Genomic DNA, 144,179 nt, shown 5'->3' on the forward strand with positions numbered 1-144,179 from the left:
TGTGGGTTGTAGACTCTGTCTCATGCTACCACTAGAGTGAAAGCACCGCCAGCATTAAAAATTGACCAAAACATCACCTAGGAAGCATAAGAACTGAGAAGTGGTCTGTGGTTACCACCTGCAGAACCACTCCTTTATTGGGGGTGTCTTGCTAATTGCCTATAATTTCCACCTGTTGTCTATCCCATTTGCACAACAGCATGTGAAATTGATTGTCACTCAGTGTTGCTTCCTAAGTGGACAGTTTGATTTCACAGAAGTGTGATTGACTCGGAGTTACATTGTGTTGTTTAAGTGTTCCCTTTATTTTTTTGAGCAGTGTATATATAAAAGACCGGGCACACCTAAGAGTATTGGGCCACTAGATTTTAATCGGATATAAAACAATCGGATAGAATACAATAATGGGACAACGTATAAGATCACATACGGCTAAAAGATGGTCACTCTTATATTACAATCAATAATGGATATAATCAATAATGAATAAAATCAAAAAGTCGCCTATAAAAGAAACAAGAAATCAGCTCAATGGTAAACTCGGATATATAAAACATGCACTATAAAAATTAAATCCATGAAAGTTGGGACAGAATAAATAGATAGAATAAATAGAATGAGTTAATTATTCGTAGCAGCGTGATTCTCTAAAAACAAAGTTAATCAGGTATAGCAGCAATATAAAGCAGCAAAGAATAAAAAAATGTGGTTGGGCGAGCACTCTACCATAAAGCACACATTTAATTCAGGATAAAATATGCAACAAATTAAAATACATGAATAAAATACATCGATATATAACACAATGAGGCAGATGAATATTAATATTTGAATGACATAATGAATGACCATGAAGGGCTATTCAACCCTCTAGCGTTGGTGGCACCTAGAGTTCTTTGTAAGGCCTTCTAATATGTCCTTGGTTGTTTGTTTTTTAGGTATTATAAGTGCCTATAAGGCGCTGGAGAGGGTTCTTTCAATCGACTGATAATTTTGTTATTTCAAAGTTCAATCCCGAAGTTTTTTAGTCAGAAATAAAAAGAAGAAGATTAGCGGTATTCTCGTTCAGCCGCTTACCTCCTCTTTGCAGGAATAGTCCACGTGTGTCTGCGGTGTTTGTAAAGAAGCGGGTGGTGTGGGAGACTCTGGCGTCTCACGTTGTTCTCCTCGATAGCCGCCTTCAGTAGTTCTCGCGGGATTACACCTATGTGGCTTCCTGTTTAGTCCGGTAATGACGTCTCTCCTATATTCGATTCGAAGGTTTAGAATTCGATCTTCCGAATATTATAATACTGTCTGCATGGCCAGGGGGGTGTCCCCGACTCGCTGGAGGGTCACAAGTCTGGCCGTGTATCGACACTGTGACCCTCCCTCTATCTGGGGCCTCCGCCATTGCTGCCATTATTATCACCATTGCTATTATCATTACCATTGTTGTCATGATCATTGTCATCCTCTGAAAATCTAATATATGTGTAATTATGAATTATTACTACACTACGCTGTTACTGTAAGAAACAATGCACATTTTTAATTGTAATTAAAATATATTTTTAATATTTTAATATTTCAATATTCGAATATATTTTTAATTTTAAACCAATAAATTTTTACTTAGTGTAAATTATACTGAATATGCTGAAAAATTATGTGTCTATAAATTAAGTATTTAATGAAGTATTTGATGAATATACTCGCAATATTTTATTATTTGTATAAGAATTTGTGGGAAAAGTATCATAAAGAAAATATACCTAGAAAGAATCGAAAGTCTCTTTCAAAAAATCGGAAGTTTAAATAATCAGAAGTCTTTGATAAATATGAATTAAAAAAATCGGGAGTCCGAAAAATTGGAGGTATCGAATTTTTCAAAATCGGAAGTACCGAATCCCAAAGTTTGGTCCAGGTTTTGACGATAGCTTTGTGGAATATATAAGGTGGACACAGACAGGTGTGGTGTAACCACTGAGGAAGGGATAGTTACATTTCCCGAAACGCGTCTGGTAAACGCCATACACCTGTCGAAATTTCTCTAGTTGCATGGCCATGCAGACAGTATTATAATATTCGGAAGATCGAATTCTAAACCTTCGAATCGAATATAGGAGAGACGTCATTACCGGACTAAACAGGAAGCCACATAGGTGTAATCCCGCGAGAACTACTGAAGGCGGCTATCGAGGAGAACAACGTGAGATGCCAGAGTCTCCCACACCACCCACTTCTTTACAAACACCGCGGACACACGTGGACTATTCCTGCAAAGAGGAGGTAAGCCGAGAATACCGCCAATCTTCTTCCTTTTATTTCTGACTAAAAAACTTCGGGATTGAACTTTTACATAACAAAATTATCAGTCGATTGAAAGAACCTTCTCCAGCGCCTTATAGGCACTTATAATACCTAAAAAACAAACAACCAAGGACATATTAGAAGGCCTTACAAAGAACTCTAGGTGCCACCAACGCTAGAGGGTTGAATAGCCCTTCATGGTCATTCATTATGTCATTCCAATATTAATATTCATCTGCCTCATTGTGTTATATATCGATGTATTTTATTCATGTATTTTAATTTGTTGCATATTTTATCCTGAATTAAATGTGTGCTTTATGGTAGAGTGCTCGCCCAACCACATTTTTTTATTTCCTACTCATCCCTGAGAGGTAGGGTGTCCTCTCCTTTGGGTTTGCAGCGCCATACCATTGGTTATATAGGAGAATAGCCACCACCACTACTATCTATTTTGTATAAAGCAGCAATGTTTGCGATAAGAAGCAGTAAAAGAGTTCAGATTTATATAACGATTCTGATTAGCAGCAGCAGACGGGTAACCGAATCTATCACCCCTGTGAATCACAAAATGTCTTTGGAGCAGAAACACTTAGTCAAATAACAGTGTAGACCAAACTGATGTACAGCGGCGTCCCGCTAAAGGTCAGTATTCTGATTTGTAATGGTTGCGCCGGCTTCAGTGTCGGAATAAGCTGCAGCCATCGCCGTCCTGCGGATCTCGGTAGAGTTTTCTCCTTGTCTCCAGCATGCTGTTTGTATGCCGCGTCGGTGGATCTATGCGCATGAGCCCGCCGGTTTGGCTTCGGACTCGGTGTAGTACCACCTTTCATTCAGGGCTTCAAACGAATATTCGGCGCCGGTCTTTCTTTGTTCTTGTAGTGCACTACCTTTCAAGAAGGGGGGGGTCTGACCAGACGCGTTTCGAGGTTAAAATATCCCCTTCCTCAGTGGTAATCGGACACCCCCCCCCCCCAAACGGCTTCTTTTATATGATCATGTTGTAGATGACAAAACCCGGCATGGATGTCCATACCGGAAATGATCTCAGTGTTTCTGTTTTTTGTATATGTTACACTTTTTATGTCTCAAGTGTCGGACACAATGTTTCATTATTCGAAATCTTTCCTCTGTGTGACCGTCCTTACAATCTTGGTCTCCTGCATGGCCTTTCCCTTAATATATGAAAAACGCACCTTAGGTCCCAGCGGTATCTGTGCGTTTTGGCTGCATTAACGCTGCTAGTGCCTGAAATATTATCCTGAATATTCAAAACGCCAGTCTATTCAGAGTCCAAATATTCTAAATAAACATAATAAAGGTAGACATGAAGAATATTCGAAATAAAAATGTTCGAAAAAATATATATATATAAAATATTCAAAATAAAAATATTCCAAATAGAAATGTTCAAGATAAAAAATGCATTCAAGAGTAAAACTATCCGAAATAAAGATATGTTAGGTATTTCCTTCAATAGTGGAAAACCACTTCATGTTATTACACACAATTACACTTAGAATACACATATCTATGAAATATAAAATATAATTATTTTTTTTTAAATACCCAATTTATTCAAAAAGCAATAGCCTCTACTGGACCTGAAGATTGGGGAATAATCATGGAAAAGCTGGTTTAATATTCTATACTATGCTCATGTGGAATTCATGTACAGCACCCAAGATTCCATGCGGAATTATCGTGGGCCTCTTATCACCAAGGCACCCGATTATTCCGCATGGAATCTTGGGTGCTGTACATGAATTCCACATGAGCAGCTTTTCCATGATTATTCCCCAATCTGCAGGTCTAGTAGAGGCTTTTTGAATAAATTGGGTATTTAAAAAAAAATTTTAAGGTACATTGGCATTTTATAGATTTATATTTTATATTTCATAGATATGTGTATTCTAAGTGTAATTGTGTGTAATAACATGAAGTGGTTTACCACTATTGAAGGAAATACCTAACATATCTTTATTTCGGATAGTTACTCTTGAATGTATTTTTTATCTTGAACATTTCAATTTGGAATATTTTTATTTCGAATATTTTATATATATTTTTTTTCGAACATTTTTATTTCGAATATTCTTCAAGTCTACCTCTATTATGTTTATTTCGAATATTTGGACTCTGAATAGACTGGCGTTTTGAATATTCAGGATAATATTTCAGGCACTAGCAGCGTTAATGCAGCCAAAACGCACAGATACCGCTGGGACCTAAGGTGCGTTTTTCATATATTAAGGGAAAGACCATGCAGGAGACCAAGATTGTAAGGACGGTCACACAGAGGAAAGATTTTGAATAATGAAACATTGTGTCCGACACTTGAGACATAAAAAGTGTAACATATACAAAAAACAGAAACACTGAGATCATTTCCGGTATGGACATGTTTATTTCTAATATTTGGACTCTGAATAGACTGGCGTTTTGAATATTCAGGATAATACACTGCTCAAAAAAATAAAGGGAACACTTAAACAACACAATGTAACTCCAAGTCAATCACACTTCTGTGAAATCAAACTGTCCACTTAGGAAGCAACACTGAGTGACAATCAATTTCACATGCTGTTGTGCAAATGGGATAGACAACAGGTGGAAATTATAGGCAATTAGCAAGACACCCCCAATAAAGGAGTGGTTTTGCAGGTGGTAACCACAGACCACTTCTCAGTTCCTATGCTTCCTGGCTGATGTTTTGGTCACTTTTGAATGCTGGCGGTGCTTTCACTCTAGTGGTAGCATGAGATGGAGTCTACAACCCACACAAGTGGCTCAGGTAGTGCAGCTTATCCAGGATGGCACATCAATGCGAGCTGTGGCAGGAAGGTTTGCTGTGTCTGTCAGCGTAGTGTCCAGAGCATGGAGGCACTACCAGGAGACAGGCCAGTACATCAGGAGATGTGGAGGAGGCCGTAGGAGGGCAACAACCCAGCAGTAGGACCGCTACCTCCGCCTTTGTGCAAGGAGGAACAGGAGGAGCACTGCCAGAGCCCTGCAAAATGACCTCCAGCAGGCCACAAATGTGCATGTGTCTGCTCAAACGGTCAGAAACAGACTCCATGAGGGTGATATGAGGGCCCGACGTCCACAGGTGGGGGTTGTGCTTACAGCCCAACACCGTGCAGGACGTTTGGCAGTTGCCAGAGAACACCAAGATTGGCAAATTCGCCACTGGCGCCCTGTGCTCTTCACAGATGAAAGCAGGTTCACACTGAGCACATGTGACAGACGTGACAGAGTCTGGAGACGCCGTGGAGAATGTTCTGCTGCCTGTAACATCCTCCAGCATGACTGGTTTGGCATTGGGCCAGTAATGGTGTGGGGTGGCATTTCTTTGGAGGGCCGCACAGCCCTCCATGTGCTCGCCAGAGGTAGCCTGACTGCCATTAGGTACCGAGATGAGATCCTCAGACCCCTTGTGAGACCATATGCTGGTGCGGTTGGCCCTGGGTTCCTCCTAATGCAAGACAATGCTAGACCTCATGTGGCTGGAGTGTGTCAGCAGTTCCTGCAAGACGAAGGCATTGATGCTATGGACTGGCCCGCCCGTTCCCCAGACCTGAATCCAATTGAGCACATCTGGGACATCATGTCTCGCTCTATCCACCAATGTCACGTTGCACCACAGACTGTACAGGAGTTGGCAGATGCTTTAGTCCAGGTCTGGGAGGAGATCCCTCAGGAGACCGTCCGCCACCTCATCAGGACCATGCACAGGCGTTGTAGGGAGGTCATACAGGCACGTGGAGGCCACACACACTACTGAGACTCATTTTGACTTGTTTTAAGGACATTACATCAAAGTTGGATCAGCCTGTAGTGTGTTTTTCCACTTTAATTTTGAGTGTGACTCCAAATCCAGACCTCCATGGGTTGAAAAATTTGATTTCCATTTTTTTATTTTTGTGTGATTTTGTTGTCAGCACATTCAACTATGTAAAGAACAAAGTATTTCAGAAGAATATTTAATTAACTCAGATCTTAATTAACTCTTTGTTGTCAGCACATTCAACTATGTAAAGAACAAAGTATTTCAGAAGAATATTTAATTAACTCAGATATTAATTAACTCAGATAAATAAATCGTTTGATGCATGTATCTTTACAGAGGAAGATGTTCTAAGTTTGCTGTCTAAGGTGAAGACAAATAAGTCACAGGGGCCTGATGAGATACACCCAAAATTATTAAAAGAGCTTAGTGGTGAGCTGGCAAAACCGTTAACAGATTTATTTAACCAATCATTAGTAACAGGAGTCGTCCCGGAAGATTGGAAATTGGCAAATGTCGTGCCCATTCACAAGAAAGGTAGTAGGGAGGAATCGAGCAACTATAGACCAGTGAGTCTGACATCAATAGTAGGCAAATTAATGGAAACCCTATTAAAGGATAGGATTGTGGAACATCTAAAATCCCATGGATTGCAAGATGAAAAACAACATGGGTTTACTTCAGGGAGATCATGTCAAACAAATCTTATAGATTTTTTTGACTGGGTGAATAAAATAATAGACGGTGGAGGTGCAGTAGACATCGCATATCTAGATTTTAGTAAGGCTTTTGACACTGTCCCACATAGAAGACTTATCAATAAACTGCAGTCATTGAGCATGGACTCCCATATTGTTGAGTGGATTAGGCAGTGGCTGAGTGACAGACAACAGAGGGTTGTAGTCAATGGAGAACATTCAAAACAAGGTCATGTTACCAGTGGGGTTCCACAGGGATCTGTACTGGGACCGATTTTGTTTAATATCTTCATAAGTGATATTGCAAAAGGCCTCGCTGGTAAGGTTTGTCTTTTTGCTGATGACACAAAGATATGTAACAGGGTTGATGTTCCTGGAGGGAAACGCCAAATGGAAAAGGATTTAGGAAAACTAGAAGAATGGTCAGAACTCTGGAAACTGAAATTTAATGTGGATAAGTGCAAGATAATGCACCTGGGGCGTAAAAACCCAAGGGCAGAATATAGAATATTTGACACAGTCCTGACCTCAGTATCTGAGGAAAGGGATTTAGGAGTAATTATTTCAGAAGACTTAAAGGTGGGAAGACAATGTAATAGAGCAGCACGAAATGCCAGCAGAATGCTTGGATGTATAGGGAGAGGTATAAGCAGTAGAAAGAGTGAAGTGCTTATGCCGCTGTACAGAACACTGGTGAGACCTCACTTGGAGTATTGTGCGCAGTACTGGAGGCCATATCTCCAGAAGGATATAGATACTCTAGAGAGAGTTCAGAGAAGAGCTACTAAACTAGTACATGGATTGCAGGATAAAACTTACCAGGAAAGGTTAAAGGACCTTAATATGTATAGCTTGGAAGAAAGAAGAGACAGAGGGGATATGATAGAAACTTTTAAATACATAAAGGGAATCAACTCGGTAAAGGAAGAGAGCATATTTAAAAGAAGAAAAACTACCACAAGAGGACACAGTTTTAAATTAGAGGGGCAAAGGTTTAAAAGTAATATAAGGAAGTATTACTTTACTGAGAGAGTAGTGGATGCATGGAATAGCCTTCCTGCAGAAGTGGTAGCTGCAAATACAGTGAAGGGGTTTAAGCATGCATGGGATAGGCATAAGGCCATCCTTCATATAAGATAGGGCCGGGGGCTATCCATAGTATTCAGTATATTGGGCAGACTAGATGGGCCAAATGGTTCTTATCTGCCGACACATTCTATGTTTCTATGTTTCTATCTAGGATGTGTTATTTTTGTGTTCCCTTTATTTTTTTGAGTAGTGTATTTCAGGCACTAGCAGCGTTAATGCAGCCAAAACGCACAGATACCGCTGGGACCTAAGGTGCGTTTTTTATATATTAAGGGAAAGACCATGCAGGAGACCAAGATTGTAAGGACAGTCACACAGAGGAAAGATTTCGAATAATGAAACATTGTGTCTGACACTTGAGACATAAAAAGGTGAAAAGTGTAACATATACAAAAAACAGAAACACTGAGATCATTTCCGGTATGGACATCCATGCCGGGTTTTGTCATCTACAACATGACCATATAAAAGAAGCCGTTTGGGGGGGGGGGGGGGTCCGATTACCACTGAGGAAGGGGATATTTTAACCCCGAAACGCGTCTGGTCAGACCCCCCACTTCTTGAAAGGTAGTGCACTACAAGAACAAAGAAAGACCGGTGCCGAATATTCGTTTGAAGCCCCGCGTGAAAGGTGGTACTACACTGAGTCTGAAGCCAAACCGGCGGGCTCATGCGCATAGATCCACCGACGCGGCATACAAACAGCCTGCTGTGGAAGTGGAAATGAAACATTACACAGTGCCCATTGAAATAAATGAGCACAGGACAGAACAGGTCCTCCAGTTAGAGAGGCTCTTTGTGCCCCATTCACCACTTAGGCCAGAGACCTATGAACAGAGCATCCCCCTCTATTATGCCATTATAGGATATATGAATATATGAATCATTTTTCTGTACTAGACAACTCTTTTAACCCCTTCCTGCTATGCCCCATTCTTTTACAGGGCAACAGGAAGGTACTTAAAGGGGTATTCCTGTAAAGTAACTTAATTTTTGAAAAACTGCATCAAGGCTGTAAGCTGTGACCCACCCAGAACCCATAAGTATACATATAACCAGAGCTTCATTTTACCTTGCAATCCATTTGTTTAGTTCCTGTGTGAGTCTGCAACCCACTGAGAGTATCATGGTGCCTGATCTTCCCTTACAAAACTTCAAAGACTACAATCTCCACCAGGAGCGTAGCTAGAAGTGACTGGGCCCCACAGCAAATTTTTGGATCCCCCCTTCCCGCGCGCTTCGCAAACTCCCTCCTCCTGTGTAAACCCCACTCCTTTGGCTAGTCATAATCTAGACCAGACCAGGCTGCCATGCCATCCTTTTCCTATATAATATATATAATATATACAGTGGATATAAAAAGTCTACACACCCCTGTTAAAATGTCAGGTTTCTGTGCTGTAAAAAAATTAGACAAAGATAAATCATTTCAGAACTTTCTCCACCTTTAATGTGATCTATAAACTGTACAACTCAATTGAAAAACAAACTGAAATCTTTTAGGTAGAGGGAAGAAAAAAATATAAAAATAAAATAATATGGTTGCATAAGTGTGCACACCCTTAAACTAATACTTTGCTGAAGCACTTTTTGATTTTATTACAGCACTCTTTTTGGGTATGAGGCTATCAGCATGGCACATTTTGACTTGGCAAGACTTGCCCACTCTTGTTTGCAAAAACACTCCATATATACACACACACACACTGTCTGTCATGTAGTATCATTGTATAATACTGTTGTGGGGGGCCCTGTCAAAGTCTTAACCCTGCCTTTGCCGAACTTTACATTTCCCTCCCTTCTTTCCTGTAACCCTTTGTGAAATAGGACCTGTCACCACACCTGACATGCCTGTTTTATTAATTAGACTGCATTCCACAACAAACAATTCTGGATCATCTTTTCCCACAACTTTCCCACTCTGTGTAGCTTGGCGGCCAGTGCCAGATGCCACGGAAGTCCATCCTTCTCCTCCTCTAATTTTACTAAGATGTAGAGGCTGAGAAGGAGACACGGGTCCACAGCACTGAAGCCAGCCGTACTCACCCTTGTTGGGATCTTTCTCACTGGACTGCAGTCTTCACTGATGTGCTCTTCTCCTCTTCAAGTTCTGCCGATACACTGCTCCAAGCAATGAAATCTAGAAGGTAGAAAAAAATCTTTTGTAATATACTATTAGCCCAAGAGGTAGAAAGTGTAAGATGAGGGTAAGAAAGTCATCGAATAATAGACATGACCTGAGCAGCGCGCTTGGCTATTTTCAGTTTTGGCGTTTCATTATAGAGATGGGACCCGCACATAACTGACATTGGTGGCATTTTGTAACAATATGCCACCAATGTCTAAGATTACACAACCCTTTTAATACTTAATTTTTATTTTTTATTTCCTCCTTTGCCTCCAAGATCAGGAACTTTTTAATTTACATAGTCCTTTTTTTTCAATATGCGCTTCTGGTAATCTTCCGGATTCCCCGTGTGGCGATCAGAGGAGCCGGAGCTTGTATACGGCACCCCTGTCAAAGTAAACAACAGGAGTCTGTAGCCGGGCTCGATAGGAAACTAGTAAAATCATTATAGACTCCAATGCTAGTTAACTACAAAAAGCTTATAGGGGTCCGAAAATGGCAAAAAAAAAAAAAAAAAGTTTCAAATTCAAGATCACAAGTGAAAAAAAAAAAACGTAAAACTGTGGTAAAGTAGTTTTTTCCAATTCCACCGCCTTTGGAATTTTTTCCCACTTCCCACTACATTTTATGCAATATTAAATGGTTGCGTTGGAAACAACTTGTCCTGCTAAAAACAAGCCCTCATATAGCTATGTGAACGGAAAAATAAAATAAAGTTAAGGCTCTGGGAAGGCTGAGAGCACAAAATGAAAATGCAAAAAGAAAAAAAGCCTCTGGGGTAGAAGGAGTTAAAATAAAACCTTTGAGAAAAAAGTTTATTCTTTGCATCACCATTTTCTGACAGCAATAACTTTTTCATATCTACAGAGCTTTATGAGGGCTTTTTTGTGGGTGAACTGTATTTTTTATTGGTACCATTTTTGGGGTGCGTGCAATTTTTTGCTCATTGTTACGGCCCATGCACACAACCGTTTGCCCTCCGAGACATACAGTCCATGAGCGAGCCATATGTTCCGGAGCGGCATTGATCATGTGCACAGGAGCGTAGAGCTTCATAGTTCCATAATCATACGTTTTAGTAATCTATGAAGCTGTGCGCTCCCGTGCACACGATCAATGCCGCTCCAGGACATATGGCCCGCTCAAGGACCGAATGTCTCAGAGGGCATATGGTCATGTGCAAGGGCCCTAAGGCTACTTTCACACTAGCGTTGTTTGAATCCGGCGTTCAATTCCGACACCGGAACTGCCCACCGGATCCAGAAAAATGTGTGAAAACTGATTACATTTGAATCCTGATCAGGATTTTGATCACAATGAAAAAATGCATTGGAAAAAACGGATCCGCCATTTATGGACTATAACTTTTTTTTCACATTTTTCGGGTTTAACATGCAAATGCCAGATCCGGTTTGACGGAACACACGGCGCCGGATCCAGCGTTAATGCAAGTCAATGGGAAAAAGGCCGGATCCGGCGTTCAGTCAAAATGTTCAGGATTTTTGGCCGGAGGTAAAAATACAACATGCTACGGTTTTCTGAAAAGCCTGATCAGTCAAAAAGACTGAACTGAAGACATCCTGATGCATCCTGAACGGATTACTCTCAATTCAGAATGCATTAGGATAAAACTGATCAGTTCTTTTCCGGATTTGAGCCCCTAGGACGGAACTCAGCCCCGGAAAAGAAAAACGCTAGTGTGAAAGTACCCTTAGTCAAATTTTTTTTTGTTTGGTGCATGTGTGTTTTTAGTATTTTTATAATTTAATAATGAAGACTTTTTTGTCTTGTTTATTTATCTTTATATAAAACATTGGGAAGGGGGGTGATACTGTCTATAGCTTGCAGTACATGGCGGCCTCCCCTTTCTGCTTGCTGTTTCGCCATGTCCTAGTGCTTATTACGGCACATATAAGTGCACACCCTCTGCATATATAAGAGTAACAAAATAAGCAGTAGTAGATGGCAGAAAAGCAAGCAGAGGGGCGCAGATAGGGGCTAGGGGGTCTCAGACAAGGGCCGGGGGTCTCAGACAAGGGCCGGGGAGGTGCGGCTTAGACAAGGGCCAGGGGCACTGGCCAGAGCGGCGCAGATAAGGGCCAGGGGCTGCACTGAAAGGGCCACGGTGGTGCACACAAGGGCCAATGGGGCACAGACAAGGGCCAGGGGCTCAGACAAAGGCCAGGGGGGGACAGATAAGAGCCATGGGTGCAGACAAAGGCCAGGAAGGCACAGACAGAGGCCAGGGGGGGCACAGGCCAGGGCCAGGGGGCGCAGATAAGAGCCAGGGGCACAGACAGGGACCAGGGGGCACAGAAAGGGTCAGGTTGAGGCACACATGGGCCAAGGGGGCAGAGACAAGGGCCAGGGAGGTGCAGACAGGGGCCAGGGGTATTTATCAGACTGGTGTGAGGCATTTATTAGACTGGTGTGAGGCATTTATCAGACTGTGTGGGGCATTTATCAGACTGGTGTGAGACATTTATCAGACTGGTGTGAGGCGTTTATCAGACTGGTGTGGGGCATTTATCAGACTGGTGTGGGGCATTTAACAGACTGGTGTGGGGCATTTATCAGACTGGTGTGAGGCATTTATCAGACTGGTGTGAGATATTTATCAGACTGGTGTTGGGCATTTATCAGACTGGTGTGAGGCGTTTATCAGACTGGTATCGGGCATTTATCAGACTGGTGTGGGGCATTTCTCAGACTGGTGTGGGGCATTTATCAGACTGGTGTGGGGCATTTACCAGACTGGTGTGAGTCTGTTACACTATATGAGGGAGAGGACAAGGAGAAAGGGAACTGCAGTTGTGGAGAATCATGGAGCCCAGCACAGAAGGGTCACACAGGAGTCAGGGAGGACACCACTAGGACATAGTAATGGGACAAATAAGGACAAGCAGTGAGGAGCAGGAAGGGTTAACTTCAGAGGCTGACTTCAGAGGCTGCCATGCCTGTGTTATCAGTACAAGGTCAGTGTATGCAGCAGCTCTGTATAGATAAGCATCTGTACTGAACACTATGGAACCTAAGGTTTTACCGGGACACTTCTTTACATGGATATTTATTGATTTTTCTGACCCTAACTGCAACTGGCAAGCAGCCAACTGTGCAAACATTGGGCCAGATTTATCATTCCTCTGACAGCTCACTCCACTTTAACATATGGCTAAAGTCAGTTTTAGCCAAGTCAGATTTATGATCGGCCCTTTAAGACTGTAATAAATGTGGTTTGATGGTAGCAGTTTATCCTTCAGTAAGCAGCTTTACAAAAAGTCGCACATCTTTACGAAAAAGTCGCACGTTTTTATGAAAAAGTCGCATGTTCTATTAAAAAGTCTCATAAGATAAGCATGGTCCTCACTGGAGTGAAATTGGGACTTTTTTGCGACTTTTTTGCGACTTTTTTAAATAGTCCCAATAGTAAATCTGTCTAGAGATTCATTTACATAAGAAAACACACCCACTTTCAGAAAACTGGCGAGCATAGTGCAGAGCAGAAAAAAGTCGCAAATTTGTGCGCAGTTTTAGCGTTTGGGACTTTTTTGGGACTTTTTCACTCCATTATTCTGACCTGAGCTAATGATAAATCTGGCCCATTGTCTTCTCTAGCCAGGAGGCTTTGATCACAGTGTGAGTCTGTCTATGCCTACTGCCTAGATATGAGGCACAGACAGGGGCCAGGGGCTGCGTTGACAAGGGCAAGGGGGGCACACAGGCAGCGGGCACAGACATACCTGAAAAGCCCAGTCAGTGACTGATGTGCGCTGCTGACTGTGCTGCTCCTCTTGCCTGCCGCGCTGTTTCTCCCGCCTGCTGCTCCCTCCTGGAACTTGGTGGGCAGGCCTAATTAGAACAGGAACACACCTGCACTGTGTCTGGCTGGGAGTAAGATGAACGGGGAGGGAGCGGGAGGGAAGGGGGAAGAGACAGGCCGGGGCCCCAATGTCACCAGCGTCACACTGTATGTGAAGGGGCCTGGCCTGAAAAACTTATTAAATAATGATAAAACTTGACACACTGCCGGGCCCCTTGTCAGCCCGGGCCCCGAAGAAGCCACCTCCCCGGTAGTTACGCCACTGATCCCCACAATCCCTGGCTTTTCTGCTGAGTTGATGTTTATAGATTGGCTGCCTGATATACAGTCCAGTCACGCCCTCTCTACTCAGCAATAATCAGCACACTAACACTCCCTTTGTATCACAAGTAGAGTTGAGCGAACCCGAACTGTAAAGTTCGGGTTCGTACCGAACTTTAGGGTTTTCGGCACCCGGACCGAACCCGAACATTTACGTAAAAGTTCGGGTTCGGTGTTCGGCGATTTTTATGGTGTTTTTTTAAAGGCTGCAAAGCAGCCAATCAACTAGCGTCATACTACTTGCCCCAAAAGGCCATCACAGCCATGCCTACTATTGGCATGGCTGTGATTGGCCAACTGCAGCATGTGACCCAGCCTCTATTTAAGCTAGAGTCACGTAGCGCCGCCTGCCACTCTGCTCGGATTAGTGTAGGGAGAGGCTGCAGCTGCTGTGAGGGAGAGATCAGGGAGAAATCTTATCAAGAACTGTTTTTTGTTCTCAGCGGTCTACAGCAAATGTGTTTTGTGGGTGCAGTGCACAATTTTTTGAAGCCTGCCCTGAGCCAACTACTACTGAAAACGAACTTTATTTTCTTCAGATAGTCAATATCAATAAGTAATCGGCAGCCATTTCATGCAACGATAGTGCACCAGCACAGGCTATCTGCATGTCTGCAAGTCCAGAAATACAGCTTTTTGCTTACTGGGGTTAAAAAAATACATCTGTTAAATATAGTGCACATCTGGGATTACACGTGCATAAGTGATTGTCACATTTAGGCCAGAAATACGGCTTTGGCATACTGGGGTGAAAAAAGCCTCTGATATACTGCTCATCTGGGATTACACGTGCATAAGTGATTGTCACATTTAGGCCAGAATTACGGCTTTGGCATACTGGGGTGAAAAAAGCCTCTTATATACTGCACATCTGGGATTACACGTGCATAAGTGATTGTCACATTTAGGCCAGAAATACAGCTTTGGCATACTGTGATTAAAAAAGCCTCTGATATACTGCACATCTGGGATTACACGTGCATAAGTGATTGTCACATTTAGGCCAGAAATACGGCTTTGGCATACTGTGGTGAAAAAAGCCTCAAATATATTGCACATCTGGGATTACACGTGCATAAGTGACTGTCACATTTAGGCCAGAAATATGGCTTTTTGGTTAAAGGGGTTAAAAAACCCTCTAATATACTGCACATCTGGGATAAGACGTGCATAAGTGATTGTCACATTTAGGCCAGAAATACGGCTTTTTGGTAACTGGGGTGAAAAAACCCTCTAATATACTGAACATTTAGGATTAGACAAGCATAAGTGACTGTCACATTTAGGCCAGAAATACGACTTTGGCATACTGTGGTGAAAAAACCCTCTAATATATTGCACATCTCGGATTACACGTGCATAAGTGACTGTCACATTTAGGCCATAAATACGGCTTTGGCATACTGTGGTGAAAAAACCCTCTAATATATTGCACATCTGGGATTACACATGCATAAGTGACTGTCACATTTAGGCCAGAAATACGGCTTTTTGGTTACTGGGGTGAAAAAACCCTATAATATACTGCACATCTAGGATTAGACAAGCATAAGTGACTGTCACATTTAGGCCAGAAATACGGCTTTGGCATACTGTGGTGAAAAAAACCCTCTAATAAATTGCACATCTGGGATTACACGTGCATAAATGACTGTCACATTTAGGCCAGAAATATGGCTTTTTGGTTACTGGGGTGAAAAAACCCTCTAATATACTGCACATCTGGGATTACACGTGCATAAGTCACTGTCACATTTAGGCCAGAAATACGGCTTTTTGATTACTGGGGTAAAAAAAAACTCTAATATACTGAACATCTAGGATTAGACAAGCATAAGTGACTGTCACATTTAGGCCAGAAATACGGCATTTTGGTTACTGGGGTGAAAAAACCCTCTAATATACTGCACATCTGGGATAAGACATGCATAAGTGACTGTCACATTTAGGCCAGAAATACAGCTTTTTGGTTACTGGGGTGAAAAAAGCCTCTGATATACTGCACATCTGGGATTACACGTGCATAAGTGACTGTCACATTTAGGCCAGAAATACGGCTTTGGGATACTGTGGTGAAAAAACCCTCTAATATATTGCACATATGGGATTACACATGCATAAGTGACTGTCACATTTAGGCCAGAAATGCGGCTTTTTGGTTACTGGGGTGAAAAAAACCTCTAATATACTGCACATCTAGGATTAGACAAGCATAAGTGACTTGAAAAGACGAAAACATGCAATGCGACAATTCACTGCAATATAGAGTACAAAATTGCATAAAAATTATAAGTGCTACACTTTAGGTGAGAGATACTTGGCAAATCGTTTTGTACAAAATAATCTGAGCCCGTCTGCCGAACGTCAAGGCAATCTTTATTAGACGGGTTCCTACACTAAATTCTAACTGTTAGGCGCCATGACGGCTACCATACACTTCAGGGAGTGTAGGTTACACAGCAGGCCCACTCCACAGCATCGCCGCCGCCAATGGATACCAAGGGATGCAGTGAGAGTCCACAAACTATGTCACTCCTGGTGCAATGGCTTCAGTGAGTGAAGTGGAGCAGGCCTGACTATGTACTGATACTAATTAAAATCAGCCTATGAGGCAGACAGGGTGGTCAGGAGTGCATGACTGGGGAGGCAGCCACACCTCCAGTGCAGACTGCAAAGAAAAACCAAAAAAGGGGGTCAGTCAGCACACCAAACCGCAGGAGCGCATTGCTAAGGCAAGGAAAGACATGAAAAGACGAAAACATGCAATGCGACAATTCACTGCAATATAGAGTACAAAATTGCATAAAAATTACAAGTGCTACACTTTAAGTGAGAGATACTTGGCAAATCGTTTTGTACAAAATAATCTGAGCCCGTCTGCCGAACATCAAGGCAATCTCTATTAGACGGGTTCCTACGCTAAATTCTACCTGTTAGGCGCCATGACGGCTATCATACACTTCAGGGAGTGTAGGTTACACAGCAGGCCCACTCCACAGCATCACCGCCGCCAATGGATACCAAGGGATGTAGTGAGAGTCCACAAACTATCTCACTCCTGGTGCAATGGCTTTAGTGAGTGAAGTGGAGCAGGCCTGACTATGTACTGACACTAATTAAAATCAGCCTATGAGGCAGACAGGGTGGTCAGGAGTGCATGACTGGGGCATAAGTGACTGTCACATTTAGGCCAGAAATACGGCTTTAGCATACTGTGGTGAAAAAACCCTCTAATATACTGCACATCTGGAATTACACGTGCATAAGTGACTGTCACATTTAGGCTAGAAATACGGCTTTTTGGTTACTGGGGTGAAAAAACCCTCTAATATACTGCACATCTGGGATAAGACGTGCATAAGTGACTGTCACATTTAGGCCAGAAATACGGCTTTTGGTTAATGGGGTGAAAAAACCCTCTGATCTACTACACATCTGGGATAAGACGTGCATAAGTGAGTGTCACATTTAGGCCACAAATACCGCTGTCATATAGAGTTAAAAAAAGAATAATTTGTGCAATACCCTACATCAGGGTTTTTATTGGCGTTAATTATTTTTAACAGACTTAACCACTTTTTACTTTGCTTTGTAAATGCTAACTATAAGGCAAACATCTAATAAGGGACGCGGTCATGGTCGTGGTGGTGGTGTTGGTGGAGCCTCTGGTGCAGGGAGAGGATGTGGCCGTTCTACCATAGCTACACGTCCTACTGAACCTACTACCTCAGGTCCCAGTAGCCGCCAGAATCTACAGCGATATTTGGTCGGGCCTAATGCCGTTCTAAGGATGGTAAGGCCTGAGCAAGTACAGGCGCTAGTCAATTGGGTGGCCGACAGTGGATCCAGCACGTTCACATTATCTCCCACCCAGTCTTCTGCAGAAAGCACACAGGTGGCACCTGAAACCCATGCCCATCAGTCTGTCACATCACCCCCGTGCATATCGGGGAACTTGTCTGAGTACAAGTCATGCAGCAGTCTCTTATGCTGTTTGAAGACTCTGCTGGCAGGGTTTCCCAAGGGCATCCACCTAGCCCTTCCCCAGGAGTGGAAGACATAGAATGCACTGACGCACAACCACTTATGTTTCCTGATGAGGACATGGGAATACCACCTCAGCACGTCTATGATGATGACGAAACACAGGTGCCAACTGCTGCGTCTTTCTGCAGTGTGCAGACCAAAAAGGAGGTCAGGGAGGAAGACTGGGTGGAAGACGATGCAGTGGACGATGATGTCCTCGACCCCACATGGAATGAAGGTCGTGCCACTGACTTTCAGAGTTCAGAGGAAGAGGCAGTGGTGAGACCGAGCCAACAGCGTAGCAAAAGCGGAAGCAGGGTGCAAAAGCAGAGCAGCCGTCGCCAAAACAGTTCGCCTGCTGCTGGCCACCATCACCAGGGACCGAGCACACCAAAGGCAGCTTCAAGGAGTTCCCTGGCATGGCACTTCTTCACACAATGTGCTGACGACAAGACCCGAGTGGTTTGCACACTGTGCCATCAGAGCCTGAAGCGAGGCATTAACATTCTGTACCTTAGCACAACCTGCATGACCAGGCATCTACATGTGAGACACGGGCTGCAGTGGAGTAAGCACCTTCAAAACCAAGAAAGGGCTCAGCCCCTCCTGCTCCCTCTTCTGCTGCTGCCTCGGCCTCCTCCTCCGCCTCTGGAGGAACGTTGGCACCTGCCGCCCAGCAAACAGAGGATGTGCCACGAACAACATCACCTCTGTCACCAAGCATCTCCACCATGTCACACGGCAGCGTTCAGCTCTCCATCTCACAAACCTTTGAGAGAAAGCGTAAATTCCCACCTAGACACCCTCAATCCCTGGCCCTGAATGCCAGCATTTCTAAACTGCTGGCCTTTGAAATGCTGTCATTCAGGCTGGTGGAGACGGACAGCTTCAAACAGCTCATGTTGCTTGCTGTCCCACAGTACGTCGTTCCCAGCCGTCACTACTTCTCCAGGAGAGCCGTGCCCTCCCTGCACAACCAAGTATCGGATAAAATCAAGTGTGCACTGCGCAACGCCATCTGTGGCAAGGTCCACCTAACCACAGATACGTGGACCAGTAAGCACGGCCAGGGACGCTATATCTCCCTAACTGCACACTGGGTATTTGTAGTGGCGGCTGGGCCCCAAGCGGAGAGCTGTTTGACGCACGTCCTTTTGCCGCCAAGGATGGCAGGGCATCATTCTTTGCCTCCTGTTGCCTCCTCTTCCTACTCGGCTTCCTCCTCCTCTTCTACCACCTCTTCATCCGATCAGCGACAGACCTTTACCACCAACTTCAGCACAGCCAGGGGTAAACGTCAGCAGGCCGTTCTGAAACTAATGTGTTTGGGGGACAGGCCCCACACCGCGCAGGAGTTGTGGTGGGGTATAGAACAACAGACCGACGAGTGGTTGCTGCCAGTAAGCCTCAAGCCCGGCCTGGTGGTGTGCGATAATGGGCAAAATCTCGTTGCAGCTCTGGGACTAGCCGGTTTGACGCACATCCCTTGCCTGGCACATGTGCTGAATTTGGTGGTGCAGAAATTCATTAACAACTACCCCGACATGTCTGAGCTGCTGCATAAAGTGCGGGCCGTCTGTTCGCGCTTCCGGCGTTCTCATCCTGCCGCCGCCCGGCTGTCTGCTCTACAGCGTAACTTCGGCCTTCCCGCTCACCGCCTCATATGTGACGTGCCCACCAGGTGGAACTCCACCTTGCACATGCTGGAGAGACTGTGCGAGCAGCAGCAGGCCATAGTGGAGTTTCAGCTGCAGCACGCACGGGTGAGTCACACTGCGGAACAGCACCACTTCACCACCAATGACTGGGCCTCCATGCGAGACCTGTGTGCCCTGTTGCACTGTTTCGAGTACTCCACCAACATGGCCAGTGGCGATGACGCCGTTATCAGCGTTACAATACCACTTCTATGTCTCCTTGAGAAAACACTTAGGGCGATGATGGAAGATGATGTGGCCCAGGACGAGGAGGAGACAGAGGGGTCATCTCTAACACTTTCAGGCCAGTCTTTCAGAAGTGGCTCAGAAAGAGGATTTTTGCAAAAGCAGAGGCCAGGTACAAATTTGGCCAGCCAGGGCCCACTACTGGAGGATGAGGAGGAGGAGGATGGGGATGAAGCATGTTCACAGCGGGGTGGCATCCAACGCAGCTCGGGCCCATCACTGGTGCGTGGCTGGGGGAATACGGAGGACGCAGACGATATGCCTCCCACAGAGGACAGCTTGTCCTTACCTCTGGGCAGCCTGGCACACATGAGCGACTACATGCTGCAGTGCCTGCACAACGAGTTGCCCACATTTTAACGTGTGTTGACAACTGGGTGGCCACCCTGCTGGATCCCCGTTACAAAGACAATGTGCCGTCTTTAATTCCCTCACTGGAGCGTGATCGGAAGATGCGCGACTACAGGCGCACGCTGGTAGACGCGCTCCTGAGAGCATTCCCGTCTGATGCCTGGGGACAAGTGAAAGCACAAGGCGAAGGCAGGGGAGGAGGAAGAGGTTGCCAATGCGGCTGTGTCAGCGCCAGCACCTCAGAAGGCAGGGATAGTATGGCCGACATGTGGAAAAGCTTCGTCACCTCGCCGCAACAACCGGCCCCAACTGCTGATATGGAGCGTGTTAGCAGGAGGCAGCATTTGAACAACATGGTGGAACAGTACCTGTGCACACGCCTACACGTACTGACTGAATGGTTCTGCCCCATTCAACTGTATGCCCTGTATGCCTTGGAGGTGCTGGCCTGCCCTGCAGCCAGTGTACTCTCTGAACGTGTATTCAGCACGGCAGAAGGCGTCATTACAGACAGACGCAGCCGTCTGTCCACAGCCAACGTGGACAAGCTCACGTTCATTAAAATGAAACAGGCTTTGATCCCACAAGACTTGTCTGTACCTTGTGCAGAATAGACATTTATACCACCATCAAACATACATTCTTGTACTCAAGTCAAGTGCAATGATTCATTGTTTTCTTTTTTTTTATTTGTCCCAATATTTTGGGGGCTACCTACCTCAATAAAAATAAAAAATAAAAAACATTGTTGGCTACCTACTCCTCCTCCATTGCTGCCTCCACCTACATCACCACATTCACCGCCTCCTCAACCTCCGACTCCATATCCACCTCCTTCTCTGAGTTGCAGGTTAATAATTTGTAATTTTTAGTTATTTTATTTCATTTTAAGTTATTTCCCTATCCACATTTGTTTGCAGAGCAGTTGCCATGCACATTTTACTGCCTTTTACATCCCTCTAGCCTTTTCAATGACTCTTTTAGAGCCATTTTAATGCAAGAAAGTGACAATTGTAGTGCCCTAAATTGAAAATAATTCATATTTTCAATTGTCGGGTGACATTTTACCATTTTTGGCGTATACAAACCCCTGCTGTGTCTGGGTGACAGGGGCCTAAATCTCTCAAAATCCTCTGTTCTATTGCTGGGTGACATGAACCCCATTTTGCCGTGAATGAACCCCTGCTGTGCCTGGGTGACAGGGGCCAAAATCTCTTAAAATCCTCTGTTCTATTGCTGGGGGACATGAAGCCCCTTTTGCCGTGAATAAACCCCTGCTGTGCCTGGGTGACAGGGGCCTAAATCTCTCAAAATCCACTGTTCTATTGCTGGGTGACATGAACCCCTTTAGCATTGAATGAACCCCTATTGTGCCTGGGTGACTGGGGCCTAAATCTCTCAAAATCCTCTGTTCTATTGCTGGGTGACATGAACCCCCTTTTGCCGTGAATGAACCCCTGCTGTGCCTGGGTGACAGGGGCCTAAATCTCTCAAAATCCTCTGTTGTATTGCTGGGTGACATGAACCCCCTTTTGCCGTGAATGAACCCCTGCTGTGCCTCGGTGACAGGGGCCTAAATCTCTTAAAATCCTCTGTTCTATTGCTGGGTGACAAGAACCCACTTTTGCCGTGAATGAACCCCTGCTGTGCCTGGGTGACAGGGGCCGAAATCTCTCAAAATCCTCTGTTATATTGCTGGGTGACATGAACCTTTTTTTGCCGTGAATGAACCCCTGCTGTGCCTGGGTGACATGGGCCTCGTTCTCTCAAAATCCTCTGTTCTATTGCTGTGTGACATGAACCCCCTTTTGCCCTGAATGAACCCCTGCTGTGCCTGGGTGACAGGGGCCTAAATCTCTCAAAATCCTCTGTTCTATTGCTGGGTGACAAGAACCCCCTTTTGCCGTGAATGAACCCCTGCTGTGCCTGGGTGACAGGGGCCTAAATCTCTCAAAATCCTCTGTTCTATTGCTGGTTGACATGAACCCCCTTTTGCCGTGAATGAACCCCTATTGTGCCTGGGTGACAGGGGCCTAAATCTCTCAAAATCGTCTGTTCTATTGCTGGGTGACATGAACCCCCTTTTGCCATGAATGAACCACTGCTGTGCCTGGGTGACATGGGCCTAAATCTCTCAAAATCCTCTGTTCTATTGCTGGGTGACATGAACCCCCTTTTGCCGTGAATGAACCCCTGCAGCGCCTGGGTGACAGGGTCCTAAATCTCTCAAAATCCTCTGTTCTATTGCTGGGTGACAAGAACCCCCTTTTGCCATGAATGAACCCCTGCTGTGCCTGGGTGACAGGGGCCTAAAACTCTCAAAATCCTCTGTTCTATTGCTGGGTGACATGAACCCCCTTTTGCCGTGAATAAACCCCTGCTGTGCCTGGGTGACAGGGGCCTAAATCTCTCAAAATCCACTGTTCTATTGCTGGGTGACATGAACCCCCTTTTGCCGTGAATGAACCCCTGTTGTGCCTGGGTGACAGGGGCCTAAAACTCTCCAAATCCTCTGTTCTATTGCTGGGTGACATGAACCCCCTTTTGCCGTGAATAAACCCCTGCTGTGCCTGGGTGACAGGGGCCTAAATCTCTCAAAATCCACTGTTCTATTGCTGGGTGACATGAACCCCCTTTTGCCGTGAATAAACCCCTGTTGTGCCTGGGTGACAGGGGCCTAAAACTCTCCAAATCCTCTGTTCTATTGCTGGGTGACATGAACCCCCTTTTGCCGTGAATGAATCCCTGCTGTGCCTGGGTGACAGGGGGCTAAATCTCTCAAAATCCTCTACTCTATTTCTGGGTGACAAGAACCCCCTTTTGCAGTGAATGAACCCCTGCTGTGCCTGGGTGACATGGGCCTAAATCTCTCAAAATCCTCTGTTCTATTGCTGGGTGACATAAACCCCCTTTTGCCATGAATGAACCCCTGCTGTGCCTGGGTGACAGGGGCCTAAATCTCTCAAAATCCTCTGTTATATTGCTGGTTGACAAGAACCCCCTTTTGCCGTGAATGAACCCCTGCTGTGCCTGGGTGACATGGGCCTAAATCTCTCAAAATCCTCTGTTCTATTGCTGGGTGACATAAACCCCCTTTTGCCATGAATGAACCCCTGCTGTGCCTGGGTGACAGGGGCCTAAATCTCTCAAAATCCTCTGTTATATTGCTGGTTGACAAGAACCCCCTTTTGCCGTGAATGAACCCCTGCTGTGCCTCGGTGACATGGGCCTAAATCTCTCAAAATCCTCTGTTCTATTGCTGGGTGACATGAACCCCCTTTAGCATTGAATGAACCCCTATTGTGCCTGGGTGACTGGGGCCTAAATCTCTCAAAATCCACTGTTCTATTGCTGGGTGACATGAACCCCCTTTTGTCGTGAATGAACCCCTGCTGTGCCTGGGTGACAGGGGCCTAAATCTCTCAAAATCCTCTGTTCTATTGCTGGGTGACATGAATCCCCTTTTGCCGTGAATGAACCACTGCTGTGCTTGGGTGACAGGGGCCTAAATCTCTCAAAATCCTCTGTTCTATTGCTGGGTGACATGAACCCCCTTTTGCCGTGAATGAACCCCTGCAGCGCCTGGGTGACAGGGTCCTAAATCTCTCAAAATCCTCTGTTCTATTGCTGGACTTTTTTATTAAAATATAAATAAATAACTTACATAATGGAAAACTTATCCAAACATAGCAATAAACCAAACAAGTGACATAACACAGAGTCTAGCAAAAATACTATTCCCTTACCCGACCAGTCTCCTACCCCAAAACCCCCTATTTTACATATTTACATATTAAAATGCTTTCATGCTCATCTAAAATCCATTTATACAAAACATATATACAGACATATATACAAAATGTAATAATTATATGCCAGCCGTATATAAAAAACAAATATACAAAACACAAGCAGAAACCTTAACTTAAATACTAACTATTAAACCCTTCACCAACCCCCACTGCAAACGGACAAACTGACCACCCTCAAAGTTCAAAGGGAAAAGAAAACCCTGAGCTCTGTCAGTCCGTAAGTTCATCCCCAGTTGGACTAGGGTCGACCAGTTTGTATCACACACAATTATTATTATTATTATTTTTTTTTTATATATATATATATATATACATACACATACATATATATATATACACATACACACACACACATACACATTTTTTTTTTATATATATATTTTCCTTTTATACATTTATTTTTTTTTGTATATATATATCCCCCCCTTATATACACATATATACATATACCCCACCTCCTCCCCCCACACCCCCCTCCCAACCTAACTAAGCCCCACTACACCTCTACTAATATAATACAACATATTATTACAACATAACTTAATATAATATAATACAGTACAAATTAACTACTTTCCAAAATCTACAACACTGAACACTTCCCACAACTTGTCGGCTATGGTTCAGTAGCCTGTAAGCCTTTTCATCCTATTCTTAAAACAAAACAAAACTCTAACTGTGTCTTCTAGATCAGCCCACCACCAGGACAAGGAGTATTACTCAGTCAGGGAACCCCAAAACAAAAGCCCCTCCACAGGCGAGAGGCCTTGGGGTCCCCCCACTTTTCATACTCTAGAGAGCGCACCTTCACCAGGTCACCCCTAATGTTCCTATGTACCGTTTCCACTGGGAGGATTTTGCGACTCGTCGACACTAGACACCGTGCACACCAGATGTGATGCCTAACCACTGCACTGACTAAAAATAAAGTGCGACGGTCCCTCCCACCAAGGTCTTTGAATGCGCCATAGGCCCATTCCGCATAAGACAAGGCGGCCAGCCTGGGCCAACCGATGGAAGCCCCTACCCTTTTGTACACCTCTATATTAAAGGGACAGTGAAGCAGGAAGTGGTCCATGCTTTCCAGCACCCCCCCCCACACCCCTCCCGGGGACAACCCCTTTCCTCTGGGTTCCTGCACTTCATATTATCCCTTACATATAGCTTTCCATGAAAGCAGCGCCAAGTCACATCCCAAACCTTCTTAGGGATCCTTTCTGAATTAAGCAAAAGTAGCCCACCCTCCAGATCCTGACTTGGGCAATCCTTCAAGGCCAGCGGCGCCTGGAAGAAAGAAGACAGGACCCCCCTGTCAAGGGAACCCCTCGACATGGTCTCTATCTCAGTCCTTCTCAGGCCCCACCGCCATATGATCTTCAGAACCGGGGCAACGTAAGCCGGGAGATGTCCATGTGACGCACGCAGGTCTTTCACACGCCCTCCTGTCTCCCATTCCTGGAAGAAGGGCCGGAACCATTCCCTACAGGAAATTACCCACAAAGGAGCCCTCTCTTTCCAGAGGTTTGCAATGTTTATTTTCAAGAAGGTATTTGTTAAAAATACCACTGGGTTGACCATATCCAACCCGCCTAGTCTCCTTGTGCGGTAAGTCACCTCTCTCCTGATTAGGTTCAGCCTATTTCCCCATAACATCTGGAAAAAGAGGCTGTAGACCGTTGCCCAGAGAGAGCCTGGCAAGACACAGACACTGCTCAGATATAAAAGCACAGGAATCAGGTAAGCTTTGCACAAGTGAACCCTTTCCCTGAGGGATAAAGACCACCCCTTCCAGCGGTCCACCTTTTGGGCGACATCTTTCAGTCTACCCTCCCAATTTTGTTGATGATAATCCTCATCTTGGCCAAAGTTGATGCCTAAGATCTTTACTGATTTCTGGGGTTCTGGAAGAGTGCCCTGGAGATCGAAGACAGGATCCCCTTCCCCCAGCCAGAGAGTCTCACATTTGTCCCGGTTAATCTGGGACCCGGAAACTTCCGAATAGCGATTCACCTCCGACATCACCCATCCCACCTCCTCTTCCGAAGAGGTAAAAATAGAGACATCATCGGCGTACGCTACCACCTTCAGAGATGGCCCCCCCACTGCCAGTTCCATCCTCACCCCCGCCAACGGTCCACGATCTACCCTTCTGATGAAAGGATCGATTGCAAACACGTACAGCAGAGGGCTTAAAGGACATCCCTGGCGGACACCGGAAGCCACCTCAAAAGGACGACCCAGCCAACCATTAACCAACGGGAAACTCTCGGCCCCTTTGTACAAGGTTTTTAGCCAATCTACAAACCTCCCGGGTAGACCATACCACAAGAGGACAGACCACAGGTATTCGTGATTCACTCGGTCAAAAGCCTTAGCCTGATCCAGGGATAACAAAAGCCCCTTCCAAAGACCCGCCCTGCCCCGTTCCACGGCCTCTCGGACACTGAGAACGGCGCTAAAAGCGCTCCGCCCGGGAACTGAACAATGCTGGGACCCCGAAAGAAGCTTCGGCGCAAATTTCGCCAATCTGCAGAAGAGTATCTTTGCCAAAATCTTTCTGTCCACATTGAGAAGCGATATGGGTCTCCAATTCTCAATGCGGGACGGATCCTTACCCTTTGACAGAAGAATCAGGGCGGACTTACCCATTGACCTTGGCAGAGTGCCCGAGGAAAGACATTCATTATACACCTCGGTCAAGAGAGGAACTAATTGTTCCCTAAAAGTCTTATACCACTCGGATGTTAAGCCATCCGGACCTGGCGATTTTTTGGGCCTAAGCCCATCAATGGCCAGTCTCACTTCCTCTTCCCTGATAGGTTCTGTCAAAATATCAAGAGAGGGGTCCATTCCCACCCCGGGAATCGCCCCAGCCAAGAAAGCTGAAAGACTGTCCCGATTTAGTTCTTTCCTACCCAAGAGGTGAGAGTAGAAGGACCTGACGACCTCCAGGATCCCTGATTTGGACCTATTCAGGGAGCCCGTACTGTCAACCAGGCCCAACACTAGTTTACTTCTTACTGCCATCTTACAGTTCCCGTAAGGGTCGGGCGAGCGGTATTTCCCGAAATCCCTCTCGGTAACCAAAGAGGCGTACCTATCATACTGACACCTCTTGAGCAAGGATTTCACACGAGAGATATCCTCGCGGCTATCTCCCGTCGACACAAGTCTTTCAAGTTTCTTCCTCAGTTCCTGGTACAGACGGTATCTGTCCCAGCTCCTGAGGTTAGAGAGCTTTCGGAAAAACCTTGCCGTCCTTTTTTTAAACATCTCCCACCACTCCGACTTACTGTTGCACATGTCCACCAAAGGTACCTGGCTCTGAAGGAAATCCTCAAAGGATTGTCTTACCATCGCTTCTTCCAGGAGAGACGAATTCAACTTCCATATTCCTTTTCCCATGCGGGGAGTCTCTGTAACATTCAGAGTGAAACTAATTAAACAGTGATCGGAGAATTCCACTTCCTCAGCTTGTAAAGCCGAAAAAACAGCCTCCTCCTTCAAATAAAACCTATCTATTCTAGACCTACGATTTCCCTGATTAAAGGTGAAATCCACGTGATCCGGTTTGTGCCGTAAATGAGCATCCACCAGACGAGCTTCCTCAACTATTCTACTCAAGACGATGCCATCAGCATCCAGCCCACCTCTGGGGACCCCCCTATCACAGACTCTAGTCACATTGTTAAAGTCTCCTCCAAAGATCACTTGTCGGCTGGTAAAAAGAAAAGGCTTAATCCTCATAAGAAGACATTTACGGTCCCACCTACTTTGTGGTCCATAGATGTTGATTAATCTTAATTCTTGTCTTCCCATGAGGACATCTAGAATCAGGCACCTTCCCATTTCCAACTCGATAATCCTCCTGCATTCTACTCTTTCGGCGGTTTTAAAAAGGACCGCCACCCCGCTACGTGGCTCGGCCGCAAGAGACCAGAATGACGGACCGAGCCGCCATTCCTGCTTGGCTTTCGCCAGCAACTCAACACTTGTTAACCAGGTCTCTTGCAAAAATAAAATATCAGCATCAATACGGCTGAAAAAATCAAAGGCCATAAAACGGGCCACGTCTGACTTAATGCTAGCAACATTAATACTTGCTAGCGTCAACAGGGTGAGTTCCGCCATCATACATGATCGAGTTGGATAGCTTTCTTTTTCCCCCCTCCACCACCACTCTCCTCATCATTATCTCCTGATCCTTCATTTTCCTTTTGCCTTTTCAGACACACTGATACATCCATACCGTTCTGTTTGCCCACGGAATCAGGCTTAGCCCCCCCCTCCAGAAGAAGGAGGGCAGGGCCCGGCAACCTGCGAGGAGGCCTTTGCGCCCTCCGGTACCACATCCTCCTCCTCCCCAACTGGAGTTGGGGGATCCTCGTCAAGGACCTGATACCGGTTGGAGAGATCCACAGGAGGGGCCCCGACTAATTCTTCCTCTGGCATCTGGTCAAGGGTGAGTGGGACAGATGAATCCCACTCCAGAGAGGGCTTGCGACCCTCTCCTTTCTTTTTCCTCTTGCTCCGTTTGTTCCTCCTATCCCTCAACCACATCCTGTAATCCTCATCCATGCTTTCGCCGTACGAGGATGCGGATGTAGTAGAGGGGTTGGCTTCCTCAGGCTGAACCCCAGGTCCTCCCTCCTCATCGCTGTACCCTGGGTCGCTACAACCTGGATCCCCAGCTAAAAGGCCTGCCAGAGGATCAACCAAGGGACCAGCTGCCGCCTGCTCCCTATCTCTACGTCGTTTTTCTTGCCGTTTAATCTTGGAAGGCCTTAAGTTCTTAACTGTACCCTGTCTGCTTCTTCCAGTGCTGGTATCACCGGCACTCGTCCCTTCACCAACCGGCCCAGTCCCGGCAGCAGGCCCTTCTTCAACAACAGACCCAGCTTCATGGCTAGCATCCGCTTGAGTCCGGGCCCGGCCCTGAGCCTTGTTGGAAAAGGCAAGCGGACAACGACTGAAGGGATGACCCAGGTCCCCGCACAGGTTACACCAAATCCGTCTACAGGATGCGGCAAGATGGCCAATGTCCCCACACTTTGCACACTTGCGAACGTCGCATTGTGCGCTAAAGTGGGTGGGACTACCACACCTATAGCAGACCTTCGGCTGTCCCTGATAGAAAACCATAATTCTATCTCTACCCAAGAAAGCAGAGGAGGGGATATGAGCAACTGAGTTGCCCTGTGCCCTCAGCTTTACGCTGAAGGTCCAGGCACCTGACCAGATGCCGTGATCATCCAAAACTTTGGCAGGGAATTGTCCAACCTCGCCATAACGACTGAGCCATGTCATAATGTCCACGCTAGAAAGTGATTCGTTACAGGTTAATACCGTCACTTTCTTGACCATCGTCTGGCGGGTTATAGCCTGGACAGAAAATCTCCGCCAGGCCGGGGTGTTCTTTGCCAGTTCATATTTAGACCAGAAGAGCTCAAGCCCCTCTGGTCTAACAAAACTAACATCAAAACTCTTGGTGCCGTAGGGATGGATTAGGGCAAAGATGTCATTTGCCACAAAGCCCATCCCCAGGAGAAGCTCTACAACGTCTTTCCTAGAAGGCGTTGCTTCTTCACTCCTCCAAGAGAGACGGGCCACATTCCTACGGCTCCCCCCGGATGTAGGGAGAGACCAAACGGTCTCTCCCGCTCTTTCCTCTCGGAAGGTTCTCAGACCATGTCTCTCTGTCCAAAAAGACAGGTTAACCGGTTCACCCTCCACCTGCATGGAAATCTCTTTCCCCTTCCTCAAAGCCTCCAAGAGGCGCCGTTGCAAGTTACCATTACCTGATTCCCTGGGCAAAGAGTCACCTGCAGCCACACTAGCATATGATCTCCTATTTGGACTTACACAATCCCCTGCTTCCCTTGCAACCTGCCTCCTCCCGTCAGCCTCTTCCTCAGCCTCTTCCTCCTCGACTTCCGTATCTGCTGCATAAGCAGCTACCAATTCCTCGTTCATACTCTCACCAGTTATATCTTCATTTGCCTCGCGTTCATTTCACTATTTCCATCCTTATTTGTAACAATGTCCTCATTCATACTCCTTCCTAAGTTACCACTCGCAACATCTTTTACCTTGCTTACAATCCCATCGCTCTTCACTCCCCTCAGACTGGTCGGGTTCCCTAGAGAAGTACTGGCGTCATTGGGGGCAGGGTTTGAAGGGCCCCCCATTTCAGGAACTGCAGAGAACCTCTTATCCTCCACACCCCTCACCCTCTCTGCAGCCCGCACAGTCCCTGAAGATTCTGCAACCTCCACAGACTGTAATGGTTTCTATACTGGTTTCTTTACTGGTGTCTTTATAAACCTTCCAGATTTTGCCCTGGCCCTTTCTAATGCCTTTTTCTGAGCCTTGTCCGCAGCCATTCCATCCTTCACCTTGTCAGCAACACTGTCAGGGGTTTTAACCCTGTCTGCTCCTGTGTTCTCCTTTCCACTGCAGGAAAGGGGGACACCTTCTGCCACCATCTCAGATTCATTCTCCCGTGCTGTTTGGCCTGATTCCACTACAGGAACCGGGCTGGGCTCAGCAATGGGTTCAGAAGGCACAAAACATAATACTTCTTCTTTTATGATCTTCTTTTTCTTTTCTTTTACCACCTCGTCCTCCGGGACCTCCTCGTCACCGAAATACAATTTGCCCACTGGGGATTCCAGCTGCCTGATCTCCACCATTAGTCTCCCCCCAGACCTGCCTTCATCCCCAGAGGATGACATAACTGGTTCAGAGGGGTCCCCTTGGCCACCCGGTAATGAGTCCACCTCTGATTCCACCGCCAACTCCTTCACCTTCCTCTGGCTTCCAGACCGCAGCCCTAACGGACTGGAACCAGACATGCTTTCAAACCGACAGTCATTTTTAAATTTTTCCATAAACGGCCCTCCATTTTTCACTATAGAGGCCCTCTTTTCCTCCAAAGTCGCAATCTCCTCCTCCAGCTTCTCCAGCCTGGAGGAGAGGACCGCTTTTTTACTTCTTGGTAACATGTTGTCCTGAACTTTCACATTCTTATACTGCAATTTAAGTTGTTTTATTGCTTCTTTACCTCCTCATACTGGTTTAAAAAATACGCCACCCTTGATGAGTATAATGAGGGGGTTTCAGTGGGGCTCAGGACACCCCAATTAAACAGTCTCCTGGCCTCTCCAGCTTGTACACCAGAGGAGATACCAGGAGAAGAGCTAGAAACACCAGCAACCACACCAGGAGCTAAGTCACTGCTAGTTACACCTGAAGCACCCCTTCTGGGCTGAGGCACAGAAACACTACTCCCAGCTTCACATACCTCACCCTTTTCCTGGTCCAGAGACTTCACAGGCTGCTTGTTCAGCAACCTGACCCGCCGGCTCTGCTCTCTGCTCACCCGCTGCCTGCTCAGCAGCGGGCCTTTCTTTTCCATCCAGCTTTCCTGGGTGCAGAGTTATCTGCTCTGAAGAGGAGCTCAGAGAGGATCCTAGGCTTGTTTTCCTCCCAGGACCTCTCCTGACCCCACCCGATGCATTGCTGGAGTCACACAGGGATTCCTGCAGTGGATCTCTGCTGCTCCTGGTTGCTGCTCCTCTCCTGCCCGCAGTCTGAGCGGGGCTGTCACCTGTTCCCTGCGGCTTTGCAGCCGCACGCTGCAGGGTTCTCTGAGGCTTTCCACTGGCCGCCGATGTCACATTGCCGCTGTTTCTTGATGCTGGAGAATCAGGAGGTAAGTCTCCAGTTTCAGGGGGTCTTCCTGCCGCACGCGGGGTTCCACTATGGCTGCCGGCACATGTAGATAAACGGCGGCAGTCAGGGGCTCGAGGATCCATACCTGGAGAATACGCCACCCCCTGGGGAAAGGGCAGCATATCCCCCAGCACACAATGTCAGGCTCTGGATCCTCTCACAGAGTGCAGCACAGAGGCAGAAACACAGCTCCTCCTCCTCCTTTTGCCGTGAATGAACCCCTGCTGTGCCTGGGTGACAGGGGCCTAAATCTCTCAAAATCCTCTGTTATATTGCTGGGTGACATAACCCTTTTTTTGCCGTGAATGAACCCCTGCTGTGCCTGGGTGACATGGGCCTCGTTCTCTCAAAATCCTCTGTTCTATTGCTGTGTGACATGAACCCCCTTTTGCCCTGAATGAACCCCTGCTGTGCCTGGGTGAAAGGGGCCTAAATCTCTCAAAATCCTCTGTTCTATTGCTGGGTGACATGAACCCCCTTTTGCCGTGAATGAACCCCTGCTGTGCCTGGGTGACAGGGGCAAAAATCTCTCAAAATCCTCTGTTCTATTGCTGGCTGACAAGAACCCCCTTTTGCCGTGAATAAACCCCTGCTGTGCCTGGGTGACAGGGGCCTAAATCTCTCAAAATCCTCTGTTCTATTGCTGGGTGACAAGAACCCCCTTTTGCTGTGAATGAACCCCTGCTCTGCATTGCTGACAGGGGCCTAAATCTCTCAAAATCCTCTGTTGTATTGCTGGGTGACATGAACCCCCTTTTGCCGTGAATGAACCCCTGCTGTGCCTGGGTGACAGGGGCCTAAATCTCTCAAAATCCTCTGTTCTATTGCTGGGTGACAAGAACCCCCTTTTGCCGTGAATAAACCCCTGCTGTGCCTGGGTGACAGGGGCCTAAATCTCTCAAAATCCTCTGTTCTATTGCTGGGTGACAAGAACCCCCTTTTGCCGTGAATGAACCCCTGCTGTGCCTGGGTGACATGGGCCTAAATCTCTCAAAATCCTCTGTTCTATTGCTGGGTGACATGAACCCCCTTTTGCCGTGAATGAACCCCTGCTGTGCCTGGGTGACAGGGGCCTAAATCTCTCAAAATCCATTGTTCTATTGCTGGGTGACATGAACCCCCTTTTTCCGTGAATGAACCCCTGCCCTGCATTGCTGACAGGGAACTAAATTTAGTGAAAACATCTGTTACTGATTGGAAGATGCGCTACTACAAGCGCACGCTGATGATAGCATTCCCACCTGACAGCGGGGGCACAGTGGAAGCATAAGGCGAAGGCAGAGGAGGAGGAAGAGGTCGCTAACGCAGCTGGGGCACCGCCAGCACCTGAGAAGGCAGGGTTAGCATGGCCCAAATGTGGAAAAGCTTTGTCAGCCTTGGAGGTGCTGACCTGCCCTGCAGCCAGTGTATAGTGTGAACGTGTGTTTAGCACGGCAGAGAGGATTATCACAGGCCGCAGCCAATGTGAACAAGCTGACATGTAGGTAAGTATAAGTGTTTTTTTTTAAATACCCGACTGTTACTGGCACATGGGGGGAGCGGGAGGCACTTGATACTGGCACATGGGGGGAGGGGGGGTTGGCACCTGATACTGGCACATGGGGGGTTTGGTACTATGATACTGGCACATGGGGGGAAGGAGAGAGGCACTTGATACTGGCACATAGGGGGGGTTGGCACTATGATACTAGCACATGGGGGGAAGGAGAGAGGCACTTAATACTGGCACATTGGGGGGGAGATGGCACTATGATACTGGCACATGGGGGGGTGGGTGGGAAGGAGAGATGCACTTGATACTGGCACATTGGGGGGGCTACTGGCACATGATAGGAGGCTACTGGCACATAAGGGGGACTACTGGCACATAAGGGGGGCTACTGGCACATAAGGCGAGGTACTGGCAAATAAGGGGGCTACTGGCACATAAGGGGGGCTATTGGCACATGATAGGAGGCTACTGGCACATAAGGGGACTACTGGCACATAAGGGGGCTACTGGCACATAAGGGGGGTTACTGGCACATGATAGGAGGCTATTGGCACATAAGGGGGCTACTGGCACATAAGGGGGGCTACTGGCACTTGATAGGGGGCTACTGGCAAATGATAGGGGGGTGACTGGCACATAAGGGGGCTACTGGCACGTGATAAGGGGGGCACTCTTGCTACTGGCACATGATGGTGGGGGGGCTCTTATTAGAATAAACAGGCGGCACTCACCACTGAAATCATCAATCTTCTTTATTCATCAATATGGGTATAGATAAAAACAGGGCTGGGGCAGACTCGCTTCTCCCAGAGCGCTAAGTAGCGATGCCCGTTTCGCGCAATTGCGCTTCTTACGGCTACTGGCATCATGGTGCTGAATCTGCGCTCTTTTTGAGCGTCATCACGTACAATTAACATAACAACATATGACGCTACAATTCAAATTGAAACCAAAACACAATAAGTATTTAATCCAACACACAGCAATACTGAGCTATTAAATAAATGCACTGAGATCGTTCCTCTCGTTAAGTCTTGGTGCACCCCTATAGCATCTGAGCGAATTATCCAACTTGCTTCCTTTTGGAGCAAAAGGCGGTGTCTATCGCCTCCGTGCATCATTGGAGGAACGACCTCAATGCCCGCAAAACTCAAATATCAAATATTTCCCCCATGTACCTTACATATATGATAAATGAGGCGGGGGCATCCTTTTCCAGTCCTCACTGAGTTCAAATGTTCCCTAAACCTCTCAAACATGCAGTAGGTCTTATAGTTTTGCCTAAGTAAAAAGCTCCACATTGGCACATGACAACATACACAACATAGCTGGTCTTGCAGGTAATGAACTGAGTTACCCTGTGATTAACCCCTCCAAACATGAGAAACTTTTTCTGTTGATTATGACTACAGAATGAGCAGTCACCACACCTGTAGTTTCCTATCGGTTTTCTACTGATTAACCAATTAGTTGCCTTGTTCTTAACCAAACGACTACTAACTAGTGTATCTTTCAGTGTATGACATCTCTTAAAGGGTATCAACGGTCTTTTTGCTGCAAAGTCTTTCAAACTAGGTTTATTTCTGAGTATGTCCCAATTATTGCAAATGACCGGACTAATCAGGTCAGATATCGGACTAAACTTAAATGTGAACGTAAACCTACCTTCACTGCTAGTACTAGGTCCTTTCCTTCTGCCTCTCTGAAGAAGTTCCTTCTGCATGTATGACTGCGCTCTATGCATGGCTTTATCCAAGTCCCTTCTGATCAATCTCGCTTTTAGCTCCCCTGCTTGCTTCACAAATCCCTCGCCAGTATTATTGATTCTTCTGAGCCTAATGAACTGCCCATAAGGCACTGACTCCTTAACGCTCCGTAGGTTAAAACTGTCGTGGTGTAGAATAGAATTGGTCGCAGTAGGCTTGCGAAAACCTTTAGTAATTAAGTCACCATTGCTAATACTGACAAGAACATCAAGAAACTCCAGGGACTCACCCCCAAAATTTACGGTGAATCTCATGTTCATGTCATTAGTGCAATTGAGAAAGGAGACGAACTCCTCACACTGCGCCTGAGTTCCAGACCACACCACGAAAAATGTCATCCATGAAGCGTATAAATAACTGTATGCACTTGAGGTAAGGATTGGTGACTAATAAAACAAACATCCTCAAACCTGTTGAGGTAAATATTTCAAAGGTCCACGATACAGGTGTCCCCATTGCCGTTCCGTGCAACAGCTTATACCACTGCTGGCCAAATTTAAATGTGTTATTAGTGAGTACAAAACATAGGGCCTCCTTCACAAATTGACAATAAATGTCACTCTTATCAGTATTACCCATGATGTCCAAAACCGCTTTAATGCCCATCTTATGGGGTATACGAGTGTATAAACTCTCTACGTCGAGTGAGACCAGACGCCAACCCTCCTGCCACTGAAAATCCTTCAGTGCCAGGAGGAAGTCGTTGGTGTCGCCGAGATAAGTAGGCGATTTTTTCACTAAGGGTCTCAACAACCAATTGAGGTACTTGGACAAGTACGGATCCGTCACAGATCCGATCCCCGCCACAATGGGCCGTCCAGGGGATTAGGTCAGTGACTTATGGATCTTTGGCACAAAGTACCACGTGGGCTTACTCGGACATGTGGGAGCAAATTTGTCAATCATATTCTGAGCCAGAAAATAGGCCTCAATGTACTTCTGTAATAAATCACAAAGTTGAAGTGGAGGAAGGGGAAAGGAGATCTCCGAAGGGGAAAGGAGATCCCCGAAACGCGTTTGGTTCTTTTCAAAGACATCCCCAACAAGAGACCCCCACTGGAAGTTCGTTTATTAATATCCGGATACAGATAAAAAAAAATCGGAGCGCTCCAAAGACAAAGATTTGAAATTTCAGCCATTCAAACAGGTCAGTACAAGTATAAGTTTACCTCTCGCGATATCACACCCTGATCGTATGACCAGATCCGAGATTTGTGGATAACGATTGAGAGAGACCAGTGACGAACGAACCTGGTGGGACGCTAAACATTGAGAACCACGGGAATATGAACAAATACCGTGAGTAAAAATTAAAAGGATCGAATATTGGGACTGCAGGATAATCTACATTCACCTGTGGGTAAAAACTTTGTGTCCGATTGGATACTTTATCGATTATTTATATCGGACAATTCCGAATATTTGAAAAAGTGCCTTGCATGGATTTTCATGTTATATTGCATATAAGAAAGAAATGCCAATACTATTATAAGGAATAGACTGACACTTTTGGCTTGCGATATTTTTGCACATCCAGGATGTATGGTCCCCTTCTTTTTGGACTTTTTTTGAGTTTTTATTGAAGTTTTAGATTTTAGGCATTTTTAGGGATTGATATTGTCATTGTGTGTCTGCTGCAGCGACTGTTAAGTATTTTAACATTGTATTGTAACGTTGTATTTTAACATATTGTGCCAAATTAAATATTAATCACCAAAAAATTGTAATTAAACTGACTTTCGTGTGTATGAAAATCCAAAAATCTTTATTGTAAATATATATAAACAGTGCATACATGTATTATAAAACAGGCAGCACAAGGCGGAACACACAAATGAGGAGCAGGACCCAAGGAGAGGCCGGGAGATCAGTGCACAAAAATACAAGGAAAAAGAATACTAGCTGAAAGAGCATACCTCAGAGTCTCATAGCAGCAACGCCCCAAACACAATGCAACAGAGGCGATTGTGGAGACTGAGGTTAATATGGAAGGAACACAAAGGAACACAATTAAACATACCCTGAATGGTGCAAAGGTCTCTCGGCAAACTCCTGACCCAACGCCGTTTCGCCAGTAGATCTGGCTTCTAACCTCAGTCTCCACAATCGCCTCTGTTGCATTGTGTTTGGGGCGTTGCTGCTATGAGACTCTGAGGTATGCTCTTTCAGCTAGTATTCTTTTTCCCTGTATTTTTGTGCACTGATCTCCCGGCCTCTCCTTGGGTCCTGCTCCTCATCTGTGTGTCCCGCCTTGTTCTGCCTGTTTTATAATACATGTATGTACTGTTTATAAATATTTACAATAAAGGTTTTTTGATTTTCAAACACACGAAAGTCAGTTTAATAAATTTTTTGGGGTGATTATTATGACTCCTTGGGGGTCCGATGTTTTGATATCATTCTGTCCGGTTAATATTGGTTGACCAAATTAAATATTGTGTAGTAACACTGCTATCATTGCTCTATTTCCATGCGAGGGAGTGCCAGTCTCATAATATATATTTTCTATTACGCCTTTGTTGATTTGAGTGAATCAATTTGAGACTAGAGCACCCAATCCAGAATTGTAAGGGGAGTGAGCGGTTTGTCTATACTACTTTTTGCAAGAAATAGATTCAGTGCCATGATGCCAGTAGCCGGAAGAAGCGCAGTTGCGCGAAACGGCCGTAGCTACTTAGCGCTCTGGGAGAAGCGAGTCCGCCCCAGCCCTGTTTTTATCTCTACCCATATTAATGAATAAAGAAGATTGATGATTTCAGTGGTGAGTGCTGCCTGTCTATTCTATGTCTACAACTAAAAATATCTGTGACATCCAGTGTACTTTTTCCGTAGACGGTGTCCGCTGCGGACAGTTATATTACCTGTGCTACATCTCCTGTAAGACGTTTGCATATCCGAAATATCAGTGACATTCAGTCAAATTTTTTTGCTGCTGTTGGCAGCGACATTATCTGCTCTACATCTCCTGTGTAACGTGTGCGCAGCCTAAAAATATCTGTGACATCCAGTGTACTTTTTCTATAGATGGTGTCAGCTGCCGACAGTTACATTACCTGCGCTACATCTCCTGTATAACGTTTGCATATCCAAAATATCAGTGTATGCTGCTAGTGGCAGCGACATTACCTGCGCTACACTTCCTGTATAACATCTGCCCATCCCTAATATCCGTGACATTAATTCAGTGTAATTTTTTTTATTAGCTGCTGGTGACAGCAACATTACTTGCGCTATACCTCCTGTATAACCTTTGTGCATCCTAAATATCAGTGACATTCATTCAGTGTAATTTTTTATTAGGCGGTGGTGATATTGTAACACCCCAGATTTGTGTTACTACACGCCTCTACCCCGCTACTATCTCCTAAGAGCCTTTATACTGTCAACTGATGTAATTTATATTATGTCCTCCACAAATGTGCATTTAAACCTATGCTAAATGTAATTGTTCCTTTAATTTGCCAGTAGGTGGCAGCAACTCATTGGCAAGTACAGTTTAGTGAATCTAGGCTGGAAAGGATTATTCCAGCTTAGCTCCCCCTCTGTGAGAGAAGTGGGCAGTTCCCACATCCTGCAGCATAGGTGGATAAGGAAGTTAGGGTCAGTGTAGTCCACCCCCTGTTAGTGTGTGTGTGTGTGTGTGTGTGTGAGAAGTTCCCCTGCATAGGGAAGAAAGCAAGGACCTAGTCTCGGCTGAGACTTGGCCATATACCCTGTCTGTGCACCTTCAGCTCTGCTGGATGAGAAAAGCAGAAACTACCGACAACCTCCAAAGTTCCAGGAAGAAAGCATCCCCTGAGAATCCATCTGTGAGATAAGTCCAGAGACCTAGGAGAAGCTATTTCCTCCTCAGCTAGTCTGTCCCCACAAAGCAGAAGCTACCAGATAAGTGCAGAAGCTAACCCTGCCATAGTTACAGAGCTACCAAGCAGATGTTTTATCCTGCTAGCTCCACATTTAAAGCAGAAGTACTCATTCCTGCCAATGATTGCCAAAGCCTGCAGGGACCAAGAGACCAATGCTGTATACTTCTTGGATGAAAGTTATGTCAAGTAAAGCAACGTTTGAACTTCAACTAAAGGACTGGACATAATTTCTTCTGCAAAATTCCTCTATTACTCCTACTATCACTACACTCAAATTTATTTCAAGTGATCCAGGAGCCAGGAGTCCGGCCATACCCAGGTAGGAGACACCATGACGCAACTACCACAACCCTACAGAGACATTATAGGCCATTACACCACTCTGGCATTCCTAACCTGGGATGTGATTTATAACACCTTGGAAGGGCCCTGGAATAGTACCCTGTGCACGCTGCAATTGGTGTCACGACAAATACAGAACATTAACAACCCGTATTCTGGCTATTGCAACAGTGACATCACTTGCGCTATACCTCCTGTATAACGTTTGTGCAACCTAAATATCAGTGACATTAATTCAGTGTAATTTTTTATTAGGCAGTGGTGACAGCGACATTACTTGAGTTATACCTCCTGTATAACGTTTCTGCATCCAAAATATCAGTGACATTCATACAGGTTGCCTGAATGGCTAGTTACTGGATGTTACGGCATACAAGGGAATACTCCAAACTCCCGAACGGAACCTCACGAATAGCTTCTAGAAGACGAATTTGGAAACGCACCAAAGCGGCTTACACTCCTAGCAATCAGTCTCTAACAGCATACAGTGAATCCCCCCAAGAACGAAACGAGGCTCCGTGTTGAGGGTCAAGCAGTGGACAGCCAGAGCTGTGTGTTTATTGTTCTTATATAACATTGTTACACACTAGTACCACCCACAGGGTTTTGTAAAAACAACCAATAAACACTTACAATACAGTAAAACACTCCCACACAAAATCCTCCCCTCTGCCTGTGGTACAATTACCTTACACAATGGGTTGATGTAATTATCACAGGCAGGAGAATACACAATGTCTTCTGTCCTGGAGACAACCGAGGAGTAATTCAATTATCTCTCAGGACAAAGGGAAATCGCCAATACACACGTGGAGACAATAGGACAGACATCACTACTCAAATATACAATGTCCCAACCATTACAGTAAACATAAACATTTAACATATCCCCAGATGGCTTGGATCTGAGCGCTCAATATATCCAAACAGCGCTCAGATGCCACAAACAAAAAAGTCAAATCGCCATGGGGTTTAAGTTTAGCATGTGCTGATGAGAGGGCAAGTCCTGGGGCAAGAGGCTGGCAACCAGGCTTCTCCACCACCGAGTGGCGAGGTTGGTTTCGCCACACTGTACTTTGTATTTACTTGCTCCTTTCGTACTTTTGTATCTCCTGGCATTTGACTCCTGCTTGATTTTGACCTTGACTTCCCTCAATTGCTCCCTTTGTCCTGTTTTAGCTTCTCCTGGTATTGACTTTCGGTTTGTTGTTTGACGCTGCTTTTGCTGGTTCCCTGTTATATCCTGGTTTTGACCTTGCTTGTTTCACCTCCCTGTATTTGTCTGTTTGTCCTTCCCTCCGCACTTACGCAGGGGTGCTCTACTCCCTAACCCATTTTCGTGACAATGGGGCTGAGCTACAATAATAAGCACAGCTATTATCCAATAGATAGAGCTGTACTTGGTAAGCTAAGAGGAAGCCGCGGCACTCACAAGAGTTCTGCAGTCTCTTTAAACAGATAATTGGTAGAGGTGCCAGGAGTCAGACCCCTGATGGTCTGATATCGATGACCTATCCTGAGGATAGGTTACCAATATCCAATTCCAGGAAAACCCCTTTAAAGTTAAAGCAGAGAAGCTAGTCTTCCATAAGGGATTGTTTATTTAATTCAATTAATATGGATTCCACTATGGATTCAAACCACTGAACCAATTTCTCAGACCCCCATACAGTTATGTTATATCCTTCTAGAACTCAGAAATATTCTCCAGGGTATTTGCATTTGTGTCTTATTTAGTACTTGAATTAAGTTAAGACCATCACATTACATTTTGTTATTAGAATTATATTTTTATCAAAATTGATTGTCATTAAAATCAGTGGAATCCAGTTGGTGTCGGCTTCTAAACATCTGTTGTTTAAAAAGAAGAAGAAAGTGCTCCCTACTCATGCTCCCTACTCCCTTACAGCTACGCTAGCTTTGTGCTGCCTCTCATCTCACTCTTAATGGCTGACCTAAGAGTAGCATCTTACAACGTTCATGGCCTCAATTCGCCATCTAAGAGACGCAAAATATTTGGGGTGTTGAGGAGAGACAGGGCAAATGTCCTATTCTTACAAGAGACACACTTGAAGATCTATCACTTCCCAAACCTCTCTTACTCCTATTACTCTCATTGCTATCATTGCGGGTCCCCCTTCTTCTAACTCAAAAGGAGTGAGTATTGGATTTAAGAGAAATGTCCCCTTCCTTTTAAAAGATCAAATGAAGATACCTAATGATCAAAGGCATAATAGGCTCCCATACCTACACATTCATTAATGTGTATGCCCCTAACGTCAAGCATATCCTCTGGCTCAAAAAAGCTTTGGTTATTGCCGATTCTTTCCAGGAAGGCATAACCTTATTTGGAGGCAATCTTAATGTGGCGATAAATCCTCTACTCGACTCCTCCTCACATAAATCAGCCCATTCTCAAATAGCTCTTAGCTCCCTTATCTCTAGACTCTGGAACTCCCATCTGACAGATACTTGGCAAACCCTTCATCCTGATGTTGTTGAATACACCTTTTATTCCTCAGCCCACAATTCATACCAATGTCTGGACTATTTGTTTATTTCAAAAAACCATATCCAGTTATGTGCGGAGGCAGAAGTGGATTCTACCTATCATTAACAGCATCTAAAGCTAGGACCTACAATAAACCTTGGCGCTTGAACAAATCATTTTTGGGAGTCCCCGAGACTAAAGAGCGTCTTCAGCTACTTCTTGACGAGTACTACGCCCTTAATAACACACCAGACGTTTCTCCTCAGACCCTCTGGGATGCCCACAAGGCCTTCATTAGGGGCCAATGCATAAGTTTAAGCTCCCATATTAAAAGGGAAAGAGAGAAACAACTAGATCTCCTTCACAGTAAGATCAAGAAATTAGAGGGCTTACATAAACGCTCATTACAACAGACACACTTATCAGAACTTAGTGACCTTAGAACTACCCTTACAAACATATTAAATACAGCTTCGGCAAAGTTCTATCTTCACTCTCAACAAAAGTTATTTGCACATGGCAACAAAGCAATGAAATTCATGTCCCAGAGGTTAAAGAAAAGGAAACTAGACAACTATGTACATAAAATCAGAACCCCCTTAGGCTCCCTGACTTATGACCCCACCCAAATCGCGAAGCAATTTAGGAACTTCTACGAAGCTCTTTATAATATTGACTCTCCCCGACAAGCTCCCAACGACAATCAACTCAGTTCATCAATTAGCTCCTTTCTAGAGGGCTTAGCTCTCCCAAACCTATCAGATGCTATTAGATTATTACTTCAATCCCCCTTTACAAAAGAGGAACTCTCGGAGGTTATTGGTCATTCCCCCTAAGGGAAAAGTCCAGGTCCTGATGGCCTCCCAACCACCTACCATTCAGCATTCCATAATACCCTGATCCCACACCTACTACCTGTCTATAATGCATCTCTAACTAACAAATCACTTTCAGCAGATATGACCAAAGCACACATTATCCTCATCCCCAAAGAGGGTAAAGACCACACTCAATGCCCTAACTACAGACCTATTTCCCTCCTCAACCTTGATTTAAAATTCTTAGCTAGAATTTTAGCAAACAGATTGGCAAAAATACTCCCCTCCCTTATTCATAGAGACCAGGTGGGCTTTATCAAAGGCAGGGAGGGGATAGACAATACCGCCAGAGTCCTGAATATTTTACACTACGTTAAAAAAAGATCCCTCCCCTAGTCCTTCTTAGTACTGATGCAGAGAAGGCATTTGATAGAGTCAACTGGTCTTTCATAAAACAGGTCCTCTCATCCCAAAATTTCCCGAGCTCCTTTCTTTATGTTATTGATGCCATGTACTTCAACGCCTCCGCCTCTATCTCAGTTAATAGCACACTATCGTCCCCATTTAATATTAGGAACGGCACTAGGCAGGGGTGCCCCTTGTCCCCCCTCCTATTTGTTCTAACCCTGGAACCCCTACTACAGGCTATAAGACAAGATATAGATATCAAAGGAATTAAATTGGGCAATCAGGAGCACAAAACAGCGGCCTTTGCGGATGATTTACTAGTCATGATTAGCAACCCAGAAAAAGCTCTTCCCTGGATTTATCAACTACGAGAAAAATATGGCCTCTATTCTAATTTCAAGGTCAATCACAATAAATCTCTAGTTATTAGCTCCGGTCTTTCAGCCACTACCAAAAAACATTTAGCTCAATCATCCCCCTTCAACTGGTCGGCTCCACACCTGACGTATTTAGGAGTCAAGATTAGCGCAGATCCCTCCCATTTGTTTTCTATGTACTACACTCCCCTTTTGACGGAAATCACAAAGACACTCAACAATTTGGATGTGCCCATACTCTCATGGTTTGGTAGGAAAAACATTTTAGCTTCATTAATCCTTCCCAAATGAACTTACTTACAACAGGTTCTCCCCATCCCGGTTCCGCGGCCTTTTTACAACAAGGTGAGATCCCTCTTCAGTTCCTATATATGGAATAACAAGAAACCCTGCATATCATACAAAACACTGAATAGAGCAAAGAAATGGGGTGGTATTGCTCTACCTGATTCCGAAATATATGGGAAGGCAATTCTCCTCTCAAGAGTGATTGATTGGGTGAGGGCCCCGCCACACAAATCGTGGGTCTCTATAGAGCAAGCACTTTTGGGTTCCTCCATTAGGGCTTACCTGCTTGGCCATAAGATAGCTCAACCGCTACTTCCAGTCACCTCCCCCTTAATGAAAGCAACTTTTTCTGCCTGGACTTGGCTTCGAGACACTCAACACTCAATTCCCTTTCCCTCTCAAATACTACAAGTTAGAGATATAATAAATGTTGCTCCTAGCGCTATGTTAGATAGTGTACAGAGTTGCCTTAAAAACTCCACAATCCCACTGAGAAACCTCATTGATGTCCCCCATCCGATTTCTATAGCATATTTCTTTTTACGCACATATTTTCAACAGAATGTCAAACCACAAGACCTTTTTCGGCCACAAGTCTGGCTGGAAAGTCTTTTTGAAATGTTCAGTCCCCACCTAAATCAATTTCTCAACTATATAACAGATTGCGGTTCCCAAACACTTTCTTTACCCCAGCGGCTGTTAGACTTTGGGAGAAAGACTTGAATCATTCATTCTCCACACAGGTACTAGACATAATCTTGATTTCACCTCACAAGGCATTTAGATGCGTTAAAATACAAGAGAACAGTTACAAAGTGTTAGTCAGATGGTACAAGACCCCTGATAAAACTTGCTTGTACTCCAGGTCTGCCTCTGACACATGCTGGAGGTGCTCAAAAGCGAAAGGCTCCTTCCTACATATATGGTGGGATTGCCCTCCCTTACTGGATTGGTGGAAGCAGATTTTCGGCATATGTAACCAAATTTGTGGGGCCTCGTTGCAACCTCATCCTGAGATTGCTCTCTTGAACCTCTATCCTACATCCTGTAGGATCCCTAATCTTGGCCTATATAGGTAATTGGTTAATGCGGCCAGATTTCTAATTCCTCACCATTGGCTCTCTTCTGACCTTTCCTCCATAGAGCAATGGTTCGCCAAGGTAGATCAGATCTAAAACTTGCCTGTACTCCAGGTCTGCCTCTGACACATGCTGGAGGTGCTCAAAAGCGAAAGGCTCCTTCCTACATATATGGTGGGATTGCCCTCCCTTACTGGATTGGTGGAAGCAGATTTTCGGCATATGTAACCAAATTTGTGGGGCCTCGTTGCAACCTCATCCTGAGATTGCTCTCTTGAACCTCTATCCTACATCCTGTAGGATCCCTAATCTTGGCCTATATAGGTAATTGGTTAATGCGGCCAGATTTCTAATTCCTCACCATTGGCTCTCTTCTGACCTTCCCTCCATAGAGCAATGGTTCGCCAAGGTAGATCAGATCTAAATTTTCTTCTGGGAAATGAGACTAATCCACAAATTCAATACCATCTGGCGAGCTTTGAAGACCCACAGGGGTTTTGGGAGGTGATGCAATGCTTGTAGATTTCACCTTCTACTTTAAACATATTATGCATATTTTAATTCAAACAAACATCCTTGTCATATCTTAGCACCCTTCACATGGACAGATAGCTGACTCTCTCCGGTAACATTCCAGAACTCTCTTCAATAAGAACGTAATATCTTTCATGTATCTTGTGACCTAACTTGACTCATACTCTTGGTTAACTTGATTGTTCATTTATTATTTTATTGGAGGTTTGTTTGTACCTCCACTATGCTCTTTTCATTCTGTACAAGTGCTTTTACACAATGAAGCTTTTGAAACTAAAAAATAAAAATAAAAAAAGAAGAAGAAGAAAGAAAAAGAAGAGAAAAAGTGTGAACATTGCCAATGATACTTGCATGAACCCATAGTGAACATGCTTCCTCTGGTTGTGACTAAAAAATTTGAAATGTATTACAAACTGTGCTTACCTGGGAGAGCAGGGATTCAAAGCTCGAGGTGAGGGAAACAATATTTTATATGTGTTAAGAAATCAATCAGTGTTAAGTTTTGTAATGATTACTATAATAACATTAAAATGATAGATACTCCTAATTATGTGTATTCTGCATAGAATAATCCCATATTACAGTCACTCACAGACACACTCAAGAGTTAAGTTTAGTTGGTAGAATAAGAAGAATGAGAATAAAAACTGAATGGAATGGGTTGGACTTTGCTGTGTTGCCACATCTTGGCAGGGATCCTGGTAATCTTCTGTTAGTAATGAAAGCAATAGCATTCATCCAGCTCAGTCTACGAGTGCAGAGCAGGAAGAGCATACATAAGTAAGTTACCTCATGAATTAAAGCTAAAAGGGTGGAACTGTGTTCAGTTATGTTTTAGTTGTTTTTTAATCATGTTATACAGTTATGTTATATCCTTCTAGAACTCAGAAATATTCTGCAGGGTATTTGCATTTATGTCTTATTTAGTACTTGAATTAAGTTAAGACCATCACATTACATTTTATTATTAGAATTGTATTTTTATCAAAATTGATTGTCATTCAAATCAGTGGAATCCAGTTGGTGTCGGCTTCTAAACATCTGTTGGTCAAAAAGAAGAAGAAAGAAAAAGAGAAAAAGTGTGAACACGGCCAATGATACCTGTATGAACTCATAGTGAACATGCTTCCTCTGGTTGTGACCAAAATTTTTGAAAAGTGTTACAAACTGTGCTTACCTGGGAGAGCAGGGATTCAAAGCTTGATGTGAGGGAAACAATATTTTACTTTTTTTAACTCCTTAAAGAGGACCTTTCACCAGAAGAAAGTATCTAAACTGACTATACAGACGTGTAGAGCGGCGCCCAGGGATCACCCTGCACTTACTGATATCCCCGGGCGCCGCTCCGTTCTCCGGTTATAGCCTCTGGTATGTTCATAGTTAGGCTCCACCCAGGGGAACCTGCCGGCGTCTCTTTCTCCTATGCTGTAGCGCTGGCCAATCGCAGCGCTCAGCTCTTAGCCAGGCAGGTTCCCCTGGGTGGAGCCTAACTATGAACATACCGGAGGCTATAACCGGAGAACGGAGCGGCGCCCGGGGATAACAGTAAGTGCAGGGGGATCCCTGGGCGCCGCTCTACACGTCTGTATAGTCAGTTTAGATACTTTCTTCTGGTGAAAGGTCCTCTTTAAGGACCGGCCTCATTTTCACCTTAAGGACCAGGTCATTTTTTTGCAAATCTGACCAGTGTCACTTTATGTGGAGATAATTTTAAAACGCTTTGACTTATCCAGGCCATTCTGAGATTGGTTTTTCGTGACATATTGTACTTCATGACACTGGTAAAATGGAGTCAAAAAAATTTGAAAAATTTGCAAATTTCCAAGTTTTAATTTCTCTACTTCTATAATACATAGTAATACCTACAAAAATAGTTATTACTTTACATTCCCCATATGTCTACTTCATGTTTGGATCATTTTGGGAATGACATTTTATTTTTTGGGGATGTTAAAATGCTTAGAAGTTTAGAAGCAAATCTTGAAATTTTTCTGAAATTTTCAAAAACCCACTTTTTAAGGACCAGTTCAGGTCTGAAGTCACTTTGTGAGGCTTACATAATAGAAACCACCCAAAAATTACCCCATTCTAGAAACTACACCCCTCAAGGTATTCAAAACTGATTTTACAAACTTTGTTAATCCTTTAGGTATTCCACAAGAATTAATGGAAAATAGAGATACAATTTCAAAATTTAACTTTTTTGGCAGATTTTCCATTTTAATAATTTTTTCCAAAACAGCCAGCAAGGGTTAACAGCCAAACAAAACTCAATATTTATGGTTCTGATTCTGTAGTTTACAGAAACACCCCATATGTGGTCATAAACTGCTGTACGGGCACACGGCAGGGCGTAGAAGGAATGGAATGCCATACGGTTTTTGGAAGACAGATTTTGCTGGACTGGTTTTTTGACATTATGTCCCATTCGAAGCCCCCCTGATGCACCCCTAGAGTATAAACTCCAAAAAAGTGACCCCATTTTATAAAATACACCCCTCAAGGTATTCAAAAGTGATTTTACAAACTTTGTTAACCCTTTAGGTGTTCCACAAGAATTAATGGAAAATAGAGATACAATTTCAAAATTTCACTTTTTTGGCAGATTTTCCATTTTAATAATTTTTTTCCAGTTACAAAGCAAGGGTTAACAGCCAATAAAAACTCAATATGTACGGGCACACGGCAGGGCGCAGAAGGAAAGGAGCGCCATACGGTTTTTGCAAGGCAGATTTTGCTGGACTGTTTTTTTGACACCATGTCCCATTTGGAGCCCCCCTGATGCACCCCTAGAGTAGAAATTCCAAAAAAGTGACCCCATTTTAGAAACTACGAGATAGGGTGGCAGTTTTGTTGGTACTTGTTTAGGGTAAATAGGATTTTTGGTTGCTCTATTTTACACTTTTTGTGAGGCAAGATAACAAGAAATAGCTGTTTTAGCACCGTTTTTATTTTTTGTTATTTACAACATTCATCTGACAGGTAAGATCATGTGGTATTTTTATAGACCAGGTTGTCATTGACGCTGCGATACCTAATATGTATACTTTTAATTTATTTATGTAAGTTTTACACAATGATTTCATTTTTGAAACAAAAAAATCATGTTTAGTGTTTTTGATTGGCACTATTTTGGTGTGCGTATGACGTTTTGATCGCTCGCTATTACACTTTTTGTGATGTAAGGTGACAAAAAATGGCTTTTTTTTACACCGTTTTAATTTTTTTACGGTATTCACCTGAGGGGTTAGTTCATGTGATATTTTTATAGAGCAAGTTATTACGGACGCGGCAATACCTAATATGTATACTTTTTTTTTATTTATGTAAGTTTTACACAATGATTTCATTTTTGAAATGTCTTTTTTTACACCGTTTTTTTTTTACGGTATTCACCTGAGGGGTTAGGTCATGTGTTTTTTTTTTTTATAGAGCAAGTTATTGCAGACACGGTGATACCTAATATGTATACTTTTTTTTATTTATGTAAGTTTTACACAATAATATCATTTTTGAAACAAAAAAAATAATGTTTTAGTGTCTCCATATTCTGAGAGTCATAGTTTTTTCAGTTTTTGGGCGATTATCTTAGGTAGGGTCTCATTTTTTGCGGGATGAGATGATGGTTTAATTGGCACTATTTTGGGGTGCATATGACTTTTTGATTGATTTCTATTTTACTTTTTGTGATGTAAGGTGACAAAAAATGGTTTATTTAGCACAGTTTATTGTACATCTGAGGGGTTAGATCATGAGATATTTTTATAGAGCCGGTCGATACGGACGTGGCGATACCTAATATGTATACTTTTTTTTTATTTATGCAAGTTTTACACAATAACAGCTTTTTTTAAGCAAAAAAAAGATGTTTTAGTGTCTATATATTTTGAGCCATATTTTATTTTTTATTTTTGGGGAGATTGTCTCAGGTAGGGTCTCATTTTTCGCAGGATGAGGTGATGGTTAGATTGGTATTATTTTGGTGGGCATAAGCCTTTTTGATCGCTTGCTGTTGTAATTTTTGTGATGTAAGGTTTATTTAGCACAGTTTTTATTTTTTATTTTTTACGGTGTTCATCTGAGGGGTTAGGTCATGTGATATGTTTATAGAGACAGTCTATACGGACGCGGCGATACCTAATATGTAAACTCCCCCCCCCCCTATTTTTCCCTAATTTTGTTTAACTTTATTTGGGGAAAATTAAGTTTTTGTTTATTTTTACTTGAAACTTTACATTTTGGGGGGGGGACGACTTTATTTTTTCAACTTTTTTTAACTTTATTTTTTGTCTCACTTTGGGACTTCAACTTTTGGGGGTCTAATCCCTTTTACAATGCATTCCAATACTTCTGTATTGGAATGCATTGGCTGTATGAGTAATACAGTGTGTATTACTTATACAGCTTCCGGCCTGTGAGATCCAGGGGGCTGGATCTCACAGGCTCATCACCGGAAGGCAGCGCCTATGCCTAAGGAAGGCATTGTGCTGCCTTCCATGCCATTGGGTGCCCCTACAGCCACATAGGGATCCGATGGCACCGCCGCCCGCCGCCGCAACCTACAGTAAAAGCCTTAAACCGCAGGTCTGAATTGACCTGCAGTTTGCGGCGATCGCCGACACCGGGGGGTCACGGGACCCCCCCGCGCATTGACCCAAGGTGCCTGCTCAATGATTTGAGCAGGCACCTTGTTCCGATCACCGCCGCCCGTCATGTGTCTGGAAGAGGTTAAGAAATCAATCAGTGTTCAGTTTTGTAATGATTACTGTAATAACATTAAAATGATAGATAATCCTAATTATGTGTATTCTGCATAGAATAATCCCATATTACAGTCACTCACAGAGGCACTCAAGAGTTCATTTTAGTTGGTAGAATAAGAAGAATGAGAATGAAAGCTGAATGGAATGGGTTGGACTTTGCTGTGTTGCCACATCTTGTCAGGGATCCTGGTAATCTTCTGTTAGGAAAGTAATAGCATTCATCCAGTTCAGTCTACAAATCTGGAGTAGGAAGGGCATACATAAGTAATTTACATCATGAATTAAGGCTAAAAGGGTGGAACTGTGTTCAGTTATGTTTTAGTTGTTTTTTAATCATGTTATTGAGTTTCTCAAAAGTACAGTCTTTGGGAACATGTGGAACAGCCACAAGTGATACTTCACAGTACTGTAGGATTCGTCATTTCAGGTGACACATACTCAATATGGCTCACCTGAATATGGCTCACTGACTGTGAAATTAAGAAAAACAAAAAAACACAATTCTGCTACTGTTACTTTTTGTCTGGGTTTCATTGCTATGGAGTTCACAGTTCACTAAAACTTGCATGTTACCAATATCAAATTTATATTGGTTTTCTTATAAGCTTGTTTCACATTTGCGTTTTTCTGATCCAGCAGGCATTGCCGGACACTACTAAAATGGCATCCAGCCCCATTAACTATAATAGAGTCTGGCAGTGATACAGAAGCGATCCGGCAAATATGGTGAAAATTGGCTGGACAAATATTGCTGCAGGCAGCGTGTTTTTCTCCATGTATAAAAAGACCTGGTGGCACAGCTGCAACTCAATAAATCCGGAACATTTACACAAAGGTCCACTTGTACCTCCTTTCTTTTCTACAGTATCGGTGGTGCACAATCCTCACAAGCAGTCGATATAATTCACATAGAAGAGGAAGAAGAATAGGTAGCACTCACCACTGAAGAATTTTATTGCTTCAATCTTTATTTCCAAAGCTCAATACATAGATTACACGCGGCTAAGTGCAGTATGCCTATTTTCACATGCAGCAGCTGCAACGGTCGTTTCGCGCACAATTGCGCTTCGTCAGGCCCCTGCGTCAGCACGTAATCCCGTGCTGCCTTCTTATCTCATAGGTGTCATGTTACCATGGATACAATAGCAACCCGGCGCATGACAAGAAGGTAAGTAAAAAAAAAACTTGTGTAAACTACAAAAACATAAAAACATGAAATACAAAACAATACCTCAAAACACGCTCAAATCATCCCGGTCATTAAGAACCAGAGGACCCAGGGCCCCAGTGCGTATTATCCACATGGCTTCCTTTTGCAACAACTGGCGATGCCGATCGCCGCCCTGAGATGGAAAAGGTACTATTTCAAGTCCTGCAAATCTGAGTGTTTCTACATTCCATCCATGCACTACTTTTATATGTTCAATCACCCTCGGGCAACCTTTTCCAGTTTTTATAGAATTAAAGTGCTCTCTAATTCTCTCAAATAAGCACCTTGTGATCTTGCCTATGTAAAAACAACCTCAGGCACAAATCAACACATAGACCACATAGGTGCTTCTACAGGTAATGAAACTGTCCACCTATATCTAGGAATCTTTTTTGGTAGTTATAGCTGCAAAATGAGCAGCTACCACACTTAAAATTACCTTTTGGCAGTCTCTCCTGCAACCAATTTCTCTTTTTCTCTTCTGAAAACCTGCTCCTGACTATTCTGTCTCGAATTGTGTGACTCCTTCTAAAGGTTATTAAAGGTTTTTCATTCACCTGATCCATAAGACTAGCATCTTTTTTTTAGAATATCCCAATTCTTAAATATGGCTGCTCGTATAGAGTCAGCCATTGGACTATATTGAAATTAAAACGTACATCTCTTTTTCTCATCATGGCCCTTCACATTAACTCTCTGTTTTCCTTTTACATTTTTGTGTTTATTTCCAACCAGCAACTCACTCTGATAAAAATTCCCAGCTCTATCCATAGTTTCTTCTAACAATTTCTCGGGATAACCCCTATCCAATAGGCAACACTTTAATTCTAGGGCTTGTTTGCCATATCCCTCTTTTTCACGATTGATACATCTGAGTCTCACAAACTGTCCATATGGGACAGATTTTTTTTACATTATAGGAATGAAAACTGTTGTAGCGGAGTAGGGAGTTGGTTGCCGTGGGTTTGCGAAATCCCTCCGTAACCAACTTCCCAGCCGCACCCCAACAGACACATCCAAAAACTCTAAGTGCAAACCCCCAAAAATCATGATAAACTTCATGTCCATGCCATTACTTTCATTTAAATAATGCACAAAATTTTCACACTGGGAGTTCCCGACCACATTAGGAAAACATTGTCAACAAACCGTGAAAACAGTTTTATGTTGCTCACATATGGGTTGCTTGTTGAAAAAACACACTTATCCTCTAATCTAGGTAAATAAATATTAGCAAATGTGCAAGAGACCGGAGTTCCCATCGCAGTACCTACTTTTTCCCTATACCAGACATTACCAAATTTAAACACATTATTGGCAAGAATAAACATCAAGGACAAAAAGTGCCACTTCTGCCAACATGCTTCACGACGTCCAGAAGCGCCTCCACTCCCGCAAGATGTGGAATGCACGTACAAAGGCTCTCGACATCTGGGAACACCAATTGATATCCCTAATGCCAATAAAAATCTCTCTGACTCAGGAGGAAATCATTGGTGTCCCTTAAAAAAGCAGGGACACTGTCTAAAATTGGTTTCAGAAGCAAATCAATGTACTTAGACAACGGCTCTGTTACTGAGCCAATACCACAAGGGTTTCAATGGAAATGCTGGTATCAATTTTTCTAACATGCGATTTGGGAGAAAACCATCAGTGACATATTTAAGAAGGAGATTTTTCAGTTGTTGCTGAACATTACTTATGGGATCTCTTTTAAGCAACTTATAAGTTATTTAATTGTTCTGTCCCCACATGAAGGCGAATGAAGGTGTAAATGATAATGACTTTGTGACTGGCCTACCTTCGTATCCAAGCAGTGGAGCAGACCGGACCGGCAGATGCTCAGGTTAGATGGACCCAGACGTAGACATGAGGATGCAATCAAACGTGGGTTTATTTGATCCAGAGCAGTGACATACAGTGATGCAATACAGGAATGCAGTAGATGCTGTCATGTGGATGTCTTTCCTGAGGCTAACTACTGAGGCAACTGCTGAGGCAACTGCTGGTCAAAAACTGATGCCTTCACAAGCCGAGGTGTGTGTCTCCAGTCACAAAGGATGCAGCACTGAAAAAAAGGCTACAGGAAGTGACCAGGCCCAAGGCTGCTAAAACCACGCCCAGAGAAAAAACTTTATTAACAAGAACGAAGGCGTGCAGCATATGAATTCCGGCCAGCAGATGGCAGCAGAGAACAATAGACTTAAACAACATAGGTAAAACAAGAAATAATACAGTGCAGAAATTCAATATGAAAGGAACAGCACACTCCCCGTCTGAAATTCACTTTGGGGATTTCACTATGACGAATGTCCATAAAATATAAACAACCTGTAAAAGAAAACATGTTAGAATGCAAACATAGATAGTCCTGTTTTCCAACTTGGAATGGAGAAGATCTGCGAAGCTTGATACAGTCCTGTTCACCCATCAGGGACGTTCTCGATGGGCAATATTAAAATGAGTTCGTTGATTGGTCTTGAGAACGTTTTAAGCTCGCCTTTCCTGAAGATCTTCAACTCCACCTTTCTGACCTTGCCATCCTTGCTAGGGAAAACCTTTGAAATTAGTCCGATAGGCCAGTCAATCCTTTCGGTTTGTTGCTCTTTCATCAATACAAGGTCTCCTTCCTTCAAGTTTGGTTTGTTGTGTTGCCATTTTCTTCTTCCTTGAAGAATACTGAGGTACTCCTTTCGCCACCTGTTCCAGAAGTAATCTGCTAGATATTGTACACGCTTCCAGTGTTTTTGGTAGATGTTAGCATGAGTAAATTCTCCACTAGGTATTAGCGTATTCTCAGTTTTTTGGGTAAGCAGAATAGCCGGAGTCAGTATGGCTGGTGTTTCAGGATCCATAGACACTGGCACAAGGGGTCTTGAGTTGATAATGGCTGAAACTTCAGCGAGAAGGGTGACTAGAGTCTCATGTGTGAGTCTTGACGAATTTACATCCATCAGCATAGAATTTAAGATGCTGCGTGAGATGCCGATCATTCTCTCCCAGGAGCCTCCCATGTGGGAACTATGAGGAGGATTGAAAATCCAGGTGCAACCTTTTTCCGCCAACTGATCTTGAATGGACTTGGTGTCGATGTTAAGTTCTCTACAAGCTCCGATGAAGTTGCTTCCCTGGTCAGACCTCAATTGTTTAACTGGTCCTCTGATTGCGAAGAACCGTCTTAAGGCATTGATAAGGCTGGATGTGTCCATAGATTCTATCACCTCTATGTGAACTGCTCGCACACTCATGCAAGTAAATAGTACAGCCCAACGCTTACTGTTTGCGTGACCGCCGCGGGTCCTGCGTGCGGATACCATCCATGGCCCAAAGACATCTAGGCCAACATAGGTGAAAGGCGGCTCTGTGCATAGTCTATCCGCAGGCAAGTCGGCCATTTGTTGGTGTAGTTGTTTTCCTCTTGCTTTACGACAGTGCACACATTCATGCAGTACTTGGGCCACACGTTTTTTCATACCTATAATCCAAAGGCCAGCAGACCGTATTTTGCCCTCAGTAATTTGCCTGCCTTGGTGTTCGGCCCTTTCGTGGTAGTGTCGGATTAGCAAGACGGTGATATGATGTTTGCTGGGAATGATGAGAGGATTTTGTTCTGCAATTCCCAGGTGGGCTTGATTCAAACGACCACCAACTCTTAGCAAGCCAAAACTGTCGATAACTGGATTTAAGTTGGCAAGAGGGCTTTTTAAAGGAATCTGCTGTTTGTTGTGCAAGCACTTCCATTCTATGTTGAAATTTTCTTGCTGGACGTGACGTATTATGAGGTACTCACTATGAGAGATGTTCTCAGCAGAGAAGGGTTTATGACAGGCATGCCAACCATGACAATCTTTATCTTGGTGAGTATTATAACATCTTGCAATGTGCACTAACCTTGCAATAGTTCTGACGAGTCTCATCCAGCTGGAGAAACGCTCAAAGCGCTGACAACCGAAGCTGGCGGTCTGCTTTGTTCCAGTGACTAGTACACTAACTTCAGCGCGGATTTCTGGATCATTATCCGGATCCTGGATGCTGAAAACTTCCTGTACACATTCGTCCGCCTCTTCAAGCAGAAACTCTGGACCTGTAAGCCAAGTAGAGTTAATAAAGGAACCTATAGACATAGGCCTAGTGGCGTGATCTGCTGGATTAAGTTCGGATGGTACGTAGTGCCATTGTTCAGGTTTGGAGGACCTCCTGATTCTCTCTATGCGGTTACTAACGTACACATAAAATCGCTTGGTCCGATTGTGGATGTAACCTAAAACGACCTTACTGTCGGTGTAATACTGGACTTCGGCTATGTCGACACCCAGTTCTTGTTGTACAAAATCAGCAATCTCCACTGCCAACACAGTCCCACAGAGTTCCAGTCTGGGAATAGTATGATCAGGCTTGGGGGCTAACTTAGCCTTACCAAAGACGAATCCAACGTGATTTTGGTTGTTGGGTTCTGTCACCTTCAGATAGGCAACTGCTGCGATGGCCTCCGTGGAGGCATCCGAGAACACGTGGAGTTCTTTCTTTATGCTAGATGAAAGTGAAGTTTTAATATAGCATCTCGGGATGTGGATCTCATCCAAGGCACACAAAGATCGCTTCCAGGCTTCCCATTTTTGCTCTTTCTCGGAGGGAAGTGGGGTATCCCAATCCTTGACTGTTTCAGAAAACTGTCTCAGTAGAGATTTACCTTGTATGGTAATGGGCGCTACAAATCCCAGCGGATCAAATAGGCTGTTTACCACTGATAGGACGCCTCGCTTTGTGAATGGCTTGTCTGCACAACTTATCTGAAAACCGAAGGAGTCAGCCGAGAGATCCCATCTAAGGCCCAAGCTCCTCTGCACAGGTGGACTGTCCAGTCCCAAGTTAATGTCCTTGAATCCTGGTGCATGATCGCCTGATTCGAAGGCCCTCATAACGGCCAGGCTGTTTGAAGCAATTTTGTGTAGTCTAAGTTTAGCTTGGTACAACATACTTTGAGTCCTTTTGAGCAGATCGATAGCCGCTTCTTCAGTCGGTAGTGATTTGAGTCCATCGTCTACGTAGAAGTCCTTTTCTACAAAGTCTCTGGCGTCTTTACCGTACTCGGATTCTCCCTCTAATGCAGTTCGCCGAAGGCCGTAAGTTGCCACAGCAGGTGAAGGGCTGTTTCCAAATACGTGTACCCTCATACGATATTCTGCCATCTCTGCGTTGGTGTCGTTATTCTTGTACCACAGAAACCTGAGGAAATTCCGGTGGTCCTCTCTGACTACGAAACAGTGGAACATCTGTTCAATGTCAGCGGTGATGGCAATGAGCTCTTTTCTGAACCTCATAAGCACTCCAACTAGGTTATTCGTCAGATTAGGACCTGTGAGAAGGACATCATTAAGAGATACACCTTGATGTTTGGCACTTGAGTCGAAAACAACCCTAATTTGATTAGGTTTCCGTGGGTGATACACTCCAAATGAAGGCAAGTACCAGCACTCATCATTCTTCCCTAAGGATGGAGCTGGTTCTGCATGGTTGTTGCGGAATATTTTGTCGATAAAGGCAACGATGTGTTCTCTCATCTCAGGCTTACTGTTCATGGTACGCTGAAGAGAGTTAAATCTAGACAGAGCTTGTTCCCTATTGTTCGGGAGTCTCACCCTGGTAGCTCGGAAGGGTAATGGAGAAACCCAGTGATTGGTTTCGTCTTTAAGGAACTCATTGTCCATTATCTTGATAAATTCTCTGTCCTCTACTGACAAAGCTACTTTATCATCGTCCTTGCTTGTGTGAAAGACTAATCTTCCCAAGTTGTCAGCAAAGGGAGGAATGTCGTCAGGTGGTTGTATGAGGTCTGGAGGCTTCTCTTTCACCTCATAGTGATGAGGGCAAGGCTTAATGCAAGTTGTGCGTCCATCTCCACGCACGTACGTTTTGAAAGAGCGGATTCTTGGTTGATCCAAGCATACATTTCCTATGACTACCCATCCCAAGTCCAGTCTCTGGGCATATGGTGCATAGTCGGGACCATTACACTGTTGACGCACCTTGTGTACCCTTAGATTGTCTCTGCCTAGCAGGAGTAGAATCTCGGCGTTGTTGTCCATAGGTGGGATAATGTTGGCTAGGTGTCTTAGGTGTGGATGGTGAAATGCAGCTTCCGGGGTAGGAATCTCATCCCTATGGTTGGGTATTTGATCGCATTCGATCAGAGTCGGTAGAGGTATTTCCGTATTTCCACTGACGGAACAAGCGATTAATCCTTGTGCCCTCCTGCCGCTAGTCTCTATGCGACCTGAGCAGGTGTTTAAGATGTAGGGTTCTGATGGTCCCTTTATTCCAAAGGCTTCAAAGAATTTAGGTCCTGCTAGGGAGCGGTTGCTTTGGTCGTCAATGATGGCATACATTTTTACTGCCTTTTCTGGTAGCCCCTCCGGGTAGACCTTGATTAGGCATATGCGGGCACAACATTTCTCACTCTGGCCCTCCCCACATACGTCCAAGCATGAGCAGGAAACAGCGGTGGCTGTGTTAGCGTGGTTCTGGGGCTCCCCGCCATGACTCGGAGCAGGACTGGTGGTGACAGCAGCCGGTGAATCCCTTGTGAGTGGAGTTGGGTGCATAGCTGAGGCATGTCTTTCACTATGACACTCCTCACACTTGATAATGGATTTACAGTCCTTAGCCATGTGCTCCAATGAAGCGCAGCACCTGAAGCATACCCCAAGCTCGGTGAGGACTTTCTTGCGCTCCTGTATGGTTTTGGATCTAAACCCTCTGCATTTGTTCAGCGGGTGTGGTTTTTTATGAATGGGACATTCACGATTGAAGGCCTTGTCTCCTGATGAGGTAGTGTACTGTCTACCAGTGGGTACTGCAGATGATGGTAGGTTAGTCTTTCTAACATTCACGCTGCTCTTAAAGTCTCTGTGTTTATGCACAATACTTTCATACCTTGATGATGGTGTCGCTGAAGCTGTAGTATTGAACTCCAGGAAGTCGAGGCTGGGGTCATTCCTCATCTGGGACTGTTCATCGATGAATCTACAGAAATGAATAAATGGGGGAAAAGTGACGTCATGCACTCTTTTGTACCTTGAGACTGATGCCGCCCACTTCTCTTGCAGGCTGTATGGTAACTTCACGACAATTGGGTTCACCCCATGGGCTGTATCCAGGTAGCACAGCCCGGACAGACGAGGGTCTCTTTTAGCGAGCTCCAGTTCCATGAGCAAATCACTTAAATCCTGAAGCTTGTGGACATCCTTGAGACTGATCTTGGGGACGTTCTGCAGTCTCCTGAATAGTGCCTTCTCTATTGCTTCTGCACTGCCGAAGGTGCGTTCGAGTCTCTGCCAGGCTACAGCGAGACCTGCTTCTGCTTGTCCCACAAAGACAGTTCTAAGGCTCTTGATGCGATTTGTGGAGCCTGGGCCCAGCCAGTTGATCAAGAGGTCGAGCTCCTGCTCTGCGGTTAGGTTGAGGTTGGCGATGGCGGCCTTGAAGGTTGCCTTCCAGGCTCTGTAGCTCTCCGCACGGTCATCAAATTTTGAGAGACTGGTGTTAATTAGCTCTCTGCTCACCATAAACCTGGCAAACTCAGACATATCTGATTTCTCACTGCTTGTTGCCATGACAACTTGTGATGCCCCTGGGGCGTATAGGCTGCGTGGCGTGAAAGGGTGAGATGCTTCCGGGTAGAATGATGTTGCTGCAGGGTTGAGCTGTGGTCTAGCCTCTGTAGATTCTGATGACTGCTGCTTGAGCTGTGGAGGTAGGCCAGGAAACACCTGGTAGCCATCTTGCTGTAATAACTGTCCTTGAGAGGGTGCGTCTGGGCGACTGTTATTGGATTGCTCAGGTGCTGTGGGTATCGCTGCCACTGCAGGTAGAGCTGACTTGGAGGTTTCAGTGTTGTTGGCTTGGACGGTACTGCACACTGGGGGTGGTGCAGATAACTGTTTCAGTACGTAGTCGCTGGTGCGATCAGCTGGATCGTCTATCTCCTCTGGTGGTAAGCAGACTGAATCAGGGCCTTGGCTCAATGCTTGCTCAAGTAGTCTTACTCTTGCTAATGCGATTTCCTCTTCCCTCTCGGATTCAAGGATCTTTATTCGAGCCTCTGCTTCTGCTTCTGCCCTCTTGGCTTTTGCCTCCGCTTCTGCCCTCTTGGCTTCTGCCTCCGCTTCTGCCCTCTTGGCTTCTGCCTCCGCTTCTGCCCTCTTGGCTTCTGCCCTCTTGGCTTCTGCCTCCGCTTCTGCCCTCTTGGCTTCTGCTTCAGCCCTCGCAAGGACTTCTTTTTCGGTGAAGGAACGCCTCACTTTGGATTGCTCTGCATTTATGCGGGCCTCTAGTAATCTGTCGCTCAGGTTGGAGCTTCTAGAGCATGATGATCTGTAGGACCGCGAGGAATGTTTGGATGAATGCGATCTGTGTGATCTGGTTTCTTGCAAATGAGAGATGCGGAGTTCCACTTTATCTTTAGCATCCAGCACCATGGCGTCTCTTTGTCTGTCTATTGATTCTGCCTTGGACAATTCTGACAGGGCTTCTTCAATATTAGAGTCTTTTAGAAAGGTTATATACCTTGTGGACATTCTCTTGTATCTTTCATGGGCTGCGTTCAGCCGCCCGACGGCAACTTGTAAGCTGGTGGCATCGCCTGAGGAGGACTTAAGTCCTGATATGAGGGGGGAAACTCGTTCCCATAGCTCTTCCAGGTTGTCACATAGCTCATCTTTCCTGGTGTGATAATTTTCTGTGATCTTTATAGTTGGTTTGAGAGAGCGCCTTGGTCGCGTGACTTGGTCTGCTGGAAGTGTGGGTTCTACCTCCAGCTCTTCATAATGATCAGTATCAGGTTGCATTTGCTTTATTTCATCACTGGGGAACTGTACGAGGTCCTTTTCGGCCATTTTGATTTAAGGTGCGCTGTCTCTTTAAGAAAATGAACTTTTGGATTGGGGGCTGAAAATTGCTATGCGGCTCAGGTGAGGCACCCCGGTGAGGTTCCCAAAGTCTTTTTAGTGAATTGCGGGGTTTTGGTATAAGGGAGGCCCCGCGTGCGTGAACAGTTCTTATATCATGCGAGCAAGGGTTAATATAGGATGTAGAAATGGCTTGGCGAGTAGTGGAGGACTTCCAGGCGAGAGTATATCTACTGCGGCCACGCCGTGCTTCCCCTTAGGCTTATGGGACGTGCACTGTTGCCGGGCAGATTTGCTGGGAGTGGGCCTGTTGCAGGGGAGGTTCCTGAGTGTGGCCCTGGGCTCTGAGGGAACCTGTAGCCGGCATTGGACATTCAGACGGATATTGACTGGGGTATAAGGCTTTAAGGCAGTTTTTGACTGTTCTGTCCCCACATGAAGGCGAATGAAGGTGTAAATGATAATGACTTTGTGACTGGCCTACCTTCGTATCCAAGCAGTGGAGCAGACCGGACCGGCAGATGCTCAGGTTAGATGGACCCAGACGTAGACATGAGGATGCAATCAAACGTGGGTTTATTTGATCCAGAGCAGTGACATACAGTGATGCAATACAGGAATGCAGTAGATGCTGTCATGTGGATGTCTTTCCTGAGGCTAACTACTGAGGCAACTGCTGAGGCAACTGCTGGTCAAAAACTGATGCCTTCACAAGCCGAGGTGTGTGTCTCCAGTCACAAAGGATGCAGCACTGAAAAAAAGGCTACAGGAAGTGACCAGGCCCAAGGCTGCTAAAACCACGCCCAGAGAAAAAACTTTATTAACAAGAACGAAGGCGTGCAGCATATGAATTCCGGCCAGCAGATGGCAGCAGAGAACAATAGACTTAAACAACATAGGTAAAACAAGAAATAATACAGTGCAGAAATTCAATATGAAAGGAACAGCACATTAATCACTGAGCTGCCTCAATGCCTCTCTAACATAATATTCTTTGGTCATTAAAACCACATTGCCTTCCAGCCGGTTTCACAATAATATCCTCACGGGATTTAATCCAATCGAAAGCATTTTTTTCTTCTTTACTGATATTCTCATGTGCCCTAGGATAAAAAATAGCTCGCACATCCTTCAGGACTTGATGGTAAAAAATATCAATGATACTCCTGGCCGGCATAGGGGGGCAAAATGTGGATCTAACACCTCCTGTAAAATAGGCTTCTTGATTTTTTTCCTCAGGACTCTCTACATCGAGGCTTTTCTCTGAAAGGAGTTCTAAACATACTAGTTCTCTCGCACTGAATCTAGTGTCTATATTAAAGCCCAGAGGATCCGGGTGTAATGGTATTTTACCTTCTTTTGTGACTACCTCGACCTGGGGCTTGTCATGGAACATTTTTTGAAGGAAAAGTTTATGTGTAGCTTTATACAAAACTATTTCAAACGTGACTCGGTCAAACTGCTCGACTAGGCTGTATCCCAGTCCCCAGCTGAGGACTGAGATACAGCCCGGAGCCAGCTCGCACCCAGTCAAATTAATCACGACAGACATATTGCCGGTGGTAGAAGCAGGTCCTGCTGAGGGAGCTAACGCCTCTACGAGACCTGTCTCTTTTTGCGAGGCGATTTTCTGATTCCTGTTTGACTTCCTGCAGCACCTTCGGGTGATACGCCTAAAGAGTCTTGACTCAATTTTATGCTATTAAGTTCCGCTTGTGTCACAGCCAGACAGCTGAGAAGCGCTCACAGGAGCTTCTCAGATCCTCCTCCTTGAATTTCTTTGTTTTGATTTAGTTTCTCATCTCGTTAGTCTATCTCAGCTGTCATACAGTTGGACTAATTGCTAGCCTTTAAGTTCCTCCCCATAATGCAGTAGTGTGCGGCTGATACAACTTCCTGGAGTGTGTGTGCGCTTGCTGTTCCCAGTTCCCAGTTGTCAGTTGTCTGCAAGATAAGTGCTGTTTATGTATTTATGATTTTGTCTTTTCTGGATCCAGGTGACCCTGACTCCCTCCGTGTCAGTGTAGGGAGCCGGTGGTTGTGTCCCTTCACTATTGTAGGGTCTTCAGGTAATAGATAGCCGAGGAACGTGGATATGCGGCCATCCACCTTTGGGGTGTTCGCATAGGCTGAGCAGTGAGGGAGAGCGGCAGGTCTATTGCAGGGGTCTCCCTTTGTTCCTTAGTTGTGGATCCAGAGAGACATTGTTTATATGTTATTGTCTTGTTTCCTGTACACCATCCGTGACATTATAAGCCGCCTAAACCGTCTCAAGCATGGATCCGGTTTCACTTTTGGCTGAACGCTTTCAGGGTCTTTCTTTGGAGGTAGCTGATCTCCGTAAGACTTTTTCTCAGTTTCAAGTGACCGGTTCAGCTTGCGTTCATGGAGTTTGTGCTGAGCCTAAGATCTCGCTCCCGGATACGTTCTCCGGGAGTAGTGAGAATTTTGTGCGTTTTAGAGAGGCTTGCAAACTCCATTTTCGCCTTCTTCCCCATTCTTCTGGTGATGAAGAACGGAGGGTGGGGATCATTATATCGCTGCTCAGGGGTAACGCTCAGTCCTGGGCCTTTTCGCTGCCGGAGGGGGCACGGCCCCTTCGTTCAGTGGATGAATTCTTTTTAGCCCTGGGTCAGATATATGATGATCCGGATCGTATTGCTCTGGCTGAGTCTAGACTACGTCTGTTATGCCAGGGTAAACAATCCGCAGAGATATACTGTTCAGAATTTCGGAGATGGGCAGCAGATACGGGTTGGAATGATGCTGCACTCCGAAGTCAATTTTGCTATGGTCTTTCAGAGGGATTGAAAGATGCATTTGCCTTTCATGAAAGACCTACCTCCTTGGATTCTGCTATGTCTCAGGCTGTTCGTATTGACAGGCGTCTTAGAGAGAGAGGATAGATCTCTCCTTCCTGTCATACTCAGTCCCGGGACAGTGCAGTGGTCTCATTCTGTGCACAGGGGTCTCAGTCGCTGTCAGCCCCTTCTGAGCAGGAGTCCATGCAGCTGGGGTTGATTGCCTCTGACAATAGAAGATTCAGCCCGCAGGGGAGGGTTTGTTTTTGTTGTGGAGGTATAAATCATCTGGCAAATGTTTGTCCCTCTAGGAGATTCAGGCAGTTTTCTGGGAGTAATAAAGAGACAAAAAGGAAAAAATCTTTTAAAAATGTTCCGTCTGTTACTATTGGCAGGGTTGAGGCGGAAATTGAAGGTTTTCCGTTTGCTTGTAGTTCCCGTTTTGTCCTGCCTGCTAGGGTGGCGCTAGAGAGCATGAGCATTTTTTGTGAGATTTTTGTGGATAGTGGAGCAGCTGTCAACCTCATTGATAATCAATTTGCAATAACTCATGGTTTCCAGGTATGCACTTTGGGAAAGGATATTCCTGTTTTTGCTATTGATTCAGCTCCACTTTCTCAGAAATCATTAAAGGGCATAGTTCACAATATCCGTTTAATTGTGAGTGATGCTCATGTTGAGGATGTGTCATGTTTCGTCCTTAGCGGTTTGCCTACTCCTCTAGTGTTGGGGCTACCCTGGCTCACTAAACATAACCCCACCATTGATTGGCAAGCGAGGCAAATAAATGGTTGGAGTAACTTTTGCAGAGAGAATTGCCTCATAACATCTGTTTCTGAGGTTTCTACTAAGACTGTACCACCTTTCCTCTCTGAATTTTTGGATGTCTTCTCTGAGAGTGGAGTTCAGGGTTTACCTCCGCACAGGGAGTATGATTGCCCTATTAATCTCATCCAAGGCGCCAAGCTGCCTAAATCTCGTTTATACAATCTCTCCCAACCTGAGAGGGTCGCTATGCGGGCTTATATCTCTGAGAGTCTGAGAAAAGGACACATACGACCCTCGAAGTCACCTGTTGCAGCTGGTTTTTTCTTTGTTAAGAAAAAAGATGGTTCTTTAAGACCTTGTCTGGATTTCAGGGAGCTGAACAGTATCACTATTCGTGACCCTTATCCGCTTCCTCTGATCCCGGACCTGTTTAACCAGGTTGTTGGGGCTAAAGTCTTTTCCAAATTAGACCTAAGAGGGGCATACAACCTGGTTAGGGTCAGAGAAGGAGACGAATGGAAGACGGCTTTCAATACCCCTGAGGGCCATTTTGAGAATTTGGTTATGCCTTTTGGTTTGATGAATGCCCCAGCCGTTTTTCAGCATTTCGTCAACAGCATTTTTTATCATTTAATGGGAAAATTTGTATTAGTGTATTTGGATGACATTTTGATTTTTTCTCCTGATTTCAAGACTCATAAGGAACACTTACGTCAGGTCTTGCTCATCCTGCGGGAGAATAAATTATACGCGAAACTGGAAAAATGAGTGTTTGCGGTTCCAGAAATCCAATTTCTGGGGTTTCTTGTCTCCGCTTCTGGTTTTCGCATGGACCCCGAGAAGGTCCGCGCTGTGCTTCAGTGGGAGCTTCCTGAGAATCAGAAGGCGCTGATGCGTTTTTTGGGCTTTGCCAATTATTACAGGAAATTTATTTTGAATTATTCCTCTGTTGTTAAACCACTCACTGATATGACCAGAAGGGGGGTAGATTTTTCTTCCTGGTCGGTAGAGGCGCGTAAGGCCTTTTCTAATATCAAGGAGAGTTTTGCTTCCGCTCCCATCCTAGTACAACCTGATATTTCGTTACCCTTCATAGTTGAGGTTGATGCTTCTGAGGTAGGGGTGGGTGCGGTCTTGTCTCAGGGTTCCTCTCCTGCCAAATGGCAACCGTGTGCCTTTTTCTCAAAGAAACTCTCCTCCGCAGAGAGAAATTATGATGTGGGAGATAGGGAATTGTTGGCCATCAAGTTGGCTTTTGAGGAATGGCGCCATTGGCTAGAGGGAGCCAGACACCCTATTACCGTGTTTACTGACCATAAAAATCTGGCCTACTTGGAGTCAGCCAAGCGTCTGAACCCGAGACAGGCCAGATGGTCTTTGTTCTTTTCAAGGTTTAATTTTGTTGTTGCGTTCCGCCCTGGGGTTAAGCATGTGAAGGCAGATGCCCTGTCACGTTGTTTTCCGGGAGGTGGCAATTTTGAAGACCCGGGTCCCATTTTGGCTGAAGGTGTGGTGGTCTCTGCTCTTTTTCCTGAATTGGAGGCAGAGGTGCAGGCAGCCCAGTCAGAAGCTCCTGATCTTTGTCCTCCTGGGAGGTTGTTTGTGCCTCTCGCTTTGAGACACAAGATTTTTAAAGAACACCACGACACGGTCCTTGCTGGGCACCCGGGGGCAAGAGCCACACTGGATCTCATCGCTCGGAGATTCTGGTGGCCTGCGCTTCGGAAGTCGGTTGAGGGTTTTGTGGCAGCTTGCGAGACTTGCGCTCGTGCCAAGGTCCCTCATTCACGGCCATCTGGTCCTCTCCTTCCTTTGCCCATTCCTTCCCGTCCTTGGACACATCTGTCCATGGACTTCATAACGGACTTGCCTCGTTCCTCGGGGAAGTCTGTGATTCTGGTGGTGGTGGACCGTTTTAGCAAAATGGTGCATTTTATCCCTTTTCCTGGTTTGCCCAATGCTAAGACGCTGGCGCAGGCATTTATTGACCACATTGTCAAATTGCATGGGATTTCTTCAGACATAGTCTCTGATAGGGGCACGCAGTTTGTTTCCAGATTCTGGAATGCTTTCTGTTCTCGCTTGGGGGTTCGGTTGTCATTCTCTTCTGCTTTCCACCCGCAGTCGAATGGCCAGACGGAGCGCGTCAATCAGAATCTGGAGACATATCTGCGCTGTTTTGTGGCGGAGAATCAGGAGGATTGGTGTTCTTTTTTGTCTCTTGCTGAGTTTGCTTTAAATAACCGTCGTCAGGAGTCCTCTGATAAGTCACCATTTTTTGGTGCATATGGGTTCCATCCGCAGTTTGGGACTTTCTCGGGAGAGGGATCTTCTGGTTTGCCTGATGAGGACAGATTCTCCTCGTCTTTGTCATCTATTTGGCAAAAGATTCAGGATAATCTAAAGAGCATGAGTGAGAGATATAAGCGTGTGGCGGATAAGAGATGTGTGCCTGGTCCGGACCTGAATGTTGGTGATCTGGTGTGGTTGTCTACCAAGAATATCAAATTGAAGGTTCCCTCCTGGAAGTTGGGTTCTAGGTTTATTGGGCCTTACAAGATCCTGTCTGTCATCAATCCTGTTGCCTACCGTCTTGATCTTCCTCAGACTTGGAAGATCCATAATGTTTTTCATAAGTCCTTATTGAAACCTTATGTTCAACCTATTGTACCCTCGCCTTTGCCTCCTCCTCCGATTATGGTTGATGGAAATCTTGAATTTCAGGTCTCTAGGATTGTGGATTCTCGTCTTGTCCGCGGTTCCCTCCAGTACCTCGTTCATTGGGAGGGTTATGGTCCTGAGGAGAGGATGTGGGTCCCAGTGACGGACATTAAGGCCTCTCGTCTCATCAGGGCTTTCCATAGGTCCCATCCTGAGAAGGTGGGCTCTGAGTGTCCGGAGTCCACTCCTAGAGGGAGGGGTACTGTCACAGCCAGACAGCTGAGAAGCGCTCACAGGAGCTTCTCAGATCCTCCTCCTTGAATTTCTTTGTTTTGGTTTAGTTTCTCATCTCGTTAGTCTATCTCAGCTGTCATGCAGTTGGACTAATTGCTACCCTTTAAGTTCCTCCCCATAATGCAGTAGTGTGCGGCTGATACAACTTCCTGGAGTGTGTGTGCGCTTGCTGTTCCCAGTTCCCAGTTGTCAGTTGTCTGCAAGATAAGTGCTGTTTATGTATTTATGATTTAGTCTTTTCTGGATCCAGGTGACCCTGACTCCCTCCGTGTCAGTGTAGGGAGCCGGTGGTTGTGTCCCTTCACTATTGTAGGGTCTTCAGGTAATAGATAGCCGAGGAACGTGGATATGCGGCCATCCACCTTTGGGGTGTTCGCATAGGCTGAGCAGTGAGGGAGAGCGGCAGGTCTATTGCAGGGGTCTCCCTTTGTTCCTTAGTTGTGGATCCAGAGAGACATTGTTTATATGGTATTGTCTTGTTTCCTGTACACCATCCGTGATAGCTTGTTTTTTTTCATCAGACACACTCAAATCTGAATCAGTAGTCCACCGATCATTCCTAGGCTGGCGGTTAGTTTTTCTCCTGCTTTCCCTTCTCTTCTTAATTTTCCAATCAAAGACTCTCCCCGAGTCATAGTCCTGCTTTTCCAGCAAGAGTTTATCCTTTTTCCTTTCTTTAACTTCTGCTTGCATTAGTATCAATTTCTTATTCAATCGCTTATCAAAATGCAGTAGCTGATTTGTTGGGTTTTTAACTCCAATTTTGCCTTATTCAATTCCTCATTTTTTCATATTCTAGCGTGTCTCTTTTTAGGACTAGTTCCAACAGCTGCAGAGAAAAACCGGCATACAATTCCTGCCACTCTTTCACAAATTCATCGTCATATTCATATTGCATGGAAGTCTTTGTACACTCTTAAGCCCCTTGTAACTCTTCCACTATCTTGATATGATTTTAATGAGTTCACAGTCCAAAATAGGCGCACCTCTTTATCGGCTAGTTGTGTGACTTTAGCCTCCAGAGTTTTAGTGCTAAGGTTTTGCAAAGCGTCTTTACTGTTACACTGCATAAAAAAGGCATCTGCCCCTTCTCTGCCGTCATTTAAGGTAGGTACATTATCTTCGGACGTCATATTTTGACAATAAGTGGAATTCCGTCCAAATCCAGACAACATGCTCTACCAGTTGGAAGCAGAAGACCATATAATAAACAAAGTATAAAAGACTTGGTGGCACAGCTGCAACTCAACAAATCCGGAACATTCACACAAAGGTCCACTTGTACCTCCTTTCCCTACTACAGTATCGGTGGTGCACAATCCTCACAAGCAGTTGATATAATTCACATAGAAGAGGAAAAAAAATAGGCAGTATTTTCTTGCTTCAATTTTTATTTCCAAAGCTCAATACATAGATTACACGCGGCTAGGTGCAGTATGCCTATTTTCACATGCAGCAGCTACAACGGCCATTTTGCGCAGAATCGCGCTTCGTCAGGCCCCTACGTCAGCACGTAACCTCGTGCTGCCTTCTTATCTCATAGGTGTCATGTTACCATGGATACAATAGCAACCCGGCGCATGACAAGAAGGTAAGTTTACAAAAACCTTGTGTAATTTACAAAAACATAAAAACATGAAATACAAAACAATACCTTATACAAACACGCTCAAATCATTCCGGTCATTAAGACCCAGAGGACCCAGGGCCCCAGTGCGTATTATCCACCTGGCCTCCTTTTGCAACAACTGGCGATGCCGATCGCCGCCCTGAGATGGAACAGGTACTATTTCAAGTCCTGCAAATCTGAGTGTTTCTACATTCCCTCCATGCACTTTTTTTTATATGTTCAATCACCCTCGGGCAACCTTTTTCCAGTTTTTATAGAATTAAAGTGCTCTCTAATTCTCTCAAATAAGCACCTTGCCTATGTAAAAACGACCACAGGCACAAATCAACACATAGACCACATAGGTGCTTCTACAGGTAATGAAACTGTCCACCTATATCTAGGAATCTTTTTTGGTAGTTATAGCTGCAAAATGAGCAGCTACCACACTTAAAATTACCTTTTGGCAGTCTCTCCTGCAACCAATTTCTCTTTTTCTCTTCTGAAAACCTGCTCCTGACTATTCAGTCTCGAAATGTATGACTCCTTCTAAAGGTTATTAAAGGTTTTTCATTCACCTGATCCATAAGACTAGCATCTTTTTTTTTTTTTGTCCGATTCCCTCCATTCTATGCCGAAACAGCCTGCCGGCAATGTGAAATGAGCCATACGTAGTTTTTTACAGGGCAAGCTATAGTTTTTATTGGGATACACAAACTTATTATATCACTTTTATAATATCTTTTTTCTTGCCAAAAATGGCAATTCATTCATTTAGATTTTTTCCCTCTACAGCAGTCACTGTGCATAATAAATACTTTTTTATTTTAATACTTTGTTTTCAGACACAGTGATACCAAATATGTTTCTTTTTCACATTTATTTTCATATGTAAAATTGGGAATGGGGGTGATTTGAGCTTTTAAAACATTAGTTTTTTATATCTTAAAAACAACTTTGACTTTGTTTACCGTTATTTCACCTAGTGGATTTGAACATGTGATCCTCTGTACTACAGATACTCAACAGGTGGACCATGGTCCAAATCCGAACCATGGATGTCAGCTAACCAGACCACTGCATGGGCAGGCTTGCGTCTGTATCATGATGTTATATCTCTCTAAACTGTTAGTTTTTTATGAAACCATGTATTGCTGCTCTATAATGTACCATTTGGAGGGAATATCATGATATATTATTTTGTACAGTATTAGCGATGAGCAAATCAATTACTAAGTATCCATTTATCTTATCAAGCACAGTTCTGCACTTGCAACGGGGTGTCCCCAAAGCTGAAGATGCTCCCCTTGTTGCTTGATTGACAGGGCTGGATATCTCGCCTGGCCCTGACAATCTTTCTACTGTGCCACTGTTCCAAGTAGCTGTGCAAAGGCAGTAACTCTACTTCCACTTCTGGAGCAGTGACTGCACATACACTGCTACACTTCCGGGTAGTAACACATGAACAGCTGCTGCTCCAGTGTCGCTCGTCTCTATACAGTATTGTTTTTCTACTCATTTAGGCAGTTATACACATTCAATAGTCATCGATTGGTTGTTAACCCATTCACTACCGAGCCAATTTTCACCTTAAATCCCAGGCTGATTTTTGCAAATCTGACATGAGTCACTTTATGTGGTAATAACTTTGGAACGCTTTTACTTATCCAAGCCATTCTGAGATTGTTTTCTCATGCCACATTGTACTTCATGACAGTGGTAAGACACACGGATAGCACCGCTACTATGGCGTCCTCGTGATGGACCTCCGCTGCAAAATATCCTGCTGCTACAACATGGATCCATCCCTGGGGGCACGCGAGTAATCGGCCATGCTTGGTCGAAACAAGTATCATCTTATACTTAATGATGCCACGTGAATAGCGGTTCCTTGTTAATGTTGTTTACAATATGGGCATATGCAATTATTAGATAGCATATACAACACATACTTGACCGCTTAGTGTTGTGCAGAAAATATCTACAGTATATGGGACCACAATATGCATGTACTTGTCAGCAGCAGGTTTGTGTACTCTCTTTACACCTGGCACTTTGCCCTCATGTTTTGATCGGAGGAGTACTTGATCTTAAATTCCCTTATTTGGAGGTATTTGGATTTATATGTGACAAACTGTATTTCTATCATCTGAATTAATCAGCTTGGTAAGCTTATTTGATCTCGTATAGTCACACCTTAGATTATTGTTTTGGAGGACAGAATATATACCTATACGGTATATCTTTCGTATTTTAGGGAGCAGAGTTCTTTTCAATCTCAGTCCTGCAATGAGTATAGATCACGAATATTCAATCAGGTTATTGAGAACGTACTAGATGTAGATTTCTGGTTGGACGTACATTAATTTGATCTGTACATGTAATCGGCTTGTAATCAGCTCATTGAATGTGCAACTAACTAGTTTACACAAAGAATTTGATCTAGAAATGTATTCAGCACGTATATAAACCAAGATATGTACTCAGCATGTACCCAGCTTATATTGTCGAAGTTTTGATATCTGAAGCAAAAGTAACCATATAATAGGCTTGGGTTGAATTTGTGTTGGTGACACTGATTGCGGTGTGTAGCCTTACTGTCCCCTGAGGAGCCTAAGATTGAACAGGGCGAAACGCGTTGGAACGTGGGACCATATATTTAGAGAATTGTGTATTTGTATAAACTATAACCATATCACTGTAACAACAATCATTATAATGATAGGTGGAAGAACAACTCAGATTGTGCAGTTATATTATTGTAGCCTGAGTTGCGGTACTCTTTGTATATACTAATTGTTGTTTCACTCTTTATTTTTCACAATGGCACATAATTGTTTATTATTTTTTGTACGTATGTTAGTTGGGGTTACTATTTAGTGACAGGTCACCTCCACAATAGGACTATCCCGATTTAGGGCCCTCTTAGGGATCTCATGAGGTTCCTGATACGGGATCGCCCCTATCGACGTTGTAGGCAGGGCGTATAGCTTGTAGGGTCAGTCCTAGGGACAGAGCCCAAGATTTATATCAAAATTCACCCTACCTACAAGACCGTGGACCACAATATAACTGACCTCGATAAACTGTCTGGTTGTTATCGCTGTGTTGGTAATCCCATTGGGGTTTTTATTTATGTTGATCATAATAAAAGTTATGTTTTATGAGGGATAACCTGTGAACCCTGAATAATCACCTCAATAATTATACCCTTTGACGGGTAATTGTCCTAGCTGTGATCTCTTTATAATTTTGTAAATGTAATTTTATTTTTTTAGGACGTTAGAAGGCTTCGAAATTTAGAAGCTATTTTTCAAATTTTCAACAAAATTTCCAAAACCATTTTTTTAAGCACCAATTCAATTATAAAGTGATTTTCAGGGACTTATGTAATGGAAACCACCTATAAATGACCTCATTTTAGAAACTACACACCTCAAATTATTCAATGTTGTTATTATTCTTATGTTACAAACTTTGTTAACCCTTGAGGTGTTCCACAAGAATTAACTGGAAATTTTGGTAAAATTTCTAACTTTCAATTTTTTTTTTCTGATTTTCCATTTTTGCTATAACATAGCAAGGGTTAAAATAAAATTAAACCTCATTATTTATTACCCTGATTCTTCAGTTTACAAACCCCCCAAAAAATGTGCTCAAAAACAGTCGTATGAGCGCATGGCAGGGTTCAAAAGTGAAGTAGCGCCATAGGGCTTTTGGCGGACAGATTTTGCAGGATTAGCTTTTGGGAGCTATGGTATGTTGCATATGAAGACACCCTGAGGTGGCCCTATAGTGGAAACCCCCAAAAAATTACCCCATTCCGGAAAGCAGACCCCTCAAGGAGTATTTCAAGGTGTGTAGTGAGCACTTTGACTCATCAGGCTATGAAAATAAAAAATTTAAATTTTTTCCAGAAAAAGTTGATTTACACCGACATTTTTTACTTTCAAAAGGGGTAACAGGACACTCCACATTTTGTTCCCCATTTCCCCTCGAATACGCCAATACCCCATATGTGTTAAAAAAAAGGATTTATGGGCGCACAGCAGGCTTCAGAGTGGAAGGAGCACCATATGGCTTTAGGAGAGCGGATTTAGCTGGAATGGTAATTGGCAGCTATGTCACATATGAAGACACCCTGAGGTGGCCCTACAGTGGAAACCCGCAAAAAGTCACCCCATTCCGGAAACTATACCCCTCAAGGAGTATTTCAAGGTGTGTAATGAGCACTTTGACCCATCAGGCGTTTCACAGAATTAGGAAACACTTTAACAAGGGGTAACAGGACAAAATACACCCCACATTTTGTTACCCATTTCCGCCTAAATACGCCAACACCCCACATGTGCTTGTAGTCTGCTGTTTGGGTGCACAGCAGGGCTCTAGAAGCGAAGTGCAAAATATGGTTTTTGCAGGCTTGAATAAAAAGACATGGATTTTAGGTGCCATGTCGCATGTTAAAAAATTCCTGAGGTCCCCAGAAATTAAAAACTCCAAGAAGTGACACCATTTTGGAAAGAACACCCCCATAAGAACATTTTAAGTGGTAAAAATTGTACTTTTCAGCAAACAGGTGTCTCCTATAAGGCAGAAACACTTGTTAAAGGATATCAAAGTACACATTTGTGAAAAAAAATTATTAGCAGACCTCAATTTCTTTTTCACAAGGGGTTAAAGGAGAAAATTCACCCCAGTATGTGATCCCCATTTTCTCCCTAAGTCAGGAAATACCCCATATGTGCTTGTAACCTGCTGTATGGGTGCACAGCAGGGCTCTAGAGGCAAAGTGCAAAATATGTTTTTTGCAAGCTTAAATAAACAGACATGGAATTTAGGTGCCATGTCGCATGTTAAAAAATTCCTGAGGTCCCCAAAAATTAAAAACCCAAAGAAGTCTGGGGCCTGGATGTATTTCTGGAGCGTAATAATATTACAGGCTATAGCTACTAGAGAGGGGTCGTTGATCCAGGGAGTTATTCTAATTGCCTGATTGGAGTCGGGAAGGAATTAATTCCCCTAAAGTGGGGAAAATTGGCTTCTACCTCACAGTTTATTTTTTTTTTGCCTTCCTCTGGATCAACTTGCAGGATGACAGGCCGAACTGGATGGACAAATGTCTTTTTTCGGCCTTATGTACTATGGTACTATGTTACTAAGTGACACCATTTTGGAAAGAGCACCCCCGTACGAATATTTTAAGTGGTAGAAAGGGTACTTTTCAGCAAACAGGTGTTTCACAGAAGGCAGAAACACTTGTTAAAGGATTTCAAAGCATACATTTTTGAAGAAAAAAAATTACTAGCAGACCCCAATTTTTCACTTTCACAAGGGGTTAAAGTAGAAAATGCACCCCAGTATATGTCCCCCATTTTCTTCCTATTCAGGAAACACCCCACATGTACTTGTGGCCTGCTGATTGGGCGCATAGCAGGGCTCTAGAGGCAAAGTGCAAAATATGTTTTTTGCAGGCTTGAATAAACAGACATGGATTTTAGTTGCCATGTCGCATGTTTAAAAACTCCTGAGGTCCCCAGAAATTAAAAACCCCAAAAAGTTACCCCATTTTGCAAAGAGCACCCCCGTACCAACATTTTAAGGGGTGAAAAGGGCACTTTTGACCTAACAGGTGTTTCATAGAAATGAATATGTAGTGGTTGGTGAAAAGTGGATATGTAAGCTATGTGGACTAAATCAGAGATATGAGGTGGTAAAACTATAGGGTGCATTGAGGGTTAATTTAAATTAAAACTCCATGGATGAGTGGTAGATTCTGAAACAATCTTTGATGCATAGGCCAGGTTTTTCAGGGCAGGTTTCGCAATGGTAAATCGTGTATTTCCTTATCCCCCATTTGGAACACACCCTGCATCTTTTTGGGGTCCTTCCCTTCCCCGCTGTTTGGGGGACTTCACCAGGGATGTTGCCCTGTGGCAGGCGCAGCACTATGAAGTGCATTTTGCACTGTGGCATTAGAAGAATTTTGATATCTCTGACTTTTATTTTAACCAGACTGTCTATTACTCTGTAATTCTTCTAGCACCGTTCTATGGAAACAGTAGGTTTAAAGAACACACCAAATGCTTAAAATAACTTCTTTATTAACTTCAACTTTTCTTCATATAACACTGCCGCCTCCGCAGCAGATAGTTCATGTACAAAACACGTGTTAAATAAAGTATCACAAATGGTGGTATGCATAAGATGGTGGTTTAACTGTTTAATCTTGTCATTCAACATAAAATGGTGGATATATTTCTCTCTTCAGTATCTGTACTCTTGCTTTAAGTTATTTAAGCACTTTATGATCTCTCTGAGAGGTATATCTGAGGTCTAACTAATAGTTCACTTGCTTAATTTGGTCACAATTTGCAGTATACAGTTAGCAGTAACTGTTTGCAGATTAGTTTAGTATGATCTGGTATGGTTGTATTTGGATTGCAATATGGAATTTGGATTATGAACTTTGTAGTTTGCAATTGTTGGAACTGTAAGTAAACACATATAACTGGTTCAGTATACATTTTTAATCACTAAATTAACAGTAGGAACATTATATAACTGTTTTAAATACCTATTTTGGCCTCTCTGCTCCCTTAAAACACAGCTCTTAGTGGAGTGAATGTCTTTTCAGCTTCTCTCTCTGGGGAATAATAACTTCTAGCAGCTCTTGCTAGGGAATTTCCCACACAGGCTGTGTGTGAGGCTTGCTGTGATTGGACAAGTCTCCTGCTGTGTGTGAGGCTGGTTGTGATTGGTCTAAACTCCTGCCCAGCAACAATACTTTAACTGTTTGCTTTCTGTTGTTTCTGCTGTGTCATTGAGCTTACCTGACATCCATTTAATGAATCCTAAAGGCATATTATCTTTTCTGCTTCTGTGAGCACAATATATATAACAGTTACTGTATATGACATCCAAACATGAAGTCACTGTAAATAACTCTGCTTTTGTCTTTAACATACAAACATAGGAAATGTATTAAGGTTATTGGCAGGTCTAGCTGTATAAACATATAAGCTGTATTAGCAACCTAGGACAGGTCTTAGCTGGCCAGCTACATGCACTGGTACAACTCGGGCACCGTAACTTGCAGAAGTACTGGGGCCCTCTATTGCTTGGTTTGGAAGAATTATGGCCTTTATCACCACCTCTTGAAATTGTAGGAATGTTCTTGTCTGTCCTCTAGATCTAAATTCCACGTACGCATTGTACAGCGCCATCTGTACAATGTGCACGACTAGCATTTTGTATCACACTTTTGTTTTTCGTGTGACACAGTAGGGCTTCAGAACTTGATCTGAAAGATCAACCACGCCCATGTGCCTGTTATAATCCAGAATACAGTCTGGTTTGCGGACAGAGATAGTGGTGCCACCTACAGGGGCAAGGGAGCTGGTGCTACTGCGAATGGTGATCAGCAAAAGGACATTCCTCTTGTCCTTGTACTTAACCACCAACATGTTCTCATTGAGGAGAGCACGGCTGTCTCTTTTTCTTAGTGGTTGCCCTACCAGGGATCTAGGGAGGCCTCTCTGATTTTTGCATACTGTGCCGCACGCCACTGTACCTCTGGAACTTAGTGACTTGAACAGTGGTAGACTCATTTAGTAATTACCCACTAATAGATGGTAACCCTTATCCAGCAGTGGGTGCAGTTAATCCCACACCATCATCCCACTAACTCCTAGGATGGGGGGGGGGGGCATTCTGGGGGTTCAATCTGGGTGTCCTTCCCTTCATAAACCCGGAACTTGTGAGTGTACCCATAGCTACTCTCATAGATTTTATACAGTTTATTTTATACAGTTTGCCCACTTGCTGGGCAGGTACTGGCAGAATTTTACCCTCACTTTGAAAAGTAATAGGGATTTGTCTATGCAGACATTTTGTTCTGGGGTGTACACTTCTAAAAACTTTGCGTTGAAGTGGTCAACGATGGGTCATTCTGAGGTGGGCACTGTGCATTATCATTGTAATGCAAAAACTTATGTATTGATTGGAATTGATTACGGGCCATGGTATTGCTGTAAATTGGAGTGTGGTACAAGACATCCGTACTCCAATACTGATTAATCTTTGGTTTTTTAATAACGCCCATATGCAGCAAGAGCCCCTAAAATGTCATCATCTCTGCTGCATTTACTGAAGTCCAACCTTGGGGTCTAGCGTATAGCGTTGTGGGGTTTTGGGAAATAAATTGCTGGGCATATACATTTTTGGGGTTACAATCAAATTTATAAAATCTTCAGAGAAAAAGAGTCAGAACTCATGAATTTGGGTAATTCTAAGGGGGTAGGCTCACTCTGGGGGGCTGCCTCTGCTGCTACCCTGGGCACCTTCTAGAGGGTCCCTCATCCGCGGATGATGATGATGATGATGTTGATGAGGGGTTAGAGGAGTAGAGGAAAGTGGCATCCTCTTCTCCCTCACTGGCAGACTCAGTATCGGAGGCAAGCATGCCTCTTCAGCTGTGTATACTCGTTGGGACGGATGGGACATTTTTTATTTTATTGGGGTGTGACGTGTGAAATGTATAAACCTTTATTTAGTGTGTGGGGTGTGTATGTTGTGTTTTCACACGTGAAGGGGCTTGTAAAAAATTTGAAATTAAATTAAAAGGAAAAAAAATTGTAAAAAAAAAGTCTTCTGCACAAAAAGAAAAACTTGCAGTGCAAACTGAGCAGACGCCGCTAGCAGTAATGGACACTACTGATCGGTGCTCAGTGGTTGCAAAATGCACATATGCAGACGGTGCATTCCGGCAAAAATCTAAACTGACACTAACTGAAATGTATTATTTATATATATATATATATATATATATATATACTAGCTGAAGGACCCAGCTCGGGTACTGTATGTTTAATCTATTTCATTTAATGTTTGTATGTGTCGTTAAAAGATATCAACACTATCCACTATAACAGTGATATTTACAGCAGCCCGCTCCCAAAACAGTGAACCCCCCCCCCCACAGTGCCCCGTCCCTTAAAATTGGACCTCCACAGCAGCCCACCCCCTTAACTTTGTGACTTTCACAGCAAACCACCCCCTTGACAGTGACCTCCACAGGGGCCCACTCTCTTAACAGTGGCCTTTACTGGATCGGGGGGGGTGTCCTTTTGAACAGCTCACTCTAAGACAGCAGCTGACAGAAGTTGATTTTTGCCTTCATTTTTTCAATCTCATTCGGCTGAGTAGTGGGAGGGGGCGTATCCTAACCAGATCTGGGCGTGGCTTAACTGGACCGAGAAGTTTATTTTTAACTTCATTTTTTTCAATCTCAGTTGGCTGAGGAGTGGGAGGGGGTAGGGCCTAACCGGATCGGGGGCGGGTCCTTTTGAACAGCTCACTGTATTACAGCAGCACTGTGCTGTCTGAGTGTAAGCTGCAGGGAGAAAGTCACCCTCCCTCCCACCCCTGCAGCTGACAGAAGTTGATTCTTACAATCATTTTTTAATTCCCCGTCGACTCAGGAGTGGGAGGGGGCGTGACTTAACCAGATAAGATGCGTGGCTTAGTGGGACCTGGGGGCGGGGGTTTAAGTCTTTTGAGGGTGGACACATTGTGGCAGGTGGTGTGTCTGGGCTCCTTCCTGCAAGAGTTACACCCCTCTGGGCACCTTACTGGCTCATTTGCATACCAAATAAACTGGATTTTCAAAGGATAAAAACATCTATTGCTGGAACAAAGGCACATCTTGAAATAAGGTACTAAGTGCTATTAGGCCATGGCTTTACTTCAATAGCGATTATCCTGGTGACAGATTTCCTTTAAAGCTCTCTTACAGCAGTGAAGATAAATGGCTGGGTTGTTATGGAAACCTGGAGTAAAACTGTGTATGTGGAGGCTGGAGGACCTTCGAGCTTCTATTGGCTGATAAGGGTCATGTAACCAAGGTTCTATTGGCTAATGCATTTTTTTGGGGGGAATATCTCAGGAACGGTACGTCCCAGAGAGCAGAGACCTGGTCTAAAACCTTCCCGAACACCTGATGTACCTGTGTGCCAAATTTCGTGATTGTAAATGCGACGGTGCGGATTCCTTTAGCGGACATAAACACATACACATACACTCAGCTTTATACAGTATAATATATATATATATATATATATATATATATATATATCTAACTACCACTAACTGCAGGTCTTTTTTCCACACAAAAAATTTAAAAATAAAAAATGCAGCACGCATGCACACAGATCGTGCGTGGGAGCAAAAACTGTAGAATAGAAATTCACTACAGTGTTAAGAAACAGTGAACACTGGCTAAAAATTTGCTTACTGTATATCTATATATATATAAATATAGAACTATATATAAATATTTATATAAAGCCCTAACTACAATATCTTCTTTTTGAACTAAAAAAAATGGGAAGATTGGCAGAAAAATCAACACAAATGTGGGGGGGGGAAAAAAAGCGCAAAAAATAATCCCCATGTGCTGATCAGGCACGTATGCACTGTACAGCACTTGACGGTCACAGCTCGCACGCAGAAAAAGTGATGCAGAGCTGCAAAATTGTAAAAATAAAAAATAAATAAAAGCACACGGACCAAATGGCGTCCGTAAAAAAATGACGGGGAGAGGGGGGGCAGGAAGCGACAGGGACGAAGGGTGGTTTAGGAATCTGCTGCAAATGAAAAAAAAAATCAGAGAAGCAATTCCAGATGTTCTTTTCTTCTTCTTTCAGCAGGAAAGGGTTAAAATCGCAGTGGTTGTGCACTACAAGTCCCAGCAAGCCAACAGCAGCACAGAAAGGCACAGAACCACTCTGCATGCAGTCACCAGCTAGAATGGCTGCATACAGGGAAGCTCAGCCCTTTCCTGTGCAGCTATAGCGCTGCCATTTGCTGGAGCGTAGTTCCAGCCAATCGCAGCTCTGGCAGGGGACCCCAAACACCGGTGTCCCCTGCCTGACCTCGGGGGAGAATGGTGCTGACTAGTTCAGCACCAGTCATCCCTGTACAACCCCTGTACCACACCCTGCAGCTCCATGAATGATCTGGAGCTGCGATTGGCCGGTCTGCAGAAACCGGCCAATCGCAGCAATCGGGGCTGCAGGGGGGTGGAAAAACCTCCCTGTGCCCGTAAGAAAGATGGCTGCCTGCCGTGCAGAGCAGCCATCGTACCCTGGTCACCGATCGATTTCGCTCAGGAACCAGGTGTACACAGCGCTGTACATGTATGCCGCTGGGATTTCTGACCCGCTTTTCTGCACCGTACATGGTATCCTACGGGTTTCTGCGCGGCACTGGTATCCTACGGGTTAAACAACTATTTCTCCTGACTCCCTCAAACTTTCTCATACACGTTCGGCTCAGGGTTGTTTTGGTGACAAGCACATGGATTTCTTCATGGCTCATTCAGATTAATGGAACTGATTTTTAATAGCAGAAATTTCTATAATAATAATAATATGAATATTAATAATAAAATGAATAATATGAATATTAACCCCTTCAGGACCCTGCCATTTTTTACCTTAAAGGGGTTATCCGACTTAAATAAATCTATTCTAATTGCATTTATTGTAGGCCAGTGAAAGATTCTTAAAATCACTTTCATCACCTATCTATCACTGTTTGGCCAGTTCAGTTCAGGGTCATGTTACACCTGACGTCAGTAGCACTGACGTCCCGTTTACAAGCTTCTCTCTGCTTGAGGGAGTGTCCAGGCTGTGTAAACGGAACGTCAGAGCCTCTGGTGCCATCCCCCCTCCCCCCTCCAGCTCTCCTCACACTGCCGGCTCTGCTCTGCTGCTGATGACGTCTCGTTTACAAGCTTCTCTCTGCTTGAGGGAGTGTCCAGGCTGTGTAAACGAGACGTCAGAGCCTCTGGTGCCCTTCCCCCTCCAGCTCTCCTCACACTGCCTCAGCACTGCTATGCGATCGAGGCAGTACAAACCAGAGGTGATCTCCAGCAGCACAGGGTATGTTTGTCCCTCCTGCATTCACTGGGGCTAGAGGTGGCAGTTTGTAAACGTTCCCCTCTGCATCTGGGGATCATTATTACAGCCCTGGTCCCCTCCCCCCCCCCCCCCCCCCACACTAGTACACATTCAACACCCCCTGGGAAATATAAATAAATAATTGGCCATCATTATTATCATCATCATCATCATTATTCAGCTATATAAAATCCTTATCTGCCACCAATATATGGATTTATCTAAGCAATATACATATTGAATATATATTTGAATAATATAGATATTGCTTAGATACAGATAATGCTAATGATATTTTCACACTGTCGGATCCGCCCTGCCGCTATTTGACGGTGCCGCTGGACGGATCCGTTATTGCAATTCATTTCTAGACGGATCCGCCCTTCCGGTCTGCGCATACACAGAACATGAAAAATGTGAAAAAGACTGAAAGAGGGATCCGTCCATCCGCATGACAAGCGGATAGACGGATCCGTTATTGCAATGCATTTCTAGATGGATCCGCACCTGGATCCGTCTAAAAATGCTGTCACTTGTCACACTGATCGGCGCATCCAGCAGGCACACAGCTCCGACGACGGAGCTGCCTTGCGGATCCGGCGTTGCAAAACAACTGAAGGACGGATCCGCCCTTCCGGTCTGCGCATGCGCAGAACATGAAAAATGTGAAAAAGACTGAAAGAGGGATCCATCCATCCGCATGACAAGCGGATAGACGGATCCGCACCTGGATCCGTCTACAAATGCTGTCAGTTGTCACACTGATTGGCGGATCCGGCGGGCAGCTCCGACGATGGAACTGCCTGCCGGATCACACTAACGCTAGTGTGAAAATCCATAGCTCCACCACCGTCCCCTTCATAGTCAATGGGGACAGAGCGGCAGTCCAGCGGCACTGCAAAATAGCGGCTGGCCGGATCCGACAGGGTGAACAGCCTGTTGGATCGATCCTGCCTCTAGTGTGAAAGTAGCCTTAGGCTCCATTCACACATCCGCAAATGGGTCCGCATTTGTTCTGCAATTTTTCGGAACGGGTGCGGACCCATTCATTTTCTATGGTGACGGAATTTGGAATTAGTGCAAATACGTCCTCCTTGATATACTGTAATAACAGAACATTTTTAGACTAGAAACAAAACCAAACATGAAAGAAATGTATGTAAAATAACATAACTTAGGCTACTTTCACACGAGCGTTCAGGTGTCCGCTCGTGCGCTCCGTTTGAAGGGGCTCACAAGCGGCCCCGAACGCATCCGTCTGGCCCTAATGCATTCTCAGTGGAGGCGGATCCACTGAGAATGCATCCGTCTGGCGGCGTTCAGCCTCCGCTCCGCTCCGCTCAGTGAGCGGACACCTGAACGCTGCTTGCAGCGGATCCGTCCAGACTTACAATGTAAGTCAATGGGGACGGATCCGCTTGAAGATGACACAATATGGCTCAATCTTCAAACGGATCCGTTCCCCATTGACTTTCAATGTAAAGTCTGAACGGATCCGCTCAGGCTACTTTCAGACTTAGAAATTTTTCTAAGTTATAATGCAGACGGATCCGTTCTGAACGGATGCGAACGTCTGCATTATAGGAGCGGATCCGTCTGATGAAACATCAGACGGACCCGCTCCGAACGCTAGTGTGAAAGTAGCCTTAGGCCTCATGCACACGACCGTTGTGTGCACCCGTGGCCGTTGTGCCGTTTTCCGTTTTTTTTCGCGGACCCATTGACTTTCAATGGGTCCGTGGAAAAATCGGAAAATGCACCGTTTGGCAGCCGCATCCGTGAGCCGTGTTTCCTGGCCGTGAAAAAAATATGACCTGTCCTATTTTTTTCACGGCCAACGGTTCACGGACCCATTCAAGTCAATGGGTCCGTGAAAGAACACGGATGCACACAAGATTGGCATCCGTGTCCGTGATCCGTGGCCGTAGGTTAGTTTTTATACAGACGGATCCAAAGATCCGTCTGCATAAAAGCTTTTTCAAAGCTGAGTTTTCACTTCGTGAAAACTCAGAACCGACAGTATATTCTAACACAGAAGCGTTCCCATGGTGATGGGGACGCTTCTAGTTAGAATACACTACAAACTGTGTAAAAGACTGCCCCCTGCTGCCTGGCAGCACCCGATCTCTTACAGGGGGCCGTGATCAGCACAATTAACCCCTTCAGGTGCGGCACCTGAAAGGGTTAATTGTACTATCATATCCCCCTGTAAAAGATCAGGGCTGCCAGGCAGCAGGGGGCAGACCTCCCCCCCCCCCTCCCCAGTTTGAATATCATTGATGGCCAGTGCGGCCTCCCCCCCCCCTCCCTCTATTGTAATAATTCGTTGGTGGCACAGTGTGCGCCCCCCCCCCCTCCCTCCCTCTATTGTAATAATTCGTTGGTGGCACAGTGTGCGCCCCCCATCGGCCCCCCCTCCCTCTATAGCATTAGCAACATTGGTGGCCAGTGTGCGGCCTCCCATCTCCCCCCCCCCCCCATCATTGGTGGCAGCGGAGTTCCGATCGGAGTCCCAGTTTAATCGCTGGGGCTCCGATCGGTAACCATGGCAACCGGGACGCTACTACAGTCCTGGTTGCCATGGTTACTTAGCAATAGTACAATAGTAGAAGATTCATACTTACCTGCTGCTGGCTGCTGCTGCGATGTTCGTGTCCGGCCGGGAGCTCCACCTACTGGTAAGTGACAGGGTCTGTGCGGCGCATTGCTAAATGAACTGTCACTTACCAGTAGGAGGAGCTCCCGGCCGGACACGAACATCGAGCTCACAGGTAAGTATGAATCTTTAACTATTGTACTATTGCTAGTAACCCGCTGCCACCAATGATCGGGGGGGGGGGGGGGGGGGGGGAGATGGGAGGCCGCACACTGGCCACCAATGTTGTTAATGCTATAGAGGGAGGGGGGCCGATGGGGGGCGCACACTGTGCCACCAACGATTTTTTACAATAGAGGGAGGAAGGGGGGGGGGGGCGCACACTGTGCCACCATCGATTTATTACAATAGAGGGAGGAAGGGGGGGGGGCGGGGGGGCGCACACTGTGCCACCAACGATTTATTACAATAGAGGGAGGAAGGGGGGGGGGCGCCCTGGCCACCAATGATATTCAAACTGGGGATGGGGGGGGGGGTCTGCCCCCTGCTGCCTGGCAGCCCTGATCTCTTACAGGGGGATATGATAGTACAATTAACCCCTTCAGGTGCGGCACTTGAGGGGTTAATTGTGCTGATCACGGCCCCCTGTAAGAGATCGGATGCTGCTAGGCAGCAGGGGGCAGTCATATACACAGTTTTTAGTATATTCTAACTAGAAGCGTCCCCATCACCATGGGAACGCCTCTGTGTTAGAATATACTGTCGGAAATGAGGTTTCACGATCTAACTCATATCCGACAGTATATTCTAACATAGAGGCGTTCCGATGGTGATGGGGACGCTTCAAGTTAAAATATACCATCGGATTGGAGAAAACTCCGATCCTATGGTATATTAACTCCTGACTTTACATTGAAAGTCAATGGGGACGGATCCGTTTGAAATGGCACCATATTGTGTCAACGTCAAACGGATCCGTCCCCATTGACTTGCATTGTAATTCAGGACGGATCCGTTTGGCTCCGCACGGCCAGGCGGACACCAAAACGACTTTTTTTTCAGGTCCGTGGATCCTCCAAAAATCAAGGAAGACCCACGGACTAAAAAACGGTCACGGATCACGGACCTACGGACCCTGTTTTTGCGGACCGTGAAAAAAAACGTTCGTGTGCATGAGGCCTTACACTGTGCAGCTGCAATGTGACAGGGAGGTCTTCTGCCCTGTGTGTGTGTATTTATTTATTTTTATGCAAAGTGCAGAGCAGGGTGAGGGAAAGGTCAGGTTGTTCACGCCCAGAAATATTCATGAGGCAGAGCTCAGGCTTTGTTGTTACACGCCCCCTCAGCATGTACTGCAGCATGTAAACAAAGCAATGACAGGACCATGAAAAGGTGCAAATATGGGTTTTAACTTGATGAAATCAAGCTTAACCAAATTATATGTATATCCTGATGGATTTTAAGTGTTTTTTTATTTTTTTTATTAACTCGGATAACCCCTTTAAGGACCAGGCTGTTTTTGAGAAATTTGACATGTGTTACTTTATGTATGTGGTAATAACTTTGGAACGCTTTGACTTATCCAAGCCATTCTGAGGTTGTTTTCTCGTGACACATTGTACTTCATGATAGTGGTAAATTTGAGTCAATATTTTTCATTTTTATAAAAAAAATACCAAATTTACCAAAAAATTGGAAACATTTGCAACTTTCCGAATTTCAATTTCTCTGCTTTTAAAACAGATAGCGATATCTCATATATTAGTTATTACTTTATATCTACCATATGTCTACTTTGGATCATTTTGTGAATGCCATTTTATTTTTTGGGGACGTTAGAAGGCTTAGAAGTTTAGAAGCAAATCTTGAAATTCAGAAAATTTCCAAAACCCACTTTTTAGGACCAGTTCAGGTCTGAAGTCACTTTGTGAGGCTTACATAATAGAAACCACCAAAAATGACCCTATTTTAGAAACTACACCCCTCAAGGTATTCAAAACTGATTTTACAAACTTTGTTAATCCTTTTGGTGTTCCACAAGAATTAATGGAAAATGTAGATGACATTTCCGAATTTCACTTTTTTGGCAGATTTTCCATTTTAATCCATTTTTTCCAGTAACAAAGCAAGGGTTAACAGCCAAACAATACTCAATATTTATTACCCTGATTCTATAGTTTACAGAAACACCCCATTTGTGATCGTAAACTGCTGTATGGGCACACGGCACGGTGCAGAAGGAAAGGAGCGTCATGTGGTTTTTGGAGGGCAGATTTCCCTGGGATCATTTTAAGTTGCCATGTCACATTTGAAGACCCCTTGATGCACCTCTAGAGTAGAAACTCCAAAAAAGTGACCCCATTTTGGAAACTACGGGATAAGGTGGCAGTTTTGTTGGTACTATTTTAGAATAGATATAATTTTTGGCTGCTCTATATTACACTTTTTGTGAGGCAAGGTAACAAAAAATAGCCCTTTTGGCACTTTTTTAAAAAATTTTGTTATTTACAACATTCATCTGACAGGTTAGATCATGTGCTATTTTTATAGAGCAGGTTGTTACGGATGCGACAATACCAAATATGAAACTGTTTGTTTCAATTTTATATAATAAAGCATTTAAAAAAACTAAAAAAAAATTTGTGTCTCCATATTCTGAAAGCCATATTTTTTTTAATTATTTGGGCGGCTCATTTTTTTAGGATAAGATGAGGGTTTGATCTTGAAAATATTTTAGGGTGCATATGATTGCTTGGTATTACACTTTTTGTGAAGTAAGGTGACAAAAAAATGCTTTTTTAACATAGTTTTAATTTTTTATTTTTTTATGTGGAGGTCATGAGGAGCAGGTTGTTATGGACGCGGCGATAACTAATATGTCTACATATTTTTTTTTTTTTACATTTAACACAATAAAAGCATTTTTGAAACAAAAAAATCATGTTTTAGTGTCTCCATAGTCTGAGAACCATAGTTTATTTTTTTTTGGGGGGGGGCAATTGTCTTACGTAGGGGCTCATTTTTGGTGGGATGAGGTGATGGTTAAATTGGTACTATTTTGGGGGGCATACGCCTTTTTGATTGCTTGGTGTTGCACTTTTAGTGATGTAAGGTGCCGAAAATTTTTTTTTACCACAGTTTTAATTTAATTTTTGGGACGGTGTATATCTGAGGGGTTATTTCATGTGATATTTTATAGAGCCAGTCGTTATGGACGCAGCGATACCAAAACATATTTCTACTGTTTTTCTATATTTTTTTTTCTATTTTATTTACAATTTTATATGTTTTATTTTGTGAAAGGGGCGTTTTTTTTTTTTGTTTTTTTTTACTTTTAAATTTTATAATTTTTTTTATTATGGAAAACACTTTTATTTTTATTTTTTTTACTTTTAATTTTTTTTCCCACTCTGGGACGTCAACTTCTGGGGTCTGATCCCCTCTGCAATGCATTACAATACATCCTGTATTGCAATGCATTTCCGGTCAGCTGTTATGCTGACAGCCCGACTGTGAGACCCAGCCTAAGGGGCTGGATCTCACAAGTTTCTATAGAAGAAACACCCCATTCTGGGCTGCCTTCTCTGCCATTGGGTCCCTGTCACTGCAGCACGGGGACCCTATGGGGAAGCAGAGGTCAGGTGTACCCTCCGCAAACTCTGTGCATACTGCGGTCAGCTTTGACAGTGGCATACAAGGGGTTAATACGCCAGCATCGGTGTTTTCACCGATGTCGGCGTATGCAGCAGGGGTACGGCTGTCAGTGACTGCCGGACTCCTGCCACTGATCGGGCGGGCACAGCTCCTGCACCAGCCTGATCAGCCTGCCGTACATGTCCTGGTCCTTAAGCCATGTCCACCAGCGCCGTACATGTACAGCACGGGTCCTTAAGGGGTTAATATACTGTATTTACAAGTTATGCTAACTTTAATTTGCTTGTTACTACAGGAAGCATCATCTAACGATGGACATTATTACTCCAGTTTTACGGGACTCAAATCTTTACCGATATAAAGGGTTCTGTTTTTTTAAAGAATTTATGAAACCAGAGTTTATAGAGTCACTGCAGGACTTCAAAATAAGAGACGATGACGTATTCATGATTACATATCCAAAATCAGGTGAGATAAGGGGTCATATTGTACGAAATCCACTTTTAAATACCCTATTACTGAATTCTAGGATTATTGAGGGTCTTGTACCTGAAATACACATTTAAAAACTGCCTTAATAGGACTCTTAAAGGAGTATTCTCGGAATTATTTAAGTATTTAATTATGGCCCTTTGATTGAATTACCTAAAGGAAAATTCATACTTCTCTCCCCCTGCCACTTCAGTCCTGCCTCCTGGGTCCCATTCCACCATTTTCTAGTTTCCTTGTTTACGTCTAGATGGGTATGGACTTGGTCACATGCATCGCTGCAGCCAATCATTGGCGTCAGCAGTGCTTTATCCCAAATCAGTGACATGCTGCTTGGTTCACATCATCGCTGATTGTCTTCAGGAGAGCATGTGACTATGTCCATAAGCAGGCGGAAGTAAACAACCTGGGGAGCTGAAGATTGCAGAATGGGAACCAGAACGCAGTACACAGCGTCAAAGAGCAGACAAGTATGAATCCTTCATTAGGTGATCCACGCTAAGGGCCATAAGTGAATAGTTAATAATTCCCACAAAACCTATTTAAGGATAAATACTTCTAATCTATGTAAAACATAAAAGTAATGATTCACATTAGGGCTGCTTGTTGAACTGAAATAGTAGAAAAATTGCAAAACATTGCTTCTTGCCTTGCAATACGGTTGCTTGTTCCAATATTTTGACATTTTGGTCACTAATGCAGGGGTATTACACCACTGTTACTTGTATATGTTTGTAAAAGTGCATACTGGTTAAAGATGTTATTCCATGATTAACATAAACATGAAAATCATAAATCATATATTACATGACAATCTCTTTCTAACAAAGCTAGAACCAGCCCTGTACCTCACATGGATCCAGAGATCTCCACATTCATTGCTCTGCTAGATTTATATCAAGCTTACAGCTCAAGGGGAGTGTCCTTTCTTCTGCAGGTAAGGGGCGTGTCCATGCTCTCCCTATCACAGCTCAGAGGGCGTGTCCATGCTCCCCCTATCACAGCTCAGGAGGCAGTTGAAGGATTGAACTGAGCATGTGCGTCCACCTCAGCAAGGTAGACAGAGAAATAAGAAAAAAAACATATACATACATACATACATACATACATACATACATGCATACATACATATACATTTTATTGAATAACTCAGTGGCTATACAAAAATTTTAATTGCATGCAATTACAAAAGTATTCTGATCCAGGAACTGGTTTGAAAACTGCTGGGACAACCCCTTTAAAGGGAATCTGTAGAGGTGATTGCCTCTATAATAATGTTCAAGAAATAGAATAATAATGTTTATAATCAGAAAGTAAAAACAGATTTGAAAAAAAGGAGATTTGTTACTATCTGGTTGTAACTGGCAGATAACATTTTTGGTGACACGTTGACAAGTAACTCCATATATTGCCAGTTACATCATAAACTCCAGGGATGTAACTGGCCATATATGGACAGTTACTGGTCAAATATGCTTTTGCAGGGTGAGGGCAGCATGGCAGGAGAACCACAGCGTTTGACCTGCAACCGCTCATCAGGAACAGTTGATGGGAATCACGTACGGAAAATGTGAAGTGGCATCATCACATAGAAGAAAGAGGCTGTACTGAAAACCGCAGCGCCTCCTATGACCTCAGCAGTTCTTTGGACAACAAGAGTGTGTGTGCTTGTGTGAGTGGGCTTTATGGGTGCCGATATGCATATATAATGGAAGATCATTGCAGCCTTCTGTAAGAATATATATGTATTAATAATAGTAATAATAATAATATCTAATGATATATAATAATATTATATTTCAGGAGACCTCCAGATGTATACCTCCCCGACAGAAAATCACAGTGTGAACCTATCTGCAACTATTGATACATGATATATGACTTTCAGTCTACTCGAATTGTAATAAACTCTCTTTTTTCTTACCAGGAACTATTTGGACACAACAGATTCTAAGTTTAATATACAGTGAAGGGTACAGGAATGGAACAGAGCAAACAGAAACTTCAAAAAGAGTGCCATGGATTGAATTTCAGTTTCTCAGTAAGGATCCAAATGAAGACCCTAACAGTCGTCCCTCTCCTCGTTTGTTTGCATCACATTTGTCATCTAGATTTGTACCACAGGGACTGAAAAATAGAAAGGCAAAGGTAAGAGTAGCTTATGACCTGTTATATCCGGGGGATAGGTGATAAATGTAGAAAACCATTTCATCTTTTTGCTTTCTCATGTAATTCTGTAACCAATTCTGCTAGACCAGAACATCTCCCATGTTGTTCTGCCTTGCAACATAAGAGGAATGGGGTATTTACTTGTTTTAAGGCCTCATGCACACGACCGTTTTTTTTTTGCGGTCCGCAAAAATGGGTTCCGTAGTTCCGTGATCCGTGTCCGTTTTTTCTTCCGTGGGTCTTCCTTGATTTTTGGAAGATCCACGGACATGAAGGAAAGTAAAAAAAAAGTCGTTTTGGTGTCCGCCTGGCCGTGCGGAGCCAAACGGATCCGTCCTGACTTACAATGCAAGTCAACGGGGACGGATCCGTTTGACGTTGACACAATATGGTGCAATTGCAAACGGATCTGTCCCCCATTGACTTTCAATATAAAGTCAGGAGTCCCTATTATACCATCGGATCGGAGTTTTCTCCAATCCGATGGTATATTTTAACTTGAAGCGTCCCCATCACCATGGGAACGCCTCTATGTTAAAATATACCATCGGATTTGAGTTATATCGTGAAAACTCAGATCTGACAGTATATTCTAACACAGAGGCGTTCCCATAGTGATGGGGACGCTTCAAGTTGGAATATACTAAGAACTGTGTACATGACTGCCCCCTGCTGCCTGGCAGCACCCGATCTCTTACAGGGGGCTGTGATCCGCACAATTAACCCCTCAGGTGCCGCATTGGTGGCCAGTGCGGCCCCCCCTCCCTCCCTCCCCAGTTTTAAATTCATTGGTGGCCAGTGTGGCCCCCTCCCTCCCCTGTATTACATTCATTGGTGGCCAGTGCGGCCCCCCCTCCCTCCCCTGTATTACATTCATTGGTGGCCAGTGCGGCCTCCCCTCTCCCCACTCCTAATTAAAATACCCCCCCATCATTGGTGGCAGCGGAGAGTTCCGATCGGAGTCCCAGTTTAATCGCTGGGACTCCGATCGGTAACCATGACAACCAGGACGCTACTGCAGTCCTGGCTGCCATGGTTACTTAGCAATTTTAGAAGCATTATACTTACCTTCACTGTCTGTGGCTGGCTGGGCGCTCCTCCTACTGGTAAGTGAAAGGTCTGTGCGGCGCATTGCTTATAGCACAGACCTGTCACTTACCAGTAGGAGGAGCGCCCGGCCGGTCACAGACAGCGCAGGTAAGTATAATGCTTGTAAAATTGCTAAGTAACCATGGCAGCCAGGACTGCAGTAGCGTCCTGGTTGCCATGGTTACCGATCGGAGTCCCAGCGTTTAAACTGTGACTCCGATCGGAACTCTCCGCTGCCACCAATGATGGGGGGGATTTTAATTAGGAGGGGGGGAGAGGGGAGGCCGCACTGGCCACCAATGAATTTAATACAGGGGAGGGAGGGGGGGGGGGGCGCACTGGCCACCAATGAATGTAATACAGGGGAGGGAGGGGGGCTGCACTGGCTACCAATGAATTTAATACAGGGGAGGGAGGGGGGGCCGCACTGGCCACCAATGAATGTAATACAGGGGAGGGAGGGAGGGGGGCCACACTGGCCACCAATGAATTTAAAACTGGGGAGGGAGGGGGGTCTGCCCCCTCCTGCCTGGCAGCACCTGATCTCTTACAGGGGGCTATGATACGCACAATTAACCGCTCAGGTGCGGCACCTGAGGGGTTAATTTGTGCGGATCACAGCCCCCTGTAAGAGATCGGGTGCTGCCAGGCAGCAGGGGGCAGTCATGTACACAGTTCTTAGTATATTCTAACTTGAAGCGTCCCCATCACTATGGGAACGCCTCTGTGTTAGAATATACTGTCGGATCTGAGTTTTCACGAAGTGAAAACTCAGATCTGAAAAAGCTTTTATGCAGACGGATCTGCGGATCCGTCTGTGTGAAAGTAGCCTACAGATCACGGACGCGGATGACAATCTTGTGTGCATCCATGTTTTTTCACGAACCCATTTACTTGAATGGGTCCGTGAACCGTTGTCCGTCAAAAAAATAGGACAGGTCATATTTTTGTGACGGACAGGAAACACGGATCACGGACGCGGATGAACAACGGTGCATTTTCCTAGTTCTCAACGGACCCATTGAAAGTCAATGGGTCCACAGAAAATCATGGAAAACGGAACAATGGACACGGATGCACACAACGGTCGTGTGCATGAGGCCTAACTGTTTTAGAATTTTTCAATCACAGACCCAATACAGCTGAATGTATTCCTCTTGACAACTCTCTAAGGCTAGATTCACACTAGCGGTAGGGATTCGGCAGGCTGTTCCCTGCCGGATCTCTCTGTATTCTGACATTGCCGTAAGCTTGAATGTCTCCGTCCAGCCCCATTAATTATAATGAGGACAGGCAGAGATCTGGCCGCAACGAGGCAAATATGCAGAGAATCGTCTGGAAGGAAACCACTGTCCGCTGGAACACCCTGCTGGATCAATAGCCCTAGTGTGAAACTAGCCTAACATAACTGGTTTGCAAACACAGTAGCCACATAGTTTTTACACATCACAAGCGCTCATGCAATGAGCCGGACCGTGGTACGGTTACACAGACGCCAAATTATGCAGTGGGTCAGGATATGGGTATAAAAGTCTATAGTTTTGTTCGTGACGCCAATTGCAGCGTGCGCAGGGTACAGTCACAGGGCCCTTTAAGATGTGGTAACTCATGTACCAGGTTAGGAATGCCAGAGTGGGGTAATGTCTCTGTATGATAGTGGGTATAGTGTGAACAGTGTCTACTACCTGGGTACGGCTGGACTCCTGGATCCTGGCTCACTTGCAATAAAATGAGTGTGTTGCTTGTAGGAGTAATTGAGGGTTTTGCAGCAATAATTGAGATCCAGACTTTGAGTAAAGTTCAAACTTGTCTTTACTATATGCAGCTTTCATCCAAGTGAGATACAGCAATAGTTTTGGGTCCCAGCAGGTATTGGCAATGTGTGGCAGGGATCTGTCTTCTGCTTCTATCATGTGCCTGGAGCTCTTTGCAGGATAAGTCGTCTGCTTATGGCTCTGTAATGTGGCAGGAATTAATATCTTCTGCACTTACTATCTTCTGCTATCTTGAGGACTGACTAGCTGAGGAGGAATTTGGCTTCTCCTGGTCTCTGGACGGTACTCACAGTTGTGCTCACAGGGTATGCTTCTTCCTGGAGTTCTGGAGGTGGCTGTTTGCTTCTACCACCAGGGTCAGTCTGGGGATGATGATCTATGCCTCAGCCGAGACAAGATCCTGGCTTGGATCCCTATATCTGGGAGCTCCTACTTGCACAGCCTTCCCCTAGCCGGGGTGGCTGGCACACTAACTGAACTTCCTTCCCCACCCATGAGGCAGGATGTGGGAACATTCCACACCTCCTCACAGAGGGGGAGCTAAACTGGAATGTACTATTCCAGCCTAGAAACACTAAACTGTAGCTAAGTCCCTGCTAAACACATTGCTGCCACCTGCTGGTGAACATAGAAATTACAGCAATTTACATTTACAAGGCTTAGAATGCACATTTGTGAGGATATCAGATAAAATCACATTAGATGACAGTATAAATACACTTAACAGGTTGTAGCGGGGTAAAAGAGTTTCGTAACATTTACTCTGGGATGTTACACTCACAATGACAGCTTAACTTCCTAACAGTCACATTAAAATTGGAAAAACCCTCCCAAAAAGTCACTTTTTTATTGTAGATTTTTAATGTGCATCTGCAGTAAATCTTGTTGACGCACAACTTAGGGAACACAATTGTATTTTTAACCTCTTAGTGACATAAATTTTAGCATTAAAGGAGTTAACTAACCCCCAAATGCCAAGGCCTCTCACACAGATTGTACTTACCCCGCTCCCCGTCACCTGCGTCACTTCTAATGCCCGCACGGCCACCGCTGCACCTCCCTGTCGCGTGGATAAAAACACCCACAATGCTAATGAGGCTCGTTCCTGTTGCGGTCTGATATTGGTTACCCCCCCATCGCCAGATGTTTTAATTCGTGCAACAGGGAGATGCAGTGTTGGCCAAGCAGGCAGCAGAAGCAACGCCGGTGACGGAGAACGAGGTAAGTACAATTTGTGTGGGGGGCCTGGGCATTTGGAGGGCATTTTTGTGGTTGATAACCTCTTTAAGGACCAATAAAATTTTCCCCTTTTGTGTTTAAGCAGTCATAACTATTAAATTTTTTTCTTCAAAATTTTTTATTTTATTTAGCAGGATTAGTTGGAGGTTTTTTAGGAACCATTTTAACATTGTTTTGTAGAATTTATTTATGGCGTTTACTGTGTGGTAAAAACAATGTCATTTTATTATGGGGGTCAGTACAATGATGATAATGCCATATTTCTATACATTTTTTTTACTATTTCTTCTTTCCTCCTAGAGGCTGTCAGCTCTGCAACTGCTCCCTCTCCTCCTGCAGACTGAAGTGAGAGGGCTGCTTTAACTGCTCATATCTCTAACTGCTTTATATTGTTTGAAAGCTGCTATTTCAAGCTTTCAAAGAATACCAGAATGATAGCATTATCTTCAGTACATAGGAAGATATCACTGTTAGAAATCAGGATGCAGTGAATATAGCTGAAAGTGAAAGTAAAAGCAGGTTTTATTATTCCCGACTTCATTTCTAACAGTGATATCTCCTGTTTAGTTTGGGCTAATGCTGTCATTTGATCTTGTATAAAAGCCTGGAATGTCAGCTTTCAAACAAACCTTGCCCCATGCTTTTAGCTGGCATTCAGGAGATATCAGCAGCAAAAGCAGCCCCCTCCCCTTCCATTTACACTTTCCCACAGCCGGAGCTGAGCTTGGCAAAACAGTTAGGGGTTTTCTGGTAATAATTACATTCCATCTAATGCCTACAGCCTGCCTCCTGACATACGGTAGAAAATTCATACTTACCGCCGCTCCGGTTCTCCTTGCTGCCCCATTGTGTCCAGGTTCTGGTCCCCGGAGTGTTTACATTCCGCAGTGCATGAGCACGGTTACATGTTCCACTGTAGCCAATGACTGCTTATGACCACATCACCACTGAAGCCAGTCATGGCAAGCTGCTAGAATGACATTAAAAGCAATTATTATTACTGAAAAAACTCTTTAAGCAGATATAAAAGGTAAAATCCATGTAAAACTATCTCTGCTTCCCACCTCCTTGTGAATATGCATTTAGGAGACAAAATAATAGGCTTAGCTTTACATCTCAGGAGCCTGTAGGGAGAGACTGACATCTTAGAATCCACTAGTCGAATCACCTGTATGATATCCATGTGTGGCTTAAATGGGGTTGTCCGAGCTACAGATTGATGACCTATCTCCAGAATAGGTCATCAGTATCACATTAATAGTGGTCCAACTCCTAGCACCCCACTGATCAGCTGTTTGAAGAAGCCACAGTGCTTATTCGAGTACTGCATCCTCCATGATCAATGTTTACCTGCACATTGTCTCCGTTGTAGTGGAGGTGCAGTGTATTTATAGCCGTTTGTCCCATTTAGAGAGGAAACTGTCATTTCACTGCACTGCCTCTACAATGTAGACCGCGTGCAGGTAAGCATTGAAGTGTAGGTAGCACACACACAGGCTTCAAACAGCTGATTGGCGGGAGCATTGGGAGTTGGACCCTCAACGTAGTTTCCATATCAACTAGAAAATGAGTAGCACACAACTCAGGAGAAGGGACGGGAAAGTACTACTGGTGTACTGTGTATTAATCCTAAGGACCCACATATATTAGGAGAATGGGGTCCACTGACCCCCTATTTGGCACTACAGAAAGCGGTATATGAGTTAAGAGGTGGTCATTTATGTGTATGGCTCTCTCCATTGTAGTTTATAGATGTTGTGAAATGCTAAGCAGTTATCACAACACCCATAGTCTAAGATTTATGTCTGGTTTCCTACTCTCTGGAGTGTTTACTTGGGAGAAGGGGATGCCCATCATCACAATAGGTGTTTGCCCTTGTGAGGGAACCTGCACAGCATCTATCAGACATTTAAGACATTTACTTATGATGTGCCATAAAAGTCAAAGATGACAATACTCTTAAGTTTTAGGAGAGAGTATATGGAAGCGAGTGGGGGCGACTATGTGGCGCCAAATGGACACAACTCGCATTAATTAAAAACAATTGATTTATACCTAGTACATAAAATCAAATAAATGCAGCATTACAATAGACTGAATATCATAATTACTATATGGTATGGTAATACATAGATAATAAATACTTGATGAAAAATGAAAAAATAAAAAATTAAGTCCCTGATATTAGTATTGAGTACTACGACAATCAAGATTCAAAAAGAGTCAATATAGAGGTCGTTGGACCAGTTGATTAGTCCGTTGAATGTCCCGAATGTCCCAGGGTTTAGGGAAAAGACTGGTCATGTATATGTGCAGCGCACAGTTAGTATGGAATGTTAGTACATAATTATGTGGCAGAATAGTATTCAGGTAGATCTGGCAGTGATAGCTGCAAATACTCAGTATTCAGTAAGTATAATCCACAGTTAGTATACAGTGTTGGTTCACTGCTATTTATCGCTTAATCACTTCCACATAAAGTTGGCAGTGTTTAATGTGGTACTTTACCGGTCTTGGAGTCGTTGTATGGCGTGCTGTGCTTAGACGGCTGTATTCAGCAGGACCTTCCGTAGGTCTGATCATGGCATGTCACATGTTCAACTTTGTCACGTGATATATACTGCCGTAGTGTGATGTCTGGACAAAACTTAAAAAGCTTGCTGTAGAAACAAAGTACAGACTGTAGCTTGCAGGCCTTTCAAAAGACGTTCTAGCAATTCAGAAGATAAGTCTGTGGGTCACTTCTTGCTGTGATTACTGCTGTACACCAAACGCGTTTCAGGGCGGAACATGCCCCTTCCTCAGTCCCAGGGACATTCGGGACATTCAACGGACTAATCAACTGATCCAACGACCTCCATATTGACTCTTTTTGAATCGTAGTATTCAATACTAATATCAGGGACTTTATTTACCGCTGGTCTTTTAGCTTTTTATCTATTCATTGTTCACCGATGCTTTATCCTTCATTTTAAATTTTTTCATTTCTCATCAAGTCTTTATTATCTATGTATTGCCATACTATATAGTAATTAAGATATTCTGTCTATTGTAGTGCTACTTTTATTTGGTTTTACAGTATGTACTAGGAATAAATCTGTTGTTTTTAATTAATGCGATTTTTGTCCATTTGGCGCCAGATAGTCGAGTCCCCCCACTCTCTTCCATATATTCGCTCCTACACTTATATCCCACAAGATTGTAGTTGGCGGGTGAGCACCAAACCATTGCTATCTAGATTAGTTGAGCCACTATGACCCAACGCTATCTCTTTTAGGTTTTAGGCTTGGGATAGATCGGCTGTGGAGCTGTGAAAAATGAAAAGGTGAAATCTGTTGCTATGGGTAACTAAGCCAGTTCTACTTCACACCAGTTTGATAAATTACCCCAAAGGTCCCTATAGTGTCTACAGCAATTATAATGTCCCCTAGAGTGCCCCCAGTAATAATAACACCCTATATTGTGCTCCAGGTAATAATGCCTGTATAGTGTCCCCAAAAATAATGTCCCCTAATAGAAATGCCCCCACACTAGCCCCATATAGTAATTTCCCCCACATTGCCCCATATAGTAATTTTCCCCACACTACCCCCATATAGTAATTTCCCCCACACTGCCCCAATATAGTAATTTCCCCCCTACTGTCCCCATATAGTAATTTCCCACACACTTAACCAATATAGTAATTTCCCCCACACTACCCCATATAGTAATTTCCCCCACACTGTCCCATATAGTAATTTCCCCCTCACTGCCCCATATAGTAATTTTCCCCACACTGCACTCCCATGAAATAATTTGCCCCCACACTGCCCCATGAAGTAATTTGCCCCCACACTGCCCCATGAAGTAATTTGCCCCCACACTGCACTCCCATGAAATAATTTGCCCCCACACTGCACTCCCATTAAATAATTTGCCCCCACACTGGTGCCCATAAAGTAATTTGCCCCCACACTGCACCCTCATAAAGTAATTTGCCCCCACGCTGCACCCCCTGAAGTAATTCACCCCCACACTGCACCCCCTGAAGTATTTTGCCCCCACACTGCACCCCCTGAAGTAATTTGGCCCCACACTGCCCACTTTGAAGAATTTGCCCCCACACTGCACCCCCTGAAGTGATTTCCCCCCTCACTGCCCCATGAAGTAATTTGCCCCAAAGTAATAATCTGCCCCACATAAAGTGATTTGCCCCCATTTAATAATCTGCCCCCCGAACTGATTTGCTACCACACTGCCCCATGTCCTCCTCTGCCCCCCCCCCCCCCCCCAAAGTTGGCACACACAGAAACAAAAAAAAATTAAATCCTAATACCTACCTGTGTCCATGGCGGTGAGGCAGGCGCGCATTCTTCATTGTCCTGCGTCCCTCCCAGCACAGGCGCGCGATGACATAATCACTCACGCCTGCGCTTGAATTTCACTATCGCATAGGCCTCAGGCCTACTATTCGCTCCCGTGCCCCGCCGCAGTATGTGGGCATTCGGTCGGCGTTGGGCCGCCCAGGGATGCCGGGCTATTATAATCTGCCACTGCATGTGACCTACTGTGACATGACTGTCACAAAAATTGTCACTGTTAGATTTTTGGTCACAAGTTGCAAGCAGCTTTTACACAAAATAAAAACAACTTTTCAGACTCAGAGCTGAATGTCTACAATCTCAACAAGTTACTCTAATCTCCTGTGACCGAGATAACATGTCAAATAAAAAATGTTCCCAGCCTTATTGCATCCCTTCATAGCGGTTCAGTGTGACAATATGGCCTTCAAACCAGAAAAGGTTCTGCACCCCAGATGTACAGCCTTTCCGTTGTCCTTCCCTGGATGTCTTACTCTAGCTACCACTGTGGTCACCTAATAAACATAACAATAAGTATAATTTTCAAATGAATACACACAATTCAGTGTATTCATATAGGAATATTCCCTTCAGTAAGCACCTTACCCCACAGGCCACAGGGCATCCTATAGGCAGAGGCCTACTGTGCATATGGGTAAAATCAAACCCTGGACTTGGCTGAAGACATGTATAAATGTACCACTTTTTGATTGAAAGAAAGTTTTAATTATGATGTATACCTTTAGTACTTAGACCTTTTTAAATAATAATTTGAATGTTTTTTCATTTGTAATTTCATTTGTAATTTCTTTCTTTTCATTCAGTCCATTCATAAACTATGTTGTACATTTTTATTAAGATTATCTATGTAATGAGAAATCCAAAGGATGTTATAAAATCTCTATATCATTTTGAAGCCATGGCAACCTATGCTGAGACCTCTCCAGATTTTGACCACTTCTTTCAAAAGTTTTTAGATGGTGATGGTAAGTGTTAGTATTTTCAGACATATAGATTATAATATAATAAAGTTGGTCTTTATTATAGCAAAATAAGATCTAGAAAATGTTATAAATGACTAAAGAAAAATACATAGGACCTATTCACTGTATGATATATATGACTGAAATGTTGTAATATACTGTACTTTTGTGTTTTAGTTCCTTTCTTCAGAAGTCTCTTTTTACTGTTGTGCAAGTTAACATTGTTGGTTACATTGAAAGACTTGTAGCCCAAACCCCTACCCCTATCTTCAGAAATCCACAGTGGCATACCTGGAACAGAAGCAACCCATGCGATTGCTATGGAGGCCAGGGGTAGGGGTTGCCCACAGTGAACTGCTCCTTACGTTGTCGACATATGCTGTAGTTTCACTGCATTTTCAGCTTTCATTGATTTCAATAGAAACTGTATATATTCCTATAAACTTAGTTCCCCCTAGTGGTGGCTGCGGGAAGCCAGTTTTATAATACATTGAGTGAAAGGAAGCAGCAGATGTATTTATGCCTTTATGCGAGTAGTGTGGTGTAAATGCATTGAGAAATAAGGTGTTCATAATTAGCCCCATATTTATGAAATACCTGTTCCACTTACAAGTCAGATACAGTGGGTTAGGTGAAGGATGACTTTTTTATTATATTTTTTATTAAAAATATATTCCTCTTAATAAAAAGAAACTGCAAACTCATCATAAATTTGGGCAGTTGCGCTTTACATTCCACATTGAGAGTGTTTGGCACATGTGTACTGGCAAACTGGATGGGGCAGGGGGGCCCATAGTACATTTTTGAGTTTAACATGACAAATTTGGGGCCAGCTGTGTTTTCTTAGTCAGTGGAGAGCCTGGCAGCAAAATTTGCAGAAACAGAAATCCCTAGCTAGGACCTTCAAGGCTGCAAGCTCCTTTGTCCCAGTCATCATGGAAGTTCCACTGCCTATACCAGACTACCGCTAATTTCTGACATATCAGTATGTAGCAAATTTGTACATTCTGTCAGCTCCTTCTCTGCGGGCCTCATAATGTCTTGACAGACTCGCTGGTTTCGTTGGTCTGTCACTGGTGTGTTAATATTAGGCAATTTTATAGAACTGAGCTGCCAATCATCATCCAGATGGTGGGAGAGGGCAGCTTGCATAGCAAGCACTTCATCGGACTCATCACTTGGCGCACTAGTGCACACTTTACAGTTTCACTGAAATCGGCAGGTCTGTCTGTGCTCTGTCATAAGGGAGCTTGCAAGTTCCCTTTAAAATTAACATGCATAAGACAGAATAACTTTTTTCACGTCTTGAGGACCCGCTCTGTAAAAGTATGGCACAGATATGAGCCCTCAGAGGACCTGCACCATACTACTACTATGCTCTGAGTCTGATCCTGAGGACACTGTCACTGGTGCAGGACTGTAGCTGTAATACACAGCCCTGGTCTGTTCTAGTGAAAGAAAGCAGAGAAACCTCGGATCGCCATCATTGGGAAAGCAAATTGGGAATCCCTGTGATTATTACTTATACAATACTGTACATGGATAGTCAGCCCAGTGTTCATTGAAGGACCCTATGGCTGTCTGTTCATAATGCATGTTGCTAGGGCATATTCATGATGTGCTGCTATCTTGCAAACGTATGTGCACTTCTGTTGCTAATGGATGAACACATTCTGTTTGATAGCCTTGATTAGGGCCCATTATTTTCATTCAGCACCATATTAGAGAGTTCTATAGTTGTATTCAAAAAGGTTCATACAGTACATTTTATTTTTATTCCCTAGTCTTTGCTGGTAGCTGGTTTGATCATGTTCGAGGATGGTACACTCATAAAGATTATTTCAAAATCCTTTTCATAAAGTATGAAGATATGATCATGGTAAAGCCAAATGCATCTTTTTTATTATTTTTATTTCGTCATGTTGATTTTATATAAAGTTTGTAGTTCAGTGTCAGAGTCAAATATCAGTTATTTGTTATTGACCATGCACATGGCAGAGTAGAGTAGAATAGTCATGAATGTAACACTCTGGGGTCTTCTAGGACTGCAAGCGAACCTTTTCAAGTTCTTTTTATCGCCAAGGCGGCATTAATAATGTCAAATCAACAGCAATATATTTGACTATGGGTAAATGGAGGTAGCACCTAGTAACAAACAGCCTTTTTAAAAACACATGCACATGCATTTTTTTTAATTAAAGGGGTTTTCTCATCTCAGACAATAGGGGCATATCGCTAGCATATGCCCCGATTGTCTAATAGGTGCTGGTCCCACCGCACCTATATTGAGAACGGAGCCCTGAAAGTGAAGGAGAGCACACTGCGCATGCGCAGCACCCTCCATTCATTTCTGTGGAGCCGCCGAAAATAGCCAAGCACTGGCTCAGCTATTGCCATCTGCCCCATAGAAATTAATGGGAGCATGGGCCGCGCATGCGCGGCATGCTCCCATTCACTTCTATGGGAGAGGCGGGGATTAGCGCTTGGTGGTGGATGGACCCTGGGAAATCTGGGGTTCTCCAGCCACAGCGCTCCCCGTTCCGTTCTCGATATAGGAGTGGGTCCCACTGGTGGTACCCGCACCTATAAGACAATGGAGGCATATCCTAGCGATATGCCCCCATTGTCTAAGATGGGAATAAAAGTATCCCTTTTGGAGGCAGATGACTTCTTCTCAGTTTTCAGTACAGTAAAATAGTGGCCAAAATTTTGTGCAATTTGTGCCTGACAAATCCCCCAAAAAATTGATTTGTTGCAAACCAAGGTTTTTGGAAAATTCATAAGAAATTCAATTAGTTTAGGATTGATTTGCTCAACTATAGTACAGAGCCAAAATATGACACAAACCTTTGGTGCCATTTTCCACTGGATGCTGCATTGTGGATATTTTCCACCAAAAACCATTGATTATTCTTTAGGGTGGAGTACAGTTATCCTTCAAAATACAAAAAAATCGACATCGTAACTAATAACTAAATATGTAATACTTGTCATTATGCTGTTATTCCATTAAAATATGTGTTTTAACCCAAACAGGATCTGCGTTCTGTTGTCCAACAAATGTGCATATTTTTAGGGAAAGAATTAGATAATGAATCTATAGACATTGTTGTGAAACGAGCAACATTCAATGAAATGAAAAATGATCCTCTTGCAAATAAAGAAAATATGCCAGAAGATTTTTTTGATTTTAAGAATGGGAAATTTATGCGAAAAGGTAAACATGAGTAATGAACAACTATTTAATGCAACTGGGACTGGATGCTACTGACAAAATGCTATATAAGGCTAACACAGTGACCCAGCAGATCACTGCTAAAAGGTTGAAAGTTGTGATTTGTTGACTAAGCACTCTTATTCGTAATGTGTTCTTGTTATACCTGTGCGCTACATATCCCTAATGGTCATCTATGGTCAGCAGTTGACTATATAGAAAAAAATCAGACTGAAGGACTTTTTATTGGGGTGTGCTGATGGTTTGCTATGCTTATAAAGACCCTAGCTATATACCTAATAGATTGTCTGTCAGTTTATTTCTGGCAGTCAATAATTCTTTTGTCTACTGAATATACTAAAGCATTATATACGCAATCAGCAGATTGCATTGTGAAGTCCCTTAGTGGGAGTTGAAAAACAATTCTAAAAGTATAATAAAAAAACAAGCGCTTATAAAATGACTTTAATGGGAAACATAACAAACAAGTTATTGCCCTCTCAATGCAGCAATGAAAAAAAATTGGTGGTCATTAGTGCCAAAATACAATATTTGCCATTTCATACAATAGCCCAGCAAGTACAGGTGGCAGGTGTGTTGCTATAGGGGGTGCAGAAGTAGCAGTCGCTACCGTGCCCAGGAGCCTGAGGGGGCCCAAAGACTCTTGTGACGCATAAGAAGACACCAGTATTATAGAAAGTGCATGCAGGTCAGGTTACACCTCTGGCTGGAGGGAAGGGGTTAAATCAAAAATTGGGCATGGCGGGTGGTGGATGCCATTTCAATTTTTGCCTCTGGCAGTACGAAGGCTATGTGCTTCCCTGACCACAAAGCACCAAGGGAAGGGGGCCCAAGCTGAACTCTTGCACCAGGGCCCATGAGCCTACGTCCCTGACAGGTGCAGCCTGGTTATTAGCTGCAATCGGCAAGCAGATCCTACGGCCTGATTACATCATATACGTGCATCCAAAAAAGTTGAAGTTGAGATATTATATTATAGTTACTTGCCTCATGTACATTTTCCCCATGCTTTTTTCCAATTTGGACTCTCCTCAACTTCACCATGTAGGTAAATCACTGTAGGTTTTTTCACATCCAGTATGTGTAGCCCTTGTTGCTGTATCCAACCAAACCTATGCACTTCTCCTTTTTCTACCACAGCTCCAGCACCGCCCCTAACAACACCCAGCTAGTTTATAGCTCCTCCCACCAGCTAGTTACATAGATACTCCCCTAACGCTGCCCCTGTTGATGCTTTGACACTCTCATGGACAGAACATCACAGGAAATAAGAGATGCATGGACATGATCATGTGACCACGGCTCAGAACGTAAGATAGGAGCAATAAAGGTAAAATAAATCCATTACAAAATTACAGCTACCTTCATAATTATTTTTTTTTTTTTATGGATATTGATGCAAACTGGAAAACCCCTTTAAAAACTAGGTACACTTTGTCAACCAAGAAAGTGCAGTTGAGCTGTAAAATGTTACATTATCTCTTATCTTAAGCATATAGCTTCACTTCTTGTTGATGTCAGTAGCTTATTATGTGTTGCATGTACAGTTGCAAGAAAAAGTATGTGCACCCTTTGGAATGATATGGATTTCTGCACAAATTGGTCAGAAATGTGATCTGATCTTCAGCTAAGTCACAACAATAGACAATCACAGTCTGCTTAAACTAATAACACACAAAGAATTAAATGTTACCATGTTTGTATTGAACACACCATGTAAACATTCACAGTGCAGGTGGAAAAAGTATGTGAACCCCTAGACCAATGACAATTGGAGTGAGGTGTCAGCCAACTGGAGTCCAATCAATGAGATGAGACAAAAGTCTCTGGCATATACTAACATCCCTGTTAGCGAATCTACGATACGTAAAACACTAAACAAGAATGGATTTCATGGGAGGATACCACAGAAGAAGCCACTGCTGTCCAAAAAAATATTAACATTGCTGCACGTTTACAGTTTGCACAAGAGCACCTGGATGTTCCACAGCAGTACTGCCAAAATATTCTGTGGACAGATGAAACCAAAGTTGAGTTGTTTGGAAGAAACACACAACACTATGTGTGGAGAAAAAGAGGCACAGCACACCAACATCAAAACCTCATCCCAACTGTGAAGTATGGTGGTGGGGGCATCATGGTTTGGGGCTGCTTTGCTGCGTCAGGGCCTGGACAGATTGCTATCATCGAAGGAAAAATGAATTCCTAAGTTTATCAAGACATTTTGCAGGAGAGCTTAAGGCCATCTGTCCACCAGCTGAAGCTCAACAGAAGATGGGTGTTGCAACAGGACAACGACCCAAAGCATAGAAGTAAATCAACAACAGAATGGCTTAAACAGAAGAAAATACGCCTTCTGGAGTGGCCCAGTTAGAGTCCTGACCTCAACCCGATTGAGATGCTGTGGCATGACCTCAAGAAAGCGATTCACACCAGACATCCCAAGAATATTGCTGAACTAAAACAGTTCTGTAAAGAGGAATGGTCAAGAATTTCTCCTGACAGTTGTGCACGTCTGATCTGCAACTACAGGAAACGTTTGGTTGAAGTTATTGCTGCCAAAGGAGATTCAACCTGTTATTAAATCCAAGGGTTCACATACTTTTTCCACCTGCACTGTGAATGTTTACATGGTGTGTTCAATAAAAACATGGTAACATTTAATTCTTTGTGTGTTATTAGTTTAAGCAGACTGTGATTGTCTATTGTTGTGACTTAGATGATTTGTGCAGAAATCCATATCATTCCAAAGGGTTCACATACTTTTTCTTGCAAATGTATGTCTGGTTTACAGTATGCCTCAGCATGTGACTTTCTCTGCAGGTACTGTTGGAGACTGGAAAAATGCCATGACTGTAGCACAGAGTGAAACATTTGACCGTATCTTTCAGGAAAAGATGGGAGATTTAGATCTACACTTTACCTGGGACATCAATGAGAAAAGGTCCTTATAGACAAACCTCCCATGTAGTTTTTTGCCAAAGTTAAAAGTGGATCAAAAAGGAATGGGAAATATCGAACTTTCCTTACTGTCCTGTTTACTGTGCTCTACTTTGTTTGGGTAAATTTGTACCATTTTAGGTTAAAATTAAAGCTATGTACAAATTTGAATATTCTTTATATTTGAGGGAAAACTAAAAATTTGTTAAGGAAAAATATGATTCCAAGTACTAATTTTTTTTAATTTTTTTTACCCATTCATAAACTAAAATAAATAAGTTCTTAAACTTACTATGTGTTCTGCATTATACAATTTGTTACCATAAAAATTCATATCAGATATATATGTGTGCTACTAATTGTTGCATGATAATGGCGAAAATGTGCTTCCTGTATTTGTTTTTAATTGTTTACCTTTTCTTACATAAGACATATTTTTATTTCAGCATTGCAATTCGAACATACAGTGGATATTAAAAGTCTACACACCCCTGTTAAAATGTCAGGTTTCTGTGATGTAAAAAATGAGACAAAGATAAATAATTTCAGAACTTTTTCCACCTTTTAATGTGACCTATAAACTGTACAACTCAATTGAAAAACAAACTGAAATCTTTTAGGTAGAGGGAAGAAAAAATATAAAAATAAAATACTATGGTTGCATAAGTGTGCACACCCTTAAACTAATACTTTGTTGAAGCACCTTTTGATTTTATTACAGCATTCAATCTTTTTTGGGTATGGGTCTATCAGCATGGCACATTTTGACACTGTTCTTTGCAAAAACACTCCAAATCTGGCAGATTGCGAGTGCATCTCCTGTACACAGCCCTCTTCAGATCACCCCACAGATTTTCAATCGTATTCAGGTCTATGCTCTGGCTGGGCCATTCCAAAACTTTAATCTTCTTCTGGTGAAGCCATTTATTTCTTTGTTGATTTGGATGTATGTTTTGGGTCGTTGTCATGTTGAAAGATGAAGTTCCTCTTCATGTTCAGCTTTTTAGCAGAAGCCTGAAGGTTTTGTGAAATTCTTTTGTACCCTTCTCCTGACTGATACCTTTTAACAATAAGCTCCCTCTGATGCTTTGGAAGCTCTCTATGGACCAGGGCTTTTGCTGTGGGATGCGACTAAGAAAATTTCAGGAAAGACCAACTAGAGCAGCTGAACTTTATTTGGGGTTAATCAGAGGCACTTTAAATGATGGCAGGTGTATGCTGACTCCTATTTACCATGATGGGGATGGTGTTCTTTGGGTGATGTGATGTGTTGGGTTTGCACCAGACATAACGTTTTCTTTGATGGCCAAAAAGTTTAATTTTTGTTTCATCAGACCAGAGCACCTTCCTCCATACATTTTGGGAGTCTCCCACATGCCTTTTCACAAACTCACAAGTGCCTTTTTGTTTTTAGCTAAAAGTAATGGCTTTCTTCTGGCCACTCTATGGAGTGTACAGCTTATTGTTGTCTTATGTACAGATACTCCAGTGTCTGCTGTCAAACTCTGTAGCTCCTCCAGGGTTACCTTAGGTCTCTGTGCTGCCTCTCTCATTAATGCCCTCCTTTCCCGGTCCGTGAATTTTGGTGGGCAGCTGTCTCTTGGCAGGTTTGCTGTTGTGCCATGTTCTTTCCATTTGGTTATGATAGATTTGATGGTGCTCCTGGGCATCATCAAAGATTTGGATATTTTTTTATAACCTAACCCTGACTTATACTTCTCAACAACATTATCCCTTACTTGTTTGGAGAGTTCCTTCGTTTTCATGGCAGTGTTTGGTTAGTGATGCCTCTTGCTTAGGTGTTGCAGCCTCTGGGGCCTTTCAAAAAAGGTGTGTATACGTAATGACAGATCATGTGACACTTAGGTGGACATCATTTCACTAATTATGTGACTTCTGAAGGTAATTGGTTGCACCAGAGCTTTTTATGGGCTTCCTAACAAAGGGGGTAAATACGTACGCACATGCCAATTTTCTGTTTTCTATTTCTAAACAATAGTTTTATTTATATATTTTTCTCATTTCACTTCACTAACATAGGGTATTGTGTTCTGATCCACTACATAGAATTCAGATTAACAAAACATAGAATTTATGGATGTAATGTAACAAAATACAAAAAAAGTCTGATCTACCACATAGAATTCAGATTAACAAAACATTGAACTTATGGCTGTAATGTAACAAAATACAAAAACAGTCAAGGGGGTGAATACTTTTGCAAGGCACTGTATATAATTTTCAAAATTTCACAGCATTTTCAAACAATCACAGGAGAACACACTCCAATTCTTTATATATACACACACACGATGATTAAAAAAGTCCTTTGTTTATTAAAGTTAATGTGTTTCAGAGAACATCTATTTTCTCAGATCCATAAGGTCTCATGGATCCAAAGAAGTGGATGTTCTCTGAAATACATTATGAAGTTTGAAAGACTCTAATAAATAGAGAAAGTGTTTAATATTTCAACCAAAGGACTTGTTGAGGACTTGCTTTTCATCGATGAGGTGACATTGGAGATGATAGATTTTTGCTGTTCTAGATACTAATAGTACCATACCTCCAAATCTATTGAAATACATTGACTAAGCAGTGCCTCATTCATATACCCCTTAGTGGGTAACAAATACATTCATACCAAACTAAGGTGAGCACCCTGCACATAAAATACAATTATTGTTAAAGTCCTTGGTGATAGATATATAGATAGATAGAATCACATGCAGCAGTGAAGAGTCAAAGTCTCACAAGATGTTAAAAGGGTTTTACAACAGTTTAAGGGTCCATTCACATGTCCGTAGTGTCTTGAGGTCCACAAATTGCGTACCGCAAAACATTGAAACCGCACATCACTGGGACTATATAGATGATGCTCTATTTTTTTGCGGAGTCGCGGACTGGAAGTTTGGGGCCGCAGAGCGGAAATGCGGATGCGGACCACATCTTTTCCGTCCCCATTGATAATGAATGGGTATGCACCCTTTCTGCATAATTGCGGAACAGATCCGGACCCTTCATGCGGACGTCTGAATGGACCCTAACATTGATGACTTATCATCAGTATCTGATTGATCTATCCTGAGGATAGGTCATCAATAGTGTTGGTCGAGTGATACAAAGTGCTTGGTTGCTTGAGTAGAACACCTCTACCGAGCACCCGAGCACAATGGAAGTCAATGGGAGAACCCGAGCATTAAACCAGGCACCCCCTGCTCTGAAGAGGGGAGGGTGTCTGGTTCACATGAAAAGGTCAGAAATTGATGTAAACACCACTGAAATGGTTCGGGAACAGCATTGGGAGAATGTCTGGATGTATCTTGGACTCCCAGGTCGCTGCTGGGATTGATGTTGTCCGAGTAGTGCGCCATTTTTACAGACTGACAATAATCCGCACAAAACCAAAGGAAGAGGCACTCCAATACAACCTGTATATCACATAAAGGAGGGCCTCATTCACATTGTGGTACAATTGTTCAGGTAGTGGGACTCCTACACTTATAGAGCCTATGCACTAAGTGAAAGGGCTGCCAAAAATTACAAGGAACAGACACTCCAATACACCCTTTATTACACATAAAGGAGAGCATCATACACACCCTTGAAAAATTATGATTGATGGCCTGCTGGTGACCCTCAAAAACATTAGGAGCAAGGGCCTCCTGGTGACCCTCTAAAACATTAGGGACGAGGGCCTGCTGCTGATCTGACCATCTAAAACATTAGGAGTGAGGGTCTGCTGCTGAGCTGACTCTCTAAAACATTATGGGCAAGTGCCTGCTGCTGATCTGACCATCAAAAACATTATGGGCCTCCAAAAACATTAAAAACCCTCAAAAACATTATGGGTGAGAGCCTGCTGGTGACCCTCAAAAATATTATGGGTGAGGGCCCGCTGCTGAGCTGACCCTTTAAAACATTAGGAGTGAGGGCAGCCTAATAAGCATGTTGATATGATGGAGGAGGAGGATGAGAAAAGGGAGATTGAATCTTATACCCTTTTTAGTGGTGGAAAGGGTGCATGGGAATACAGTGTATTCAATTCACCATAAAATCCACATTTAGAGTGCCTTTATGTTCAGCCGCTTTCCTCTGGTGGAGTAGAGAAGTCAGGGGCAATTCAGGCCTTGTTTATTTTTATAAGAGTCAAATGGTCAGAATTTTCAGTTGACAGGCGGATGCGCTTATCAGTTATTATGCCCCCAGCAGCACTAAATTCACGCTCTGACAAAACGCTGGCAGCGGGGCAGGCCAGCACCTCCAAGGTGTAGAGCGCCAGTTCGAGCCACGTCTCCAGCTTGGACACCCAATAGTTGAAAGGCACACAAGGATCACTGAGGAAGCTGACACAGTCTGCTATGTACTCCTTCATCATCTTCCAAAATGTTTCCCTCCTTGTGACACTAGGCCGCGCATCAGGTTGATGGTGCTGGCAGGGTGTTATAAAACTGTCCCAGGCCTTCGAGAGTGTTGCCCTGCCTCTGTTGGAACTGCTGTGTGTTCGCTTCGTCTCCCCTCCTCGGTTGGCCAAGGAACTACATACTCTGCAGCCAGCGTTGTCAGCTGGAAATTTTTGGAGCAATTTTTCCACAAGGACCTTCTGGTATTGCACCATTTTGCTTGTCCTCTCCACCACAGGAATGAGAGGTGAAAAGTTCTCTTTGTAGCGGGGGTCGAGAAGGGTGAACAACCAGACATCAATGCCGACTTGTCGCTTGTGAAGAGCGGAAGCTGACTGGAAAGGCAATGACCATGTTGCAGCTTGTATTCCACTACTCCTCTCTGCTGCTCACAAAGCCTGGCCAACATGTGGAACGTGGAGTTCCAGCACGTGCTCACGTCGCACAACAGTCGGTGAGCTGCTGCAGCATTGCCAGACCGGCGGAAGCTGTTGATGACTTGCGGAAATGGGCACACACGCGGCGCACCTTTACCAGTAGCTCAGGCAAATTTGGGTAGGTTTTAAGGAACCTCTGAACCACTAGGCTGAACACGTGGGCTAGGCATAGTATGTGTGTGAATTTGCCGAGCTCCAAAGCCGCCACCAAGTTACGGCCATTATCAGCCACAACCATGCCTGGTTGTAGGTTGAGGGGAGAGAGCCACAGCTCAGTCTGGTCCCTTATCCCCTGTCACAGCTCTGCGGCGGTGTGCTGTTTGTCACCTAAGCAGATCAGTTTAAGAACGGCCTGTTGCCGCTTCCCCACTGCAGTGCTACACCGCTTCTAGCTACCGACTGATGACTGACTGGTGCTGCACGTAGATAATTCGAAGGTGGAAGTAGAGGAGGAGGCGGAGGAGGAGAAGTGGGGGTTGGAGCCACTAACGTAGGTACTGGCGGAAACCCTGATCAACGTAGGGCCCGCAATCCTTGGCGTCGGTAGCACCTGTGCCATCCCAGGGTACGACTCGCTCCCGGCCTCCACAACATTCACCCAGTGTGCCATCAGGGAAATGTAGCGTCCCTGGACAAAAGCACTTGTCCATGTGTCAGTCGTTAAGTGGTCTTTCCCAATAACTGCATTGGTCAGGGCACGGGTGAGGTTATGGGACACATGCTGGTGTAAGGCTGGGATTGCACACCGTGAAAAATATTGGTGGCTGGGGACAGAGTACCATCAGGCTGCGGTAAGCCTCAGTGTCCACAAGCCTAAATGGCAACATTTTCAGGGCCAGAAATTTGCAAAGATGCACATTTAGTGCTATGGTCTGTGGGTGGGTGGCTGGGTATTTGCACTTTTGTTCAAAGGCCTGGGGTATAAACATCTGTACGCTGCGTTGGGACACAGAAGTGGATGTGCTAGCTGATGGTGCTTGCAAAGGTCCAGGTGCATGGTGGGAGGCATCCAGGCCTGCGTGTTGGACAGGGGAAGAGGAGGCAGTGTTGTGACCCGCAGACACTGGTTGTGGACACAGGCATTCGGCCCGCCTATCAGGGTGCTTTGATGCCATGTGGCGGATCATGCTGGTGGTGGTGAGGTTGCTAGTGTTCACACCCCTGCTTATTTTGGTACGGCACAGGTTGCAAATGACAATTACTATATCGTCCACACTTTCCTAAAAAAAGCGCCAGACTGCGGAACACCTACCCCTTGGCAAGGGAGATTGCCACAAGGGGGTGCTCCAGGGAACAGTTGCGGGCCTGTTTGGTGAGGCCTGCCTTCTCCCTTTTGTCACCCCACTGCCTCTTCACGCCTGTTGCAATGCTGCGGATCCCTCCCCCTCTGTACTGCTGTCCCTGCTCGGCTTGCCACCTTCCCAGGTTGGGTCAATGACCTCATCGTCCACCACCTTTTCTTTCTCTTCCTCACTCTGATCATCCTCCTGATTTGTTAACCTAACCATAACCTCAGTGATTGACAACTGTGTCTCATCCTCTTCATAAACCTGTTGAGACAGTAATTGCGGTTGACTCATTGGCAACTGTGTCTCATCATCATCCACCTTATTAAACTGTAATTGCCGTTCACCACCGTCATGTTCTTGTAACTGTGGGTGCTCAAGAGTTTGGGAATCAGGGCACAAGATCTCATGTCCCTCTTCAAGTGTGCTTGGCGAGAGGGCCAAATCAAGTAAGGGCGCTGAAAAGAGCTCCTCGGAATATCCAAGTGTGGGATCACTTCTTTGGCCACACTGTAAATGGTGGGAGGAAGGAGGATCAGGGTGAGGATTGTGTAGACCAGAGTCCTGGCTACTGAGACTGGACTTGGTGGAAGCATTATCTGCTGCAATCCAACCTACCACCTGGTCGCACTAGTCTGACTTTGAGAGTGGAGTCCTGCGCCGCCCTGCAAACTGGGATATGAAGCTAGGTATTGTGGATTAGTGTGTTTCTTGTGCTCTGGCAGCAGGCACAGTTTTACTGCGCCCAGGGCCACAGCCTCTGCATGCACCATCAGCAGCACGCCCACTTCCCCATCCCTTACTGCTCGCCTTGCACATATTAAATGGTATATATGCTTGCAAGTATGTCACACATACAGTAGTGCAGGTTTTGTAAGTGTATGCGAAAATAAAGTACACAGAATGTCACAGATATTTTTAGGATGCACACACGTTAAACAGGAGGTATAGCGCAAGTAATGTCGCTGTCACCACCACCTAATAAAAAATTACACTGAATAAATGTCACTGATATTTAGGACAGGTAAAAGAATCCCAGCTGCTGTGTCTTTGTGAATAAGCTTCTTTTTTATTTTCTCATAAATGTAAAGAGTCCTACAACCAGGACGCGTTTCTGCATGCAAGCCTTTCTCAACAGGTACAGTCATGTGAAAAAATTAGGACACCCTTTGAAAGCATGTGGTTTTTTGTAACATTTTTAATAAATGGTTATTTCATCTCCGTTTCAACAATACAGAGAGATTAAAGTAATCCAACTAAACAAAGAAAACTGAAGAAAAGTCTTTTCAAGATCTTCTGTAAATGTCATTCTACAAAAATGCCTATTCTAACTGAGGAAAAAGATAGGACACCCTTGCCCCTAATAGCGAGTGTTACCTCCTTTGGCTGAAATAACTGCAGTGAGACGGTTCTTGTAGCCATCTACCAGTCTTCGACATCGGTCTGAGGAAATTTTACCCCACTCCTCAATGCAGAACTTTTTCAGCTGTGAGATGTTTGAGGGGTTTCTTGCACGTACAGCCCTTTTCAAGTCACCCCACAGCATCTCAATGGGATTCAAATCTGGACTTTGACTTGGCCATTCCAGGACTCTCCATTTCTTCTTTTTCAGCCAATCTTTGGTTGATTTACTAGTATGTTTTGGGTCATTGTCATGTTGCATGGTCCAGTTCCGCTTCAGCTTTAATTTTCTAACTGATGGTCTCACATGTTCTTCAAGCACCTTCTGATACACAGTAGAATTCATCGTGGATTCTATGATGGTGAGCTGACCAGGTCCTGCTGCAGCAAAGCAGCCCCAAACCATGACACTTCCACCTCCATGCTTCACAGTTGGTATGAGGTTCTTTTCTTGGAATGCTGTGTTTGGTTTACGCCAAACATGTCCTCTGCTGTTGTGTCCAAATAATTCAATTTTGGACTCATCTGTCCAAAGAACATTATTCCAGAAGTCCTGGTCTTTGTCAACTTTATCTCTGGCAAATGTCAGTCTGGCCTCGATGTTTCTCTTGGAAAGCAAAGGTTTCCTCCTTGCACACCTCCCATGCAAGTTAAACTTGTACAGTCTCTTTCTGATTGTAGAGGCATGTACTTCTACATCAACAGTAGCCAGAGCCTGCTGTAGTTCTCGAGATGACACTTTAGGGTTTTTGGAGACCTCTTTTAGCATCTTGCGGTCTGCTCTTGGGGTGAACTTGCTGGGGCGACCAGTCCTGGGCATGTTGGCAGTTGTTTTGAAAGCCCTCCACTTGTAGACTATCTTCCGGACAGTGGAATGGCTGATTTCAAAATCTTTTGAGATCTTTTTAAATCCCTTCCCAGACTCATAGGCTGCTACAATCTTTTTTCTGAAGTCCTCTGACAGCTCTTTTGCTCTCACCATGGTGCTCACTCTCACTTCAACAGTCAGGAGCACACCAAACTAAATGTCTGAGGTTTAAATAGGGCAAGCCTCATTCAACATGCAGAGTAACGATCTACTAATTATGTGCACCTGGTGTGAGATCTGAGCCAATTTAAGAGGGAATACATGTGAGGGTGTCCTATCTTTTTCCTCAGTTAGAATAGGCATTTTTGTAGAATGACATTTACAGAAGATCTTGAAAAGACTTTTCTTCAGTTTTCTTTGTTTAGTTGGATTACTTTAATCTCTCTGTATTGTTGAAACGGAGATGAAATAACCATTTATTAAAAATGTTACAAAAAACCACATGCTTTCAAAGGGTGTCCTAATTTTTTCACATGACTGTACATCCAAAAAGAAAAATCAAATCATATATAGCATATAGTACTGCCCATCTAGGGACGTCTCCTCCCATTCAACTGGGTGGTATTCAATCAATAATCAATCAACTAATTAAACAAGGTGAGACAAAGTAACACATAACAGAAATTTGTATTCTACCTTCTTGAAGAAGCTAAATGTTCTTTTTCCATCATAAGGCTGAGGTCTAGGAAAGATGCATAAAAATTGCATAAAAAAATGTACATCAATCATTCATATTAAACGTATTGATCTGTTTATAAGAATCTTACAAATGTGTGACTTCATAGTCCCGGTTTAGACCCCTTGGATGCAGTGTATCCAAGGTATGTATCCAAAAGGCCTCTCTTCTAACGAGAAGTCTTTTGACATCACCTCCTCTTCTTGGTCTCTTTATTTGTTCCAACACTTGAAACCGCAACTGTGCAACTGTATGTTTAAATTTTTCAAAGTGATATGGGACTGGTAACATAGTTTTTTTTTGTCCTTATATCGGATTTATGTTTACTAATACGATCCCTCACTGCCTGCATCGTCTCGCCCACATACAAAAGGCCACAAGGACATTTAATGAGATATATCACGTTTGCTGAGTCACAGGTGAAAAAATCTTTTACTCCAAAACGTTTCCCAGTATGTGGATGATGAAATGAGGGGCCTTTGATTATATGGGAGCACTGTAGACAATGCAGACAGAGGGAGGTACCCATCCGTGGCGTGGATAACCGTTGTTGTTTCAGTATGGCTTTAGTACTGCCCAAATCAGCTTGTACTATTTTGTCCTGATAACTAGGGTTCTTTTTATTACAAATGAGAGGGGGTTGTTTGAATTCATCAACCTGCGGATATGATTTATTTAGCAAATGCCAATGTTTCCTGACTATGTTGTCGATGCCCACATTAAATGGATAGTATTTATGTATCAAAGCAATTCTGGACATTTTAACCCCATCTTTTAGTGCCCTAACTATTTGTATCCCTTACTTAGCTTCATTGAGAACGGTCAGTGGATAACCACGTTCCTGAAATGGTTCTGTCATTTCTGCTATTCTTGTGCTTTGCGTAATAGGATCTGAGACTATTCGTTTAACTCTTTGATATTGGGACCTAGGAATCGCTTTCTTTAGGGATACAGGGTGGGCACTCTTAAAGTAAAGAATGCTATTTCTATCAGTGTCCTTTCGATGAATATCAGTGGGCAAATGGCCACTAGGGTCCTTAACGACCCTGGTGTCTAGGAAGTTCACCATATTGGTGTCACTGGTAACTGTGAATTGTAAACCATCAACCGCAGTATTGAGGTGTTCCATGAAGCTGGATAGGGTCTCATGTGGCCCCGCCCATATGCAAAAAATATCGTCGACAAATCTTTTCCAAATAATAACATTTTTTTGAAACAGTTCATTATTGTATACATTATTTTCCTCAAACGTCGACATAAATAGATTTGCATAGGGCGGAGCCACGTTTGACCCCATCGCGGTGCCACGCCTCTGTAGGTAAAATGTATCCATGAATAGAAAATAATTTTCGTACAGGACAAGGTGTAATAGTTCAAGAAAAAATTCTTGTTCTAATGTCGTATAATGGGTCCCACTCAATATGATTGAAACAGCTTGCATACCCTCCTGATGACTAATGGAGGTATACAAACTGACAACATCAATGGTCACCAGGAAGCTATCAGGGGGAACTGGACCTAAATCAGCAATAATTTTAAGAAAATGTGGTAGGGGAGGTACGGGAACAACTGGACTCTATTAAAAGGGGTGAATTGCACCTAAGACATAATGTTTCTGTTTCTGAAAAGAGAGCGATTAAGTTGTTGGTAGAGGATAAAGATCTGATAATTAAGCCCACTGATAAAGGTGGTTCCATTGTTGTAATGGATAAAGTGAAATATATACAAGAGGTTATGCGACAGTTATCAGATCAATCCACATACCAACCACTAAATACGGATCCATTGTTTGGAATTAAACATAAGATTATGGCGATAGTTGAACGTTATTTAATCTTAGGTGTTATTGATCAACATTTTGGTAAATTTCTGGTGAATCATACTCCAAGGACTCCGGTCCTGTATATTTTGCCAAAGGTCCATAAAACCTTAATTGATCCCCCTGGACGCCCTATAGTGTCCTCAGTGGGACCATCTTATCCCCTCCAGCAGTTGTCCTTGAAAAGGTTTTAACCCCTTTGGTAAAATCTACAAAATCCTTTTATGGGATACACCACATTTTCTTAAAATTATTGCTGATTTAGGTCCAGTTCCCCCTGATAGCTTCCTGGTGACCATTGATGTTGTCAGTTTGTATACCTCCATTAGTCATCAGGAGGGTATGCAAGCTGTTTCAACCATATTGAGTGGGACCCATTATACGACATTAGAACAAGAATTTTTTCTTAAACTATTACACCTTGTCCTGTATGAAAATTATTTTTTATTCATGGATACATTTTACCTACAGAGGCGTGGCACCGCGATGGGGTCGAACGTGGCTCCGCCCTATGCAAATCTATTTATGTCGACGTTTGAGTGAAATAATATATACAATAATGAATTGTTTCAAAAAAAAATTATTATTTGGAAAAGATTTGTCGACGATATTTTTTGCATATGGGCGGGGCCACATGAGACCCTATCCAGTTTCATGGAACACCTCAATACTGCAGTTGATGGTTTACAATTCACAGTTACCAGTGACACCAATATGGTGAGCTTCCTTGACACCAGGGTTGTTAAGGACCCTAGTGGCCATTTGTCCACTGATATTCATCGAAAGGACACTGATAGAAATAGCATTCTTCACTTTAAGAGTGCCCACCCTGTATCCCTAAAGAAAGCGATTCCTAGGTCCCAATATCAAAGAGTTAAACGAATAGTCTCAGATCCTATTACGCAAAGCACAAGAATAGCAGAAATGACAGAAAGATTTCAGGAACGTGGTTATCCACTGACCGTTCTCAATGAAGCAAATAGATAGGGCACTAAAAGATGGGGTTAAAATGTCCAGAATTGCTTTGATACATAAATACTATCCATTTAATGTGGGCATCGACAACATAGTCAGGAAACATTGGCATTTGCTAAATAAATCATATCCGCAGGTTGATGAATTCAAACAACCCCCTCTCATTTGTAATAAAAAGAACCCAAGTTATCGTGACAAAATAGTACAAGCTGATTTGGGCAGTACTAAAGCCATACTGAAACAACAACGGTTATCCACGCCACGGATGGGTACCTCCCCCTGCCTGCATTGTCTACAGTGCTCCCATATAATCAAAGGCCCCTCATTTCATCATCCACATACTAGGAAACGTTTTGGAGTAAAAGTTTTTTTCACCTGTGACTCAGCAAACGTGATATATCTCATTAAATGTCCTTGTGGCCTTTTGTATGTGGGCGAGACGATGCAGGCAGTGAGGGATCGTATTAGTAAACATAAATCCGATATAAGGACAAAAAAACTTATGTTACCGGTCCCATATCACTTTGAAAAATGTAAACATACGGTTGCACAGTTGCGGTTTCAAGTGTTGGAACAAATAAAGAGACCTAGAAGAGGAGGTGATGTCAAAAGACTTCTCGTTAGAAGAGAGGCCTTTTGGATACATACCTTGGATACACTGCATCCAAGGGGTCTAAACAGGGACTATGAAGTCACACATTTGTAAGATTCTTATAAACAGATCAATACGTTGAATGATTGATGTACATTTTTTTATGCAATTTTTATGCATCTTTCCTAGACCTCAGCCTTATGATGGAAAAAGAACATTTAGCTTCTTCAAGAAGGTAGAATACAAATTTCTGTTATGTGTTACTTTGTCTCACATTGTTTAATTAGTTGATTGATTATTGATTGAATACCACCCAGTTGAATGGGAGGAGACGTCCCTAGATGGGCAGTACTATATGCTATATATCAGTGGTGGCGAACCTATGGCACGGGTGCCAGAGGCGGCACTCGGAGCCCTCTCTGTGGGCACCCACACCCTGGAAAAAGTCTGAGTGTACCAATATGCCCTAGACCTTTCCTGCCATTCATCAGCGCAGGACACACCATGAACAGCACAGGCAGTTCACTGAATGTAGACAGGCTATTATAGCTACTACATGATAAAGTACATGAAACATATACTATATTGGACTGTAGGATTCAGGTTAACTTGCCACGTTGGCACTTTGCGATAAATAAGGGGGTTTTGGGGTTGCGGTTTGGGCACTCGGTCTCTAAAAGGTTCGCCATCACTGCTATATATGATTTTCTTTTTCTTTTTGGATGTACCTGTTGAGAAAGGCTTGCATGCCGAAACGCATCCTGGTTGTAGGACTCTTTACGTTTATGAGAAAATAAAAAAGAAGCTTATTCACAACGACACAGCAGCTGGGATTCTTTTACCTGTCATACATTGGAGGTTGCTCCTTTCCCGTGCAGCGTGCAATACCAAGGTTAAGTGCCTACCTGTTTCTTTCAACTGATATTTAGGATGCACAAACGTTATACAGGAGGTATAGCGTAAGTAATGTCGCTGTAACCACCGCGTAATAAAAAATTACACTGAATGAATGTCACGGATATTTAGGATGCACAAACGTTATACAGGAGGTATAGCGCAAATAATGTCGCTGTTGCCACCGCCTAATAAAAAAATACACTGAATTAATGTCACTGATATTTAGGATGCAAAAACGTTATACAGGATGTATCTGGGTCTGAGGACACAGGAACTATAGGCCTGGCATTCATAATAGCTGCAACCTCTGCCATAAAGGTGCTTAAAGTCTCATGGGTCAAGTGAGCAGGTTTGGTTTGTAGCAACATAGCGTCCAAGATTCGCCTGGCAATACCTATAAGTCTCTCCCAGACACCACCCATGTGTGAGGAGTGTGGAGGATTAAAGACCCATGTACATCCTCTGTCTTGGAGAAAGTCTTGCAATTGTGATTTGCTGGCACAAATGTTAAGTTCCTTGCAGGCTCCTACAAAGTTTGTTCCCACGAATTGAGAAGAATCTCCTTAAGGAATTAATAAAGCTTGATGTTGACATGGTTTCAAGTAGCTCTATGTGTACAGCTCGAGTGGACAAACAAGTGAAAAGGACTGCCCATCGTTTACTGTCAGCGCTGCCTCCTCTAGTGCGACGGGTTAAAACAGACCACGGAACAAATACATCTAAGCCCACATTGGTGAAAGGTGGTTGAGCAATTACTCTGTCCTCTGGTAGCTCTGCCATCTTTTGACTTTGTAATCTTCCTCGCAGCTTGCGACAGATGACACATTTGTGTATAACAGCTGATACCAAGCGTTTGCCACCAAGAATCCAGAAACCTGCGGATCTAATTGCACCCTCTGTGATGTGTCGCCCTTGGTGAACTACTTGTTCATGATAGTACCCAGGGCTTTTTTTCTGGCGGAACGCACCGGAAAGGCGTTCAGCCACCTTTTGACATCGCAGCCTGCCATGCTCCAGCATCGCAGGCTGCGATGTATCAGCGGGGAGGGACTGGGAGGAGGAGCTGGGGGCCGGTGCGTTCACAGTGCTCCGGCCCCGCCGCTCCAGTACAGTTAAAAAATGTGTAATTCAATTAATAATGATTCATGCTGCCCCCTCTGTAGTATAACATTCAATATATCCTACTCACAGGGCTACTGTTATATCGTAATGCAGGCCGGCCGGGCAGACGAGCGGCAGAGTGACTGACTGACGTCACGTGCCTGCCCGGCCTACTTTATGAATGAAGCAGGCGGCGCAGGCACGTGACGTCAGTCAGTCACTCTGACGATATAACAGTAGCTCTGTGAGTAGGATATATTGAATGTTATACTACAGAGGTGGCAGCATGAATCATTATTAATTAAATTACACATTTTATAACTGTACTGGAGCGGCAATGGGGGGTCTGTGGATGACACTGTTAAGGGGTGGGGGGTCTGTGGATGGCACTGTTATGGGGTGGGGGGTCTGTGGATGGCACTGTTAAGGGGTGGGGGGGTCAGTGGATGGCACTGTTATGGGGTGGGGGCAGATCTGTGGATGGCACCGTTATGGGGTGGGGGGTCTGTGGATGGCACTGTTATGGGGTGGGGGGGTCTGTGGATGGCACTGTTATGGGGTGGGGGGTCTGTGTGTGGCACTGTTAAGGGGAGGGGTCTGTGGATGGCACTGTTATGGGGTGGGGGATCTGCCATCCACAGATCCTCCACCCCTTAACAGTGCCATCCCCAGATCCCCCATTAACAGTGCCATCCCCAGATCCCCCATTAACAGTGTCATCCCCATCTGGGGGGTTTCTTTGCTGGGCTGGACTTTTATAGCCCCCCCAAATTTTACTTGCATCCCTGTTCTCTAAAGGGGCGGTTTTAGGGGGCGGTCCTAGGGGTGGGTAGGGGCGTGGCCAGGGGAGGGGGGGTGAGTTCCACCACCTTTTTTCTGAGAAAAAAAGCCCTGATAGTACCTAACAAGCAGTGTCGCAATGTGGTGATCATAAGGTATAATGACAGGCTGTTTCTGTTCCTCTGAAAGTTCTGCAAGAGACAAATGTCCACCTACTCTCAACAACCCATTTTTGTCTAAAAAGGGGCTAAGTTTCCTAAGACGGCTTTGTTTTGGGAATGTCTTTTGTTTTTTAACCCCTTAAGGACACATGACGTATCGGTACGGCATGTTTCCCGAGTCCTTAAGGACACATGACTGTCACGGCTGAGGATGGGGGAAATCCTCAGCCGTGTGGAGCCCGGTGATGTTACGGCTGCTTGGCCATGAAGACAGGATTAGGGAGCAGGTCACCTCCTAAACGCATCCCTAACCTGACCCTGGCTCCTAGCTACATGAGCCAACCTTAATGGTAGGAGGGCTCATGCTCCGGAACCTAAAAGTCCCTGCTAGCCCTCAAGATGACCCTCACCTAGGAGCTGAGTAAGACAAGCCCACTCCTCCTAGACACGGAGGAGCAGGAGTCTCAACGGCCAAGCTGCAGGAAAAGGGGAGACATAAACAGCTCTATGGATATGGCAGGTGAACAAAGAGTTCCACCTACCTGCCACAGCCTTGCTGACTGGATCCCTGTGTTAGCAGGGTGCAGATCACAAACGCATCCCCACACAGGGACCCAGATCCATAGCTGCACAAAATCACATATAAAACATCACACGGACATCACACATAACTAGAAATAACTTAATGCGACATTATGGTTATGACCACAGGGGTGGCTCTTACTGGCAGGTAATAAAGACATGAGGCTGCTCTCAGCTAAGCATGGCTGAAGCAACCTGCAGGCCTGCAAAAGCAGTGAGGCTTTATAGGCCAAGAAGCCACACCCCACAGTCAGACACACCCAGTGCACACACACACTAGGAAGGAGATTAACCCTTCCAACACCAGGGAAGGGAAAACACCACTTAAAGGGGACGTGCACACAAAAACATACCACACGGTGCACACAACACACACACCTAACAAAAGGTTGCTAGGTGTGACCGCATGCCAGAGCAGCAAGCTACCTAGCGACGCTCAGGCTGCTCTGCTGCTAAAAACAACACTGGTTGCCCGCGGCAACCACAAGTGAGGCCACAGAAAAGCGGCCCTCACCCGTGGTTGAACGCCCATACAAAACCGCAGGCCACCGCATGCGGTAAAGGAGTCACGGTCATGGGCATGGCCGTGACACTCCCACCCCTCAAAGCCCCCCCACCAAAAAAAAAAGGAAACTGGTGAGAGACTCGCACAAGGGGATAGGAGAAGGGAACGTCCACTCTCAGGACATGGTTCCCAGAAAGTCGCTGTCAGCTGCATCCTCTCCCAGCACAACACAGCCAGTCCGACGAGGCCTGCAGCCCACACCAGCGACACAGGAATGGAACCACTGAGAGTGGACGAGGGGACTCTCCACTCACGTCCCCACTCCAGTCGATGCCAGCAGACACTCCTAACCAGCACGCAGCCGGACCACTTACGGAGTGCTGCCAGCAGACGACCAGAGATGGGAACATGGAGAGGGACGAGGGATCCCCAACACGGACGGTAAGGTGGCGGGGAATAAGCCACCAACCGTGCCGTTAACGGAGAACCCCCAGGAACGCTCTCCCTCCGGAGAACGCGCATGCAGGCCACAAGGATATGGCACTGCATGCTGCACCCTCTTTCGAAGGTATGCATACCGCATACCAGACACACACCACGTGTAAGTAAAATCAGGGGGACGCCACACGAGGCAACGGTGAAGGGATGGCGGGGAAACGCCACTCACCGCGCCCTCAGAGGCGAAACCCCCAGAACGCTCTCCCTCCGAAGAGCGCGCATGTACCCCTTCACAGACGGCGGTACATGCTTCACCCTCTTTCGAGGGAGCATACTCCCACCCCTCAAAGCCCCTCCCAACAAAAAAGGGGAAGGTTGGTGAGGCTTAGAAAACAATGGGAGGGGGGGAGGGGAAAGACAAACAAAGGGGACACCAACACGGACAACAAGGAATGGCGGGGAATGCCACTCACCGCGCCGTAAATGGTGAAAGCCCCATAACGCTCTCCCTCCGGAGAACGCGCATGCACCCCATCCGTAGATAGCGGTGCATGCTTTACCCTCTTTCGAGGGAGCGCCACGTAAGAAGCGACTGTGGTCATACTGTCACGGCTGAGGATGGGGGAAATCCTCAGCCGTGTGGAGCCCGGTGATGTTACGGCTGCTTGGCCATAAAGACAGGATTAGGGAGCAGGTCACCTCCTAAACGCATCCCTAACCTGACCCTGGCTCCTAGCTACATGAGCCAACCTTAATGGTAGGAGGGCTCATGCTCCGGAACCTAAAAGTCCCTGCTAGCCCTCAAGATGACCCTCACCTAGGAGCTGAGTAAGACAAGCCCACTCCTCCTAGACACGGAGGAGCAGGAGTCTCAACGGCCAAGCTGCAGGAAAAGGGGAGACATAAACAGCTCTATGGATATGGCAGGTGAACAAAGAGTTCCACCTACCTGCCACAGCCTTGCTGACTGGATCCCTGTGTTAGCAGGGTGCAGATCACAAACGCATCCCCACACAGGGACCCAGATCCATAGCTGCACAAAATCACATATAAAACATCACACGGACATCACACATAACTAGAAATAACTTAATGCGACATTATGGTTATGACCACAGGGGTGGCTCTTACTGGCAGGTAATAAAGACATGAGGCTGCTCTCAGCTAAGCATGGCTGAAGCAACCTGCAGGCCTGCAAAAGCAGTGAGGCTTTATAGGCCAAGAAGCCACACCCCACAGTCAGACACACCCAGTGCACACACACACTAGGAAGGAGATTAACCCTTCCAACACCAGGGAAGGGAAAACACCACTTAAAGGGGACGTGCACACAAAAACATACCACACGGTGCACACAACACACACACCTAACAAAAGGTTGCTAGGTGTGACCGCATGCCAGAGCAGCAAGCTACCTAGCGACGCTCAGGCTGCTCTGCTGCTAAAAACAACACTGGTTGCCCGCGGCAACCACAAGTGAGGCCACAGAAAAGCGGCCCTCACCCGTGGTTGAACGCCCATACAAAACCGCAGGCCACCGCATGCGGTAAAGGAGTCACGGTCATGGGCATGGCCGTGACAATGACGTACCGGTACGTCATGTGTTGTTCCGATCACTGCCGCCCGGCCGGCTGTGATCGGAACAAGATGCCTGCTCTAATCATTGAGCAGGCACCTCGGCTAAATGCGCGGGGGAATCCCGTGACCCCTCCATGTCGGATGTCCTAAAAAAAACGCAGGTCAATTCAGACCTGCGGTTTGTTGCGCTTTCTGCAGTTTCTGATCTCGCGGGAATCAGAAACTTTAGTATTCCTAAAATACATATGTTTCACCCCCCCTGCACTCCTGAATGATTTTATCCTGGTGGGAGGTGCAAGGGGGGTGTTGCGGGAGGCGGGCGGTGCGGCAGGCGGGATCGAGATCCCCCGCCCGCCTCCCCTTGAATAATCGTTGGTGTACAGTGGGTATACCAGGGTGTCAGCACATTGCTGACACCCTGGTATAAATGGCTGACATCTGTGATGCGATGTCAGCCGTTTAACCCTTTCCAGCCGTTTAACCCTTGTTGCGGGCGGTGCGGGAGGAGGGCGGTGCGGCAGGCGGGATCGAGATCCCCCGCCCGCCTCCCCTTGAATAATCGTTGGTGTACAGTGGTTTTACCAGGGTGTCAGCACATTGCTGACACCCTGGTATAAACGGCTGACATCTGTGATGCGATGTCAGCCGTTTAACCCTTTCCATACCGCGGTCCGTACGGACCACTGTATGGAAAAGGTTAACAGCTCAGGGAGCTCCCTCCCTCTCCCATCGGGGGGCTGCTGTGCCTTTGCAGCCCCCCGATGGAGAGGGAGAGAGCCCCCAGACAGCCCCCCTCCTTACCCTTCCCCGTCTGCGCAGTTCTGGCCACTACTGAGCAGACGGGGAAGGTTCCCATGGCAACAGGATGCCGTCTCAGGCATCCTGCTGTCCATGGTGCTGAACAGATCTGTGCTAAAGGCATAGATCTATTCAGACAAAGTGTAAGTAAAATACAGTACAAAACACTATATGGTGTACTGTACTGTATTATACAGACATCAGACCCACTGGATCTTCAAGAACCAAGTGGGTCTGGGTCAAAAAAAAGTAAAAATCAAAAAACACATTTATCACTGATTAAAAATGATAAAAAAGAAAATTCCCTACACATGTTTGGTATCGCCGCGTCCGTAACGAGCTGATCTATAAACCGGTCATGTTACTTTACCCGAACGGTGAACGCCATAAAAATAAAAAATAAAAAACTATGATGAAATTGAAATTTTGCCCCCCTTACTTCCCAAAAAAGGTAATAAAAGTGATCAAAAAAGTCGCATGTACGCCAAAATTGTAACAATCAAACCGTCATCTCATCCCGCAAAAATCATACCCTACCCAAGATAATCGCCCAAAAACTGAAAAAACTATGGCTCTTAGACTATGGAAACACTAAAACATGATTTTTATTGTTTCAAAAATGAAATCATTGTGTAAAACTTACATAAATAAAAAAAGGTATACATATTAGGTATCACCGTGTCCGTATCAACCGGCTCTATAAAAATATCACATGACCGAACCCCTCAGATGACCACCGTAAAAAAAAAAAAAAAAACGGTGTAAAAAAAGCTATTTTTTGTCATCTTACGTCACAAAAAGTGTAATAGTAAGCGATCAAAAAATCATATGCACCCCAAAATAGTGCCAATCAAACCATCATCTCATCCCGCAAAAAATGAGACCCTACTTAGGATAATCGCCCAAAAACTGAAAAAACTATGGCTCTTAGATTATGGAGACACTAAAACTTTTTTTTTGCTTTAAAAATGAAATCATTGTGTAAAACTTACATAAATAAAAAAAATTGTATACATATTAGGTATCGCCGTGTCCGTGACAACCTGCTCTATAAAATTACCACATGATCTAACCTGTCAGATAAATGTTGTAGATAACAATAAAAACGGTGCCAAAAAAGCTATTTCTTGTTGCCTTGCCGCACAAAAAGTGTAATATAGAGCAACCAAAAATCATATATACCCTAAACTAGTACCAACAAAACTGCCACCCTATCCTGTAGTTTCTAAAATGGGGTTACATTTTTGGAGTTTCTACTCTAGGGGTGCATCAGGGGGGCTTCAATTGGGACATGGTGTCAAAAAACCAGTCCAGCAAAATCTGCCTTCCAAAAACCGTATGGCATTCCTTTCCTTCTGCGCCCTGCTGTGTGCCCGTACAGCAGTTTACAACCACATATGGGGTGTTTCTGTAAACTACAGAATCAGGGCCATAAATAATGAGTTTTGTTTGGCTGTTAAACCTTGCTTTGTAACTGGAAAAAAAATATAAAAATGGAAAATCTGCCAAAAAAGTGAAATTTTGAAATTGTAGCTCTATTTTCCATTAAATCTTGTGCAACACCTAAAGGGTTAACAAAGTTTGCAAAATCAGTTTTGAATACCTTGAGGGGTGTAGTTTCTTAGATGGGTTCACTTTTATGGAGTTTCTACTCTAGGGGTGCATCAGGGGGGCTTCAAATGGGACAAGGTGTCAAAAAAACAGTCCAGCAAAATCTGTCTTCCAAAAACCAAACGGCGCACATTTCACTCTACGCCCCGCTGTGTGGCCGTACAGTAGTTTACGGCCACATGTGGGGTGTTTCTGTAAACAACAGAGTCAGGGCAATAAAGATACAGTCTTGTTTGGCTGTTAACCCTTGCTTTGTTAGTGGAAAAAATGGGTTAAAATGGAAAATTAGGCAAAAAAATGAAATTCTCTAATTTCATCCCCATTTGCCAATAACTCTTGTGCAACACCTAAAGGGTTAACAACGTTTGTAAAATCAGTTTTGAATACCTTGAGGGGTGTAGTTTATAGAATGGGGTCATTTTTGGGTGGTTTCTATTATGTAAGCCTCGCAAAGTGACTTCAGACCTGAACTGGTCCCTAAAAATTGGGTTTTTGTGAATTTCTGAAAAATTTTAAAATTTGCTTCTAAACTTCTAAGCCTTGTAACATCCCCAAAAAATAAAATATCATTCCTAAAATAATTCAAACATGAAGTAGACATATGGGGAATGTAAAGTCATCACTATTTTTGGGGGTATTACTATGTATTACAGAAGTAGAGAAACTGAAACTTTGAAATTTGCTAATTTTTCCAAATTTTTGGTAAATGAGGTATTTTTTCATGCAAAAAAAATTAATTTTTTGACTTCATTTTACTAGTGTCATGAAGTACAATATGTGACGAAAAAACAATCTCAGAATGGCCTGGATAAGTCAAAGCATTTTAAAGTTATCACCACTTAAAGTGACACTGGTCAGATTTTCAAAAAAATGGCCTGGTCCTTAAGGTGAAATAAGGCTGTGTCCTTAAGGGGTTAAAGCAGTCAATTTCCTTCTGGAAATGTTTGTTTTGAACAGAAGAGATTATAACAGACTTTGCCTGAGCAAGTTCTAGATTGACTTGTTCATGGAAACTTTCCCACCTTCTGACCTGATTGCTGCTGGTTTCCCTCTGGAAGGTTTTAGCGACATGGATGAGTCTGTCTAGGGTCTTAACTAATATCTTCCAGCAAGAAAATCTATCAAAGCAATGTGAGTGAAGTGTGGCTTCAGAAGCTCTGGTGCTGAAGCTTGAAATTTCCAATCTGATTTCAGGGTCAGCTTCATGCTCTATGAGTGGATAAACATTAGCAGTGTCTATCTGCTCACAGTGTGGTTGGTACAGAAAGGATGGGCCTGAGAACCATATAGAGTTCTGAAGGCATGCTGCTTGAGAAGGCCTAGTGACATAATCTGCAGGGTTTTGCACTGTAGATACATAGAACCACTGATCTTGGTGTGTAGACTGCCTGATTCTATTCACTCTGTTGGAGACATACAGATAGAACCTCCTAGTGGTGTTACAAATGTACCCTAGGACAGTCTTGCTATCAGTGAAGAATTTCACAGCATCAAAGTCAGTGTCTAGTTCATCTGTGATTAGCTCAGACATTTCGACTGCAAGTACAGCAGCACACAACTCTAAACGAGGAATAGTGTGGGCTGGTTTAGGGCTTAATTTGGACTTTCCCATGACAAATCCAACATGACACACATTTTCTGCATCAATTACTTTCAAGTAAGCTACTGCACCTATAGCTTTGGTGGATGCGTCTGAGAAGATGCATAGGTTTTTCCTGCAAGCTGATGATAGAGATACAGGCACATAGCATCTGTCTATCTTTAGGTGCTCTAACGCTTGCAAGGATTCTGTCCTTTGAACCCACTCACTTAGTCTCTCTTGTGGAAGCAATGCATCCCATTCACTTTTCCCAGATGACAGTTCACAAACTAAGTCCTTACCTCTTATTGTCACAGGTGATTCAAACCCTAGGGGATCATAGAGGCTATTTACGGTGGATAGAATGCATCTACGTGTAAAAGGCTTTTCCTCTGAGGAAACTCTGAAAACAAAACTATCTGTTTCTAGATCCCAACTTAGGCCTAGGCTTTTCTGCAGGGGAAGGGTGTCTGTACCTAGGCAAAGATCTTTAAGGTCCTTAGCTCTGTCTGCTACAGGGAAGGCTTCCATTACTTTTTGGCTGTTGGAAGCGATTTTATGAAGACGCAGATTGGATTCTGCCAGCATTTGCTTTGCTTTACTGAGGATGGAAATTGTATCTTCAGGTGTGCTAGCAGAAGCGAGTCCATCATCTACATAGAAATGTCTCAATACAAAGTGTTTGGCTTCTTGTCCATAGCACTCTGCATTTTTTTGGGCAGCCTTTTGCATGCAGTATATAGCGACAGCAGGAGAGGGGCTATTGCCAAATACGTGCACTTTCATTCTGTACTTGACAATTTCTTTGTCTATGTCATTGTCTTTGTACCAGAGAAAACGTAGAAAGTCTCTATGGTCTTCTCTGAAACGAAAGCAATAAAACATTTTATGCGCATCTAGTGTGAAAGCAACGGGCTCTTTTCTGAAGCGCATGAGGACACCTAGCAAAGTATTGTTTAGGTCAGGGCCACTCAACAGTACGTCATTTAAAGAGACTCCTTTATACTCTGCGCTGGAATCAAAAACTATTCTGATTTGGTTAGGTTTGTGTGGATGGTAAACACCAAACATTGGTAGATATCAGTGTTCCCTGTCTGTCTCAAGTGGTCCTGCAACTTCAGCGTGATCATTGTCTAGCATCCCTTTAATGAATTCAGTGAAATCTCTTTTCACTTCTGGATTTCTGTGCAGTGTTTTGCTGAGTGAATGCAAACCCTTCATGGCTTGCTCCCTGTTACTAGGTAAAACACGTCTGGGTGTGCGAAAGGGGAGAGGGGCCACCCAACTGTGATTGTCATCTTGGTAAGCCTCTCTATCCATAATCTGCAAGAAGATCTGATCCTCTATAGAGTGGGCCTGTTTATCATCATCTTTAGTTTTCTGGAACACTGTAATCCCTAGATTGTCTGTCTCAATGTTGGAATTGACTTCTTCTTTACCATATAGTGTAGAAGAGTCACAGTGTTGTGTTGACCTGCCAAAGCTTTCCTTGACAACGAAGCTGTTGTGACAGGGACTGAGAAGGGATGTGCGTCCATTTGTTAACACAGACGTCTTCAAAGTGTTGATGTTGTCAGGCTGGTGCACTGTCCCCAGGGAAACTTCTCCTACAATGACCCACACCAAGTCCAGTCTCTGTGCATAGGGGGCATTATAAGGTCCATTGATTTGCTGGCGCACCTTCTGTACCTGAAGGATGTCTCTCCCAAGAAGTAGAAGGATAGAAACATCTGGCTCAACAGCTGGGATAAGGTGAGCAATTGAGCAGAGGTGAGGGTGGTGATGGGCTACTTGTAGAGACGGAATCTCAGTTTTGTCGTCAGGTATCATGCCACACTCTATTAGGGTAGGAAGTGGGAACTGCACTTTCTTATTGAAAGATTCAATGGTAAAGTCAGTAGCTCTTCTCCCTGTCTTTTCAATTGTCCCCGCACATGTCCTTAGAGTGTATGGAACTGCACTTGCCTTAAGGTTAAAGATATCAAAGAAATCTGACTTTGCAAGGGATCTGTTGCTTTGTTCATCTAGCACTGCATACATTTTCACTGCCCTTTCTCTCTCACAGTCACTAAAAAGATTTTAGACCATGATCGTGCACTCTTGCCTTGTCCACATACTTCAGTGCAATTAGACATTACCAAAGAAAGTGGGGTCTCTTGTTGCTCCCTGCCCTGATCTTTCCTGGGTTCTACAGTCTCTAGTGGGGCAGGAGCAGGGCCAGGGTGCAATATGTCTCTCACTGCCACATTCTGTACATTCTACTGATATTTTGCAGTCTTTGGCAATGTGATAAGTAGATCCGCAGCACTTGAAACAGATGCCGTTTTGTTTAAAGAAGGACATCCGCTCTGCAATGGGTTTGCTTCTAAAGCCTTTGCATTTCTTTAGTGGATGTGTTTTTTTGTGTATTGGGCAATGTCTATAAGGGTTTTCTATGGTGTGTACCTTGTGGGTGCTTTGGTAGTCAGTGACTTCTGAAGGTACAGCTGTTTTGTGTGTGGATACAGAGGTCCTACCGTGAGGTCTGTGGGGTGTTTCAGGTCTGTGTGATTGATTGCCGCTGGTGGTGAAGGAGAAACTGGGATCACTTCGGATTTTTGTTTGCTGTCGGCAAACCTAGAAAACACAGAGAGAGGGTGGAAAAGCAACTCTATAATCTTCCTTGAATTTACCTCTCACATACATCCACTTATCTTGCAGATTTGAGGGTAGTTTCTCTACTATGGGATTAGTGCCTCTAGCTGTATCTAGATACGAAAGTCCTTGCAAGTAGCCATCCTCTTTGGCATATTCTATCTCTAGTAGAAGATCACTTAGCTCTTGTAGCCGCACATTGTCTCTGTAGCCCACCTTGGGAAAGACTTCAAGTTTTTTCAACAGTGCTCCTTCTATTACCTCTGGGGATCCATACGTTTCTTCTAGTCTTTTCCAGGTCATGTTGAGTCCTGCTGCAGGGTTGAACAGGTTTGCTCTTCTCATCCTCTTAGCATGCTCTGCTGACTCGGTGCCGAGCCATTTTATCATTAAATTAAGCATTTCTGATGGTGATAAGTTCAGACCTTCAGTGGCATTCAGAAAGGAAGATTTCCATGCCCAATAGTTTTCAGGACAGTCATCAAATTGGAGAAAGCCTGAGCTAACCATTTCTTTACGGATGAGATATTTGGTGACATCCACTGCACATTGTTGTTCGCGCATGTAATCTATAGGTTGAAGTGATGGGAACACTTGTTTTTTGTTCTTAGGGGTTTCTGGTGCTTCATTCTTGGTTTGCTAGCAGCCGCTGACCTCATGTGGTTGATTGGGCCTGCTCAGGGGGTATGTTGATCTCGGCCTGAATTCCTTTGCTTCAGGTTTAAGAGACGGTTCCTTTGTATGCGCATTAGTAAGGTTCTGGACGTACTCACTTATACGTTCTGCAGAGAATAGAGGTTTTTCTGGAACCTCTGAGTCTTTATATGATTTTTCACTTCCTGACCGACTTGTTCCCATGTAGGCAGCGGCCTCTGCTTCAGCAGCTGCAGCTGCATTCTGTCGCTGCAGGATGAGCAAATTTGATTCTAATTCTGCTTCTTCTTGTGCTATGGCAGCTTCCCTAGCTGCTCTCCAGTGGCGTAGCTATAGGGGTCGACCGGGTCCCTATGTCAGTGAGGTGAGGCCCAAGGCGGCGGCGTTATCGTAAGTTCACCTGCTGACATCAGTGGCGTAGGGATCGCCATAGCAATGGCTATGGGGCCCTACGCCACTTGGGGCCCGGGCTGCTGGCTGTAGATTAAAAAATAAATAAATCAAGTGGCGGTGCGATGGGGCCCCCCCCACCTTCATTGGTGGCAGCTCCGATCAGTTACCATGGCAGCCAGGATGCTACTAAAGTCCTGGCTGCCATGGTCAGTTACTCTGACTGCAGCATACTTACAACACTTCTTCTTGTAACTCACAGGTCTGTGTGGCGCATTGCTTATGCTTATAGCAATGCGCCGCACAGACCTGTGTTGAGTTACAAGAAGCAGGAGCGTCGGGTGGCCACAGCGCATGTAATTATGCTCCAGAGTAACTGACCATGGCAGCCAGGACTTCAGTAGCGTCATGGCTGCCATGGTAACCGATCGGAACCCCAGCATTACACTGCTGGGACTCCGATCAGAACTGCTGCTGCCACCAATGAAGGTGGGGGGGGCCTATCGCACTGCCACTCGATTTTTTATTTTTTTTACTACACTGCCCACCAATGATTTTAATACTGGGGGGGAGGGCGCACTGCCCACCAATGATTTTAATACCGGGGAGGGGGGGTGCACTGCCCACCAATGATTTTAATACCGGGGAGGGTGCACTGCCCACCAATGATTTTAATACTGGGGAGGGCGCACTGGGGCCTGATGGAGAGGGTACTGCGAGCTGGTGAGAGGTAATGGGGGCTGATGGAGATGCACTGACTGGGGGCTGATGGAGATGCACTGACTAGGGGCTGATGGAGAGGCACTGGGGGCTGCTGGTGAGAGGCACTGGGAGCTGATTGAGAGGCACTGGGGGCTGATGGAGAGGAACTGGGGGCTGGTAAGAGGCAGTAGGGGCTGATGGAGAGGCACTGGGGGCTGATGAGAGGCACTGGGGGCTGATGGAGAGGCACTGGGGGCTGATGGAGAGGCACGGGGGCTGGTGAGAGACATTGGGGGCAGATGGAGAGGCACTGGGGGCTGGTGGAGAGGCACTGGAGCTGGTGGAGAGGCACTGGGGGCTGATGGAGAGGCACTGGGGGCTGGTGAGAGGCACTGGGGGCTGATGGAGAGGCACTGGGGGCTGATGGAGAGGCACTGGGGGCTGCTGAGAGTCTACTGGGGCCTGCTATGAGTCTACTGGGGGCTGCTATGAGTCTACTGGGGGCTGCTATGAGGCTACTGATGGCTGCTATGAGGCATGGGGCTCTTATCTGAGGCCTTATTGGGGGTCATTCATATTGGGGTCTGAGCTGAGGTGTGATCTGAGGTCTTATTGGGGCTGTTAGCTGAGGTCTGATTAACATTGGGGGTCTGATTGGTGGTCTGACCTGAGGTGTAATGAAATGCAGCTTGGAGGAAAAATGGCCTCACAGTCTCCCACACTCCTTCTGCCCGGCAAAGCGAGCCAGCACCCCTGAGGCCAAGCCTGTCAGCACCCCTGAGGCCAAGCCTGTCAGCACCCCTGAGGCCAAGCCTGCCAGCACCCCTGAGGCCAAGCCTGCCAGCACCCCTGAGGCCAAGCCTGCCAGCACCCCTGAGTCTTCAGAACTGTAAGTAAATTATATATAAGGTGAGCTTATAATATGAAAGAGACGAATTATGTCAGAGAGGCTCTTCACCTACACGTGTATCAGCACTAGATATATACCCCTTACTCTCCCTAATACCCAAATTACACAAGATACATATCCCTACCTTCTGTCTAATACACATACACACCCCACGATATGTACTTTCACCTTTTGTGTTACAGACCCCTGTACAATTTAACAATCTTCTTTAAGGGTCCATTCACACGTCCGCAATTCGCGTTCCGCATTTTGCGGACCGTACATTGGAGCGGACAAGAATAGGACATGTTCTATTTTTTTCGGGAACGGAATTGCGGACCCGGAAGTGCGGGTCCTCAATTCCGTGTCCGGGCAGCACATTGTGCTGCCCCATAGAAATAAATGGGTCCGCAATTCCGTTCCGCAAAATGCGGAACGAAATTGTGGACGTGTGAAGGGACCCTTATACACAGACATTTAGATTCATACATTTCCTACACTGGCACAAATGCGTTGCCAGTGACCAACTGTCTATGATCAATCCTACGCGTAACCGTCGCAAGGAGGAGCTGCGGATGTGGCAGCCAGGTACAAGAGGTATGTGGGGGTGGGAGATCCGGGAGGGGGGGCATACATTTTTTGTTGCTATGGGGCCCAGTCATTTCTAGCTACGCCCCTGCTGCTCTCTCTTGTGCTATGGCATCTTCCCTAGCTGCTCTCTCTTGTGTTATGGCAGCTTCCCTCGCTGTTCTCTCTTGTGCAAGGGCAGCTTCCCTAGCTGCTCTCTCTTGTGCTAGGGCAGCTTTCTTTGCTGCTAACTCCTGCATCATCATGGATTCTTTTTCTGCGTACTGTAGCTGGAAGCGGGCAGCTTCTGCCTTGGCAAGAGCTCTAACTGCTGAGGAACTTGCTGAGAACATCTTGCTAGCCCGTGAAGTTCTGGACACATGCGACTTTGCATCATCTTGCTGGCCACTGGTAATGTTCTCCCTGCCTTGCTGTGTCGGCGGTAACGTGTCATCAGCCTGGTACTTTGTTCCTGATCTTAGACTCATGCTGCAGTAATGGCATCTCAGTTTATTCCAGACCGCCACATGGGTGTCTTTTTACTGTTCTGCTTCGTGTTATTGACTGTTGTATAACACTAGTCAGACAGCTTAACAATAATTCAGAAGTCAAGAAACGTGATGAGACATCAGATCTGTATGTATTCTCTTTTCTGAATAACTTTGTAAAACTACAACATAAACATAAACAAAGCATATGTGTCAGTACATTAAACATAATACAGCAGCCTCACTCCATCAGTGAGAGTACTCACAGACAATTCCATCATAAGTCCAGGAATAGATCAAGAGCTCCTCTGCATGCAGCATGCTAGATCCAGGAGCAGTCATGAAATGGAGGAAATACAGTTTCAGGTTAAAGGTTACTGCCTCTGACTGGTTCTGGCAAGGTAGTAACTAACTTTGACCACTAGATGGGAGGAACGTCAAACTAACATTTCAGTATAATCATTACAGCACATTACATACATTTACTATGCACAATATGGGCAGAACAACTAGTCTTCAAAATTAAAATCTCAGCAAACTCCTATTACTAATGTACAAAATGAAAAATAGAGCATCATATAGTAAATGAAAACCTATTTGTAACAAAGCTATAACCAGCCCTCTAAATCACATGGATCCAGAGGTCTCCCCATTCATTGCTCTGCTAGGTTTATATAAAGGTGAAAGCTCAAGGGGAGTGTATTTTCTGCTGCTGCTAATGAGCAGTTCAAAGAAATAAGAAAAATAACAAACAGCAGGTGGCGCTATACAGATACATTTTATTGAATAACTAAGTAGCTATACAAATTTTTTAATTACATGCAATTACAAAAGTATCCAGATCCAGGTGCTGGTTTGAAAACTGCAGAATATTTTTCATGGGACAACCCCTTTAACTGCTCTGTGAGACTTTCTTCTTCTGAACTAGGAGAGCATGCTGTGAGAGAGGTGTTTGTACATGTGTAGCTGTGTACACTGTTAAGATCTCTGCTATCTGCTGCTGAATTTTATTATATTATCAGCAATATAAATGGATTCCTGTGTGTTATGGATTAGCTAAAGGAAGAAGGGAAGAAGAGGGCTACTTGAAAATCTGATGAATCACGAACAGAAGCAGGGAAGTTAAATCCTGCCACAGCTTGTCTCCCTGAGTTTAACGCTGTTGCTGCCTATGTGTGTATAAAATGAGAGACTCAGTATAAGGCCTACTTCACACTTCAGTGTTTGCTCAGTCATTTCCATCAGTGATTTTCAGCCAAAACCAGGTACGGGTCAAAAACACAAAACAAGTCTAGATCTTTCCATTCTACCTTATCTATGGAGGCTCCATTCCAGGTTTTGGTTAAAAATCACTGATGGAAATCATTGAAGTGTGAGGCCTAACGCTATAGCAGAAAATGTCTCCTCCTCCTCTAGCAGAGTAATCCATTAAAAGCATCTGTTTTCTCTTCTAGCAGATTAATCCTGTACAAGGATCTGTCTCTTCCTACTCTAGCATATCAAACCTTTACATGCAGCTTTTACCTACTCCTCTAGGCTTTACAAGCAGCTGTCTCATGCTCTACCAGTTTGACCCTTTACAATCAACTACCTCCTGCTATAGCAGAATAATGCTACATTTACACGACAGTGAAAAACCACCGTCTGATGGCCATTTTTTAAACTGCTATCACATAACCATTTTCAGAAACAATTGAAGGAGTCACAGTCCTGACTAATCTCCCGTCAGGGGGTCAATCAAGCGGAGGGTGGTGTATAAAGGCACTATTATCACAGACCACCACCATTAAAACTACGTCATTTAATTTATTCACTGATTCGTCTGTGCTCCCTCCTCTCTTTGCCTATGGCGCCGCCCCCTCCCCACTACATCATTTAATTTATTCACTGCACGCATCGGCCCTTGCTTCCTCCTCTCTTGTCCTCCGAAATCCCGTGCAGGCGCAGTATCGCTGAGTGCCTGCGCCTGCACGATACTCCTGCTTCAGAGGGCAACAGCCTCACTAGTGTCACTGGCAGGGGCGTAGCGTGGGGGGGCGCTGTCCGCTGCAACAACAAAATCTTAAATGGCTGATGCTGTGTTTTTTTTCTTCACACAGCACAGCAGAGCAGAGTGAGGAGGCGGGGCGCAGTACGATCACACTGATAGGCTCCGCCCACCTTCCAGGCAGGAAAGACAGTGCGGAGCCAGGAGCCAGAGCAAGAAGATAGAAGCAGAAGATGGCTGCCGCACTTCAGTACTTGTAGCGGTCAGGTCAGAGAGTCTATCCAGAGTCCAGACAGGCAGCCTGAAAGCAACCCTGACAGAGTACGTGACACTGCAGTCAGTGTCATTCCCAGTCCCACCCTGAGTGAATTAGGTCAGTCACAGTGGGTATGTTGGCATGGGCTGAGGGTAGGCGTTAGGGGTAATATATGAGTGAACTAGTGAAGTGCCACTGTGCCAGTGCCATGAGAGCCAGTCCAAGGCTGCCAAGTAGATGGCATCATGGCAGTCAGGGTGCTGGTGAAGGATGACCAGCCCAGGGACACTGACAGAGAGACAGTATGCCTTTCTGGTATGCCATCTGGTATATGGAGTGGACCGTAGAGATGGGCAGATGGCATCCCAGAGACAGTACTTCGCCAGCACCGCCTGACTGCCATGGTCCTGCTTGGACTGGCTCTCATGGCACTTCAGCTTCCTCTTGGTCTTTTATGTCCTGCTTTGGAATCAGGTTTTGAGCTGGGTCCCTGTAAGCTTCAGGGTTGCAGCCAGGTCTGCCCTCCTCTCAGTCTCAGGTCCAGACAAGTATCTCTGCAGAGTCCAGACAGTCACTGACCAAGTTTAAGTCCCTCTGAGGCTCAGCCTAAGAGTCCATTCACACGTCCGCAACGTGTTTTGCGGATCCACGGATCCGCAAAACATGGACAGCGGCAATGTGCGTTCCGCATTTTGCGGACCGCACATTGCCGGCACTAATAGAATATGCCTGTTCTTGTCCGCAATTGCGGACAAGAATAGGATATGTTCTTAACGGAATTGCGGACCCGGAAGCATGGGTCCGCAATTCCGTATCTGGGCAGCACATTGTGCTGCCCCATAGAATTAATGGGTCCGCAATTCCGTTCCCGCAAAATGCGGAACGAAATTGCGGACGTGTGAATGGACCCTAAGGCTACTTTCACACTAGCGGCAGGACGGTTCCGACAGGCTGTTCACCCTGTCGGATCTGTCCTGCCGCTATTTCGCCGGACCGCTGCTCCGTCCCCATTGAGCTCCGACACAGCACAGCGAAAGGCCGCCGGACTGAAAGTACTGCATGTCTGACCTTTTAGTGCTGCGCCGGCGCTCCGCCCCATCCCCATTATAGTCAATGGGGACGGAGCGGCGGCACTGCGAAATAGCGGCAGGATGGATCCGACAGGGTGAACAGCCTGTCGGATCCGTCCTGCCACTAGTGTGAAAGTAGCCTTAGACACTGAGCTGAGGCACAATTTTATAAACTAAACAGTGCCTGGCCTGCTGCACCACTCAGACCAGTCAGTAGAGGGCAGCAGTAGTTGTATTTCTTCAGTTTAACGATTGCTTGCTGCCCAGAGAGGTCATTTTTGTGGGGAAAATGTGTCTCAGCCCAGGCTCAGGAGGAGTCATACTGGACAGTATTAATAATGGAGGATTATTATTGTGGGGGCCTAGGTGGAATATGCACAGTGAGTAGTACTAGTAATATTCTTTCCCATAGGCCTATTGTGCAGCAGATTCCACAGTAATAATCCTTTGTATTAATCTATTGTTAGTCCTCATTAGGCCCCATGCCCCAGCCAGGCCTCACTGAGTATCTCAGAGGGCAATTTACTTTAATAATACATTAACAACAAAGAGGGGGCAAATACATTAATAATACATTAATAATAAAGAGGGGGCCATTATTTAAATAATACAGAGAGGGCCATTATATACAGGGGGAATAATATTATGGGGAATGGGGGACTATCTGTCTGGCTCTAGCCTAGTATTGGGGGGCAGCAGGAGGAGTTGTTGAGACACCAGGAAGGAGAGGATGATAGTAAAGTGAGGAACCTAAAACAATTCTGTGAAACTCTGCAGAGACGAGAAGCGTCTGAAAGAAGGTATCATGGAGGTCTTAACTCTGAATGAAGACGTTGAGGAAAGTCTACATCACAGGAGAGGTCACTGGATGTAACAGGTATGGGGCGGTATTCTACTTTAATAATAATGTCCATCCACATATCTGTTTTACAGTAGGGTTGGGGGAGCAGATTGAGAATATGGCCCACCCTGCCACATTCTGAACCCAGACTTCAGGTCACACTGTGCGTGGTCTGAATTCTGGGGCCTCACACCCCTCTACTACATTATCTGTACACGGAGAGTTATCACTGTGTTATCTGAGGTGTTACATAGGACTGCAGTTGAATCTACTACATTATCTGTACACGGAGAGTTATCACTGTTATCTGTGGTGTTACATAGGACTGCAAGTGATCTACTACATTATCTGTTAAAAGGGGTGTGCCCACGTGCTGGGGGGGGGGGGCGCAATTTTTGGCTTGCCCCGGGTGCTGGCAACCCACGCTACGCCACTGGTCACTGGGCATGCACCGAGCCCAGTGACGTAATCAGAGCGCTGTTTCCCCTGAGAGATTCTAGAGGAGGAAGCAAGGGCCGATGCGTGCAGTGAATAAACTAAATGACGTAGCGGGGAGGGGGCGGTGCCGTAAGCAAAGAGAGGAGGCAGCACAGATGAATCAGTGAATAAATTACATGACGTAGTGGGGAGGGGGCAGCGCCGTTCGGCAAGTATGTGGGAGGACATTTATTTATGAGGAGGCGTGCTGGGCTTGGAAGAAAGGCGGGCTGGGCACTGCAGGGGGGCGTTACTGGGCACTAGAGCAGAGTAATAACTCCCCTCTGGGCACCTTGAGACCTCATTTGCATATCAGAAAAATCGCTTTTTAATAAGAATGAAAAGGTGAATAAAAGAAAGAAGACACATGTAGGTAAGAAGGTACTTTATTGCACATTGCTATGTAAACGGTTTTATATGGTCAAAATAGGTGACAGATTCCCTTTAAGGGGTGTGATATACTTGCTTTCACCAAATATTGATTATGGGGTTCAATATACCTGAGTCCACAAAATATAGATTGAGGGGTGTGATATATCTGCTTCCACAAAATATTGATTAAGGTGTTCTATATACCTGTTTCCACAAAATACTGATTGAGGGGTGCGATATACCTGCTTCCACAAAATATTAAGGCGTTCTATATTACTGCTTCCACAAAATACTGATTAAGGGGTTTGATAAACCTGCTTCAACAAAATACAGATTGAGGGGTGCGATATACCTGCTTCCACCAAATATTGATTAAGGGGTTCTCTATACCTGCTTTCACAAAATACTGATTGAGTGGTGCGATATACCTGCTTCCACAAAATCCTGATTAAGGGGATTGATATACCTGCTTCCACCAAATATTGATTGAGGCCTGCGATACACCAGCTTCCACAAAATACTGATTAAGGGGAATGATATAGCTGCTTCCACCAAATATTGATTGAGGCCTGCGATACACTTGCTTTCAGAAAATCCTGATTAAGGGGTTTAATATACCAGGTTCCACCAAATAATGATTGAGGCCTGCGATACACCTGCTTCCACATAATACTGTTTGAGGGGTTTGATAAACCTGCTTTCACAAAATACTGATTGAGGGGTGCGATATACCTGCTTCCACAAAATACTGTATAAGGGGTTTGATATACCTGCTTCCACAAAATACAGATTGAGCGGTGCGATATACCTGCTTCCACCAAATATTGATTAAGGGGTTCTATATACCTGCTTCCACACAATACTGAATAAGGGGATTGATATACTTGCTTCCACCAATATTGATTAAAGCCTGCGATACACCTGTTTCCACAAAATACTGATTAAGGGGATTGATAAAGCTGCTTCCACCAAATAATGATTGAGGCCTACGATACACCTGCTTCAACAAAATACTGATTAAGAGCAGGGTTGAGCGAACCCGAACTGCAAAGTTCGGGTTCGTACCGAACTTTAGGATTTTTTGGACCCCGGATCCGATTTTTGGACCCCGGGTTCGGTGTTCGGCGAGTTAATGTCGCTTTTTGAAAGGCTGCAGAGCAGCCAATCAACAAGCGTTTAACTTGTGTGCCCTTAGAACCCATCACAGCCATGCCTACTAATGGCATGGCTGTGATTGGCCAGTGCAGCATGTGACCCAGCCTCTATATAAGCTCGAGTCACTTAGCGCTGCACGTCACTCTGCTCTGATTAGTGTAGGGATAGGATGCTGCTGCTGTGAGGGAGAGAATGGGACAGAATCTTTAATCTGAAGTGCTTGTTAACTTAGCGATCTACCTAGATTTTGTTTTGTGGGTGCAGTGCACAATCTTTTTACCCTGCCCTGAGCCCAGTGACCCAGAAAAATAACTTTTATCCGTCTGTTAGTTAGTTGGCGACGGCCATTTTATGCAAATTCTGTGCACCAGCACAGCATATGTGCATTTGTGACAGTCAAATAGAAGCTTTAAATACTGCAATTATATTTGGGGTTTTAAAAAATCACCCATTTTTGGCAAGAACCTACATCTGTGGCCTTTGCAGCATTTGTATGTGTGCAATTTAAGCTTGATATACTGCAATAATTTTCTGGGTTTTAAAAAACACCCATTTTGGGCAATACCCTCCATCTGGGGCCTATGCTGCATTAGTCAGTGTGCAATTTAAGCTTGAAAAACATCCTTTTTGGGCAAAATATTATATTTTACAGCCCTGGTTGCATCTGTCAGTGTGAAATACAAGCGTTAGATACTGCTGTCATATTCTGTTATTAAAAAAAAAAAACCATTTAGGGCAAAATCCTAATTTTGCAGCGTTTGCTGCATCTGTCATTGTAAAATACAAGCTTGAAATACTTCAATAATTTTCTTGGTTTTAAAAAACACCCATTTTTGGCAATACCCTCCATCTGGGGTCGAGGCCGCATTATTCAGTGTGCAGTTTAAGCTTGAAATACAGCAATAATTTTCTGGGTTTTAAAAAACACCCTTTTTGGGCAAATTACAAAATTTAACAGCCTTTGCTGCATCTGTCAGTGTGAGATACACGCGTTAGATAGTGCTGTTCTATTCTGTTATTAAAAAAAACACCCATTTTGGGACAAATACAAAATTTGCGTCCTTGGCTGCATCTGTCAGTGTGAGATACACGCATTAGATACTGCTTTTCTTTTCTGTTATTAAAATAACACACATTTTGGGCAAAATACTAAATTTGCGGCCTTGGCTGCATCTGTCAGTGTGAAATACATAGAAACATAGAAGCATAGAAACATAGAATGTGTCGGCAGATGAGAACCATTTGGCCCATCTAGTCTGCCCAATATACTGAATACTATGAATAGCCCTTGGCCCTATCTTATATGAAGGATGGCCTTATGCCTATCCCATGCATGCCTAAACTTCTTCACTGTATTTTCAGCTACTACTTCTGCAGGAAGTCTATTTCATGCATCCACTACTCTCTCAGTAAAGTAATACTTCCTGATATTACTTTTAAACCTTTGCCCCTCTAATTTAAAAATATGCCCTCTTGTAGCATATGCCCTCTTTTAAAAATTCTCTCCTCTTTTACCTTGTTGATTCCCTTTATGTATTTAAAAGTTTCTATCATATCCCCTCTGTCTCGTCTTTCTTCAAAGCTATACATGTTAAGGTCCTTTAATCTTTCCTGGTAAGTTTTATCCTGCAATCCATGTACTAGTTTAGTAGCTCTTCTCTGAACTCTCTCCAAAGTATCAATATCCTTCTGGAGATATGGTCTCCAGTACTGCGCACAATACTCCAAATGAGGTCTCACTAGTGCTCTGTAGAGCGACATGAGCACCTCCCTCTTTCTACTGGTAATGCCTCTGCCTATACATCCAAGCATTCTGCTAGCATTTCCTGCTGCTCTATGACATTGTCTGCCTACCTTTAAGTCTTCTGAAATAATGACCCCTAAATCCCTTTCCTCAGATACTGAGGCTAGGACGCGTGGTACAATGTGACAACAATCTCCCGTATTCTTCATATGTCTGGGCTATGGGGTAGAGTGGCAAGACGAAAGCCTTTTCTTATGAAGAAAAACATCCAAGCCAGGCTACATCTTGCAAAAACACATCTGAAGTCTCCCAAAAGCATGTGGGAAAAGATGTTATGGTCTGATGAAACCAAGGTTGAACTTTTTGGCCATAATTCTAAAAGATATGTTTGCCGCAAAAGCAACACTGCACATCACCAAAAGAACACCATACCCACAGTGAAGCATGGTGGTGGCAGCATCGTGCTTTGGGGCTGTTTTTATTTAGCTGGAACTGGGGCCTTAGTTAAGCTAGAGGGAATTATGAACAGTTCCAAACACCAGTCAATATTGGCACAAAACCTTCAGGCTTCTGCTAGAAAGCTGAACATGAAGAGGAACTTCATATTTCAGCATGAAAACGACCCAAAACCTACATCCAAATCAACAAAGGAATGGCTTCACCAGAAGAAGATTAAAGTTTTGGAATGGCCCAGCCAGAGCCCAGACCTGAATCCGATTGAAAATCTATGGGGTGATCTGAAGAGGGCTGTGCACAGGAGATGCCCTCACAATATGAAAGATTTGGAGTGTTTTTGCAAAGAAGAGTGGGCAAACCTTGCCAAGTCAAAATGTGCCATGCTGATAGACTCATGCCCAAAAAGACTGAGTGCTGTAATAATCACAGAAACCTGACATTTTAACAGGGGTGTGTAGACTTTTTATATCCACTGTACATGTGCAGGGATGGTACAGCTTTTGTAGAGAAGTAATGACAGCTTAGGACTCTCCACCCTGCCTTGGCACAAGTCATCAGTTCTCTGAAATGGGCCGAGTCAATCACATGGACAGGCAGGGACTGTAGTACCAGCAACTTGGCCAGTAGAACGTTCAGCTTCTGCTGCACTGGATGAGTGAACGCATACTGTTGTCTTTTTGCAATTGCCTCAGTGATTGCAAAACTCGTGATAGAGTAGGAGGAGCATCAGGACCAGTAGATGATGGGAAGGAATCACAGCTCCCTTCTGCTAAGGAGCTTTGACTGCTGGAGAAGGGGTTCAGGCCACTCGGAGATGTAGCGGTTGCTGTGTCAGGCTGTACTACTACATTAGCAGTACGGTTTTTCAACGTAGGGCCTTGGTGCTAACATTGGCACCCTCTCTGTGCTTAACCTTCTGCCCACAGATCCTAAATATGGCCACGCTGATGTCCTCTGGTGACTTGATGAAAAATTCCCACACCGGCGAGTATGGAATTTTGACTGCATGTTGACTGCCTGCTGCTGCCTTTATGAAGCCATGCACCGCTGGTTGTTTCTAAACAGGTAGCAAACGGTCTACAACAGTAATGTTTGGCTCCAGATCTTACACTGCTGCCACCCTGCTGGCCATAGGCCACACTTGCATCCTGCTGGCTCAGCGGCACTCTGCCACCCTGCCACAGTCTCACGGGCAAACTGCTACCCTCACCCCCTGATGATCGTGATCAGGCCCCCATGTGCGATTGGTTCCATCATCATCCACTACTGTCTGCTCATTACTTATGTCACTCTCACCATTCTCTTGGCTGCTTCCCTGACCGCTTGCAACACCTGCTCCCACGCGACTATCATCACTACTTGGACATCTAGAGGAGGCAGAAGCAGACCTCTACACCAAATCTGGGCTGCGCAGTAGCTGCTGACTGTCCTCAGTAACATTTTACTCTCTGAAAAGTGGAGCAGAAACAGTGGCACACATCACTTGCCTGGCAGAAGAATCAGCAAAGGAAAGAGGCAGGTTCAGGACCGATGAGGGAACAGTGCTTGTTCCTGGGCCATACCAACTGAGTGTGATGTCAGGGGAACCCACTGAGTCCTGACTGTGTCTGTCTGTTGTCAGTTGAGATAATGTTGAAGACAGAGTTAACCATTCCAGGACAACGGGATTGGCTTTCAAAAGACAACCACTGGATGACAGTGGCAGCTCTGGCCTGTTGCTGCGGCTGCTTATACCACCCCCCTTTTTGTGCTGCTACTTCTGCTGGCTACAGCAACATTTTTGCCACTGTTCGTTCCTTTGGCACCTCTTTGGTGGATATACTCTACAGTAACGCTAACTGTATATGTAAAATAAGTTATTCTGTGTCAGTGTGGACACCCCAATAACAGTAGTATTAGACAGCTTATTCACTCCAATTTGAGGAACAAGTCCTAATAGAATTTCTTATCTATAAAACAAGGTGGGCACCCCAATAACAGTAAAATTAGACAACTTATTCACCCCAATTTGACAACCAAGGTGTAATAGAATTGCTTATCTAATAAACAAGGTGGGCACTCCCA

At 44.4% G+C, this 144,179-nt stretch overlaps 1 protein-coding gene across 1 annotated transcript; it reads left to right on the top strand.

The window, feature by feature from the left end:
- Positions 1 to 46,174: 46,174 nt before the first annotated feature.
- LOC120998287 (amine sulfotransferase-like) lies at positions 46,175 to 105,125 on the top strand. The gene is made up of 7 exons (XM_040428913.1): positions 46,175 to 46,242; positions 86,980 to 87,152; positions 89,101 to 89,321; positions 98,648 to 98,774; positions 100,556 to 100,650; positions 101,808 to 101,988; positions 104,830 to 105,125. The coding sequence occupies exons 1-7, from the start codon at positions 46,181 to 46,183 to the stop codon at positions 104,958 to 104,960; spliced, it is 990 nt and encodes a 329-aa protein (XP_040284847.1). The 5' UTR covers positions 46,175 to 46,180; the 3' UTR covers positions 104,961 to 105,125.
- The last annotated feature ends 39,054 nt before the right edge of the window (positions 105,126 to 144,179 follow it).

Source organism: Bufo bufo, chromosome 4, assembly GCF_905171765.1.
Source record: "Bufo bufo chromosome 4, aBufBuf1.1, whole genome shotgun sequence".
In the NCBI taxonomy this organism is placed as follows: Eukaryota; Metazoa; Chordata; class Amphibia; order Anura; family Bufonidae; genus Bufo; species Bufo bufo.

Bases quoted from the DNA above. Each gene is read 5' to 3' on its own strand.
- LOC120998287 (XM_040428913.1), top strand. From the start codon at position 46,181: ATGAAAGCAATAGCATTCATCCAGCTCAGTCTACGAGTGCAGAGCAGG. The intron at 87,153-89,100 runs GTGAGATAAGGG...TTTTCTTACCAG, and splicing joins GATTACATATCCAAAATCAG to GAACTATTTGGACACAACAG. The intron at 89,322-98,647 runs GTAAGAGTAGCT...ATTTTTATTAAG, and splicing joins TGAAAAATAGAAAGGCAAAG to ATTATCTATGTAATGAGAAA.